The sequence below is a fragment of the Gopherus evgoodei genome, chromosome 1, assembly GCF_007399415.2.
Source record: "Gopherus evgoodei ecotype Sinaloan lineage chromosome 1, rGopEvg1_v1.p, whole genome shotgun sequence".
Taxonomy (NCBI): domain Eukaryota; kingdom Metazoa; phylum Chordata; order Testudines; family Testudinidae; genus Gopherus; species Gopherus evgoodei.
Window position 1 is genome coordinate 279886387 of NC_044322.1, and position 144179 is coordinate 280030565.

Sequence of the window (144179 nt, forward strand, 5' to 3'; positions counted from 1 at the left end):
CCAGCAATTGAGAAGGAGTGAACTTTCTTTGTTTTATTTTCAGAATGAAGTCCAATTGCATGAGAAGATTCAGTAAACTACTAGCTATGCTTCTGGAATGATGGCGCCTTTACCAGTCAAATGTCCAAATAAGGAAGGCTGTGGCTTTTTCATTGACAAAGGGCAGAAGAGTATCTTTGGAGGTTGAAGCAAAATCAAAGGACAAAGTACTGTACTGAAAATTTTCTTGAGCTAGATGGCACCTCAGGACTATCCATTGTGCTGGGGCAATTGATAGAAATGCAGAAGTTTATTGATGTTAAGACATATCTTAGTTCAACTGCAGCTTCAATTGCTTGAATTAGCTTTACCTCACACATAAATTGAATTTCTTCAGGTCCAGGACAGAACTAGCTTCCCTTCCCTATATCCTCCATAGGAGCAGTAAACAAAAGTGTATTCCTGAGAACCAGTCCTGTTATGGTTGTCATGAGACTGGACATACTGAGTTCACATCTGTTAAATCCTTAATATACTGCCATTTTACCTCTTGCTCCTTAGAGTAGTGAAAGATGGAAAAGGCACAGATCTCTCTCTTTGCTGGCAAAATTCAAATCCACAAAACGTCTTACATTTATCACTGACAATAGCAACAATCTTCCATTATACAATCTCAACAGAATCTCTCCAGTGGGCAAGAGGAAAGGTTTACACTTCCATGGGAAGATGTTACAGAGGAATGAAAAAGTGATTCTTCTTGTGGGGAGAAAGGGCAGTGTTGAGCACAGGACTAGAAAAGCAAAAAGATACATTGCTATGAAAAAATTGTGGACAGTAGTTTCTAAAATGTTTATTTTCAAAAGTAGTAAAAAGTTGAATGAAGATTTCTGGGTGGTGAGAGAATTTAAAAGAAAAGGAGAAAGAAGAAAAATAATCTTAGATCTTACTTTTATTTCTTGTTACATTTGTGGGAAAGAGATGAAAGTCTTTTCCACAACCGTAACAAGAAGAAAAGAAAAGGTAAGTCCTAAGATTAGCCAGCTGTTCCCAGGTTCAGGTTTTGTTCAGTTCAATGAATTGACTTGCTCAGTTGTAACTAAAGTAGATTACTGTTAATGGGTTTCTTGGACAACAGCACATCTTGATAACATTTTAATTAAAATGAATATATGTGTAATTTGCTTTCTGGAGTCTCTTATGTGACGTTTTAGAACATCTACCCTGTTAGATGCCAATTTTTTTATTAATTGGTTTATAATTGTACATGAGTGGCTGGGAAGAGAGCAACTTTTTTTTGTTTTTTGTTTACTTTGATTTTTTAGTCTCAATTGCTGTCAGTGGGTGCAAGACGAATACTTTCCCCTTGCAGACAGGACACTATGTTTAACTTACTAACTGATATTGTGACTTTTCTCAGACTCAAGATGCCTCACAGCATTACAGACTACATGTACACAGGTAGAACTTCACTCACCATCAGAATACAAGCACCCTTGTGGAGGCTATTCCCCAGCCATTACAATGCCACACAGTAATAATCCATAACTGTTTAGAGCAGAAAATACAAAAGAATACATTAACCAGTCAAACCCACATAGAGCCTTAGGGAGAGAAATCTATCCAAAATAAATTTGGCCAGGACACCAAGGGTTATAGCCCTACTTTTTGAAAAAAAAGTTCAGGGGAAACTTTAGGTACTTGCATGGCCCCATGACCACAATATCTGATCACTTCATTATCTTTAATGTATTTATCCTCACAACACCCATGAGATACACAAGTACTATTCCCATTTTACAGGTGGGTAACTGCGGCACAGAGACTTGCCCACAAGAAATCTGTGCCAGAGCAGGAAACTGAAAGTGGATCTTCCAAGTACCAATCTCATTAACCATGGCCCAACTTTCCTTCCAATTTTAACAACCACAACTGATAAGAATCTGTTTTATGTCATCCAAAGGATGCCTTGTAAGACACATCTAGTGAGTGTTCATCTCTTCTTGGTCAGTTCCTACAACATGACCTTTCTCCCCAGATACACAGTAAGAAAGACAAGATACAAGAGATGTGGTTTAATCTGGCCATAACTTTATTAACTTAACCCATCTGGGGAACTATCTAGTGAGAACTAGGACAGCACAGGTCATCATTCTTCCTTAATTATTTCTACCTTTAAACATCAGCCCCTCTCCCCCACCTCCAGTGCTACTCTGATCCCCAGGTTGGGAGGTGGAAGCACCAATCTGGTTGTTAGAGTGGGATCTGGCCAGAGAAACAGAGTTTATAGAGCCACTTTCTATGTACAAGGGGGTTAATGGCTTATCCGAGTCTCACTGGCCAGATCAGCTGATCCTTCCAGCCCATTCCCAGCTCACCTCCTCCCAAGTCTAAGGGCGGGGGAATACCCTAAAAGGAGCTGCTACCCTTTTTTCCCAGCACTCCAGTCAAAGACTTTGAGGTTGCCGAGGTGCATGCTTTCTCTTTCATAGTTAATTGTGTAGAGCTAAAAAAAAAAATCCTCCTAGGGTACATCTACACAGCAAGTCCCAGGGTCTGACTCTACAGACTTTGGCTTGCTCTACAGTGCTAAAAATAACTGTGTAGATGTTTGGAGTCAGGCTGGAGTTCAGGGTCTGAAGCTAGGTTGGCAGGGGTGAGAAGTGCAAAAATCAATCTTGAAATCCAGCAGGAATAAATGCAATTTTTAAACACAATGGTTTCCTGAGGGATGATAAATTAATTGAACCCAAATATTTTATCATGGATAATGTTTTAGTTCACTGTTTAAGAGTTTTATGATTCTAATCCTGCAGATTTGTAAACAGATCTCCTATTGAAATCAATGAGAGTGAGGTTTTCAAAAGACGGGCTGAACTCACCCTAGGATGATATTAGACTGTGCGTATATCACAGCTAAGAAATATGCAGAACACTACTCTCTATTGTGCCCCATCATAGATGTAGGTTTTAGGTGAATAGTTTATCTTTAAAATACTTTTGAAGTGAATCAGAAACTTTGAAGATTCTATCAGAATAAAATCATGTTCTCTATCAAACATCTGCATGTACATTTGGCAGATGCCACACACCAATAATTTAAATTAAGGCATTTTTCATTCTTCTGTGTTGTAATAATTTCAGGGCATTTTTTCCATTATATTTGTAACCTATTCATTATGTCATTTTACTACCTAATGATGATAAATGCCAACAGTTTAGCAACAGATTTGGGCAATAACAACATGCACAGTAATATAGAATAATATGACCAGACCCGCACGTTCTAATTGAATATTTTTTGATCCTTTCTCCATTAATCTACTTTCCTCCTGATTCATGTTTAAAGCCATGTTGCTTTTATCCTTTCAAAGCGCAGGTACAAAATGTTTTAAAGAAACAGATCCTGTGTCTACTGTGGAACTGGGTTTTTTCCTTATCAATATGTGCTGTTTATCTGACGATGAACCATTGAATTTCTGAGGGAGGGAAGAGCACATAACCTAGACATGACACTTAATTGGTATGCTAGCCCACACAAAGCTATCTGCTTGCATTTAGTAACTGGCAGGGGCAGAAAGCATTTCCAAGGGAAATAATATCTAGCTGTGAATGTGGGAATATGTGTGCAAGAACTGAACAGTAAACACTAACCTTAATTTTAATATCTCACATTATGCAAAACTTAAAAAAGATGAGTGCTCTGATATTCAAGCAGACCCCTGTGGGATAGAAATGTTATCATAAGAATATGCTGGGAACCAATGTCAAATACCCAACTGCTGTAAAAAGCACTGAGCATTTTAGTGGCATCAAACATTTCTGAATCACCATTTTCTTCAATAAAGGAAAGTATTTACCTATTAAGAGCAGCAAAATTCTGTTTCACTGGGCTATATGGCTGCAGGCAACAGTGCCTTTCAGGTTAGGCTTTTGATAGGTTAGCATTTAATGGCCTAAATAGCACTTAAAAGCTGCAAGGTGGAAATGTAAAACCATAATCCAGCTCTAAATGGTCATTTTACAAATGATCAGCCAAAAGCTCAGGAGTGCCTTTAGCTGTTTATGAGGCTTTCCAGTTAAAACAATTATACTAGAAATGGGTTGAGGCTGATATTTATTTAATTTTATAGTGATTTTGTTCCTCTACAAAGAAAAAAGATGGTTAGAACTACAGGAAGAGCCAAATTCTGCTCGCCTTATTCACACAAATATTCGCAGTGATTTACAATGGGACTGCTCATGTAAGGCAAGCAGTATGTGGCCTGAACTCTTATTGCAACCATAACTTACCATCAATTATTTTATCTTTCAAGCAGATTCTCCTTTTGTCCTTTGAGCTAATTATGTTTTAGCCAAAATGTTACTGTTGTGTTTCCAAATAAAATATGCAGTGGACCAGTTGTTCTCAACCAGGGGCCTGGGGCCCCCTGGGGGGCCACGAGCAGGTTTTGTGGGTGGGGTACCACCAAGCAAGGCCAGCATTACACTTGCTGGGGCCCAGGGCAGAAAGCTGAAGTCCCAGCACATGGGTCTGAAGTCCAGGATCCTGAGCCCTGCACCCCGGGGTTGAAGCCAAAGCCTGAGTAATATAGTTTTGTGGAGGCCCCTGTGATATGGGGCCCCAGGTAATTGCCCTGCCTGGGGCCGTGAAGTTTTTATAGCATGTTGGCGGGGGGGCTCAGAAAGAAAAAGGTTGAGAACTCCTGCATAGACACCAGTAAAGATTGGACAATAGCAAAATGAAATGAAAGTTTAGAGCTGTAGTTTCATATTTAAGCCAAAAATAGCCTACTGAACACCATTTTACCCTAGACTTCGAAGGAAATGGTAGGGAGAGATTTATATATACAGAACAATTCAGACCATACATGTAAGACAGAATCTTTAGACATTCAGATATAATTATGTGGAAATCCTGACACATTCCTAAAGCTATTGCAAATGTCAGCAAGTATTTATAAATTTTGGTTTGGGTTTTTTTTTTTGATTGTGCAACTAAAGATAATTAAGTACTTATCTGATTGGACAGTACTTCAGACTAATGAAACAAGTAAGCATGAACTGGCTGCAATATATAACTTGTTGTTTAAAGATTGCCTGGTGTACAGTCATACCAGCTCATGCCGGGAGCTTTTCACTTCAAACAAGCTAAGCAAGGGCAGGCTGGGGCGGTACTTGGCTAGGACACCTCTAAGAAAACCTACATGGTGCTGTTGATGGGAGACTGACTTAGCATTTAATTAATGCTCCAACATAGCTGCAAATCCCGCTTTTTGGAAGAGCCTTACATCTGAGATCTTTATCACTTTTGATAATTAAAAATCTCACTGTCCCTGGTTGAAAAAGTAGGGGTGTTAACCAGTGTCCTGGAAAATTCCAGTTTGGGTAGCTTCAACTCTACCTGTCTAAATTCCCTCTGGAGGTTTAGCTGAAAATGGAAAATTTGTTCCTTGTTTCTTTCCTTTTTAGGAGTGGACTCTCCCCCAATCTAGCACCAGTGGGCTTTGACTCTCTGTCTATTATTACTGGATGAGGAGGAGAATTGCCCTGGTTTGTGCACTTTTTCTTGGCGTTCTTGGCCCTAAGACTTTTTTTTTATTTCCTTGGATTTTTGGGGTGATCGGAGAACCTCCATATCCTGGGGAGAGGAGTGACTCCTTTTGGCAATGTCTAGTTCCCTTGTGGATCCCTTATGTTGGGAAGAAATATTATGAGCCTGATCCCCTACCTCTGACATATAATTAAGAGAGGAAGGCAAGAGGTCAATTTCCAGAAGAGCCCCAACCCTCATCTTGGGAGGATAATGAGTCAGATAAAAAAGCGGACTTTTCTCTAGGGATGATGGGAATGAGGCAGACAGCACTCTGGAAATTTTTTCCCTTAGAGGAGGGTTGGTGCTTGTATTGTTGAGGATTTCCAGACTTATCTCTGTAGAACCACTCAACTGTGCCTTAAAACCAGAAAAAGACCAACCAGCTGAGAATTTGGACAAGTGTATCTAAAGAAGTGGCAAAGAGTTCTGTGGCACCTTATAGACTAACAAAAGTTTTGGAGCATGAGCTTTCGTGGGTGAATACCCACTTCATCGGATGCATGTCATGCACCCGACCATGCATCTGACGAAGTGGGTATTCACCCATGAAAGCTCATGCTCCATTACATTTGTTAGTCTATAAGGCCCCACAGAACTCTTTGCCGCTTTTGCAGATCCAGACTAACGCTGCTACCCCTCTGATATGTATCTAAAGAGTTTCTAACTTAAAGGATTTTTAATATTTCAGATTATTCATTTCTTTAGAAAAATCTATTAGTTTGGGGGGGGGGGAGTCCATGGCATCTTCAAAATCTATTCTGATATCTAAAGCTTTGAGGAACACCCAACAAATCTCCCACTGATTACAAGTCTAATAGATTTTAAGGCCTGAAGGAAAGATTATGATCATCTTGTCTGACATCCCACAATCCACAGAACCTCACCTATCACTCCTGTAATAGGCACAGAACCTCTGACTGAGTTACTGACATCTTGAAATCATGATGTAAAGACATCAAGTCACACAAAACATACTCTGTAGACTCTACACTGGCAAGTGACTCTTGCCCCATGTTTCAGAGAAAGGTATAAACCCACAGGTTCACTGCCAATCTGAACTTCTGAAAAAGTCTAGTGGTGATGGAAAAGATCCTAAACTGATATGATAATGCGGAGTTCTTTAGAGGATGGGTGAATAACAAACCTCTCCCTTTCTTCTAAAACTGTACATTAAGGCTTACTGGAGATACTCTCTGTGTACTATTTTAGAAGCAAATATTTGCCTGAGAAAAATTCAAAATGTCAGGCTGTGTCAAGGCAAAAAGGAACGGAGATAAACGGTCACCCTGCGTCATAACTTTGCTTATTGCAAACTAAGCACAAGTACAGTCCCTGTATTCCATGTAGTGCCCTGACATTTCAATAGGTTAGGTTACATCTTTGAATAAAAGAAAGTTTCCATAATTAAAGGATTATAGAGTTGACAGAAATTCTTAATCTTCTTGCAAAACACTTTTAAAAAGGCTGAAGGAATGGGAGATTAGATTTGTCTAAGAGTAGATGTACTGTATGGTATTTGTCTAATGTTTCCCTCATGCATTTTGCCATGGAATGCCCAGTAGTAAATTGGGAGAATATGCTAATCTTGGTGCGTGTGGCACCCCATACTTCAAGATAAGATAATATTGTTCCTTGAGCGATTACTTTTGAAGCCAAAGGAGCAACGTTTTCTCCTTGAACATCTGCATTGATCAAGTACATGCATTTTACATGGTTTAAGGTATCTTCCTGTCTTGTCCAGCAGAATCCTGGGAGTATTGTGGTTTTAAAAGGCAATTTCTTTCTATTCTATGGGCATATTAACATTTAAGAGGAAAGCATCCTTATGAAGGTCTTCAGAAAATCCATTAATCCCAGACATTTTTGTCCATAGTTTCTTGCAGTATTATCAAAGTGGCTAGTTATTGACCTATAATCCATGAATAGGATTTTTAGGAGTTCTGTTATGGTCACACTTCAGGAGACAGTGAACAGATGGGTAGGATGGTCACCTCATTGCTGTAACCTTTGCCTAACAAAGCTGATTAATTCAGCTTTTCCTGTTGATAAGGTATCAAGTGTGGTTTTGTCTACAGATAATTGACTAAGATATGAGGCAGGGAGAGTCAGAGAAGGTGGACAGCAAAGTTATCTAGGTTAAATCCTTGAGACTGAGTACTAAAAGAAGAGGTGATTTGTATGGTTCAGGAAGTAAATCACCATACATTGGTGTAAGTGTATGCTAGCTCAAGTTAGTATAAATTACACAAAGGTATTGAAGGGCAGAATGATAACTTAAAAAAAACCCAGAGAGAACTGGAAATGACTGTTTCCAGTTACTGGAGTTCTCCAAACACATTACCTTTCCAGCCTCACATTTCATTTATTAGCAGCAAAGAGTCCTGTGGCACCTTATAGACTAACAGACATATTGGAGCATGAGCTTTCATGAGTGAATATCCACTTCGTCTGGTTAGTCTATAAGGTGCCACAGGACTCTTTGCTGCTTTTACAGATCCAGACAAACACGGCTACCCCTCTGATGCTTGATTTCATTTATTATTGATGTTTGTTATAGTAGTGCAATCTGAGAATCGGGGGGCCATTGTGTGAGGCACTGTACAAACATGTAATGAGACACAGTCTCTGTCCTAAAGATCTTACAAACAAATGTAGGGAAAAGAGAGAGAACATACAAGGAGAGTGAACAATGTGATGGCTGCAAATATCATGTTAGTTCTATGTTTGGTTGGTTGTTGTTGGTATTTTTTGTTTGGTTGGTTGGTTTTTTGCAGGGGAGGTATTTGTTTGTTTGATTATTTACATCATTTCAGTGGGATTTATGTTAGAAATGTGGCTAGCAGTTGTACATCTAGCATTATAAGACATGAGTCATTTATAGCAGTGGGGGGGGCGCATGCATTTGCCACTCTTAAAACGACCAGGGACACTCACCTGCAAACAGGCTCTCAGTTCCTCTGAACTTCAAGGGAGGCAAAATACAATAAAGCTTGAACAGGAGGGAACTGTGTAGCTCTGCAGAGGATATATATATTGAAAGCACTCACTCATAAATAACCTTCCTATCTTCCTCATAAACTTACCTCTATGTACCCCTTTAGACCATATTAACTAGAATGTTCTAATAATTTTTTTTTATCATCAGGACAAACCCTAGGAGACTAAACAGTCACAAATCTCAGGAGGAGGGCTGAGGTCATATCGCTGTGGAAAAAAGTTGTTTGTTGTAGGGGTTAATTATATCCCATTTACTGAAGGGGGAAGCAGAATATTAAACTCATATCTTGGCAGGTAAATGGAGGACAAACTGTTTTTGAAATATTTAGTTTTACAATATACCTTATAAATATCCAATCCTGCAAACTGCTCTGCAACAGTGACGACCTGAAGAAGAGCCCTGTGCAAGCTGGAAAGCTTGTCTCTCTCTCACTAACAGAAGAAGGTCCAACAAAAGATGTCATCTCACCCACTTCGTCTCTGCACAGGTAGTTATTTTTTGCAAAAAATGCCATTGAACCAAAATCACAATCGTCTGTCAAAAAACAGTTTAGATGGAAACATTCTGACCAGCCCTAAAAAACAAAACACGCCTGTACAAAGGCTTTGGGTGCCTGGACATGTCATTAAAGTACAGTATCCCTGGGAGCACTAAAAAGCATATATTCTGAAATGGACAATAACTCAACTTGAAGTAGATGGCTTTTGCAGCATTGATGGACTACTTCAGACCAAGAGGTCGGGGAGCAAATTCCATAGCTGTGGATACCCTGCCAGCTGCCTCTTTTATAACAAGGGGAATCCAGCTCAAGCACCATTAAGGTTATAGTGAGAGGATTAAGCCATTGTCCACGTAGTTTGCTTTGCTCACCTCTGGAGTAGGAGTGGGTGCTATAATTGGATTTCTTTGGCAAGGGGTGTATTTCCCTGGCTCCATCAGACATATGCTGGCATGGATCTGAGTATTCTTTATCCATTCTGAGCAACTGCCTGGCTTTTAAATACATCTATAACATCAAAAAAAATCATAAATGCTAGCACTATTTGGCCATAAACTGCATCCTGCAAGCAAGAACGCTTATCTGTAAGCCAAGATCTTGAAAATTATACTTTATTTATTTAAGTCGCTCTTATCACTTATATTCATATTGTACCTTACTAACTGTAACAAAGCCAATTTCCAAGACAGAAGTTAATATTTTGGCATATTGCCTTCTTCATAAGCGGAGAAATATGCGGTATTTTGAAATGTTTAACTTAGCCTTAAAACATTTACATACCTCGATTTCATCTAGGAAAACAATAAAATGTCTTTGTCTGGCAAACATAGCTGCACTCCTTGTGTTACAAACTATTAATGCATTTGAGTCTGGTGCTGCCACCCACTGCATGTGGGCACTCCTAGGCATAAGTCAGTGGGACTCCACAGAGGAGTGCACAGTGTACCCATGCACTGTGAATTGTAGGAGTGGCACCTTAAAGAATGATGCCATTTGGTAGTGGATAGTTGTGTGCATGACATACCACACAGAGGGGTGTGTGTGTATGTGTGTGTGTGTGTTCAAAGGGGAATTTTAGGAACTAGAATTTCAAGAAACATGCATAGACAAGTGATGTTGATTAGTAAGTTATGTATAACGTGTTTGGAAGGGGGAGCATTTGGAGAAATTTTGTTCTCTTTACTCAAGTGAGTAATACCACCAATGTTAGTAAGGCTATGCATGTGAGTAAGGCAAGCAGGATTAAGCCCGGAGTCTTAATTTTAAAGCATGTAATAATCAAGATATGAGCTTGAAAATTGGGGTAGACTTGAATATTTATTAGCACAATTATGTTTGCAGCCATTAATATATTAGCCACTGTTTTTGCTGCAATTTTTAAATCAGTGGCACACAATTTAGTAGCATCTTATCTTGGCTATTAGACAGATTCTCCTTAAATGGAAGTCATTAGCAAACACTCCATTATAATATTGTTTTGCATTATGTGCTCAGTGTATTGACTTGTTTTGTAAAGTAAATAACTACATACAAAACAAATCACCATGCATCTAGAAAAAGTGATTTAGAAGTCTGACCTAATCTAGTCCATTTTTGTATTATGTTAACAAATATTTTCAGCTTTTCAACTAAATAGTGGAGTTTATTGTAGATCATTAACTACAGCAACTGATTATTCTCAGACATCCACACTAGAATATGATATTTTAATCTTCTAAATCACATCAGGAATGAAATGATTATCCTATCTAGAAATTAGTTTGAGCCATATCTTTATTGGTTCTTAGTGTGGCTCATAACTTATTTTGAATGATTAAACTCATCTAGAGTCCTACTGCAAAAGGAAAACCAATTCAATGCCCTATCCTGCAGTCCTCCTTCAGGCAAACCTCCCACTGATTTCAATGTTGTCAGAGATTTGCATTCTAAGTAGTTCAGGAACAGAACCATATCACTAGGTTTCCTTAGAAGAGCGACTTGAAGTTGGCAAAGACTTTTTCAGGAATGGTAATTTTCTTGGTCATTACAGATCCTATATGATTTATTTGATTTAAACAGAGAACCAAAATGATGCATGGTCTCACAGTCTGAACTTCATTGAAGGACAAGTTCTCAGGTTAACAGCTATTCTTTTCTATTTCAGTGGTTCAAACATTTCCTTGCTGGAACCCCAAAACCATCAGCTTCAGTTTCTTGCTGAGGCCCACTCATTTCTCAGTCAGTGGCTGCAAAGAGCTATGGAACTAGGGTCAAAATAAGAAAACATGGCTGTAGGGGTGGAGTAGCTGGGGGTTGTTAGTGGGGTGTTAGTACATCCTGGATACTATGGCTGCTGGTGGGGTTGTTGTGTAGGAATACTAAGGGGCTAAGGTTTAAGGGCATGGGAACAGGTGGTGCTGAGTGGGAGAGGGTGCTTTCTTTTCCCCTCCTCCACCTGCTTAACACTCAACTTTAGGTCAGTGCTGCTTCAGGTAGATGTGGCACTCTCCTGCAGTGCCTCTTTTCCTCTCCTAGGGCTGAACGATGTGCAGACAGGGGAAGAGTGAATAGGTGACAGCTTCACTAGCATTAGTTAGCTGCAGTAAAGGGTCCAGGGACAGTGTGGAGCAAGTCACCTCTTACCTGGTTCCTGCTAGGCCCTGGCACCTATGGGACTTTGGGGGTTTTTTTTGTTAATCCATGTGCTTTGAAAGACACTTGTGAGCCTTGCCCTACTGACTGAGAAACACTAGGGTGACAGTCTGTGCTGTGTGTGGCTAATGTGGCTTTAAGCCACCTTTGAGATCGCCCAATCCTGGGCTGCTCTGAGAGCTGGAGAGACCCTGGCATAACTTAGCCTAATTTATGGCTGTCTCCTTGGGTTGCCCCATGTGCCCCAGCACTGCCAGAATCTCTACTACAAGCTGCAGCTCTGCCCTAACATGCCCCTGACCCCAACCTCAGCACTCCTTCCATACCAGGTCTTGTGAGGGGATCCTTGGAAGACAAACTTACGGCTGTCTTCCATAGAGTCTGCCCCAACACTTGTTCCCAGGCTGGATTCTGCACTGTTAGGGTACATCTACAGAGCAATTAAATACCCTCAGCTAGCCCAGGTCAGCACACTCAGGCTCATGGGGTTCAGGCTGCTGGGCAGTAAAACTGCTGTATAGATGTTCAGGCTTGGGCTGGAGTCTAAGCTCTAGGATCACACGAGGGGGGGATATTTAATTTTTAGCCCTGAAGCTCAAGCCCTGTGAGCCTGAATCAGCTGGCCTGAGCTGGCAGTGGCTGTGACAAGGGTCTTTTATTCCAGTGTAGATGTATCCTTAGAACAAATCATGTCAAACCAACCTACTGTCTTTCTTTGACAGGGTAACAGGCCTTGTGAATGGGGGCAAATGGTAGATGTGGTATAATCTTGACTTTAGTAAGGCTTTTGATACGGTCTCGCATGACCTTCTCATAAACAAACTAGGGAAATACAATCTAGATGGAGCTATTATAAGGTGGGTGCATACCTAGCTGGAAAATCGTTCCCTGAGAGCAGTTATCAGTGGTTCACATTCGAGTTGGAAAGGCATATTGAGTGGGGTCCCACAGGGATCACTTCTGGGTCTGGTTCTGTTCAATATCTTCATCAATTATGTAAATAATGGCATAGAAAGTACACTCAAAAATTTGTGGACGATAGCAAGCTGGGAGGGATTGCAAGTGCTTTGGAGAATAGGATTAAAATTCAAAATGATCTGGACAAACTGAAGAAATGGTCTGAAGTAAACAGGATGAAATTCAATACTGACAAATGCCAAGTACTCCAATTAGGAAGAAACAATCAGTTGCACACACATAAAATGGGAAATGACTGTCTAGGAAGGAGTACTGCAGAAAGGGATCTGGGAATCATAGTGGATCACAAGCTAAATATGAGTCAACAGTGTAACATTGTTGCAAAAAAAAGCAAACATCCTTCTGGAATGTATTAGCAGGAGTGTTGTAAACAAGACACAAGAAGTAAGTCTTCTGCTCTGTGCTGCTTAGGCCTCAACTGGAGAATTGTGTCCAGTTCTGGGTGCCACATTTCAGGAAAGATGTAGACAAATTGGAGAAAGTCCAGAACAAAAATGATTAAAAGTCTAGAAAACATTATCTATGAGGGAAGATTGAAAAAACGGGCTTATTTAGCCTGGAGAAGACAAGACTATGTGGGATCATGATAAGAGTTTTCAAGTACATAAAAGATTGTTACAAGAAGGAGGGAAATAATTTGTTTATATTAACCTCTAAAGATAGGACAAGAAGCAATGGGCTTAAATTGCAGCAAGAGCAGTTTAGGTTGGACATCAGGAAAAACTTCCTAACTGTCAGGGTAGTAAAGACTGAAATAAAGTGCCTACGGAGGTTGTGGAATATTTGTCATTGGAGCATTTGTCATTTTAAGAGCAGGTTAGACAAACACCTGTTGGGGCTGGTCTAGATAATAATCCTTACTCCTGCCATCAGTGCGGGGGACTGGAGTAGATGACTCTCGAGGTCCCTTCCAGTCCTACGATTTTATGATTCAAGTTCCCAGCCCAGTGCTTTAAATACAGGAGAACATGCGCTCTTTTCTTCCATTGGTTTGTCTCACTCACTGATCTGCCTATGCCTCAAATGAGGCATGGGTCTGAGAGAGCAATATGTAATTGTGTAATTAAATACTGTATCATAATGCATATGCACAATAATACTTACCTCTTATATAGCACTTTTCATCAATAGATCTCAAATGTGGATAAATTACTGATAACATTAATTCTGTCATTTTCCAAGCACTTGCCTTTGTAACTTTAACTTTATTTTAATATCATCTTTAGTTTATAGTTTTCCAAGTTTACTTTTTAAAGGAAACTGAAAATAAGAAATCTCATCATATAGAACCACAGTGATCCTAGTAGTGGTCATCAGCAGAGAGGAAGCCAGAACATTTAGCTTCATAGCATGGGCTTCTGCCACCATAGATGCTGACTCTGTGGGTGCTCTGGGGTTGCACCACCCATGGGGAAAATTGGTGGGTGCTCTGCACTCACTGGCAGCTCCACGCCCCACACCCCTTCCCCAGCTCACCTCCTCCTCCCTCTGCCTCCTCCCCAGCTGTTCCGCACAGCAAGCATTGGGAGGGGGAAGAAGGGAAATGTGGTGCACTTGGGGAAGAGGTAGGGCCAGGGCTGGGATTTGGGGACGGGATCGAATAGGGGCAGGGAGGAGGTGGAATTGTGGTGGGGACTTTGGGGAAGGGGTTGGAATGGGGGTTGGGAAAGGTGGAGTTGAGTCAGGGCAAGGGGGGAGTGCAAGCTTCCACCGGCACTGGGCAAAGTTGGCATCTATGCCTGCCACTTGAACTAGAGGAAGAATAATTGATAACAATAGTAGGCTGTATCTTCTTTCTGCCCCACTAGCTAGGGCCATGGCAGCACTTTGCCAGTGAATTACATAACTATTTGCTACCTCGGAGAGATTTGTTGAGAAGCAGGGATCCTGGTTTACATTCTTAGCTGTGGAGGGAGGGTTGCCCTAGTGGTAAGAGACAGAACACACAAGCACTTATATCTGGCATATTCATTCCGAAAGGCAGTGTAGATCAATGAACAACAGTTGCCACATTAGAAACCTGGGTTTTATTCCCAGTTCCACCAGAAACAATTTTGTGCAACCTCTCAGTTACCTTATTGTAAAATGAGTGTTACTTCCTGACTTTCTACAGTAGGTGTTATGAGGACTTGCTCGGTAATGAAGGCTGCAAAGTGCACAGAATTAACATGTCAGTGGAAGAACTCCTGGACTCCTATCCAACGTACCTTCTTCTGGGTCAAAAAGTTGGGAAGCTGGGGGATGGGCTGCTGCAGTCCAATGTGTAAATCTCTTGTACCTTCTATGCAGCGAGCTATGTGTTACTGGAGCATTTAGGGAATAGTATGGGCATGCTCAGTGCAGGTAGACTGTTCTGAAATTTCAACAGCTTCATCTTCAGTTTCAAATCCCGCTCCTGGAGGAGCTAGAGCTCTTCAAAGAAACTGTTGGGGAAAAATTATCTTTGACAAAACTACTTAGTTTTCATTAGGCTCTTTCTTGGAAATGACTAAACCATTTTCACTGAAACTTGAGGGAAAAAAATCAGCCTGTGGCAGAGAAGTAAAAAAGATTCAGTATGAACCATTAAAAGTCTGACAAAGTTATATGCAATTTAAAACTGGAATTTATAACAGAAAGTTGTTAGGTGTGCTTAACTAGAGGCATCCCTCCCAGCTCCACCTGCAATACACTGGCCAGCATCTTTCTGATAGGTGTAAACAAAACTCACCACACAAATCATTGGCTCTAAAAGCAGTTATGAAAGAAGAGATTGTCACATCTGCCATGCTTACCAGCATGGTGCAGAGGAACTAATCTGTAAGAGTTCACTTTATAGCTCTTAGAATTGTTACAATATCATCATGTCATATGAAATGCAGGCAAGGCAACAACTCCTACCACACAGCTAGTTGCTTGTAGAACAACTCCTATCACATTGCTTTCCATATGAAATATGTCTTAACATACATGTTATGTTCAATAACTCTTGGCTGATAGTTTAGGCGCACTGTGAATTTTCCAGTATATGTAGGCTTCTGTGTACTTAAATGCTCAAAGCAGCCAAAGCAGTTTGTGTGTTATGGTTTATTTCCCTTTGTTCCTCTTCAAGGTCAAACAGACACTTAATTGTATTCTTGTAGGTGGATTTTCCACCTAGCATCTTTCTTCCTGAGCCTGTGTGATGGTGTTTTTCTTGTTAATTCAACTGCTAGGAGGCAATTTGGCAACCATAAAGTGAAAATAAACTAAATACAGCTTTTTAAAAAAAATAATTAACTTTTAAACAATGTACTTTGAATTCCTGGTAGGTTTTCAATGAGAATAGCCTTTGCCAATGAAATTTTCTTTAAAGATTTTACTTGCATGCCTAGATTTATAGCTTTGAATGGTCTCCACCCATTTGCTGACAGTGTATGCAAAGAAAGGAAGAAGAAGATGGTAAGAAATGGAAGAGATTAAGTGAGGTCATGCAAAGATGAAAAATGGAGAATAAAGAGAAAAAGTATCTTTTTAAATCCAACCTGTGTTCCTACAAGCTTTCCAAGAAATTTATGAAATATCAATGCAATGCAATAATATGTTTAATATGCACCTGTATGTCAGGTGTCCAAAGACATTAATTTATGTTAATTATAATGAAATTATCCTTATAGGAGGTGTATGATTATATTAGTAGTTTTACTTTATTCCAGTTTGGGTTCCGGTTTGCTTTCAAGTACTTTACACTCTTGTGCAACATGGATAGTGAATCCATTCTGACTCTGCCACCAGGCAATTTAATCCCATAGCTACACAATGAGCTCAGGGAGGTTAACAGTCATGTCAGATTTTTTTTTCCTAGGGCATCCTCATGAACTTCCTACAGAAACAGGGAAACAAGATCACATCAAATTACAGGATATTGTTCTGCTACAATATCTAGGGGTTTGAGTCTCAATCCCTCAGACATCAACAAGTGTTTAATCATCATTTACTCATTAGTGGCTTTTTTTTTAATACAGTATATCCCAGACAGCTACATTTTTTCTCTGAGAAACAATCCATTAGAAATTTTATTTCTGTTGTTTACTCGTTCATACATGATTCAGCTCTAGGCTTTCCTTCCTCAAAGGCAAAATTGGGAAGTTGATCTAGGGTTGCAAACACCACCATTTAATTCCACATGATCTATTACTGCACTTCCCCATCTGTCAAAACCACTGACTGCTGGCATTGCTTGTAAGTAGGATTTTGGAATCCAATCATGAATTTCATCTCCCTGGGAATTCCCTAATTTTCCCCAGGTCTTCCTTCCCAGCACTAGTTTAAGAGATACATTTTGCTATTGCACAAAGTTATTCATTTATAAACTTTTCTGCTTGGCTAGAAAGGCTCTCAATTTACTGGCCTAGAGATGAAGCATCATCCATTAAAGTTTGTCTTAACTTAATCAGATACACCCTCCCTTTGGAGTGTTTCACACAGACAGATACAGGCTTACCATGATAAATGTACTCTTGCCTAGGATGACCCCAGATGAACCACTACAAGCAATTTTATTTCTTCCTCTAGCAACATGAGTGCAGTATTCAATCTTTGTTTGGTAGATTTTGAATACAGCTAAACAATGATCTATTATTTTGGTTTTCTATGCTACATAAATTCCATATGATGTGCCTAACACAGCTACTTTTCAGGACTTCATTTTCCTTTCTGTCATTTCCAACAGGTCTCCCAATATCATTATCTCCTTGGTGTTCTATTCTTCATCTTACTATCTTTGCTACACTATTCTAAATAGTATGTATAATTGTAGATAGAACAAAATGGAACAATTGTTAGTTTTTAAAAAAATTATAAACAAACAGGTTTTTCAACAGAAGCCAGCAATTTTCCAACTCATCCTAAGGGGGTGGAAGTTTCAGTCTTTAACTTAGTGAAAAAACAAAGACCGGATCATCCTGTCCTGTGGTAATAAGACATGGGAGGGGCTCTGAGGAAAGCCATTTTCGCAAGTAGCATGAACAATTTTGCACATCGGTGTCTCCCAATCAGCCAGCTGAAAAGGGCTGGAGAGGGGGGGCGGAAGGGGAGGAATTATATGTTTAAAAGAAGGAAAGTGTCCATCTCTGCTGACAGCAAGAGATCAGTGGTGTGACGTTGCACTCCATATGATTTTATGAAAATATGCTAATGAGTGTGAATATAATGTAACTGGAATATGCTTCATGCAAAAGGTCTCTTGTAAGGTATCATTACAAAGCTTATAGTTTACTGAGGATGGTTATCCAATTGGTATAAAAGTATCATTCTTGTATCTGAAACTAGAAATATGAAATACAACTCTGAGGTCCTATTGTAATTATGCAAAGTGTGGACCATTAATGGTGGTTTGGAATCTTGATGGCTTCTATCAACTAAGACAATTGATTGTAGCTGGCTCTGTTTACTTGCAAGCCTTCCTGTGAGTTAGGCCGGGAAGAATGAAGGCTTGGGGTCTCACAGGATATGTGACCATGTCACCTGGTACTGGCATCCATCTTAAACCTGGGGCTTTTCCATTTAGAAGGAGGGGTGGGGACTCAGAGACAAATGTTTCCTGCCTTGTGCCAAAGCTATATAAGGGGGTGGAACAGAACAAAGGAGGCTGCAGTCATAAGAAATCCCCTAGCTACAGCCTGAGCTGGAACAAGAACTGTACCAGGGGAAAGGATTGGGAAAGGATTGGTACCAGACTAGAAAGGAATCTAGACTGTGAAAGAAGCTTATTGGAACATCTCTGAGGGTGAGATTTCATCTGTAATCAGTTTCTTATTGTGTTAGGCTTAGACTTGTGTGTTTTTGTTTTATTTTGCTTGGTGACTTACTTTGCTCTGTCTATTATTACTTTTAGCCACTTAAACCATAATTTTTATATTTAATAAAATCACTTTTGTTTATTAATTAACCCAGAGTAAGCAATTAATACCTGGGGAAGCAAACAGTGTACATCTCTCTCTATTGGTGTTATAGAGGGTGGACAATTTAGGAGTTAACTCTGTATAAGCTTTATACAGAGTAAAACGGATTTATTTGGGGTTTGGATCCCTTTGGGAACTGGATATCTGGGGGCTAGAAACCGGAGCACTTTATAAGCTGTTTTCAGTTAAGTCTGCAGCTTTTGGGGGGCGTGGTCACACCTGGATCTGTGTTTGTAGCAGTCTAGCATGTCTGGCTCAACATGACAGGGTACTGAAGTCTCAAGCTGTCAGGGAAAATGGGCTCAGAGGTAGTCTCAGCACTCAGGTGGCAGTCCCAAGGGTCTCTGTGACCCACCCAACCAGTCACAAATGGCATTTACAACATAAGTAGGACTGAGGCAGCAGTCTCATTGGATAAATGTCCAGTTTGTGCAAGAATAGCTTGGCTTGAATCTTTGCTACTTGTAACTACTTAACTTTTAACTATTTTTTTATATAGTCTAATGGGTGGACTATCATATGCCATGGCATGTCGCAGTTGGTAGATAACTCTGAACTTCTCAGTCACTAGCAGTACTAAACATCAGCACACCAGTGCATCATCTGTTACATGCTATTACTCACATGAGGACCTCCAAAGTGTTTGTAAAAGTACAGTGTTCTGTACTTATTAGACAAGCACTGTATGGCATAGCAAAACATCACTCAACTGTCATCAGAAACAATGTACTCTGTCGGCCAGTGGTTAACCTAAGTATCTAAGGCTACACTTTATCAACTAGTTTGAATCAAAACTGATCAAAATTTGTTTCCTTTATTCAAACTTTTCAGCCACCTCACAAAAGAACCCCAAAATATAGCAGTTGATTGAGAATGCACAGGAGTGGATGGGATCAAATGACAAGAGTCTGTTTTCATGTCAAGATTGCCACCCCCCCTGACACAACAGTGTGATGACACTTGAACTGTATCTGCCCATGCTATGATTGAGTCTAGTTAGTAGCAGCAATCTCTCACTGTTATAAGGACTAAATTGGCACCAACACTAAAGGAACAAAAATCATTGTGACTGATCTGATTGGTAAAGATTCCAGTGTCTCCACTGATTAATTTGAACAGAGAAAAAAAAGCTAAATACTAATATTGTGTGTTGACTTGGCATTTGAATTTCTCTCTGCAGGTGCTGTACCAAAAAGCAGCGTTCCTGGAGAATTAATAACACATCATCATTATAACAACTTTGTGCAAGTCTCATGAGAATGTGTAATTAACAAGTTAAGCTGTACTTAAAATGATATAAAGTATCATTATACTCGGGATAAATAATTCCTAATTACTGAATTATTTGTCAGTAAAATTACCGAGGTAATTTTCCAAACTTTACTAATAAAAGGTTTCATGCTCTGGATAGAACGAGAGCTTTCACAATTATGAAGTATTGCCTTATAAACCTAAATCCACACTGCAAATGCTATTGGGAAAAAAAACCAAAACCAAAAAACCAATATTAACACTGGACTAAATTCTAAGGCTATGTCTTCACTCCAAAAAGAAAAGTTTCTATACATTGAGATAAGGATCTAGAGTTAATTAAAATTCGAGTGGAGATAAATCACAGGTAGCTTTTACCTCAGTGTAACTAGTCAAGGTCAAACCCAGCTAGAATTATAGGGTTGGTTGGCTACATAGAGATAAAAGCTACCTGTGACTTGTCTCCACTAGGATTTGACACTGGGAACTGATGACAAAAGGGTGTGGCTAGCCCAAGCCCAGCTGGCATCAATGCTTATTCAAAGGGTCCCCGAAGAGGCTATCAGGATTAACTGTGCTGTATATTGTAGCTATGGTGGAAATTAAAGTGGCAGCTCCTCCTCTTTCCAGAGCTTTTGAGGCAGATGACAGGTAGAAATACTGTCTGCTTTCCAGATGAAGGGTGAATTTCCCTCTAGAGAAACAGGCTTAGTGGGCACAGGATATGGATACACAACTGGGGAACACTTTTCACCTCCTTACCCCAGCCTTCATGAATTTGGCAGATTAAATATACTTTGCTAAAGGCATATTTATGAATATTCTTCAAACAGTTTGACAAAAATATGTAGCATCTGATCTTATTATATTTAAACTGAAAAAATCTGTTGTTGGAGTTGCTTTTTTGTGTGTGTGGTGGGGCATTTTTTTTTTTTTATTTACAAGCCAATAGCTATTTTGGCACAATAAGAAAATACCGTATAATGTTAAAATATATAGGCCTCATACACATACAACTGATAAGTAATAATCAAGTTTTAACTGTAACTGTAACAACTCATTAGGGAAGACACCTGTACCTTATCTATGTCATAAGTCTGTCAATACACAAAAGTGGTTCTGTAAACTATATAGAAAATTGCATGCAAGAAACATTAAAAGAATGATAAGGCTGCAAAGTCAAGTACTTCAAAGTTAGGAAATGCCAGAATTAAGGTTGTCCATGCTACACATACCCCCCACCATCCCTTGTGTGTATGCATTATGATACAATCCTTAATTCCACAACCACATACTATTTTTTCAACAGAAGCCCTTCCTCATTCTGTGCACTGAATGGACTACACTTACTGAATGAGCAGTTATTCAATATTTCACTTCATTCCCATTGTTTGATGTGTGGCCCTAAGCTTTATCTACTTTACACTATTCAAGCCTCACTTTGAACGCAGAATTATTAACTTCCTCATGGGATTTTCTCTAGTGCTCACCACTACAGTATCCGAGTGCTTCACAAATGTTAAACAAATTGATTTTCACAACACTTCTGGGAGGTGAGGGGATGGTATTGTTATTCCCATTTAACAGATAGAGAGCTGAGGCACAGAGAGATTAAGGTCAAAAGTATCCAGTAATTTTGGGTCCCCTATTTGAGATGCCTCACACCTGATTTTTCCAAGAATTTAGCATTTTATGTCACTTTACATTTAATAGATTCCAGGGCCAGAGGGGACCACTGTGATCATTAGTCTGTCCTCCTGTATAGCACCAGACATGGAACTTCCCCAACATAAGTCCTAGAACAGATCTTTTAGAAAAACATCCAATTTTAGTTTAAGCATTGTCAGTGAGTCAGAATCTACCATGACCCTGGGTAAATTGTTCCAGTGGTTGATTACTCTCACAGTTAAAAATTTACGCCTTATTTCCATGCTGAATTTGTCTAACTTCAGCTTCCTGCCATTGAATCATGTTGTTCTACTTTTCTCTGATAGACTGAAGAGCCCACTATTAAGTATGTGTGTCCCATATAGATACATCAAGTTCTTTAAAGGTCACTGATTCAAAGCATTCTGAATTGCTTGGTGAACTGGGCATAAGCAAACAATATGCAATTTAATACAGCTAAATGTACATCTAGGAACAAGAATGTAGACCACACTTACACAGGGGGGAGGGACTCTATCTTGGGAGGCAGTGACTCAAAAAGTTTTGGGGTAATGGTGGATAATCAGCTGAAGATGAACTCCCAGTGTGACACTATAACCAAAAGAGGTAATGCAATACTAGGATGTATAATCAGGGAACCTTTAATAAGAATGGAAAGATTATTTTACCTCTGTTTGGCATTGGTATGGCTGCTGCTGGAATACTGTGTCCTGTTCTGGCGCACACATTTCAAAAAGGATGTTGATAAATTAGAGAAGATTCAGAAAGGAGCCACAAGAATGATTAAAAGATTAGAAATCCTAGCTTGTAGTGATAGACTCAAGGAACTCCATCTATTTAGCTTACAAAAGATGTTAATGTGGATTTCAGTTTATAAGTAAGGCCATGATTTTGTCATGCATACTTTTAGTAAAAGTCATGGAGGAGTATTTCCAAAAGTGGGAACTGAGAACAAATCCAAGCAAAGCTGCAGTATCTACTTTCCACCTTGACAACAGAATTGCACAAAACACTCGGTCAAGTTTTTTGGTGAAGCTATGCATTTTGACCCAAAGCCAACATATCTTGGTGTCATTTTTGACTATACACTGACCTTTCATGACCACCTCAAGAGAGCAGCCTCTAAAGTGAAGACTCATGTCTCTGATAGCAGGGAAAATTTCAGCCTAAACAGTTAAAAGTTAGCAGTTATTAGCAACTGAAAAAAGGGTCTTATAATGTAAAGTGTCAGGCAACCTTAACGAAAGGCTTTGCTACCTGCCCGCTTATCCTTATAACAAGACTTAGCTCTTATATAGTGCTTTTCAGCCTTAGATTTCAAATCACTTTATATACATTTGTGTGGCCCCTACTGGTTGGGATATGTTTTCACTACAAAAAAGGCATATTCTTAACTTGGTTTGTGATACCCGTAGAATTCTTTTCAAGACTTGTGAGAGATGGCAGGTAACTTCCTCAGTGGGGAACTGCAGAGACAATTTCATGAGGGTGAAGCATGAAACTCAAATAATTTATTAATGTTAGAAAATCCTTGAGACTGAGATTAGCCCTTCTACACACCACTGTCAGGGAGTTTCGTCATTAAAATGCACGTTAACAAGACTTTACTGTCAATTTGTCTGTGCGCTTGCCACTAAGCTCCAATATGCCTGTCTCTGAGCAGCACTCTGAAGCAGAGCAGTATGTACAGTTAGGCATCCTCAGTATCTGCAAGTTTTTAATAGAACAAGACTTCACAGCTGAAGGGAGAGCAGGAGCTCTTTCCCCAGCTACTCCTCATTACCTGATGTTAAATATATTTTGATGATGTACTGGCTCATCAGTGTTGAGCTGGTAAAAACAAGTGACCTTCAGCTCACCTTACAGCATCTAAACTGGACCCATTACATTGTCGACATAAACACTTGACATTAAGTCACCTACTTCTTCCAGTGACAACAGAGGACAGCAGAAAATTGAAGTTAAAAATTGTTATTAACCTACTGGATTCACAGACACATATGCACATCCCCCAAGCATTCATTTGACAGGAAGTCTGGAAAATACCAGTCACGTAAGGGTTAAGAACATTTCTGACAACATATAGCGAAGTTCAATTTTTCTATCGGCACCAAGTGATAGGAATATAAATGTCTGGGCACTTTAAAACGACCTCTCTTCAAATGTTCTATTGAAATGATAGAGAATTGCATTGATACACCAGGGGAGGTTTAGAAGGAATGTGCCACTACCGGTAAAAATGTGAACTGAAACAAAAATTACTCAAGAGAGAAGCATCTACAACCTTTGTTTCAGAGAATCTGCATTAAGCCCGAAGAGAGCAAATAATAAGCAATGAAAGGAGTCTTTGTTATTCAGTGATTTCAAAGCTCTGCCAAAATGTCAAATAACCCATTTAATCAATCAGAAAATTAAAGAATGTTGTAAATTCTCAAGGTAGCTTGAGCTTATAGCTCTGCCAAGTAATTCCACTACTTGCATCAAGCTTATGTCACAATAGCAATTATTTAATAATTCATTTTTGTCTAACTGCACTGATGTAAAAATACAATTCAGTTTCCAGATTATTTGCAGCTGTGCTCATATATGAATCCAGCACACGCTACTCTAAGGAGAGTTTACATCAGCTGCTTGGACCACTGCTGTAATGAATTTGATTTTTTATTAGCAAACCACACCCATCAGAAGTGCTTGTTAACTGAAGAGAACAAGAAAAGTATTCCTTAAAACATAGCTTCAGATGATCAGAAAGGAGGCATAATCTGTTTTGTCAATGTGGGCTTGATCCTGTACCTTTTGAAATCAGTGGCAAACACCCATTCTACCCTAGGACCAGGCCCTCTATGAATGCTTACATTTCCAAATAATTTACTCATTTATTTTAAGAAAGAATGTATAGCTGAGTCTTATAACTGTCAGAATCCTAAACTAGCCTTTATACAATACTCCGAGTAACACTTTTATTATGCACCAAGCCCCCCCACTTGGTAAGGCAACTCCCATCTTTTCATGTGCTGTGTATTTATACCTCCCTACTATATTTTCCACTCCATGCATCTGATGAAGTGGGTTTTAGCCCACGAAATCTTATGCCCAAATAAATTTGTTAGTCTCTAAGGTGCCACAAGGACTCCTCGTTGTTTTTGCTGATACAGACTAATACGGCTACCATTCTGAAACTTTTGAGAAATCTCCTGAAAGGAACTAGCCTCAAATAAATATTTATTGGCATATAAACAATTTTTATGTTCATATGTATTTTTTAATTTATTTTTGCACTATCCCAAAGGGCAAATTGTACAGACTGGTTCCCACACGGTACTGTTGCTTCCAACATCCCCAGTACAGTTACAGTTCTAATTTGTCAAACCTTTAGTTAAATACAAATAATCTATTAAACAAAAAGGTTCAATGAGCAGTTAAGATTCAGTAGTATATATAAATTATCATAACTGTTGACCACACAAATACTCTGCTACTATTACCACAAAATGAAATTGCCAGCCTACTTTTCCCAGGTCTTTCGTCCTGCCAGCTCCCTTCAACTTTAAATTAGGTTTTGTTGTCCAAACATTTCTGAATATGTTTCCAGGGACTTTCTATTTGAACATGTAGTTATTAGTTGCATGGAACACACACTGTCTTCATATTACAAGATGGGTATAATCAATCCTTCCTCCCACACACAAAAAACCAAACTGGCACTACAGTCAGAAAAGAGCCATACATTCTGACAATTGCATAACTCTGCTTGAACTTTTAAGGGAAACCGTTTCAAAACAAAACAAAGCCTGACCTGAGTTCATAGCAAAACTCATACTCTGTCCCAATGGTAAAAATAAAAGTGAACAAAAACTGTAAAATACATGCACTGAACATATTTAATAGCAATATACCCCCCGTCCTATAGTGTTAGTAGAGAATGGGATTGTCTCTATAAAAAGCCAAAATAAATGTAAATTGAAAAATAACAAATGCCCACGTGGTGATAAAAGTTGTTCGTGCCTACTCAAGCAATGATCATTGGAAAATATATTTGCAACTGATCCTGCTCCACTGAAGTCAATAGCAAAAACTTCTATTAACTACAGTGATTCCCAACCCTTTTTAGTTGGAAGCAAACTTGCTACAAGTTGGTTGATGGTTGCTCCCCCATTCCATCTATAGAATCCCTCTCCCTGTACTCTTATCTGATCCAGCTACTGTGCCTCTACCTTTTCATGTCCATTCCCACCCTCTCATTTCCCTTTATGTCTCTATTTGTTTTTCCCCTCTCATTTTTAATTCATTTTTCATGTCTTTCTTTCTGTTTCCCCCTCCCCACCCATTCTCTCATGACCAGCTTTGTGCTGCTCAAGCTGGGGTGGCATCAGGGCTGGCTCCAGGCACCAGCACAACAAGCAGGTGCTTAGGGCGGCCAATGGAAAGGGGCAGCATGTCCGTGTCTTTGGCATCAATTTGGCAGCAGGTCCCTCAGTCCCTCTCAGAGCGAAGGACCTGCTGCCAAATTGCCTCCGAAGAATGATGCGGCACAGTAGAGCTGCCGCCAAAGTGCCGCCAACCGCGGCTTTATCTTTTTTTTTTTCTGCTTCACCGCTTGGGGCAGCAAAAAAGCTGGAGCTGGCCTTAGGGGACATTCACTGGTAGCTCTCCAGGGAGCTGTGTGCTTGCTGTGCATTGTGAGAGCAGAGATACAAAGTTCAGGCTGGTGAACTGCTTCATGATCTTGTAGCCTCATAAATGCGATCTGCTCCCGCATCTAGTTTTATTAGGGACCTCCATAGCAGCCACAGTGAGTGTTACAGAAGCACATTTGTAGGGGTCAGGTGGACTGGATCCAGAGCCATGCAGCTTTTCTCAACTCCTCTGCTCCTTTCCTCTGCCCTACATCCCTACAGCTCTCTCTCACTTATCCCCACATCTTTTGGACTAGTCTGGCTTCCACCGGGGAAGCCCACTACCTTGATGATATAAAAATGACCTACAGTAATCTGTTGAAACTGTACATACAAGTTGAGAGCTACTTAGGGCTGTCTTACGCTTACACATCACAACTTTTCCAATAATTCATGCCAAATTTGTTTAGTTTGGCCTGTTCTTGCTTTGATTAAATGTAGACACAAACAATCTCTTAAAACTGACAATTTTCTTCAAATGCATATTTGTTTCCAGCTGGAAGAATAGCAAAAACAAATGAGAAGCACTTTTACATTTTCCTCATTCTAATTACTTGGAAAACTAACATTGAATATGAAGCATAGAATCAGAACTGAAAGGGACCTCGAGAGGTCATCTAGTGCAGTCCCCTGCACTCAAGGCATGACTAAGTATTATCTATACCATCCCTGACAGGTGTTTGTCCAACCTGCTCTTTAAAATCCCCAAATGATGGAGATTCCACAACTTACCTAGGCAATTCATTCTTGTGCTTAACCACTCTGACAGTTAGGAAATTTTTCCTAATGTCCAGCCTCAACCTCCTTTGCTGCAATTTAAACCCATTGCTTCTTGTCCTATCCTCGGAAGTTAAGTAGTATACTTTTTCTCCCTCCTCCTTGTAACGACCTTTCATGTACTTGAAAACTGTTATGTCCCCTCCCCACCAATGAGAGCAGGTAAGAACAATACCTGTTATCCCAAATGAAGTTTTATAGTTTTTATGAACTAACCAGTCGTCTGTAGGGGTTGTTCTGTTGGTACTTTGATACAGTTTCAGAAGTAACCTAGAAGTATTATAATGTAAATGACATCATAGTGAGAGTTTTAGTTTTATGTGATACATGAGCAGATAGTTGAGGTGTAGCAATCTAGAAAGAAAAGCTTCACATCTCTATTCAGAGGAAGAAAATACTAAAATTAACTGCAATACTTCTTAAGTAGTCAAATTATAAGCTGGGTGGATTGATTTAAATCAAAATGATTTTAATCATTCATTCTTGTTGCCTGGAATAATCCTTAAAACTTGTTGATTTGGAATCAAATATAGCATTTACAATAAATTTGATGTTTCTTTTTGTTAACTAGAATATACCTTGTCCATACACATTTCTTTAAGCAATCACCTGCTTAACATACATGTAAAATTAATCTGAATACATTTGTTTATGTTTGAAACCAGGGGAGAGAAGTGGATAGGGGGTTGCAGACAGGGGAGTTTGAGAGGGAGAAGGAGGCCTAGATGGTTAGGAAGACCTGCAACACCTGTGCCAGCACTGCTTCTCTCTCCTCCACCTGCGCTTGTAGCCAGACAGAGTGTCTGAGCATGGACGCTTCTACCCAGATCCTGGTGTAGTTTTGCAGAGTCTGTGATTTGCAATTCCCACTTACTGATATCCAGGCTGTTGGGACCACCCAATGTGAAAGGTGCCTGCTCGTGAAATCTCTCAGGCAGCAGGTGGGGAAGCTACAGGAGAAGGTGGCTAGGTTGAGGAGCATACAAATCCACGAGCAATTCCTGGACAGTGTCCACATGGAGACAGCTGAGATAGCTGTCCCAGCACAGAGGACTGATGACACAACACTGGAGGAGGAGGAGATGGTTCAGGGTTACTGGGAGCTGGTTACTTCTGGCAGCAGGCAGTGCACCACCCCTGCCCCAACCCTCCCACTGTGGTAATAGGAAACCGTTATGCTCTTCTTGATACAGGAGAGAAGGAGAAGCCTTGTACACCTAGGGCTGGGAGGTCTGCTGCCACCACTGTGAACAGGAAACGTAGGGTAGTGGTGGTTGGAGACTCTCTTCTGAGGTGGATGGAGGCGCCTATCTGTTGCCCTGACATTTCATCTCATGAGGTATGCTGCCTGAAGGGGGCCCGTATCCGAGATGTTACGGAGGCATTGTCAAGGATTATCCAGCCCTCTGACTACTACCCCATGCTACTCATCCATGTGGGCACAAATGATACTGCGAGATGTGACACTGAGTGGATCAAGAGTGACTACAGGGCTCTGGGAGTACAGGTGAAGATGTTTGGAGCGCAGGTGGTATTCCCTTAGATTCTTCCTGTCAAAGGTAGGGGCCTGGGCAGAGACAGGTGCATCTTGGAGGTGAATGCCTGGCTGCGAAGATGGTGTCGCCAGGAGGGCTTTGTCTTCCTCAACCACGGGATGCTATTCCAGGAAGGACTGCTAGGCAGAGATGGCGTTCACCTTTCGAGGAGGGGAAAGACCCTATTTGAACACAGACTGGCTAACCTAGAGAGGAGGGCTTTAAACTAGGTTCGACAGGGACAGGTGAGCAAAGCCCACAGGTAAGTGGAGAACATGGAGTCCTGGGAGATGGGTCAGAAATAGGAGGGAGCATGGGCCATAATGGCAGAGAGAAAGGAGGGTCAGGGCAAAAATGGGAGGAAGGATCAAATCAGTATCTTAGATGCCTATATACAAATGTGAGAAGTATACGTAATAAGCAGGAATAACTGGAAGTGCTAATAAATAAATACAACTATGACATTGTTGGCATCACCGAAACTTGGTGGGATAATACATGATTGGAATGTTGGTGTGGATGGGTACAGCTTGCTCAGGAAGGATAGACGGGGAAAAAAGGGAGGAAGTGTTGCCTTATGTATTAAACACGTACACACTTGGACTGAGATGGAGACGGACATAGGAGACCGAAGTGTTGAGAGTCTCTGGGTTAGGATAAACGGGGTTAAAAAACAAGGGTTATGTCATGCTAGAAGTCTACTACAGGCCACCTAACCAGGTGGAAAAGGTAGATGAGGTTTTTTTTTAAACAACTAACAAAATCATCCAAAGCCCAAGATTTGGTAGTGATGGGGGACTTCAACTATTCAGAAATATGTTGGGAAAATAACACGGTGGGGCACAGACCATCCGATAAGTTCTTGGACTGCATTGCAGACAACTTTTTATTTCAGAAGGTTGAAAAAGCTAGTAGGGGGGAAGCTGTTCTAGACTTGATTTTAACAAAGAGGGAGGAACTCGATGAGAATTTGAAAGTAGAAGGCAGCTTGGGTGAAAGTGATCATGAAATCATAGCGTTCACAATTCTAAGGAAGGGTAGAAGGGAGTACAGCAAAATAGAGACAATGGATTTCAGGAAGGAGGATTTTGGTAAACTCAGAGAGCTGATAGGTAAAGTCCCATGGGAATCAAAACTGAGGGGAAAAACAACTGAGGAGAGTTGGCAGTTTTTCAAAGGGACACTATTAAAGGCTCAAAAGCAAGCTATTCCGCTGGGTAGGAAAGATAGAAAATGTGGCAAAAGACCACCTTGGCTTAACCACAAGATCTTGCATGATCTAAAAAATAAAAAGGAGTCATATAAAAAATGGAAACTAGGACAGATTACAAAGGATGAATATAGACAAACAACACAGGAATGCAGGGGCAAGATTAGAAAGGCAAAAGCACAAAATGAGCTCAAACTAGCTACAGGAATAAAGGGGAATAAGATGACTTTTTATCAATACATTAAAAGCAAGAGGAAGACCAAGGACAGGGTAGGCCCACTGCTCAATGAGAAGGGAGAAACAGTAACAGGAAACTTGGAAATGGCAGAGATGCTTAATAACTTCTTTGTTTCAGTCTTCACCGAGAAGTCTGAAGGAATGCCTAACATAGTGAAGAGGGTAGGTTTAGAAGATAAAATAAAAAAAGAGCAAGTTAAAATCACTTAGAAAAGTTAGATGCCTGCAAGTCACCAGGGCCTGATAAATGCATCCTAAAATACTCAAGGAGCTAGTAGAGGAGGTATCTGAGCCTCTAGCAATTATCTTTGGAAAATCATGGGAGACAGGAGAGATTCCAGAAGACTGGAAAAGGGCACATATAATGTACATCTATAAAAAGGGAACTAAAAACAACCCAGGAAACTACAGACCCATAAGTTTAACTTCTGTGCCAGGGAAGATAATGGAGCAAGTAATTAAGGAAATCATCTGCAAACACTTGGAAGGTGGTAAGGTGATAGGGAGTAGCCAGCATGGATTTGTAAAGAACAAATCATGTCAAACCAATCTGATAGTTTTCTTTGATAGGATAACAAGTCTTGTGGATAAGGGAGAAGTGGTGGATCTGGTATACCTAGACTTTAGTAAGGAATTTGACATGTCTCGCATATTCTTATCAATAAACTAGGCAAATACAACGTAGATGGGGCTACTATAAGGTGAGTGCATAACTGGCTGGATAACCGTCTCAGAGAGTAGTTATTAATGGTTCCCAATCCTGCTGGAAAGGTATAACAAGTGAGGTTCCACAGAGGTCTGTTTTGGGACCGGCTCTATTCAACATCTTCATGAAAGACTTAGATATTAGCATAGAAATTACACATATTAAGTTTGACATGTCTCGCATATTCTTATCAATAAACTAGGCAAATACAACGTAGATGGGGCTACTATAAGGTGAGTGCATAACTGGCTGGATAACCGTCTCAGAGAGTAGTTATTAATGGTTCCCAATCCTGCTGGAAAGGTATAACAAGTGAGGTTCCACAGAGGTCTGTTTTGGGACCGGCTCTATTCAACATCTTCATGAAAGACTTAGATATTAGCATAGAAATTACACATATTAAGTTTGCAGATGATACCATACTGGGAGGGATTGCAAATCAAGTTTATCAAAATGTTTTATGTTTAAAACTAACTGATTTATTAAACACAAGAAATATTAACTATGGTTTGTGAATTGACAAATTGTTTCTGGTCACCATGGGCCAGATTTTCAAATAATTTTAGATGTCTAAAAAAAGCAGACAGTTGCTTAACACCCATTGAAACAAATAGGAATTAGGTGCCTATCCTGATTCTTAAGTGCTTTTGAAAATCCCACTAGGCACTTATCTGCATCTTTAGGTGTCTATATTCCTTTCCATCTTCCATTACAAAAGATACTGGATACTGAAATTAGCCCCAGAAAAGCAAGAGAGAAAGACACATTCTGGCATCTGATGAGATGGGATATAAATACAAAGACTACATTCCGACTCTTAAAAACTAACGTTTGGTCTGTGTTAAATTACGACTGTGAAACACAGCAGTTCAAACAATCAGTAATAAAGAAATTGCAATCCTTTGAATCATGGTGCTATAGAAGAATTCTGAAAACATCACAGAGCGACACATAACCAACAAAAAAGTACTGGAGATGTTAGGGACTTGGCAAATGCTAGTCAGAGATCTTATGAAAAGAAAGATTTGATTTGCAGGACATATTTTAAGGAGTTCAAGCAGATGAGGAATGTTTACAAGCACTGGAAGGGAAAGTTGATGGCAGAAGAAGAGGAGGCAGAAAACAAGGTCTTGGATGGACATGTTGTATCTTGGGTGGATCAAAATGACTAGTAACCCACAAAATTTAACAGAGAATTGTACAGAATGGCTACCACAGTTGGAAACCTCTAATAATGAAGATGTCACTTTTGAATATCTGGCCTCATGTCCTTCAAGTTTTCAAAATTACTGGTTTTCATCCTCTACCAGATAGTTTTTATTCATAAATTGGAAGAGGAAAACAACCTTTCCTGCCTTTTCAGCTCCAAATTGGTTTCTCAACTTTGAATGAATTAATCCAAATGATGAAAAGACTCTCTCTAAAATTGCTAGCTAAACTGAACTAAAAGCAGTTGAGGCAAAAGATTTTCTGCACAACGGAAACGGAAAGTACTTAAATTTGGAAAAATGTAAATACCAACATTTGCTCCATTGTAAAGACTGAAAATAATAAATATATTTAATATAATACATAACATTGTGAAATATTTATAAGGCTTGAGTTGTCCTCAAAAGTAAAAGATGTTTTCCTCTATTTTTGTATATAATTAAAAAAGCAATACCCCTTAACTTATTAAAATTTGAGGATGGTTCATTATGCAGAATTTTTAATGGTTATTTATTTACATTATTTTAATAGATTATGGTAAATGTAGACCCTAACATAGGTTGTGATCATTTCAAATTTAATTTTAAATGGGATTATTTATATATACATATTAAATAAAACATTGATTTAAATAAAAGAAATCATTGATTTGTATCCACTCTGTGAAGCGGTAATTCACGAAGATTACAGAGTAGATATACATATTATATACCATGTATATTATTTTAGAAAATGATTTAACCAACATAAAGCTACACTGTTAAATAATGCCAAGAGCAGCGTCATATCAAGCTCACAATGTAGCAACACCACTCAAATTCAACCCATTAATAAATAAAAGTCACTGAATAAACAAATCATAAAACTTTGGATCAGTATTTTAAATACGGTATATATATTATTATCATCAGTCATATAACTGAGATACTATATGAACATTTTGTTATATAGTGAAGTGCCTAGTTTTCCAGTATCTAGCCAGTATAGGAGTTTGGATGGGTTGGGGGGATGGAAATTATTCCAGGAAAGACACAGGTAATGATAGCAGGGCAATGAAATAACAAGGTAGTATCAATGGCCAGAAGTTGCCCCTTCAGTCTGCATTTATATGAATATTTGCAATGCACACACCCCTCTCTCAGTATGGTCCCTCAAGCCATTAACAATGCCTTTGTTACATCCGGCTTGGATAACTGTACTATATTCTATACGTGGTTACCCTGAAAGGCTGCTCTGAAGCTACAATTAGTACAGAATGCAACTGCCCTTTATTTAGTGGTGTTGGTGTGACATTTCACTTCATATGATTTTATGAAAATATGCTAATACATGTGAATATGATGTAACTGGAATATGTTTCATGCAAAAGGTCTCTTGTAAGGTACCATTACAAAGCTTATAATTTACTGAGTGTGGTCATCCTATTTGTATAAATGTATCATTCTTGTATCTGAAACTAGAAATATGAAATATAACTCTGAAGGCCTATTGTAATTATGCAAAGTGTGGGCCATTAATGGTGGTTTGGAATCTTCATGGCTCCCATTAACCAGGACAATTGACTGTAGCTGGCTCTGTTTATTTGCAAGCCTTCCTCGAGTTAGGCTGGGAAGAATGAAGGCTTGGGGTCTCACAGGCCATGTGACCATGTCACCTGGTACTGGAATCTATCTTAAACCTGGGGCTTTTCCATTTAGACGGAGAGGTGGGGACTCAAAGAGACAAAATATTCCCACATTGTGCCAAAACTATATAAAGGGGTGGAGCAGATCAAAAGGGCTGCAGTCATGAGAAATCTCCTAGCTACAACCTGAGCTGGAACAAGGACAGTACCAGGGGAAAGGATTGGGCCCAGACTAGAAAGGAGTCAAGTCTGTGAAAGAAGCTTATTGGAACATCTCTGAGGGTGAGATTTCATCTGTAATCAGTTTCTTAATGTATTAGGCTTAGACTTGCATGTTTTATTTTATTTTGCTTGGTAACTTACTTTGTTCTGTCTTTTATTACTTGGAATCACTTAAATCCTACTTTTTTATGCTTAATAACATCACTTTTGCTTATTAATTAACCCAAGTCAAATAATAATACCTCGGGGAACAAACAGCTGTGCATCTCTCTCTATCAGTGTTATAGAGGGCGAACAATTTATGAGTTTACCCTGTATAAGCTTTATACAGAGTAAAATGGATTTATTTGGGGTTTTGATCCCATTGGGAACTGGATATCTGGGTGCTGGAGACAGGAGAACTTCTTAACCTGTTTTCAGTTAAGCCTGCAGCTTTTGGGGAATGTGGGTCTGTGTTTGCAGCAGGCTAGCATGTCTGGCTCAACAAGACAGGGTACTGAACTCCCAAGCTGGCAGGAAACCAGGCTCAGAGGTAGTCTCAGCACATGAGGTGGCAGTTTACAAGGGGGTTTCTGTAGCCCAACCCCTCACTGCTGGCCTCAGAGAGTACATTACACTTTCTTTCAGAGATCTATATTGGCTTGTTCTTCACTTCCATGTGAACTTCATGCTGTTTTTAGTGATCAGAAAGACCTACAGGATAGTGTTTAAATCTTGGATACCTATAAGATTACCTATCCCAGGGTTTCTCAAACAGGGGTCGCTGGAGGTGCTGCTTCCAGCAGCTCCTATTGGCCCGGAGCAGCGATCCGCGGCCAGCGGAAGCTGCGATGGGCCGGACCTGCGGATGCGGCAGGTAAACACACCAGCCTGGCCCACCAGGGGCTTTCCTTACACAAGCGGCAACCCCTGTTTGAGAAACCCTGACCTATCATACATGCTGGATCATGACTTATTTGCGTATTTTGAAAAGCATGAAATATTGTTGATATTAAATCATTATTAATAATAAATATCCTGATAGGCCATACTAGGTAAGAAACACATGCTGGATTCTATCAGCATGCAGAACTTGCATTTACATCAACAGATTTTCTGTGAGCCAAATAAATACAGACTATAGCTAAAAGTCTTTATATTCAGATCCCCGGTAAATTTTTTTAAATTAAACTGTGTTTCTACTGGAGAAGGCTGGAAAGCTCTAGCCTAAGTAATACTTTTCCTGGGTTCAGGCTCAGCAATTAAACTACATGTAATACACAGAATGTGTACACTTATGGTATAAAAAACAATGTTCAACATTTTACTGGAGGAACAACTTACAGTCAGCTTTGAATTTAACATTTCACCCCAACGACAAAACATTCCTTTTTTCTGACAAGAGACCACATTTCAGAAAATTGACTTGTTACTCAAATTGACACAGAGGAAAATACTTTATTTGCCATCAGGCAAGGTGTCGCTTAGGACTGGAACACTGAGCCCTTAGAGTGCAGAATTAAAAGATGGATTCTGATGCAGGCCTAAAGGATTCATGAACAAACAAATCCCTTCCCTTGGGGGAACCAAACAAATATCCACATCCTTGCCAGACATGTAGGGGGAAATAATTTGGTGAGAATAGTGAATGCTATACCGTAGTTACTCATTTCCTCTCTTCCACTCCCCACAATCCCCTCTGAATAGATTACTAAGGTATCCCAAAATTGTCCAGTTTGAACTTAATTCAAACCTACATCTACAAGACAACCAATATTTTGCTAAACCCTGGGACAGTCACTTAAAATCAGTTTCACTCCCCAGCCACAGGTGAGTTATTTATAAACCACAATCACAAACAAGTAAATACAAGAGACTCTCTGCTAGTGTAGCTCCATTGACATCAGTGGAGTCATGCCAGCAGACAATTTGGCCCATGTATGTTACAGAAAGGGAAAGGTGCCATAGTGAAAAGGTACTATAGGGTCATTCGGGTAGCTTGGTTACAGGAACTAGTTTAAGATTAATGTTGTTTCATCATTTTATAACTCTCTTGGCATTCCTCTGTATTTATTTCTGTGGACAGCTTTGTAACTTTAATACGAGGGAACATACCATAGATTTTCTTCTGGTAGATCCAGAAAGCCACCACTCCCACTTTTTAAATCTTGTGCTATATCTCAAATGGCACACACAAACCTGGCAAGGTGAAACCTTCTACACTTATAGGAAAAACACCATCTTCTTCCTATTGCATAAACCTGTTCCATATGTCAAGAAATGTATATGCATTTTTCTGAGAGTGTTTGTATCCCCTTCTGTGCTCAATCCACAGAGGCCGAGAGCCTGTTACAGACCCCAGCTGTAGAGCCTGCCCCTTTAGCTCAAGCTGCAGGTACTTTCTGCTCTGGAAGTCCTGAGTTCAGCCCCTCTTGTTGACAGAAGATGGAGAGAGGCCATTACATGTAGTGGGGATTATACTGCACTCAAAGCAGAAAGTGTCAAGCTTGGATTACCATAGTTTTGCACTGCACCAGATTGCCTATTTAAAAATGACATTTTTACTCAACAAATCTGTACCCTGTGTGTTTTCAGAGTCACGTGTACTTAACTTAATGATAAAAATAAGAGTTCCTGGCTTTTCACCCTGTAGAGCCAAAACAGCTAAGAGAGACTGATCTGGATTCTGTTCATTCTTGTGAGAGTCATCAACAGATTTATTTACGAAGTCCCAATTAGTCACACCTGTGCAAATCCACTGAGAGCAATGTTTTTGCATAAGCATTGCTGAGGATATAATTTGAAGACAATGGTGGTAGGGGGATGCTCTGCTGTAATTGAGGGCATGATTTAGTCTAAAAAATCCTTTGTTACTAGTGATGCTGTGTGTGTGAAAAGGAAAATACTCTGCTTTATTTTCAGATCCCAAGTTCAGTCTGCAGCGTGGGCAGTTAGAAAAAACATATTTTTTCTTGAAAACTGAACACATTTAGATCTTGAAATCATTTGGAGGCAATACATATAGAGCTCTATAATGTCATTGGTAGAGTTAATTTTCAGAGCATAAGCACACATACATTAAGAGAGTCTGCCCTGTGGTACTGAAAATGAAAACAAATCCTCAGATTGCATATTATTTAGAAGTGACAAAAATGAAATTCAACTACAATTTATTCTTAGGCAGGGAATAGGGAGGAAGAGAGAAAAAGAGGCTAACATGTTAATAATTAGTCCATTTGAAACAATCTTCTCCCAGATTACCAAAAATGAGCTGCCATATCCATATTTCTGAAAACGTTTGGAGGTAAATGATGAAGACAATTTTTATCTGTATAATTTTTCTTCTATTTTGGTTAACAAGATCAGTTTACAGTCTAGGTAGTACAACCTCTATAATCTTGGAAGCAATTTCACTAAAACACAAGGAAGCAGATATTTTGCCTTTTAATAGAGGTCTGATTGTAACTTGCTTTGCAAATTCCACAACTATTGCTCCACAAGACAGTAATGATATAAACAACCTCTAAGATCTTTGTAAACCAAAACGATAATTACCAAATTCAAACTGCACTCATGATTTCATTAAGGTTAAAATATTTGGGGTGTTATTTTATTCACACTGACAATTATTTGTAAAAAAAAAACAAGTTACAAGTGAGAAACCCATTGAAATACAGGGGGAAATATCTTTTCTATTTAATTGTCTCCAGTGCTTTATATCAGAAGAAGATTTGCCTATTTATAATTAATAGACGTATATCCCTTTTTTGAAAACAGACAAGAAATCTACAGTTTTTCAGAGAAATAAAAGAGGCAAAGTAACAAAAATATTTTTATTAATGTGCATTAGAAAAAGAATACAGAAAGAAGACTGTAAAAATAAATTAGTTATATAAGAATGCCTCACATTCACAGAAGTGTCCCACAAACAAAATCATACCCAAGACAGAAAGATATACAAAGATTGACAAAACTTGGATAGTGAAGCAATATACGGGATGTTGGCACTATTATGAATATTCTCACAGGTGATTTTTCTGCCCTTGAAGCCATAATCCCTTATTTTATTTCTGGAATAGGAAAAGAAGAGAATGTATACTTTGAGAAAAACATGTCAATAGAAAAAGAATTATTATTTACAGGCTAGCTTATCATTCAGGTCTATTATTGAGTGTGGGAGTAAAAAAACCTGGACCATGGACTAATGGGATACCTTAGTTTGTTTCATTCTTAATTTAGGAAGCAATAACGTGAATTTGGAAATTCACAAGTTGGGTTTTTGTTTCGTTCTGTTATTTTTTTTACAGTATTAACTAATTAGTTTAGTGTTTCATGTACAGTGTTATCTTGAGTAGAAAATAAAAAAGAGTATAAACAATTTAAACATTTAACCCTGATGTAAAGGTGAAATCAACCTGTTATAAACTCATTTCCTTACTTGCCAAACTACATGGGTGAGGGATGAAGAAATAAAATGCAAACATGGTAATCAACATGGTGACATACTAAATCATTTTCCAACAATTTTTAATAGCTCAACAACTATACCTTTTTCTATACTCATGGCCCCATCTTAGTTGATGATTTTTCACAATGTATTTCATGGCTTCCATCCCTACATGAGACTTTATTACTATCACATAGGAATAAAAAGCCATAAAACACTAGAGTGAATTTATCTTGATCAGATGAAATACTTATTTTCTTCACATGATTTCACAACCATTTCAAAACTAACTAATAATTTCATGCTACATTACTGAACATTTTAAACTACATTTCAATGACGAGAAACACACTGAAATTGTTACATCACAAATTAACAGAACTGTAGCCTTTAAAGACATTCCTACCTACAGAGATCAGGAAACAATCACAACACAAAACCAAGTAAGTCACTGAAAAAGACAGGACACCACAGAAAAAGATCACTTCCACATACATCTTTAAACACAGACAGAAAGACAAGAGACAAGAGAAGCACTGGCACAAATCAAAACTATGAGAAACACTACCAGAATCCTTTGTTTAAAATAATCCTTTCCCAAAGTAGCTTCCTGCCATGACCCTCGCAAGGATGGACTTTGCATTGTATAGAATTCAGACACCAGCACCATGGAATCACTAGACATCTGAGCTTAATTTGGGAAAACAAGCAATTTTCCCCATTATGGCACTTTACAGGCACAATCACAGGGCCAGTAATGTGGCAAACTGATCTCTAGAACTTATATATCCTGCCTATGATAAATTTACTAGGCATCCAACGCTCGTATTTCTACTGATCAAATACTGCATAAGACAAATTGTAATGTACTATTATATTCTAAACCAGACTGATTCTCTAGGTCCTGGGCTGAATATTATTAGTTATTAATGTAATTACTATTCATCTTCTGATTATCTTATTACTACTAATTGGCTAAGTTGAATCACAAGTCTCTAGGGTCATAGAAATGTCAATACAATAATTTAACTGCCTTTCATGGCCTTTTGAAAATAATTTTGCTTGTACATTTACAAGCATACTAAGCAATATCCAAAGTGTCTGAAAAGGCTAAGAGTATATACTTTAACTAAAATATTTTACATTAACCCAATTAAAGTAACACAAATATTAATTTGTATTTACAGTTGACATTAGACCTAAAAATTAACTCAGTTTTATTTATATACTCCTATCCTTGCTTGCCTATCAAATCCTATTTCTTGGATAGTACAATGTGGATAGCACAGGAAAGAGCAGGAAATTATTAAATGAAAGGAAGTGCATAAATAAATTCAATTATCATGCATAAAACATGCAAATGATTTAAAGACTGCATATGAAACTCTATTTTATATTCATCAATCTCAGGTTGCACTTTTGAGGGAGAAAGAGATGCTAATTGGGTCCAGATTAATGCACTCCCAAACCTTTCCATTTGTTTTTAGGTGAGGGTTAAATGAGATGTATTAAAATAAACACAGCTGCTCATCTCCCTCTCTCTCTCTCTCTCTCTTTTGTTGGAGAAAAAGAGAGAGAGAGAGAGAGAACTAAACAGCATACTGCAGGTTTTTCAGTATGGTGAGATCTGCCTTTCCTAGTTCCTCATAACTGCATATCTCTTACCTACCACAGCACTCTACCTCCAATGTTTTTCCAAAGAACATAACATTGTACTGAAAATGAGTACAAAAATAAAGTGTAATAATTTTCTTTGGAGAGTAGGGAAGGAAGTATTTGTGCCTAACTAGGCTCTGTCCTTACTCTCCCCTGACTAACCATGATGAACTGTTTTAAATTGTGTGCAGTCACTTTAAAAAAGATTAATTCTAAGTTGGCATGGTGATATGTGCCTCAGTTATGTGAGAAACATGGAATCATGAGAAGACTTGAGCTGTTTTGTTTTGCTCACCCAGCCAGCAGAAACTCGGCACATAACAGAAGTAATACTCTTAGCAAAAGTTCACTCTCAGTTCCTTTGACAAATTTCTCCTCCTTCCCCACACCACAGAATCTACCTTGGAAAGAACATTCTGTGTGGTTTTTTTGTTTTTGTTTTGTTTTTCCTCTTCTCCCTTTCTAGTATAAGGTATTGCTTTTCTCAATTGTATACCCTGGATGGCTGATAGCCTGAAGCGAAGAGAGGGGCAAGAGGTAAAGGGACAGATTTAATGGGGCAAAAGCAGTGCCTGCAATAACAAGAGAAAGGAAAGATGTGTACCTGGGGCTGATTCTGTCTTGAAAGAAGGAAGGAGGGACTGGAAGTGGACTTGGCCTAGAATTGTATATCAGAGGAAGGACCCACTTTGATTGTGTAACAGAGGAAGGTAAAAATAAAGCAAACAAAGGTCATCAAACTAATTTCACACCGAAATGGATTAATTTGGATCATAGGCCCAAAGGGGAAATGTTAGCATATTGTCAATTAAATATTTCTCTTCCCTTTGCTTAATATGTATTGAAAATTAAGATTTTAGGGGGGGGAAAGGGGCATGTAAAAATCTCTTCACGTTCCTTTAAACTATTTTGTAAAAAAATCTATCTTTCCAAACTATAAAAAATTACAGGGAGAAAGGCAACAAAAATACATATACACAGACTTGAACATATAGTCACATATATGCTTTCAGACACACATACTTTTATTAAGTGTCTCACACACTGATAACCTCTTTATTAAAATTAATTTTTGCATGTTTGCACATGTCAATTAGTTGTAATAAATAACAACAATAAGGCTGATATTCAATCTGTCAAATAATCTGATAAATTCTCAGAGCTATTTACTTAGGAAATATGCTTATGATATTCCTTGCTCCTAAAAGAGAAAATGATTATACAGTAACTAACCCCTAAGTAAGAGCTAAAGATATTTACCTCATGAAGCCATTTCTCAACTAGCCCCTTGGCACTTGCTGGAATTATTCACAGCACGAGCTCTACTTTTTCATTTTCTGCTGACTCCATGTGAGTAATTTCTTTCTCATGATTAAAAGTGAGCTTGGCAATTCCTTCAAAGCATTTCTTTAGGTGTGGCTGGTCTCGGAGTGGATCCTTTGTCTCAGAAAGGATTTCTAAGAGCTCATCGTTGCACAGAAAGAAAAAACCTAAAGGTGATAAAAAACGAACTTTATAGATATTTATATAAACACATTTTATACCAGTGCCCACAGCCAACAGATGAAATGGACTGTTTACCTTAGAAAGAATAGTCTTTTCTTCTCCAAATAATCATTCAGGCCTTTCTGAATGTCATCCAAAAGCGATTTTGCCTCCTTCAACTTATCCAGCATCTGGGGCTGTGAGATAACCCTCATGCCATTGGCCTCCTTCACTGACTCCTTCATTATTAACCTCCTGGTGGGTGAGATAGAATACAGTGAATGTAATAACCATACTTCACACAACAGGCTCTCTCTCTCTTTTAAATTGAAAATCCCCTTATTACAAAACAAGGGGTGTTCTTTTTCTTCTACCTTTAAGTAGGACTGCCACATTCATTGCTTTTTACAAAAACGCAGCTGCTTTTTAAGCTACAGATAAATAGAATCTGCTAGGCGGTAATTCCACTCAGTCTGAATGCATTATTTTCTAAGACACTTTGGTGAGGGACTTTTTATTATAAACTGGAATGAACAAGGAAAGTCCTTTTCTCATCTAATTATGACTGTGCTTTGTTCTGTACTATTAACCTACAATGCCAGATTGATCTGGTATATTTTTCCTTCAGCCAGTTCAATAAATCAACATGTTTTTCTGGCAAATTACAGAGCTAATTATTAAGATTTCATGGATTAATGATAAAAATAGAAATAACATAAGACAATAGAGAATGCTGTATCAACAACAAAGCCAGACAACACATCAGTCCTTTCCTGTGCACAGTGCAAACTCATGTTTTAGCATCACTGATTAGTATAGATGGATGCTATTTGAACACAACCTACAGAATTTTCTTTCAATAAAATATTGATTCACTAGGTATATTCTTCTCTGGACTGAAGAAAAGAGGTAAAACTGAAATGCATTATTTTGCATATATGTATGACTGTGCATCATTTTATCGCTGCCACCATCACATTTCAGTATTGTAAATCAGGAACGAAAAAATAAAATCAGCTCCAGTAATATACTAAAATAAATTAAAATCAAGACTGCTGATATGGCTGTTTTCCTTAAGAATATATTTATATAATTTGGGATTTATAATAATACTATGAAAATATATTTACTGAATTTAAAGAATGGCTTAGTTTAGAAAGAAAAGGTTGCTATTTCCAAATAATGCCCTTAAACAGGCCATGACCTAAGGCTCCTGAAACCTAATTGATCCAGAATGTTTTACTTTGACAAATTAAAAATATATAACTGCATTTCAACTGCAGAAAAATAAATTCTACTCTAGTACCGGCAATAAGTCAAAGCTGCTGCTACACAAACACCTCCAATAAATGAAATTTACAGATTTAGACATCACCGCAAGTTTTCTTTTACGCAACAGACACTGTCAACAACTGACAAAATGTGATGAACTGTGTGAAAATGAATGAGAAATCCTTTCTACTTACTAGTGTAAGTTTATTTTAAATTCTTATGAGGCTGAAAACTTTCAGAGTGGTAGGAAAAGCTCAAAGATCCCTCAGAACTGTATCTGCACAACATTCATGGTTATAAAAACAAGCTTGATAATACACATGTGCAGTAAAAGAAAACTCATATTGTGACAGTCTTAAAATCTTATATGCACTCAAAATAATGCCACCCCGATGTATTACAATTTAAAATATTATGAGAGGGATCATATTAAATAACTGAGTTGTTGCCTACATTTTTCAAAGCACATATTGCAAGATGATATATAAATACAGCCAACAGTGGTGATCTTACTTTGAGATTCTAAAGCTTGCTACTGCCATAAGGCATTTCTCAGTGTTCTGATATTTTTGGCAAACAATGGGTCCTTTAGGTTGCTGGTCTCAGTATCAGGAGGCAAATCTAATGCTATACCAAGAGAAGCCTAATTTGCTCAGAATAAAGGATAGCAAAGCCTTTCCATGAAGAAATAAACCTAAGTGTATTACAGAAGCTTCAAAGCTGTGAGATTAAACAAACACATCAACATAAAAATCAATTTAGCTGACTTCATTGAGCAAATATTATCTTAAATGAGGAAGACATTCAGTTGTATTTATTATTTAAAAGTTTCAGTTTAGTACCAATTAGTTTAGGGTGGTAAAATACATGTACTCTCTGTGTGTGCACGTGCCTGTGTGTGTGTGTACATATTTATAATAACTGTATTTGATGTTATATTTGTAGCAAGAATATTCACCACAGAGTCTAGATTTAGATGAGATAAACTTTGCAGCGAAAAGAAAAAGTAAGATGCCACTGTGTAATCTTGTTTCCTTACAAAATAATTTTGGACTATCCATGTACCCAGCCTTCTTTTCTTAGACAGGAAATCAAGGCCGTAAAACAATTACCATGCAAAGAAGGAAGTATTACTCAACAGGGAGCGTTACTTTGTTTCAACTACTTTCAAAATGTAAGAATCAGTGTGAGTGGACTATTCTGACTGTTTTCTGACTGTTTTCCAGAGTAATTTGGAAATAAGGGTGTCCTACAGATTAAAATATAGCCCACATATCTCTAACACTGCAAACATCAGTAGTATGCAAGCAACTGGATTAAAAGTTAGATGTAAAATCTCCAATTTTCCCACAAAGCCTCAGCTAAGCGCTAGAGAATGAACTGGTTAAGCTATACTCTACACTAGTCCAGAATTAGCCCTATTTATTAGAAATTGACAGATGCCAAAACATCAAGTGCTCATTGCAGTGATAGTTTTTAGATACTGACCACAGTTTACTAGATTCCATTTTGAGACCATTAAACATATGTTATAGAACATAAAACCATAGTAAGATTTGACTTGCGATTGTAATGGTGAAATGTGAATACTCTTCTGACACGTCAAAAGAGGCTTCAAAACACAATTGATTATTAATCACATTTATTAAAGCAGTGCCTCAGGGCCAACCAAGAATGAGGTCCCATTGTGCTAGGCACTGTACAAACACAGAGCACAGACAGTCCCCACCCCAAAGAGGACAAGACACAGTGTGGGGAAAAGGGGGAACACATGCAAGGAGCATGAACTATGTGATGCCAGCAAAAGATTATTATAGCAAAGAAAAGTTTAGGGCGAGGAGTTTTTTTTGTTTGTTTTTTAATTTAAGAAAACATTTCATGTGAAATGCTTTAGAAAAATCATGTTCCTCAAAGAAAAATACACACTTTTCCTTATAGTGACTTCATATTTTTTCTTCAAACTTTCACTTGATGTTCTTATTCACCCATGAAAGCTTATGCTCCAATATGTCTGTTAGTCTATAAGGTGCCACAGGACTCTTTGTTGCTCTTTATTTTTTTTAAGTTATCTTGCCTTCCAACTGAGGATCTCAGACCATTTCAAAAATATTAAATAAGTAAGCCTCACTAATCCCTTTGAGGCATGAGAGCATTATAATAATAAAAATAGTAATAAGTGTAATAGCAATGGTAATGATAATAATAACTATATACATCAGTAAAAGTATTATCCCTGTTTTTCTGATGGAAATATCATGCCATAGAATGACTAAATGATTTAATTAAGACACACAACCACAGACCTATATACAAAACACAGATTTCCAAATTCCTGGTCCTATGCTTTATTCAGTAGACCATGTTTCCCTTCAGTTCAGAAAAAATCACCAAGATCTCCTAAAGCAGTGGCTGTCAGCCTTTCCAGACTACTGTACCCCTTTCAGGAATCTGATTTGTCTTGCGTACCCTTAGGTTTCACCTCACTTATAAACTCATTGCTTACAAAATCAGATATAAAATACAAAAGTGCTATTTACTGAAAAAATGCTTACTGTCTCATTTTTATCATATAATTATAAAATAAATCAACTGGAATACAAATATTGTACTAATATTTCAATGTATAGTATATAGAGCAGTATAAACAAGTCATTGTATGAAATTTTAGTTTGCACTGACTTCATTAGTGCTTTTTATGTAGCCTGTTGTAAAACCAGGCAAATATCTAGATGAGCTGATGTACCCCATAGAAGACCACTGCATACCCCCATGAGTTTACTAACCATGGATGAGAACCACTGTCCTAAAGAACGCCTCACAAAAAATCATGGTATAAAATTTAGAAAACTACTGTTCTATACTATGCATATATAAAACTAGCTATATTTACATTCAAGAGAAAGTCTATCATGACTGAAAATTAAAGTAAGAGTAGTAATTGTTTTAGACTGATACAATTAAAGATTAAGCAAAGCTAAGGAGGACCTACTGCAATAAGGGCCCAGTTCTTCATACCCACTTGCATGCAGAATTTTCATTGAGTCTAAAAAGCAGCTCTGGAAACAGAGGATGTGGAGAGGGAATCAGACTCTAAGTAGCTAACAACAACAACAAACTTACCAGTTCCTACTGACAACTTCAAAGTGCTTTCCTTCTACCAATATTTGGTTACATGTATCCTGTGAGCAAAACATGGGTTCCCGGCATCACCAGGGCCTTTTGAACTTGCAGCCAGGTTTCCATAATCTCCTGCATTAGTCGCGCTGGAGACAACAAACATGAAATTTCATTTGTTGCAAGCAATGAGGAATGTACGTGTTCCCTTACCACATCCAATAAATGCCACTTATACCACATATTAAAAATAAAGTGAGCTGTTACCAGATATAAAATCACTCAACACCACTATATTCTTACAAAGTTAAAAGAAAGTGATCTCAACTTCTGTGTTCGGCTCTACTTTGTGAAGCATAATGAAGAATGGGCCAGCACAGCTGCCTGTTTGTGAGTCTCACTTGGTTGATTCACTTACTTACCGGATGACTGTGTCTATTGCATTTGGGCTCACATAATAAAAACTAAAGTGAAATCAATTTAACATAAAGAACTTTATGCTGCATTCTACACAGTGCAAGTAGCACCACAAACTTTGAGAAAAGTTTTATATAATGAAAATTACTGAAGCATAAATCACATAGGGTGGTGAAAACTGAGATGTAGCATGGAGATGAAATCTAAAAGCTAATTAAATTCAACAAGAGCCTCTCAAAAGGCAACATACCAGCTTAGCCTCCCATGCTAATATTTCGTTTTTGAAGGGTGCAATAAATGGAGGGCCTTTCATGGCTGTAGTTTTCACAATGTGATCCTCCAGCAGAACCTGAGAGGGGAGAAAAAAAGATTAGATGCATGGATTACAGTACTGAATGGATGCCAAGGCCATGATAAAAAGAATAGATAAGTTAGGGCTTCTGAGGAGCTAAATTTGAAGCCCAGCAAAACGGATTGAACCTTATTACCTCTAGTCATTGAGAAATTCCCCAGACAGTTGGATGTAATTTGAAAAGGTCAGAAAAAATTTTCCTGCACAGTATTACGGCTTCATGGTTTAAGGGTGTACATTTGTGAGATGCCTGCTCTAATCATTTTTATCGACTTGGTATAGAGAGATAGACTGACATACGAGGAGGCAAGACAGATGGATCAGATAAGACCTACCGTTTGTCTCCTATTCTAAAATATCTTAGTTTTAGGTAACTTTTTAGTTTGAACCATTTCAGCTTGTCCTTTGCTTTATTGAGAGAATATGCCTTATTTCTCTACGGCACACAAAAAGGGAGAGAAAGCATATGTCTCTTAGAGAACCTGGCGTAATTTTTTTGTATTTGTATTCAGTGAACTCCCTATGAATTGGAAATATACAACTGAAGCCCAGTAAGTACAATAAGATTTTCTGGATAATTTTAGGTAGATTTTGTTTAGTTTTGTTTGTTTGTTTTTGCTTTAAGGTGACAGTCCTCCCTGCAAAGGATTATAACAATGACCTTCAACATATTCATAGTACAAGCTTTGTTATCAATATGGCTGTTTTGCAAAAAAACAATCAAAACATTTAATTCTTTGGTTTAGCATACACAAGAGGCTTGTAATCAATATGAACATTTGCTAATATTACACAGTTCATTTTTCATGCAATTATAATGACAGGCGATTTACCACCACAAAAGTGGTATTCACCCAAACCCTGAAAAAGTTTTAATTTACATTACACTTTCTTTCACTAAGAAGTCATTCATCTTCCAGTCATAACACAAACACTATTCACTGTGCACTTGCTTGGCATCCACTGCAGAGACATTTTTAACAGGCTTTTAAGTATGGCTGTGAGAGTTTATCTACTGTATTATGTTTATGGGACCTACTTAAAAGTTCACTAAAACTGTTTCCATTTTGATAGGGAAGATATTTCCATATAGCCATATTCCCTCCCCTTAAGCCCAAAACATTCAGAACAACAAGAAATTGCAACTGAGAGTAGCATTCATCATCAGACCAACAAAACCTTTAAAGCAAGTCAGAAAAGGTTAGTCGTAGCAAGGAATGAAAAGGATTGTGAATTGTTCCACTAATGGAAGTTGATACTCTCAGCTGAACTGAGGCTGTTCCTTAGAGGAAAAAAAGATACATGGGTTCCTAAACACAACACTTTCGTCAATAATTTAGGAAGCTTCAAAGGAAGACAAATATCCTTGCATATACTGGAGGAAACAAATCACATACTAGGGTTTAAAACAACTTAATTGGACTCCTCAAATTCAGCCTTAAAACTTAACTTAGTATTTTATTAGCTACTGTTGTCTTCTGGGTCTATGGAATACAATGAGAATCTAATACTTTAATGGGAAAGATGTGTAAAGGCATGGGAGCCCCCCCAACATTCTTTGTGGGTACATACCAATAGTATTTTGATTTTCTCTAACATTATTTTGAGAACAGAAGGACTACGCAGAAATTAAGTTTCTGTCACTCTCTTGCTTTGAGCTCAGCCAGTGATGAGGTCATCCAGTCTAGAAATTTCTCCACAGGAAAGCTCCTGCATGCTGAAAATTAGGGCTCTTTAGATATCACAATTTGAGGAGCCAAGTCTCAATTTTTTAAAAGAGTGTCCTGTCTACATATTTTAACGCCATGCGCTGGCTGTCCCTACTTGGTTCCCTCTTTGCAAAAGTGGCCACCTTCTAGCCTACTTCTTCTGGTTCCTATACATTTGTCTTGACCCCTCCAACAAGCAATGTTAGTAGCCGCGAAGAAGAACAACTTCTAGAGGAGCGATTCCGTGCACTAGATGTATTAAAAGAGCTCAATGACATTCACTATTTTTAGAATTATTTGTTTTGAGAGCTTTGATACCATCAGTAATGAGGTACTGACTTGTCTTTGGACTTCAGCAGGAATAAATTGTGCAGCACATTTATAGTGTTGTTCTTTTCTTGTTGAGCATTCCCCAGAAGGCGGTGTGGGGCAATTGCTCCTATTCCTGAAAGGGCACTGTAATGTGGAGTTGCATACAGTCCCATCTCTCCTATTTCCACAGGTATTTGGCACAAATAGGCTTATGGCATTTTCAGTACGCTGCCAGCACCGATCTTTCTCTTTCTCAACTGAGCAAGCTAGCCACTGGGAGACACTGGGAGACATGGATGGGAGCCATCTTGCTGAAGCTTGATCCAGAGAAGACTGAAGTGATACCATCTCTCTAGGTTTTTACATACTTGCCCATTGCCATTGTATCTGAGTGCCACCATACTGAGAGAAGCAACCAGAATAAATGGTGAGGGTGAAACTGTACCTGCCATTTGTGATTCATACTGTGATCCCATTGTTGAGGGCTGGAAGTTTAACTCAGCAAAGTTCAAACCGGAAATAAGATGTGACTCCTTAACAGTGGCCTTAATCCATCACTGGGATAGATTACTAAAATTTGTGGAAGATTTTTGATTAGTTTGATTCTTTAAATCAAGATTGAATGTCTTTATGTTTTAAAAGATATGCTCTAATTCTGATGCAGAAATCAGATTGGTCCCTTTTTGACTTAAAATCTGTGAATCTGGGAGCAAAATTAGATCCCCAGATACTGCCAGATGATCATATAGGATCAATGGTCAGGCATGCTTTTTTCACCTGTCAGGCCAGGAAACTGCAACCATTTATTTCACATGCAGACCTTGTGCTACTGTGATCTATGCACTTGTCTCCTGAAGACTGGATTACTGAAATGTGCGCCGCATAGCACTTTACTTTTAATCAATCCATAAACTGAAAGTGGTGGAGGTGGTGAAAGTGAAGGTCGGTTTAGTAGGTGTGCTTCCTATTGGCTACACATCACAGCAGTGTGCTTGGCAATCTGCACTCATCGATTACTGGTTTCCAGATGGAGTTTAAGGCATTGGTTTTAACCTATAAAGTCCTAAATGGCTTGAGACCTTCCTACTTGAGGGATTGCCTCAGTCCTTTTGATCAGCAGAGATGCCTGAACTGGATCTATCTTGACTACTGCGTCCTCTGTGAGAGACCTGTGGCTTGGAACCAACTTCCTCCACTGCTCTAGCCCAGTCAATGTTGTCCACTACAAAGAACATCCACTTACTCTGCATGTAGAGGCAGGGGGCTGAGGGTTATGTGTGGGTGCAGAATCTTTGTTGAGTTGACTCTGATGATCAGGGTTAGCTGTTAGGTGCTAGTTTTATTATTTCTTTCTTGTTAAAATCCTATAGATGGAAATAAATAAATGGCAAACCCTTTCAAAATAAAATGAAAAGTACTCAAGGAAAGCACAGAAGAGACATGCAGCTCTGGGTAGTATACTGGGGATCGCTCAACCATACTTGATGCCTTCAAACTATGTCCATTCAAATATTCACCATCACCAAACCTTTCTATTTTAAAAATAACTCAGAAACACAGCTTTTTGAATCCCTGGTTATTTTTTATCCGTGATAGTTGACTGCTCTGAAAAAAAGTTATCATTTACTGGTTAGTTGTAATGTTTATGTTTTAAACAGCAACTCACTCTTAAAAATAAATTACATCTTCCTAAAGACAGATAATAAAAGTAGTTAGAAAAAGCTGGTGGACTTATTGTGTATAAAAATTTCATTTTACCAAATCTCTCATGTGAGCACTGATTCAGCTCAGGCACTGATATCATTAGAATTAACTTTCAACAAATTAGGTTTGGGAACAATGAAATGCAATTAAAATATTGTATGTGCTTCAGCGGGAGCTGATAATGTTTCATGCATGTTTAGAGGGGAAAAAAACCAAGAGAAAGCTCTCTCCTCTAGTCATTAAAGGAACTAATTAAAGCTCTTCTAACAAGGTAAAATAAGGTTTTGTACACAGTTTCTCCAGCATTTCAGTTTAAGATTCATATGCTTTTATATGCATACCACAGCTGTGAGAACAAGAATTCCTCCATCTACGTAAGATGAAAAACTAAAATAAACACCTTTCCAATGCATTTTCATTTTGTTAAGGACTTTATGCAAAGCATGTTCTTTACTGGCTTGGGGGCTAAAATGGCTTAAATCTTCCAAATACTTTTCAAGGGCAATCTCTAAAACTTCTTCCAGAGAAAATTCTTTCTGGAAGGTCATGCTGAATCCAACCTAAGTAGCACAAATTGAAACTATAATGTCTTAGCATGAAAACAATTGAAACTCTCTTCAGTCTAAAAAATAGTTACTATCAAATACAATTGACAGAGAAACAACTTCAGAGGAGATTCACTGCTTTTCACTGAAAGCAAAGAAACTCCCAAAATGTAAGACCAGAAAAAAAGACTAGTTAAGGAAAAAAATCCTATATGGAGATCTGAAGTTTGGCCCTAAATTTGACCAACTGACAGATAAATCATTTTGCCCATTCATTGTGGGCCACATTTTCAGAGATCTCAACTCAGCCTCTAAATTTATGCACCCAAACTTGCACAATTATTTACACAGGGAAATAATGTAGTTTGGGAATGCAAACTGGATGTTCAGCTACCCAGTCTGTGTGCCTCTATCTCAATTGTATGTCTAAATTCTATTTGCCTATGCAAGTGAATGTGAATAATGGCAGATGAACATTTAAAGGCCATTTAAAAATTCTCTCTCAGGGCTATGAGTTTGCATCTTCATCACGTGGAAAAAAATCTACAGCTTGAAAAATGATAGAAATTACTGGGCTTTGTGTTCTGTTGTGAGGGAACCTGAAATGACAATTTTTAAATTATTCTTACACTATAAAATGTTTCACTTACACTGCCACTGCCTTACAAATGTTTTTAAAAATTCACTTTTCCAATTCTAAGCCTACTTTAACTACCTGGAATTGGGTTATTAGTTCTATCAAAGTCCAAACGATAACATTTTACATCACATATAGTATTATTTACACTTGTGCAGCCTGAAATGCCTGTCTTTTATAAAATCATTTGTGGTTGTGTAGTTTTGACTCAAATTAATGGGTCAGATTTTCAAACACTCCCTGCATTGGCCTAGTTCTACTCCCATTGAAGTCAGCAGAATTCTTACCCTGGGAGAAGAGCACATGTCTGTGACACGCACCTTGAAGAAGGCACAGAATAAATACATGTGGTAAAAATGAGGCCCTAATTTTATTAACTCTGAACATCCAATTAGAGTCAGAAAACGCTCAATCACCTCTTCACTCCTATGCTAGCAAGCAGATAAATACCGCTGCACTCCAAAACTGGTCTGTACACCAACTGCAGGACCTGCAAAACATCAAAGAGGGAGCAAGCCAGCTGCACCCCTGCAATGATAAGGAAATTGGCCTTGCAGCCACATTCCTACCTCACAGTGAAGTGATGGCTGAACTGATGAAGGGAGGCCTTAGAATGCACAAATCCTAGAGAAACACCCTACTTAATATACCAAGCCCTCCAGCTGCCAGAGCCTAATGGATCTGTCAACCTGCCAGCTGGACTTTGCAAACTCCTATATGCTGGACTCCTGAAAATGTTATGATAGAAACACTCTCACTGTTATCAAGACTTACAAGTTAACTGTAGAACCATTTACCCCATAGCTGTGGCAAAGAGACCTTTTTGATCCCAACCTTTCTCTATCGTCTAATATTAGTGAAGGAATTTCATGTCGATGACTTCATTTCTTTAATACTGCTGAAATATATTGCTTTTTGTGCCTTCTCAGTTGATAAAATATTGGCTCCTGGTTTAGTTGTATCATTATTTCGACAATTGTAATATTTATTTCCTTTTAGCCAGCCACCTTTTTTTCTTCATGCACAGCCTCCAATCTTACTAGTATTACATTATTTAATATTTGTATTACAACAGCACCCAGAGGCAATGATCAGGATCAGGGAGCTGTTGTACTTTGTACTGTACAAACAGAAGTAGACACGGTTCTTGCCCTGAAGAGCTTGCAATGAAATTTAAAATGATGCTCTTAGATAATTTTTCCTATTGTTCTTGCTATTCTCATGTCAGTCCATTATTTGTTCATATACAGTATATTTGTTGCTAACACACAAGCATGAAGTTTAAAGTGGTACCGTTGGCATTTAAAGATATTTATACCTCTGTTCTATATCTCCCCATTTATGTGAATTATCATTATTTTTTATTATTTGTATTTCAGCAGTGCCTAGAGCCCCCTACCTAGATTACTGGCCCATGGTAGCAGTGTACAAACTCATTAAAATATATCCTTTTTTTCAACCAGCTCTAACAAAGAGCTTACAACTTAAATAGACAAGACAAAGAAAGGATAGACGTGAAAAAGAGAGGTGGTGAAGTGACTTGCCCAAAGTCCCTTTTTAACTGAATGAAGGAGATGCCCAGCAGGGAAAATAGCATGTGATCACATAACTAACGACCATATAATGCATACGCACAAGGTGCAGAATTAATGTTTCATATGTTTATTATGTGTTACTACACTCGAGTCCAATTGTACAGGCCATAGAGGGAGATGACAATTATAAGCAACTGCATTTAGAAATCTCTACAAATTAACAAAAACAGTTTGTCTCTATTTTATAATGCCCACATTTTGTGTTTGACATCTCAGGACCCAATAAGGTTAGAAGCAAGTATTTTGCATTCCATTGGGAATCTCTTTTTTCTACTTTCTAAAGATATAATTCTCACTTGGTAGGCCTGGTGGGTGGAGAGATATTGGATTTTATAAATGTAATTGATTCAGACCTGAACATTTCCTCATCCTGTTCCCGAGTCTAATATAACTAAGGAGGGGGGGATCCCCATGTAAGGGGGAAGGAAAAACACTTCTCTGGCAGGTTATTTTGTGAAAAGAAAATGGTTGCTCTGGAGCATTGGAATGTTAGTAGTCCTAATTAGATGAACTAAAGGAAAAAGGGCAGGTGAGGTGCTTAAAGGGACAGCATAAAAGCAATTTTTCACATGGTTACTACCATCACATATATGTTGAGGGTGGGTGGGGGTGCAAATAGGTATATCACAGAGAGAGAGGAGAACATTTGCAAGCAAATGTCTGTGAGCACGTACACACACACACACACACAGTACACAGTGTGAAATAGCAAATAGCAAATAGTGAAACTGCGTAGACAGTTCTTTCATCCTTCTAAACACACCATAGCATAATTGAATCTATGCTTGCAATATTGTTTTTGAAATTCTGTCATTTCAGAAAACTACAATTATACTAAAATGGAAAAGTTTGAGCCTTTCATGGTATAAAAAAGCTACAGCAGAACTTGCTCACAACTGAAAAGAAATTCTTTACAGAGATACGATATGTAAATCTCTATAGTCTGATCAGCTACTAAAATGAAAATTCAAACCATATGCTAACAAACACAGCCAGCTCTAATCTCAATTCACTGAGTTGACAGAGGAAACATTTCAAGTGTTTCATTATTAGACATTTCAATCTACGATGTCTGAAAGAAAGAAAGAAAGAAAGAAAGAAAGAAAGAAAGAAAGAAAGAAGTTGAGGTAGTGAAGGTAGCAATAGGAAACAAGACCCAAGATAAAGACTGGAGTGGTTTTATGTGAGGTCTTGAAGATGACGATGCAAAATTTGAACTTAATATGGTATGCAAAGGAGAGCCAAATAGACTGATTAAAGAGTGCAATTGCGGCACATTTAGTTAAATAACTAGTTTACTTTATACTACACCTTTAAATACATATGAACTCTGCTGCCTACAGACACAGGGAGCCATTGTGAAAGGCAGAGTTGATGCAGAGTCCTAGGAGACACATTCTCTCATGGAGACTCTATTTTTGTTCTTTCTTTCTGTTTCCCATAATCTAAAACAAAAGTATGTTTAGATTGAAAGGGTATGTTTCCCTCTGTGTACAGAAATGCAGCATGAATGGTGTGGTCCGATCAAGGGCTGAAGAAGATAGTTTCTAAAATTATCTTTTGAGCTGGCTGTGAGGTCAAAGAGGATAGAGATGAAGAAGTTGCAGTAATCAAGATGTGGGATAACCAAGACATGGACAAATGTTTCATTTGCACAGAGTTGGACCAACATTATGCAAATGATACACAACTCTACTTATCCTTCACTCTATATGACCATACCATCAAGATGGCCTAAAGCTTGGACAAGATCAGCTCCTGGATGAAGAATAGATGGTTGAAGCAGGTTACACCAATGGGCAGAGAAAAGTATTTGGAATAGTGTGCAGTCATGGTGCAGTCTCTTCTCTTTGAGTGCACATGCTCCTAACTGGTCAATTCACTCCATAGTTTAAGAGAATTCCTGGATTCAGCATTGATGCTAAGCACTCACAGGGCAGCATCCCAAAACAACACTTTCTATCATCTGCATCTGGCCAGGAGATTGTCCGATCCAGGCAGATTGTCCGATCCTTGACCTCAGTTACACATGCCTTCATCACCTCCTATCTGAACCACAAAGATGCAATACACCTGGGCATAAAGCCATCAGTCCACAGGAAACTCCATCTAGTCCAGAATATTGCAGTGAGTAATCTCAGCTATACAGGGTATCGTAAGCACCCATCCTCCATTCCCTACACTGAATATCGAGTCAAGTTCAAGGTCTTGGTCCTTAACTTCAGGGTGCTCAATGGTTTGGGCCCTGCATTTTTAAATCACGGCCTCAAGGTCCAGGATGAGGACCATGGTCAACAACTCTCCTGTGGAGAGGATGAGTGAAAAAATTATGTTAGTCATGCCATTGAATTCACTAGTGGAAAGCATCCAGAGACTACGGTGGTGGGGCAAGCATAAGAACCTGTATAAAACAGGGAGAAAGGAGAATTTGGGAGTAAAGGAGGGTACCCAGAACAGAGGCCACTTTTTCCTCCTTGATATTCTGATCTCCCTTGGCTTTCCTGGCCCCTTACTCTCCAGTCTCTCAGATCACTCCACAGAAAAATTAAGGAGAATGAGTACAGAATAGCGGCCCTCAGACTTGTTCAGGAAGAGGTAACCAAATATTTCACTGACAGACATTTCAGTAGAACATAAGGAATGCCAGGAGGGAATACAGAGAAAAGGAAATGCCTTGTGACAAGGTCAGTGCCTTCTTTTAAAACTATTAGGGTGCTAGCTAGCAGAAACAAACAGCAATAATACTGGTAAATCAAGACAGAGATTATGCATTGCCTGCCAAGGAGTTTAAAGATGATGGGAGGTGCAGCAGCAGTTTAACAGACAGGTGGGTTCAAAGCTCAGCATTTGGAGGAGGGATACTACACTGAGGGTAAGGAGAATGGAGGGAAGATGCTGAGAGGATTAGGATGAAGGAGAGGGATGTGGTTAGTTAGTGAGGAGATAAGGTCAGGGGCATGTAAAGGAAATGGGATGAAAGTAATTGTGAGATAATGCAAGGTTAGCAACTGGAGTGAAAGGAGAAACACAGTATTGAACGATGTTTCCAATCTTCTTAATGAAGTTGGTGAGATCCTGGGAAAGGAGGGGCACAGGTCTGAGGATGGACTCGAAGGCATAGAACTCCATATAGGGAAAAGGAGAAGTGTTATTAAACAGGCATACTCAATATTATGCAATACTCAGTATTATGCACCTCTCAAACATACCTGGAGAAAGGATGGTGATAAAAACAAAGACAGGAAATAAAATTTTAAAAGCCCTTATTTTTAATTATGTAATTTTATACATTAAACACAAGAGTAAGAAACATGGAAGTGTCTAAAATTATAGAAATTGCAGGAGGACTATCTCTATTCCCTCACATTAGCAAGAAGAACCTACGTGTTTGCTTTGGAAAAAGATAAATTTAGACCCTTATAAAAAGACCCTTATAAATTTAGGACACAATCCCATGGAAAAATTAATCCACAGGGACACAGCTGTTATTCTTTTTGATACTTCAGTGTGGAACAAGTTATTAAAAAATCTACAGCAAATAGATGATGATGGATTAACCTGTGTCTTGAAGATCTGAAAGGTTAAAAACAGAGGAGTTGTTCTATGTTGTATGTTACCAATGAAAGCAAAAGCTCAGTACCTGGAGCCTTTGAATGAACAGCTGTAGGGCCCAGTTTTCCGTGGTGTTGAGTGCCCTCAACTCTAATTGTTCTCAGGAAGTGCTCAGCACCTTGAAAGTTTGGGCCATTAATTAATTAAAAATTAAATACAGAAAAGCCTTTATCACTTTTGTCTATCCTGCTGCTAATGAATAATTATTTCCAACAGTATATTTTTGAGTGCTAAGGTTCAATCTAATTTGAAATTACTCTTGTAATAATGCTTCCAACACTTCCCTCAAAAGACTTCTTCACAGGTTAGCTAACCTCACCATTTGGAAACATCCCCCAACATCTGTCTATAAAGGTACTTCTATCTGATAACCATATACAATACTCAGACATTTCATCCTAAGCTTTGTGAGATGCATTTGTCTTGGTGAGCCATGGATGAAAAGCAGTCACTGATACAGCAGAGTGCTGGCCCATTTCTAGTTCTGAAGATCACAACCAAGGCAGTGGATTGCCACAGAAGAGGCCTGAGATCCAGTGGGGGAGATCAGAATACAGTTACTGTAATGCAGCTGCTAGATGACAAATACAGATCATTATGGTCAGATCCTTCTGTGCGCAGAAGGGATGAAGAAGGCTGTTTTCTGCAACTGACGCAGGCTGGTCTCCTGAACTATATAAGGAGTCAAGCAGGACTCTGAGAATGCACATTGCTCAGTGAACGGATTGCATTTTGCAGGAAAGTTGCCAGGTTCAATTCTCTGAAGGAGCCATTGATAATTTCCATTAGCAATGTACACACTTGTTCTTTCCTGGCATTCACCAGCCTGGACGAGCACCGATGTGTTTTAAAGGTGGTGGGTCAAATATTCCTAAATCTTCTTGAGCTTCACTTCACATGATGAGAGCAAACTGCACTCGTGGCTGGTTATTGCCAAAGGGTCTGTTATGGCTCTGTAAATTCCTGCCCTATTTGATTTATCTCCCCTGCAAAGTAACATAAGAGCTCTTCACAGCAGTAGCACCAGTTAGGAGAGGCTGGGGGAGGGGGAAAAACATCTCACCTTCCTCCACGTTTTTGCACTTGCTCAAAGTTCCACAGGCTGTGGAGCTGGGGGGCCAAGGTCCACTGCTTTAAAGCAGCGTTCCCATGCTAAATCACCTACAGCTGCTGCTGGAATGGTCGGAGCATCACTTCATCTTGCATGGTCACACCACCACTGAAATTTGACTCAGCTGCCCCTCCATATAGATGGAGGAGATGCCAAGCTAAGTTGCATTGCAGCCTGATGCACAGGATCTCAACACCGCTTAAATTTGGCCTGGCTGCCTGTCTAGCTAGATGACAGAGGGGCAGCTAGGCCAACTGGTGTTGCAACTTGGCACACGGGGAGTCTTTTCCTGTACAGCAGAGCACAGGGAAACCTTTGAGAACTCGACTCCAGGGGGCACAGACTCACACACTGTGTGGGATAAGAGAATCCTTGTGGGAGGTGCAGGGGGGGCAGAAGCAAAAACCAGAATGGGGTCCCTGCTGCAGGAAGGGCTGGAATTTTCCCTCCTCCCCAAGAAATATCTGAATTTGTTGTAGTCAGTGCTTGGGTCAAGTATCTATATTATAGAGTCTGGACTGAAGAGCCACTTCACTATACAGAATAGGTTAGCTAGTCATGATTTTGGAGTGATGGTGGTGGAGTAGAATTTTTGCTTCACTTCTATTACTGCAGTGGCACAGACTTGGCTTGCATCATTAGCATTCTACTCTTTTGCCTCAATAATTTGTCAGTGGAAATCTTCATGGTTGGTGAGAAAGGAGGGCCTTGCAGCTGGATAATTTGCATTTCTAGAAAATATTACAAGATAGATAGATTCAAGAACCTTCAGGGTGAACCAGTTTTGTTGATTTTCTCTGCTGATGGAAGGGGGAAAGTAATGATCTCCACCTAGATGAGAGAGTGATTCTAAGCTAAAAGATCAGTTCAGCATCTTAAACATATGCGACCAGATATATTTTGTGTGAAACCTATTGGCTCCATGCAGAGGTGGAGTTCAGATGCTAGAGTCTACATGGTGGCAATCACCAAGAACAATGTACTGGGGGTTTACAGGTTTTGGTTTTTGTATGCATTTTAAGATAAAGTGAAAGTATATATTTAAACTTGCCAGACAAGTTTAGAGTATTATCTTTCAACTCAGTCTCTTAATTTTTCATACATACACATTATTGTTAAGTTGCTTGTAAAATACTCAGTATATTAAGCACACACTGAGGAAAAGTATAGGAAGTAATAATTAGATATGCTGGTTTTCATGTGAGGAGAGCCTACCTAAGTAAAAGAAGGCTTGATTGAAGTTTCCTGGTACAACATCTAGTAAATTACTAGAACATATAGTGACGTAGATAATACCTGCCTGGTTGACAACATCATTAGTAGTACACATTTACTTGTGCAAAAGCAAGACTGTTCTACCTTTGAAAATAATATTGTGCATCCAATTCACATACAATACTAGGGACAAATTTTGCTCTCCATTACACTGTTGTAAATCTGGAGTTTCTTCATTGAAATAAACAGAGGTACTCTATATTTACCCTGGTGTAACAGACAACAAAATCTGGCTCACTCGCCAGGAATAATAATTTGGCAACAATTTTTAAAAATACAACCCTACATGTGTAAATGTACTAGTCCTATTATCAAGGTTGAGAAATTATGGCAGAGATGTCTAAATCCATCAGGCCATTACTACTGTAATAACTCTTTTCATATTAATAATTAGGCGCAATATTTGTAATCTGTGCTTTGAGAAAGCTTATGAAGAAATTTTTGGGCTTTGTACTGAAGCTGATGGGACCCCATTACAGACTTGCTGACATTTTAGCTCTCGTGCAAACATAATAATAAATAGGTTGGAGAATGCGCCTATAGAGTACACACATTATTTTGGGATTCATTCTTCACTTTGGTTTAAGTCATTCCATATGTGCTTAATGCTCTTTGGTACTAGACTGCAGCATAGTTACATTGTAGTATCCACTATAACTAGTGGACCACACATTGTGCACCAGATTGTGCACTGTTGAAATTAAAATAAAACAACATAAAAATACTCATGTGTGATTTTGGAATATAGTTTAATGTAATTCCATTTCAAGGTCTACAACTGAAATCAGTCACCCATGTTGTCATTACTGGTATTCTACCATTTTGTTACTCAGGAACACAAACTGTGGTATAAGAAAGGGGCTCATATTTATAATATTAGGGGTTTCTGCTCCAATGTATATATGTAACTCCTACTAACAGTAATGATCAGTGGAAGAGAACCTCAGACAAAAGGTAAGCAAAGAAATAATGAATTTTCACTTGTTTGTGACATTAATTCTTCAATATGTTGTCCCATGACAACAATTTAAAAGACAAAGAATGTATATTTGCTAGCACACAGCACTCCTTCTCTTAGACTGAAAGCTGACAGGTTGTTGTTGCAAAAAAAAGAAAAAAAATTTCATTGAGAGCAACCTGTTTAAACTTTCTGTTACATGGTGTGATTAAATTTACTAACTGATTTTATTAAATTTGCAAAATAGTATATTTATCTTCATTTTGGGGACAGTGGGTGGATAAAATTTGCAACTACATTGGTCAAAAAATAGACCAGTCTCAATGCACTGGGTTGGCATATGGTCAAAGCACAGAGTGAGTTTCTCTCTCTCCCCTTCACACTCACACACAAACACACACCATGAATGTTGCCAATAGAGTAAAATTTTCACATTAATACTGGAAGCAACTCAAAAGAACCCCGGCCGACATCCCATCTGTTCCCAGGAATTAAATTTAGAAATCATATGTAATATAGACATTTCTGTCTGAATATTATAAAGCTCTGACACATCCAGGCTTTCATTAAAAAGCTCTGAGATGTGACTTGAATAACAATTTGTCTTAGTTAATTAGTATTTTCAGTTTAGCATATTCACTTTCAGACGTATTGCTGTTTGCACATGGTAATTTAGGTAAACAGATCCCATCCACAGCTGCATCAATTAACACTGCTAATCAAAACTGAATTCAGGTAATTAGGCACATTTATGCAAAAAGTGTGTAATTTGGGGGGAAAGCTAGATTCTTCAGTAATATTCCAATAAGCATGAGTCTCTTTTTGCAGATAAGATGAGGAAATAAAAGGTAAATCAGCACTAATACATACCTGATGCAGCCTCAGTGAAAAGTATCTAAATTAAATCTCACTGTTTAATTGGCCTGTATTTTCAGAAATAGGACTGTATTTTTTGTATAAATGTATTTCTCAATGTTTCCATATAGAACAGTTGTTTCATGTCTGAGCAGAGGTTTAATGATCATCAGACAGGACTTGCAAGGTTAATGTTTCTTCAGCTATTTGTGTATTTATGGGCTATGCTGGTCAAACATGCTCTCATATCCTGTCTAGCAATTTCTTAATGAAAAAGCCCTCAGCACACTTTCATTTTATTTTCTTCAGAGAAGGTATATGTTAGTTATCTTAAAGAAAACTCTCTTTTCTCCCATTCATGTAAGAGCTCTCTTCCCATGTTCATCTCATCTTAACAGTGTAAAATAGTAAATATCAAATTACATCAAAATACTCCCTGGTACAAATGACTTAACTTTTAAATTTCTACAGCTCTGTTTTCAAAGCCACTTACTAAATACCAGTTCCTCTGGGTTTTTTCTACATTTTCACCAAACAACATTTAGTAAAGCATAGGAACAACTGTATATTAATATCAAAGGCAATATTTACTTTGTACTAGACAATACATTCAAAGTAGGAACACACATTATGACAATAAAACACATAATCTTTTACCTTTTGAATCATCATATTCCAGAGTTGTGGCTAAATCCCAGGCGTACACAGAGCTTTTATAAGTGACATGTTGATTTTATATTTTTCAGCTTTTGTTTTCATAGTTGTAGGCACTTTCAAAAGGCTATGCAAGTCTAGTTGACAAAATAGCTTTGTCAGTTTGTAGCTAGTCTTCCATAAATTCTGAACCTGATGAAAAAAATTGACAAAGGGAATTATTGATTTTTAACAGCTGTCTAAAATTAATCTACCATTTTGCCTACCTCAGGCTAATTCTTGTTCTCATAAGAGACCAATATAAAGCAAAATTGATTTCTCTTCAAAATAGCATGTTATCTTTTCTTAGACTACAGCAGATCTCACCTATCCTGTAGCTCAGAAATACTCACTTTCAAATAAACTTTTTAACATCCACAATGTATACTATGAATATTATAAAATTACTCATTTCTACTAAAATATTTGTTACTATATTAACTCTTTGTAATTATCAGTGTAAAGACTAACTCAGTAAAGGCTTTGAAAATGCACAGCGTTTATTTGAATCAGAAATATACATATATATACACATACACATATACACACACACAGAGTACTGCAAAATTTGCTGTTGTGTAGAACTTATGAAAATGCTAAATTTTCAAGTACCGTAGTTAAATGGGTTAACAAACCTTCAGTTTTAATTAGGCTGTCTGAGTTGAATACCACTAAAATGTATTAATACATTATCGAGTGCACCTTATCCACCTTACAAAGAATTCAAAAGAAAACACATTAAAGTGTATGGTAGAAAATAGGATTCTGAAGTATTTGGCTGTTAAAATATCATTTAGCCACACTGACTGCTGTTACTATGATCATATCTTGGAGTTTAGGATAAGGCAATTTCTAACTTTTACCAGAAGAAACTAAAAGCATATAAAGTTCCCCCTGCCATCCTGTCTGAAGACAGTATGAAGCAACGATATAACCTCACCTCTTTTCCACTTCCTCTGCATTGACTTGTAAGAGAAGGACATACTTGTCATACAAATGTTAAACTGAACAGCAGCAGTTGTCCATAGTCTCTCAAATAATTCCTTTACATTGACATACAGTGTATTTCATCAAAACAGCTGATTTGAACTGTCTCTGAAAGAACTTCCTTCTACTTGATTAATGTTTTCTTAAGAGAGCAAAACAAAAGCTGTAGTCACTAATGCTGCTTTAAACAGTATACACTGTAGCGAAAACACTACAGTAGCAACATAAAGCCCAACTGGTGCTTTCCCCTACCCTAAGTCATTACAGAGCTGGTTTTGATGGAATGTGTGCAAGTACTGTACACAGTTGGCTTGGCTGTTATGCTCTGACTACATCCGTAAATATAAACAAATACAGTTCAGAGCTTCTCTTCACTGAGCACCATCACGGCACAATTCACCATTCACTGGAAAAGTTAATACTCTATTAGAATACCAATATTGGTTGCATTTTGCATTTATTAATTGGTATTGAAATTTACTGACATTTAAGCTGGTATTAGCTAATATTGATCAAAGAATTATTGCTTATTTGCATAACTAAAAGAGGTTCACATTGACGTTGATTAGGACATGAAGAATTTCTCACACATGCACGCTTAATTCGTCTCCCTCTCATTTATCACTTAATTTTACAATATGGGAGGGAATGGGCATATTTAATGGTAATGAAAAGAAAAAATGCATAACATTAGATAGGTATCCTTTATTAGCAAAATGTGATGGATACCTAGTGTTAAAAGAAATCTTATTAAAGAAACTCAGGTCTGAGAAGACCAAGCTTGTTCAATTTACAGTAGGTAGTACTAAATATCATAATCTATGTATTTAAATGAATTTGGACATTATAATTTCAATATTTATTTGGTATACCTAATGTGGATTTGATTATTCATGATATTTCAATACAAATTAGTTTTGCAAACATGGGATCATCATTTTTATACAGTAAGTCTGAGAACGGCAGAGGCAAAAGCCGATAGCTAATAATTAGTAACCCTCACAAAAGAGAGACAATGAGTTGTTTATAAATGTGGATTGGAATGCAAGTCCCATAATTAAGAATCAGGCAATGATCCTTTTAGCAAATGTATCTCTTAGTTAAACATGCTGCTAATCCAAGCCTCAAGGTATAATTCATTACTCTGGAGGATCCCCTCTATATTTTTGCCAGCTGTTCCATCTGGGTCACTCTACCACAAGTGTAGTTTTCATCTCTGCCTCACTTTCTCTGTGGGGTCCCACAAGCAGAAGCCTGTCTTTCTGAAGGTTGTTTAAAGTGTAAATGAAAAGACTAGACAGCAGTGAGATGCTACCTCAGGCTTTTTAATTTCTGCACTACAATGCCTCGGACTGCTATACCTTGGCAGATTCACTATGAGTTCTTCTTTGATGAAAGAGAGGAAAAAATGAATATGGAACGGAGATAGCACATTTATTATCATTTTAATAGTGTAGAGCTATAGACAAGGATAGGAACTTTTTACTATGCACTGAGCCACTAAGGGCTGGGTTAGTGAAGTGGCCCTTACACAGCTGATCCAGATACCTGCACTGTGGCTAGCCATGCATTGGGAAGAAGCAGGTGGCCTGGAGAGAACAGAATAGGGAGGGGAACGGGGGAAGACTTGAGCCCTGCAATCTACTGGCACACCAGGGAATCTAAGATGCACTGGATGTTAACCTAGTACAGTTTACTCCTTCTCCAGATGAGTAGGGGGAACAGGGAGGGAAACAGTGACCTTTTGAGGGTTTGTTTACACACAAACTGGATCCAAAATAACTGTACTGGTTTTAATTCACACATCCTGATATTTTGGTGAAAGCCTCTTACCCAACATGTGAACATCCCACACACAGATTTATACCGAAACAATGGAAGGTATGAATTTAAATGGATTGAATTATTTTGGTTCCAGTTTTTGTGGCAGCAAGCCCTCAGACAGTCACTATCTTCCTCCCGAACTGCTTCAGGGCAGCCCAGCAATACACAGATCCTTACCAGGGGTGATTTGTTAAGACACAATTTAGCTATAAATGACTACAAAATTATTCACTAACTTGGAGTTACTGTTTATTTAAAAACTAAATAAGAACAAGTCAGATAGTTCTGAAGCCATTTCTGAGACAAAGAATGCAAAGATGATATGTAAAAATCAAGACATTACCGTTTTATACAAATAAATTAATAGGGTTTAAAACTCTTTGTAACACGTAATTTTAATGCAAAACTAAACCAATGCAAAACCAAAATTTATCAGAAATTATGTTGGAGACTGCTGAATTTTTCTAAGGTAGTACAGTGGTCCCTGCAACCCAACCCACAATCCTGCAAACAGTTAAGCAAACACAAAAAACTTTATGCATGTGACCAGTCCCATTGGTTTCAATGAACTACTCAAGTAACACATGTGGTTAAGTGCAAATGTACTTTTGGGATCAATCCTGCCATATGATTTTGGCCTCTTTGGAATTTATGCATATTCTTAATATTAAACAATGTGAGTAATATCACTGAAGTCAAAGCATCTAAGCATGTGAGTATATCTTAACTTCAATGGGACTACTCATATGCTTACATTTAAGCAGACGCTCATGTGTTTATTGATCCAAAACCAGATTTCTCAGTCCCCTGCAGGATCAAGATCGAAATGCTTGTGTGTTAGATAAAAGTACATTTCTTACTTACAGACCAATCATGCAAAGGGTTGCGCAGGTCAGCAACATTACTTATGAGAGTAGTCCAGTTAACTTCAATAGGACTACTCACAAGAGTAACGTTGCTTACTTGTGTAAAGTCTTTGTTGGATCAAGTTCTAAGGAAGACAAAACACATCAATATGACTTATATATCATACCTCTTTAATGAGTTCCCATTTTTTTCCATTGATACCATCTAGCTCCTGCATGTAAAGATTAGCTTCAGACAGTGGTTCTTTATTCCGGAATTCCTTTACCATGACAGGCACATCAGTTCTGCACTTTGCCACTGGACTAGTTTTGCGAGAACTAAATCCTCCTCCTTCTGCAATCGCATCTCACTGACATGCAAAAATGAAAATTAAAACATTTTTTTTAAAATCGTGAATGACATACCACTCTTTTCTGTGTTTGCATTTAAATTGGACAGAATAATTTAGCCCTGGCTTTTAATTTCAGAAGGGTTAATCACCCTAGCAAAGGTCAGGAAAACTTGAATCTACAATAAAATCGCTGCAGCTCCAGTCACCTGCAGGACATTTATTATATTCTTATTTCCATGCAAAAGAATGCATTACTAATCTTCTAACTCTTTACATTAGCACATTCAACATTAACATTTTACTAACATTATTAATTCCTCTAAAACTATTACAAGAGTTCATTTCTTCACATCTCAGGAGATAATCCTGTTAAAAACCAGGCACATCTGCTGCAACACTGCTTTAGTGGACCCCTCTAATCCTCACAGAGGTTTGATACTCCAACTGGGATCTAACAATGCACTAAGTCTCAATTACATAAAATATTGCAGGGTTTAGGTTAAAACAACAATACACTGTTTTAGCAACTTAATCTTGCCTATTGTCTGCAATTACATCACTAATCTATTTTGCTGCTATTCACTGCATTTCCTATTCGAAACAAAATATTGATCTGTAATTTTTTTAAACTGCTCTTGAAAAGCAATAGAAATACCAGGCTATGTTAAAACCACTGACAATAGGAAATTGATGATAGGAATAACATTTTCCAGCCAGAGCAATGTCCTATTTTGATAGGAAGGCATTGTCCATTAAAAATGAGGGTTTCACTTGCCACTTCTTATTTTGTCTATTAATTAAAAGTAATATCTTACTGCATTTAATTTGGCTGAGGACTGCAAAATATCTCTCTAAAATACTATCCAGAATTACATTTCATTATTAATGATTTTAATGTATCTTGAAAACCATACATGACTTAGCTGCTAACAGAAAGGGTCTGCATAGGGTCTGTTTCCATTTTTTATCCAAAATAAAAGTCAATCATATTAGCTAATTTGTAATGCAATCCTTCCAGTTTCTAGTCAAACAATATCATTTGAATGCTCCTAACTGTAAAGGTAAAATTTACCTTAAGCATGTAGAAGTCCAAAAGAACACCTAATAAAGACCTGATATAAAACTAGAGTGCATCACAAGGAATTCACTTCCAAAATTCTGGAAACTGATGTTGAAAAGTTACAATTACTTGTGTATACAAAGAGTAATAAGCAAAAGGCTCCTATACTGGCCTTACTAATCCCTGAGAGGAAGAGGAGGAACCTTGGTATACTACCCCACTTATATTTCAAAATTATTGTTTAACTATAACAATAGCATTGTCACACACTGTAATATAAATATAATGTTCTTTTACCTCCCAGTATTTCCTTTTCTGTTTCTCTCTCTTCCTCTTTTGTTTTTTTTGTATGGCACACAGACACACATACACAAACGCTCCTGTCACTGTCAATATTCAGACTCATTAGCAATATGTCAGGCTGGCATTTTCAACACATACTCCGGCACATAACTGAACAACCAAGTAGAGCACACAAATAAATAAAAATACAGTTGCAAAGAAGAAAAGGCTCAATGGAATAATTTTTAACTCTGAGAATCAAGCAAATATAGAAAAGAATAAGTGAAATGCTTACACAATGTTTTATAAATGCAATGTGAACTGGGTCTCTAGATAGCAGCTCAGACATTGTTCTCTGAGTTTTTACATATAGACTTAAGTACAAACATATATTTTAGCAATACCATCTATTTAGCAACAACATTCCTTAACATTAAATTACAAATGGAAGAGCTCTGTGCTGTAACTGTTTCCTTTCATCTTTTAATCAGATTCAAACTAAAATAAAAACCCTAAGAAAATATCACAAAATACAAATTGAAAAATATTTTTAGTTTCTAAATGATAAACTGCCAACATTTTTGTAATACTTATATCGAGAAAATCAGCAATGACAACAACCACATTCATGGTTTTGACAAACCACGTCTGATAAGATAATGAGTAGTATAAAAATAAGGTGCACAGTGCCAGACTATATTTTTGATTATTCAGCTTTTTATTTTTGGGTAAGATTTATTCTTGGTTTCTATTATAACTGCTTTAAAAATCCAGTGATAAAACAACCAAATTTCTCCATGTGGCACCATGAAATGACTCCTCAAAGTCATAAGAACATTTGCCTAAATTAACGAGAGACAATTAGAGCAAGTGCTATTGTGCAAAGAACAAACATACCTTTAGCTGTACAAGTGCACCCCTTCTTAGCACATCTACATAGTTCTGCAGCTCCCGAGTGCAAAGGTCGACTCTGCAATGCTTATGATCTTGTGACAATGGCATCACACTGCTGGTAAATTTTTCGATTATACTTCTCAGACGTGGTAGCAACTTTGTTAATTATGATATTAGCCAGCTGGCGGGTATGATCAATCATCCACTGTAAAAAAGCCAGACAACGAGACATCTAATCATTGCAACCAGAGCAGATAAATTTTGTTCCTTTCTTATACGTGTCACAGATTCTATCCCTCCTGACCCTCTACACAGCCATCGACTGTCAAATTTAGATTCAGCAAGCTCCCAGCTTTTCTTTATCCCTGCCTTAGATCTGAAACTCCTGGTTATCAGGAAGACAAGCGTCACCAGCTGTCTCAGAGCAGGAAGGCAATCAGGTGAATAGTACTTATTATCTTTCATTGCTTTCTGAGGAGTGACAAGATTGATTTGGGACCAAAAGCACATCCATATCTCTAGCACAGTGACTAGGGCTTCAAGTTCTGACTGTGGTGCATATGTAAAGCTGCAGTGAGGAACTTCAACCCTGACCTTATTAATAATGTATCTTGAAAGTTTAAAGAATTGAAAAAAATAATTTGAAAATTTACAAAACTCCCTTTTTTACAGCTACACTGGATATTCCCTTCCATCCTCCCCCCAAAAATATGAGTAGGATGACTGCACTGTTACCCAAGAGACTGTGTTTCACAGTTGGATGGCCTTAATTGGGCCCATAGAAGCAGTTAGCTGCCATTAAAGGCTTCTCTGTAGACATCATCCTTCTCAACTAGTTTGATTGTCTGTAAATTCCGATTAGTGGAACCCACACTGTGAGAAGGTTAAAACACGCAAATAAATTACTACCTCATAATATAAAAGCATCCTAACTAAATTTAATCTGATAGTTAATTTCAGTCTTGCTCTGGAAGCAACACTATGTTTGAACTTCTTTATTTACTAGAAAATTGGACACCTTTGCATCCTGGCTTCAAGATTGTTGTTAAAAACTAAGCATATTGTGAAGTACCAAAACGTGAATTAAATAATGTGGAGTTGAAAAAGTAAACGGTATACAAGTAGTGAAATAAAAAAACTAATACTAAACACGGTTGTACAACAGTAAAGGTATGGTGTTATTACGTTTAAAAAATTAGGCGTAAGTCCTGTCCATGATGATGGTCAATTTATAATGACACGCAAACATTTTTGTGGACTCCTATTTTTATTTTGTAGCATTTACCTAGGAACTATAGTAAACCTCTAGGATGGACTTCAGTTTTGGCCGAACTGTCTGCAGTGAACATTTGACGATTTGGATCAGAGCCAGTTTTCCAAAAAACATATCCTTTCAGAGCTCATGTACTTAGCTTTGTTTATTCACTTTCAGTGATCATATTGAAAGTCATTTCTTTTGTTTTTCTTTAAAGTTTTCAAAGATTGATAAAAATTTCACACACTTTTGAACACCAGGGAGAAAAGAGCTGCAGATAGAACATGTAACAGTTTATGAGAGTATAGGGTATAATCTAGTTATGTTGCCTTGAAATTACAGTGCTATCAGAGCTTGCTTTGTCCTTCTAAGTGTGAAATTCTGCTTTTATGCAACTGTCTGATGTGGAGAGTTTAAGGGGTCTGGATGTAACTATCATTTAGATACATCTCAATAATCAAAACACAAGTTGCCTAAATTGATCCTTATAATAGAATTTTATTCTGCTACTTATTGGACTAAAAGTAGGCAGGAAAATATTTACAGCCATACAAAATGATGAAACAGGGACCTCTGCTTATAGAGGTAAACCTTGAAGTAAAATGACAAAACTCCCTTTGACTTTAGTGGAGCCAGGATTTCACTCGTTATTCAAGAAACCATTTGTGTACTATGTCTTTTATTATTTATATGTATTTCCCTACTGCATATAGGCCGGAATCAGTATCAGACCCTATTGTTCTAGGCACTGTACAAACATGAAGATGAGACAGGAGCTAGACCCAGCTTATAGCTTGGGTTTAAGACCAGATGCAACAAGCGAGTGTAACAAACAAACAGGGGGAGTGGTGGTAGGCTGAGGCAACAATAATACTACTTTATTTTATTCTTTGCACAGATGAGCTATATGCACCATATGTTGGTAGCTAAGTCTTTCTCATTTTTAATAATATGAAATATACAAACATATCAGTAGTGGCATCCCCACTTGGCTACTTTCCTAGGCATTGTCAGCTATCTGTATACTGTAGGCATCACAGCAGCAGTGAGGAGGGATGCGACAGAGAATAGGTAGTGGTTTAACTGCTTAATTTGGGAGAGCTGTACCATCCATAAAGGGCAGCATGAGAGAATGTTCAAAGTGGTACATCACTGGCATTTAAGTTTGGCCATTGTGTATAAATGTGACAAACTTTTTGGTTTTTTTCATTCACTACACAACTGTACTCTAAGGCTCAAATTCTCAAAGGGGCAAAGGAAGTTAGGCACCCAACTGCTATTAAAAATTAGTGGGATTTAGGCTTTAAATTCCCTTAAGCCTTTGAAAATCCCAGTCTCAGTTGTTCTTCCTATTGACATCTAATATCAAATTGTATCCCAAGAAAATAGCACATTGGCAAGGAGTGTATGGGGCTTGGGGTGAGTTCACAAAGGGGATGCACAAGGAGGAAGCAGAGGAAGAGCACTTAGTAGAAGGTGCTAGACATTATGCCTAGAACAGGAGGAGAAAGAAGTATGGTGGAGTAAAGAGCACAGAAGATGCACAGCAAGAAAAGAATTGAACAGATTCTAGGGAAAGAATCCTCAACCAGGAGGAAGCCACAGCATAATTACTGTGCAGCAGCTCCAGGTTCAGAGAGTGGAAGACACATCTACTAACATCTCACAGGGACCATAATTGTGACCACCCAGATCGAACGGATACACCTGCTTTGAGCATAACATGCTCCCGAACTTTCCACAGAGATTGCTGTAGCAAGCAAGGTCCCAGATCACAAAGAAAAGGCAAAACAAGATTAAACAACTTTATGAAGGTGCAGGAACAACCAACTAAAGCAAAAAAGCTGTGATGATGATTTTAAGTTGCTTGGATCAAGATACCTGTCAAAACTGCACTGCGCAAGCCAGTTTAGTATAAGCTCATTTACTTTTAAATAAAATAAATGTACTTGGCGGTTTAACTGTAAAAAGATAACTATAATAAACTTCCATTTGTTACAGCTCAACACTGTATTACAGAATATTAAGTGAAATGTAAATGATATAAAATGAAGTATGTAAATGCTATATTCAAATAAAAATGAAAAATGTAATTAAGGGAAAGCTCTTAATATTCAAATACAGTAGTTTAAAAATTATGTCAAGTGTCTGCCAATTAATAAGGAACCTAAGATGCTTGACTATAATAAAAGGTACAGAGGGGAGCAAAGGAGCAATATAAGGGCAAGAAGCCAACGAAGCATGGCGAACTCTGTAGATTTGGAGGAATATGTGGGGCAGGAGCACAGGCAGATCTAAGAAGGAAACATCTCTACATGGTAAATGTCTTTCCAACCCATCAGGAGTTAGAACAGCTCAGAGCTGCATTAATTTCCCCCTTTAAAGTTGTTATCCTCTGTGTGCAACTGCAGAGAAACAACCTATTAGAGGCAATCAGGACTTTTTTGACAAAAGTTGTGTTTTGTTGTCAGAAAATGCCAATACACTGAAATCAAGTTTTGTAAAAGCAGCAAAGAGTCCTGTGGCACCTTACAGACTAACAGACATATTGGAGCAGGAGCTTTCGTGGGTGAATACCCACTTCGTCAGATGTAAGTTTTGTAGAAACGTATTAGTTTTGACAAAATTTTCATAGGCAAGGCTTCTCAGGTTCAGGATAGAATTTCTGGTCAAAGTGGGAGAAAGATGGCGACCCACCTCAGAATAGCCAATAGCCAGTGGATAGGGCACTGGGCACAGTGGTTAGGGCACATTCACCTAGGATGTGGGAGAACCATATTTAAGTCCCTGCTCTCAGGGTCTCATATTTCCCTTATATTGCTCTGTACCTTGTAACTATTCCAGGGTGGGTCTCTGTGACACACACCCAAATACACACACTTGTTCATGAAAAAATTCAAAAGATCTGTTTCATTATAAAACAAAAATAAATGTTAAAACTGACATTTTTTCAAAACAGAACTATTATTTTTCAGCCATCCCTAGAGCCTGTAGCAGTTTGGTTCCTGAGTTAGCCAAGAATCAGGCTATGGGGGGGGGAGGGTATACAACAGTATAAAAATGGATATTGTTTTTTTACTACTGCAGATCATAAATCATGTTGCATGACAAAATGTACGTATATTTTATTGAACAGAATAAAAACTTCAAATTTTTTACAAAACTCAACCACCTCTGAAATAAATCACACTTGGCATCTTCAATCATAAGCGCTGTGAGGGAGGCTATATGTTTGGCTAGCACCTAGCCCATTGTGGGTATTACTGTAATACAGATAAATTATAAGAAAAATAATAATAATACTTACATTCTAGGGTTTGTTTTTATAATGGCAAAAGACTTAACTTTATTCAGTAAGAAGATTGTTGGCTTGAAGGGCTTTGATTTTATTGGGCTGTAGCCAAGATGATAAAGGAAAAGATGAGTCTGAGAGCAGTGAGAAGAGCTTCCTTTGCCTCTGTCAGCCACTGCCCTTTTCTTGTATTGATAAACCTGTTGAAGAGATCTCCTTGGTTTCTCTGCATAGTCAAATACTGTTTGCACCAGACACAATATCAAGTTCTACCACACTGAAGCAGACTACCAGCACCGATTGTATTATCCCTTCTGGCTTGCAGGCAATAGGACAAGCACCATCAATCCAGGAGGTGGATGGACTGATGTCTATTCAGCCGGTAGAAACAACATACATCTTTTCCCCAATAGGGCAAACAAGCAGTCTCACTCCCATTGTAGTTATCAGCAGAACCACTTTCTTGCCTAAGTCTCTGCATAATGCAAGAAGGATTTTAATAAACCCTCACTATGGCAGAGAAAGACAAAACTCAGTAACAATTGCACACAAGAAAGCAGACAAGTCAGCAAATACCTGTGTTATAGGAAGATTCCATATGATATAAAAAAATGAATTGATGCCTACTAAAATAAACACATTCATGCCAGAAAAGAGAACTCTATCTCTGATTCTGCAGATACTGAACAGTCTTGCACAAAAGAGACGCTACCTGTGCCTTATACAATGAAGAGTGGATGGAAAAGTTTTGCATCATCCTCAGGAAGAAGAAAAGATGCTTTCCACACAGGGAAAACTTATCGGGAATCAAGCATCAGTCCAAGTCAACTTGTCGCAGTCCTATGACCATAGGCAGTGGCATTACTTCTTCCTATAATGGTAGGGCATGCAGCATTGAGTGTGGATTGGTGGCTGAAGAGTCATTTTCCCATGCCTTTCCCCACAACTTTCGGGTTCTGGCAAACTTCCTAAAACCTGTGAGCCTCTCCTGATTAAAGGCCAGGCCCACACCCATTGATAGAAAACTGGAAAGAATTATACTATGTGATGGTAAATATGCACGGTGAACGACAGCTGCACCTAACCTAAATTAAATGGATATTTTTACAGAGATAATGAATATAACCCATTTTGTTGGGGAAAAATACTGAGCTGTTCAAGCAACATAGTATTCTATTTTAGACATATTAATTTTCAAAGCAACATTTTATATTTTTCCAAAAATAAAGGTGCATTTACAACAGAAGCCTCTTCTCAAAGAAGATGTTTTATCTCTACTAAACTGGAACATGCATAATACTACAACAGAAACATGTTTTAGTACATGACTCTTAATAAAACAGTTGAAAGAACACATCTGCAGTGTTGTGAAGCAAATCAGTATAAACTAAAATACGCAAACCATCAGGAAACAAAAAAGTATTAGAACAGCACATCTGTTGTTCACAAGGATTATCCTCTGAGGAGAAAGCCGAGAAAGCTCAACTACTAATATTTAGGACCTGGATGCACCTAAAGCTGCATCTCAATGAAAGCATCAAACTGCCCAGCTCTGACCAGTCAGGGACTTAATAATTTGCCAAGTTATTTTAATGGACTTCTTAATTTTAAGTCTATTATTTAATTTTTTTAAAGATAATATACTGCACCTGATTAATCTCAGAGAAGTTAGAGCAGCAGCAGCAAAGGCATAAAAATGACCAAATGGGCCAACTCAGTAGCTATTTTCTTCAAAGCCTCATTTTCCTTTTCATAAACTCTAAAATGAGGCTCACTGAGAATGAACAAATCTAAGTTATTCTTAGTGACTGAGGACAGCAAGCAGTAACCAAAAGATGATCAAACCATAAAAGGAACAAAATTGGTTGAAAGATGTTTATTAGACTGTGGGAAAATACACATTTTTTAAGCATGTCTAATTTCAAAATAACCACATTATAGCACTTTCTTTTCTACAGACAACTATTCTTATGATGGGGGGAGTGATAGATCAGTGGTTTGAGCATTAGCCTGCTAAATCCAAGATTGTGAGATAAATTCTTGAGGGGGCCATTTAGAGAATGGGGGCAAAAATCATTCTGGGGATTGGTCCTGCTTTGAGCAGGGGGTTAGACCAGATGACCTCCTGAGGTCCCTTCCAACCCTGATATTCTATGATCTGCTCTACCTATCCATGATACAATGACCTCAAGTAAGCACAAAGTAAAATATGATTATCTACAAAAATGTATATATATATACATACACACACACACACACACACACACACACACACACAAGCATTCAGAAACATCTGTGATGTCTGACCAGTTTTATAAATGTGTGTACTGCATTCAAGGTCCTGGCATATGTATAATGGATGGCTCATATGTATGTACTATGTGGCTGAGATTTTCAGAACCATCTAGAAGATTTGGATAACCAACATCAATTAGTATTAAAGCAACAGGTGTCCTAATCAGTTAGGTGGCTTTGAAAATTTTAAGTTATATTTTTAGGGGAAAACATATCTGAAACAAACAGTAGAAGTTTTAATTTATTTAATTTATTTGTGGTGTATAAAAATGAACTGTTCACAAAATCTCATGTACAAAAATATTTTTTAAAAAGTATCAATATTTAGTTGATATACTATACTATATTATTCTATACTATACTATAGGCAACATTACTGAAGAACTAACCTTTAGTCCTAAAAAAATCACCCCCTCAGACAGGAGCCTGAGACTTTACAGATAGAACTGATGGCTGGGCTTTGTCAGACCAACTGAGGAAGTGAATTTCAGCATTGGGAGCACACCACTAAGAAATGCAGTCCCCAGTTGTTGCCTATTTCCAAGAGATTTCTTAAATCAAACTAGGTTCATCATTCTATGTGGGATCATTCTATGTGGGTGGACAAAAGCGTAAGTTCATTTCCCTGTAGGTGAGAGCTGACTTCAGGTCATTCAAACATTTTGTATATGCTGTTTGTGATACATATTTAGGACAGTGCATGACAATCAAATATGCCAGTAAGCCCTCATGAGAAAAGACCCTTTGATAACTCTCTTGAGCTTTCGGCTGTGGAAACCCAACAGCTCTTTGCTCACTTGTAAAAGCTCTTGCAGCACTATACATTACCCACACACACAAAAACTGGACTGTCACAACTGAACATTGACGAAATATTAGAGAAAACAAAAGAATTCACAAACTCTCTGGTGTAAACATAAGAATCAAACATACAATTACAGAATGCTACACTTCTACAACCTTTCAGTTGAACTAAAAGAATAATCTAAATTGCACGTTTCTTGGTTTCATTAAAAAAAAAGGAATCCCCTATTGTCTGTTGTACTCGAAGCTAAAAAACTGCTACCAATGATATGCAACTTAACAGAGCTACTACATAGTTTTATGAATATTTTTAATCAGAATTGTCTGATGTAGATTAAAGCCATGATTCAGAAAAGCATCCCTATTCAAGACAACACTTAAGCACTTGCTTAATTTTAAGCACTTGTTTAAGTGTTGTCCTGAATAGGGAAGGACTTACATCTAAGTGCTCTACTGAATAAGGGCCTATAGTCTGAAATGTTAATGGGAAATCTCAAGAATGCATTATACGATAATAGTTCTAGTTATACTTCTAAACACTCTTAGAAATCCGAACTTACGAGACTTCTTAGTTTGAGTGGTGGGCTTTTCCAAATGTGTGTGAAATTACATCTTCTTCCCTTTCAGTACTAGGTCTGTTAATTACACACATTGTATACAATAATTTGCAAATCTGTAAAGATGTTTATGTCTCATTTAAGGATTTTGATCAAGTCTCTGGAAATGTTTCTAAATAAACATGGTTGTCTTGGTCTTCCTCTCTATTTTTAAATACAAATACCAACTTAATTATCATGATATTAAAATTATGCAATCAAATTCATTGCACATAAAAAGGAATGCCAAAAAAGGAGAACAAAGTAAAATTGATAGATTCAAGTGGAAAAATAAATAAATAAATAAATAAAGCACTAGCTGGAGTTGTGAAGATCAAGCATTAAGATGAAAGATGAAACAGATGCAATACACAGAAAGATCAAAGAGCTCTATCAATTCATTCTGAGAGTCAAAATCCAGCTGAGCATCAGAGCTCTGTCTGCATAATAAGAAAGGTTGACTAAAACATAAGGATTAAACAGATGAGCTGTCTCCTGTGAACGCACAGCAGAGAAGCCCTGCTGAGCCACTTTTAAAGACACTCTGGAATTGTACACCTGCTACTCCACAGTCAAGCCAACAGGAAGCCAGGCTGGCAGGAAAAAAAAATCCACTAATGGACTAAATAGCTATCTTTAGGAGAAGGAAAAGTGTCCCGAATGCACACTTTTGAAAAGAAATTTTCAGCTCAGGAAAATTACAATTTATAGATTTGTTCTTTTTACTTTTAGAGTTAGTTGGATTACCAAACATTTTCATTAAAACATGGATTTAAAGCAAATATTACCATCATCTTCACATTCATTTATAAAGGAAACAAAAGCCTACTAAGTATTGTTCCTGTGATAGAAGCCTAAGAACTCACATAATAAGGTCAGCCTAGGACTACGTACAGAAATATCAACAAGAATATTTCTAGTTTAGAATTGCTTACGCTGTAAATATGATGCTAAGTGGCAAAACTATCAATGACTTCTTTGGGGCAGAATGAAACTTCAAGATCACTGAAAAATGACCTAATTTCATATAAAGGAATCATTTTAAATAGTATCATACATAGTCCCCTTTCTTGACTTAATCATCAGATAGATTAAAAAAATAAAAATTAAAAATCCCAGCATAGCACACTGATCATTTTGCTCTTATTTTTTCTCATTGGTAATGAGAAATAAAGCTAGGAAAAATATTATAATGTTGAATAGTGGCCGTGACAACAAACCAATTAAGATAACATGTTTCAAGTGATGCTGGGTTAGAAACTAGATTAATTTTAGTATTAAAAACCTAATTTTAAACTATTTCCTATATTGTCCACTACTTTTAGTTCCAAATGCAATCCCTATATATAAAAAATTAAGTAGTAACAATAATTTCAGTACTTGGAAGAAAGGGTAAATTGCTGAGACTTTACAAATTTGTGGCATCGTTAACATGCTATTCCGGGTCTTACTCAGAGTAAAGCCTACAATCCATAAACTGAAAGTGAGTATTGTACAAAGCAAAATAAACTTACAATAAACTTTAAGGCTTTGATTTTATTTTCACCAACTTTTCAATTAGATTTCAACTGACTCCCATAGGTGGCTTCTCTCCCTTTTTTTCCTTTTATATAAATGTCACTAACCTGTTTGGCCTATGAGTGTTATTTACAATCACATCTTTCACCCTTGTTTTAGCTGACAGGACAATCTCTTCATGGATCTGTGTAGAGCTGATATATTTGATTTCCAGGTTATCTACTGCCTGCAGATACAAGCACTTTGATTGTTTACAATGCAGGAGTAATTGGTAACAGCTAAATAACTCCACAGAGACTGATTTAAGAGTGCTTCATCTATTACATGAATGCCGGGCTTGATCCTGCAGTCCCTATTCTGGCAAAACTCCCATTGACTCCAATGCAAAACACAAATAATTTTTAAAAAAGAAAGAATGAATGAATACAACAATAAGTTAATTATCAATCACATACATTCATTATTCATAACTTTACTTACGGTATGTAAAATGGATTTATATTTACAAAACAAATTAAAATAAATAACCTCCAGTTTCCAAAATTTCAACAGATTTCAAAATACGGCTGTAAAAATAAGCAGGTTCTGTATGAAACCATTTAATAAATAAAATGGAATACTGACAGTTTCTTTCAGAACACAGCCCCAAAACTAAAATGTTCATGACGAATTACAGCAAAAACAGCTGCAAAGGATTAGATGGCCCTATCCTCATTCTTCAATAGTTTTGGGGTACGTTTCTATCAGATCCCTTAAACACAGAATATGGTTTTTTTACACCACTTATTATTGAAATACCTACATTATTCAGTTTCAGTTGAATTATTCCAAGCATTAGATTCTATGGGTAGTAGATAACACTTTGGGTTTTTTTTGGCCATTTAATGTATTGCTTCCTTATTGCAGGTATTGGTTCGAAATTTAATTTAAAAAATAACTTAAAAATTGTCACTGAGGCACAAGCAGCTAAATATATTGCACTGCTTCTGTTAAAAAACAAAGTCTCTATTTTAAAGGGGGGTAATAGAGCTTATTTTAACTTTCACTCTCTGTAGCCATTTTATGACCACCAAATTTATTACTTCACAAAATGGTGTGGATGTGCAATTTTTTGAAGACATTATATTAAGAGGCTATTAAAATAAAAAAGTGAACATAACATATTGTACTGTATTATCTGAGAAACAGTAGATGATCATGTAATTACAGACTGCATAGTAACGTATATTTAAGGAGGGATAAACTAACATTGTGCCTGCAACCTCAATATAATCATTTCCTGAGTTTTCAGAGCGTAAACTTGCAGTGTTCATGTACCCCTAACATCATCATATAATTGACTAGTTTATGTTTTTCAGGGTGGGAGGGGGGTGTATTTTAAAGAAAAAGATTTCCTAATTTTGGCTTAGTAGAAGATTATATCTGGCTACTTTTACCACTGAAATATCCATCCATTGCAGCCTGTCTTTCTTCTGGTGTAGCCAGACAACGGATAAATTCTTTCACTCTCCTCTCCTCTGAAAACAGCAGGACCTTCTTGTCTAAACTTAAAAAAAAATCTCCTTTGGGCAGAGACCAGGCTTGGAAAATGTCAATCTAATACGTGAAAAGAGTGGTTAAACACATAAACTGGCTTCATCGTTCTTTTTAATTATTACTGAAGTCTCAAATAGGGGTGTTAGGAATAGTAGGTGTTCAGCTCTTGGCATCTGCTACTTATTGACAACCAAATTTTCCATTATAAAATTATATTCGTGGACAATTTCTTCAACAGATGGGGAAAATCTGACATGTGACTCTTTCAATGGTAGTTTGTTCAGAGCAAAGGAATTTGAACTTGTTAGTTTTAAAGTTATTATGTTTTGACTATATTGTGAACAACAAACAAGAAAATCTGAATCCACTTTTTAATACTAAAAATTGGAAAAACATTGTTCATCCATATACCATAGCAGGCTTTTCTTTTTTTATATTTGGTATCAGACTATAATCCCTCTATGTACCAATGGTTTTTTAAAAAACGCACATTGATTTTGTTTGACAGAAAGTAAGAGCCATGATTAGCCTTCAGTTTGTTAGACAGGCAAGACTATGTATTTTTTGAAGCTTCATGTTTTCCTGTGTCATATGTGCAAAATGTGAAAGTTCATAATTTGCTTGCACTATGACCAAGTTTGCACCTGGATATCATGCACATCCTTTTGAAAATTTAGCTCATTCTCTAGATTTCTAAATGTAAAACTTTATTCAAGTACAGTTTTTATTCTTCACATGTTTTTCAGTAATAAAAGCATAAAGTTTACTGCAAACTACAGTAATAAAAACACTTTTAATAAAGGGAGAGGTAGCCATTAACTATTGTGACTTTTTTCCCCTTTATTTTCAGCCTGTGATTCTGAGCTAAACTGCTATTCACACCTCATTTTTAAAAAATGTGTATGTATAGGAAAAGATAAAAAATTTTCTAAAATGGAAATAAGAAGGATGAATATACAATCATTTTAAACATGTTTTTACTTTTACAAAAGGTAATCAATAAGAGAATATCAGCAAATATTACATTACTGGACTAAGACAACCAAACAAATAATACACATGTGAAATTTCAAACCCTAAGAGCCTCACCTAAATGCCCAGAATAAGTTTTGTTGGTATTATAATTCGCTTTACTGTGGCGTCAGTGCCATGAATAAGCTAACTTTGTGTCAGATTTAGATGCCCAACCTCATTTATACACCTTGCCCCACTGTGGCTTCACTGAAGTTAATAAGGGAATAAATCGCTAAAGTATGAGGGTATAAGGGTTCAAAGTTAACATGACAATCAGAAAGTCAGCATCTAAGAACATTTGTCTATGGTAAATGGAAAAAGCCTTAAAGGAATTGGTATTCTCTTTATGCTTAAAATGAATCACACAGCACAAAAAGCTCAACATTTCCTCACTTTGTCAGATGTATTTTGTATCAATAAAGATACGACTTTGGTCCTACATTATATAATTACGTGTGCTTTAACAGACAAAGAAGATTTTGAAGTCACGTTTAAGTTTGGGCTCCTAAAGATTGCAAATGATTTCAGACACCAGCTGCTATAAATACATTTAAGCTTGCCTCCCCACTCAGCAATGACCATGCATCTACAGTTTCATTATCTCAAAAATGCTTTGGCTTCATCAGCAACAGATGAATTCATTAATTTCTTTATTAATTCAAATGATTTTTTTCAATTTTTATATGCCCTAAGGTTGTCTCTGCAAGATCAGCTCCCTCTGTGTTCCATAAAAATGTAATCAATCTCTATTATAGTCATGAAAATGGTATTTGTCACTTTGCTGAGAAAAAAATAATCAATATGTCTTGCAGGGCAGAACAGGCATTTAATACAGCGAATTGATGCCTGTTAGAGAAATTCAGCTTGCCAGCCGTTTGGGACAAGCTAACAGAAATCCAGAAAATTCACCCAGGGTTGACAGATGAATATACAGACATGCAACAAAAATTAATATTTGGGCACTTTGAATGGCCTGTCATTTCATATGTTGGAGAGAACATAGATTTAGACACTCAAATCTCAAAGATAAAACCCCAAAAAACATGTACATAAAAGGAATTTTTGACTCTTACCATTTTCTTATTGTATCAATACTGGAAGAATAAATAATCTCCTCTACTTTAAAGCATAGCTCCAGACAAGAGACTATATCAAAAGCACTGTTGAGTTTTAAGCAGAAAGACAATACAAAGATTAGATGGTGGCACTGAATGCCTGAACGCTTTGGAGTGCACTGTAAAGCATCAAACAGAATAAAGAGAGGCCTGCGTATTGATGAAATAGCAACATTCTGCACTATGGCACTGTTCAAAGTCTTCTGGTGGACAATATGAAAAATCCACAAGTAAAATTGTTGTAACTTAAAGATCTAGAAAAGGTCCAGCTGTAAGTTTAATAATAACTAGTGTCTAATTCTCAAAAGACAATATGTAAAACACTCCTTAATTTTAACAAAGGTAACAATAACTACTTTAGGAATGGAGTCTCCCTTCTTCCCTCCTTTCTATTGCCATCTGCAGAACTGTCAAAAATACGTCACCCTTGATTATGCCTGTCTGTTTAATTCCGTCATTTTGTTGTTTTTAATAAATAATGTTTAAAGTTGTAGCATAAAAAGCAAAAACTGCAACTGCGTGGAATATTGCATTTATGTGTGTCATAAACAGATAGTTAAGGGTTAATAGAACAAGAGTACTTCATGTCTCTATTGACTGTAAAGGGTTAACAAGTTCAGTGAGCCTGGCTGTCACCTGACCAGAGGACCAATCAGGGGACAGGATACTTTCAAATCTTGAGGGAGGGAAGTTTTTGTGTGTGCTGTTAGTTTTTGGTTGTTGTTCACTCTGGGGGCTCAGAGGGACCAGACGTGCAACCAGGTTTCTCTCCGATCTCTTTGATACAGTCTTTTATATGTCCAGAATAGTGAGTACTAGGTAGATAAGGCGAGTTAGGCTTATGTTGTTTTCTTTATTTGCAAATGTGTATTTGGCTGGGAAGAGTTCAAATGTGTATTTTGCTGAAAGGATTTTAATTTGTACTTGTATACTTAGGCTGGGAGGGTATTCTCAGTGTCTATAGCTGAAAGACCCTGTAACATATTCCATCTTAAATTTACAAAGATAATTTTTACTGTTTTTTCTTTCTTTAATTAAAAGCTTTTCTTGTTTAAGAACCTGATTGGTTTTTTTATTCTGGTGAGACTCCAGGGGACTGGGTCTGGATTCACCAGGGAATTAGGGGAGAGAAAGGTTAATTTTCTCTCTGTGTTAGGATTACTTTCTCTCTCAGGGAGAGTCTGGGACGGGGAGAGAGAAGGAGGGAGGGAAGGTGAATTTTCCTCTCTGTTTTAAGTTTCAAGGAGTTTGAATCACAGTGATCTTCCAGGGTAACCTAGGAAGGGGAAGCCTGGGAGAGGCAACGGTGAGGGAAAGGGTTTACTTTCCTTGTGTTAAGATCCAGAGGGTCTGGGTCTTGGGGGTCCCCGGGCATGGTTTTGGGGGGACCAGAGTGTACCAGGCACTGGAATTCCTGGTTGGTGGCAGCGCTACAAGTACTAAGCTGGTGATTGAGCTTAGAGGAATTCATGCTGGTACCCCATCTTTTGGACACTAAGGTTCAGAGTGGGGAATTGTACCATGACAATGTGAAACTATATTTGATTTTCAATGTACATTAATCTGCCCCATCCTTTGCTTTACTCTATCAGGCTATTATTGCCATCCTGTTTAATATTGAAAGTTGTATTTCAGTTTACAATCATGTTAGAGATTTTGTGCCTCGTAGATAAGTTTGTACAGTGGGTTAAATGTTAGTAGAATTAGTAAAGTATTTGGAGGAAAGTGTTTTTGTCTCCTTTTATGGCCAACAAAATGAAGAAGAAGAAAGTATGTGACGGCATAGAGAAACCTACCAGAAAATACTGCCAGAGTTGGAGTGATGGCAACCTGATATCCTCTACAATGGTTATGATTTGTGAGTTTACAGTTTAAAGCGCCCAAAATGAGAAATGTGCAGACTTCTGAGCATGGGCATGGGGGTCTGCCTAGGCACATGCACTTGAAGGATTGAGGCCTAAATCAGCTATACAGGCCTGAGTAGGCTGAATGCATGAGGCAGTCTGTTATGAGGAACTGTGGATCTCTTTAATTTTATTATGTCTTCTTTTATCATTAAATCTGCTTCTGCAAAAAAAAACTCATTAGAAGGTGCAAGCATTCCATTTATGGCAAATCTGAAGCATCATTCCATACATCGCAGGAAGACAAGACAAGACACCAGGAATGTGGTTTAACCAGGCTGCAACTTTTAAGTAACACATCTGGAAATTATCTGGCATTAACTTGCCCAATGCAGGTAATTCCTTTGTAATTTTTTTCATCTGGTGGAGATCTGATAGCAGCTAATCTGGTCTCAGCGATGCTGCTGAGACCCCATCATCCTCCCTTTGTATGAGGGCTAAGGCTGGTGGGGAAGAGGGGGCTATCTCCCTACTGTAGCCAGACATTAGGAACCCAATTCCCCACTTTCTTTAGGAGATGTCTTCTAATCTGTTTCCAATTCCAGTTCAGGGAACCAGACCCCCTTCTGAACAAGTACCTGCACTGGGCACCTACCAAGTTGCAACAAAATAAATTTTACAACCTAACCTAGCCACTGGGTCCCTGGGCCGCTGAGAGGAAGATGAAAAAACCTCACATCACTCTGGCCAACCTGGTAGTCAAGGGATAAATTCATTCCCAGCACCCAAATGGTTACTAGCACGATACCACAGCAAGGCCCCCAAACCCAGTGCTATTCTAATCCAATGGGGGAGGTTTTCTTCCCTGTGCAAGTGGTGCTGCTGGGGCATGAGGAAGGGTCTATTAGCCCTGAGTGGGAGCCAGGAGGCTTATGCTGCTCCAGCCAATGAACCACAGTATCCCACTCCTCAACTCTAGACAGGGTGCACAATCGTGTAAGGGATCAACAGTTTTCTTCCCTCTGCTAGCCCAGACAAAGCCCCACACCTCCAAGTCTGCCAGGCGAGAGGCATTTGTGCTAAAATCACATCATAAACGTCCTTAATTATAATTTTTTAAAATATATTCATAGAATGAAAACTTTAAAATGTGAGTCTCCTATGACCCCTCTTCTCTTCACCTTTGTGTCAGAAATACTTAAAGACACCTGTACATGTTAGGCCTGATCCTTCTACTATTGAAATCAACTGGAAAAATCTCCCACTGAGTTCAATGGGGATAAGATTGGGCAAAAAAAGTATCTGACAATATGGCTATGCTCCTTTTTTCAGATTTATTTATTTATTTGTTAAAGCTAGTTTTTTGTTCTCATTTTGTAAAAGAATTTGACCCTAAGGCTGAAAACACATCGGTCAAGTTTCTTTGTAGCCAAGTAATAAAAAGTTCTTGAAAAATCAATTTACATTGAACATGATAATTGATGATTAAATAGTGCAGTTCTCGCAGGAAGCTAAAAATAATTCAATTAAAAATATCTCTGCATTCTTAAACAGAAGTCAAACTAAACAGAAATCCAGCAACACTGACATATGTTTCCCCCCAAACAATCTGTGTAGTTTCTATTTTACAAATGAGCTTCACCTGCTATTGTACATGCAGTGGCAAGCTACTGGTAAGGATGACAGAAGTTAGTGTTGCATGACATTGTCAACATTTATATTTATGCTTTGCATGAGAGCAAACATTTGTAATTCAGCCTAGGAAAGCTGAAGTTTTATTACAGAAGATGACAAAGTGTTACTACAGATAGTTCAAAACATAAGATATTCCTATCTACATTGTCAGGTTTGCTGTGTGTCAGATTTACACATATGGTTACAAAATGGTCATGTGTATGTATATACAATCCCTTCAAAGATAGACATGAATTTGCATTCATCTGTCTTTCCCCTTGCCCCCTTGCACTTTTGTCCAAAATGTAAATCTTCTCAAACAAACCAGCATTTGAAGGACTTGCACACATCCTGTATTCCTTATAAATGGATAAGATGGATCTTTATATGTTTCAATTGCAGAGATATGAGAGTAATAAAGGTATTAAAGTATTAATATTTTTATAATCAGTATGCGAGGCCCTGAGGGAAATATTCCCATTGATTTTTCCTTGGGCTTATTGGCATAATTTGCACACTACTGATAATTGAGTTTTACCTGTTTGAAAGCATAAATCCCACGGAGAAAAGGGAAAAGAGTATTTTTCAATTAAACTATCTCACATTAGCTTACTGACAAAGTGAAATAAATTTGAACATACCATGAAGATTAAAATAAGATGAGCTTTAACTGGATGTCCTCAGTTTTCAGATGGATAATCCCCTCATTCTCATTTCATCTGCCATATTCTTCATTCATCTCAATGAGGTCAGTCAAAGATTCGTCCTAAGTAGAGCGAACACATATGTTACAACAACACAGGCAAAGAAGTGGTTCATCTTTTTTCTTTGTCTTTCCCTGGGTATAAAGCAGTATAGTGAAATGTGATATCATTGCAATGTTTCTAGAGCTTCTTAGGTAACAATGCAAATACCCTCTGCAGGAGTTACAATCTATTTAAAGAGTTTTCTTCTCTTATTTTATGAGAGAATCTAATAAACCTTGTTTTCTCTGTATTATTAAATTCTTTCAACTTCTAGGTCATCTATTTCTCAACAAGAGCAATGAAATTGCAACATAAGGGCTTGATTCTGCTTCCATTACAGTCAATAAAAAACTCCTGTTGATATGAATAAAGCAGACTTCAGGCCTAAAGTTTTTTTCAAAAGGTAGCCAAAGTGGCTTAGAAAGTGTTCAAGCTTAAACTTACATTTTTGAACATTTGGCTTGATTCTAAATGAGCAGCAGCCGTGATCATCAAACAAGGAGTGCCTTACAAAGTCTTCAGCCCCACTCAATTTACAATAGCAAGCATGCTACAGATTCAGAGAGTGCATCCTGCTCAGTTTATTTCCAATGGAGAAAAGTGGACATCTTATTTTCTCATACTCTATTTCTTTCATGTGACTATAATATACCAAAAAGGAGGTTTTCCTGCTAAAAACAACTGCCTTGCCTCACTATTTTACTCCATCAAGAAGTCCTTATTCCCCATTTTGCTATTGACCAGGTAGAACCTAGTCACAGCTGGTAACAACTTTTGATCACTACTAGTCTGGGTTGGATCTGAACTTGTGATACATAAATCAAAGACTCCTGTAGCTTATCCCTGAGTCATTAGTTTCCCTTTCGCTTACCATTTATTAACATAGCCTATTCACAGGTAGAAAGAGTACTTTATGTATAAAATTAAAACCTATGAAAACCATTTTCGATTACACTTTTTACATATTGTACACAAAGCTAGGTATAATTGTGACTAGTCCTTTTAAATAATTTATTTGAGCAATTTATTACTTTCTTCATTTAGGGTCAGGTTCTGTCACCCCTACCCACAATGAAAAGGGCCCTGCTCCACTACAAGTCAAATAAATGAAATAAATGTGACTGCTTACAGAGTAAAGAGGAGTGAAGGGGACAGAATTTCATTTTTTGTGTAATTCAACCCATAGAAACAGAGAGTAAGAAACATTGGTGACAAAATCCCCAGCAAAGCATAACCCAAAACAGATTAGGCTGACTGTCTCTCAGACTACAACAATAAATATCACTCAGTTTTCCCCCAGCCTGAGTTTTCCTTTTCCTACATGTTCCACCCAATCAAAAAGTTTCATAGTTAAGAATGATACTTCTTTTCCTATGTTTTGTCATTTTGTGTTAAGTCCATTGCAAACTCAAATTACTGGCTTGAGGCCAAAGGATACTGAAAGATGGATAAGCAATATCAATGATATTTCACTGCAATGACACACACAGCAGAACTTCACTTATCCACGCTATCAGAAGACATACCAATACAGATTAGTTAGAATGCAGAATGGCGACTGCTGAGAGTGCCAGTGGTGTGGGTGACGCTCATTTCTCCACAGAGAAGAACACACATTTCCTTCAATATCTCTTACTGGCACTCAGCAAAGACCTGAAATATGGTTCTCTATGTACAATTGATCCTCCCTGCCTTCTCTGGTATGTGCTACTGCTCAAAGAGCCAGGATGAGGCTTTCTGGTCCCACAGTGGCCACAGGAATTGGCCAGCAACACTGAGCTAAGTGGGCAAACTTTAGAGAGATTGCTACAACCCCATGCCCTTCCTCTGCAGCAGTGGCTCTTAAGAAACCTGTTTCCATTGCCACCTCAGTTCTTCCTTCAGCATGGGGTCCAGATGTGGGAAGATATTATATCTAGTCACAAGTCCTGTTGCTGATATGAAAACAGAACAACTCCCAACTCTTCCCCCAGGGTGCAGCTTTAATCTCTTCCTGTGGTAGGACTCAATGCCTTGGGCAGAATGGTGGACCCTAAAATAACTGCCATCACCATGAGTGAAGAGAAGAGGGGCAGGGCAGCAACATCAGCCTTTGTGTAGACCTTCATGCACCATGCCATAAACTGGTTTCTGATGCCACAGTAGGAACGCTATAAGGCTGCTCCATCTGCCTGAGCAACAGCAGCACTACTAAACTGGGAGAAGGCCAGAGTCAGAGGAAGAAGAGCCAAATCTAAATAGAAAAAATTCACTTCAGGGCTTATAGAGAACTTGACATGACCAAAGCTGACCCTACATATGGCACAGCAGCAAAACTTTACATTAGGTGCTCCAATAAACTGCAAACCTGGAAATCTGCTTTCATTGTGGCTTTGTGGCTTGCCAAAGAATACAGTAGGTTAGATTTTTGATGTTGCAGATATTGACTACAGAAATAAGAAAACCTCTCCCACTCTTATCCACAAACTGAAAGAGTAAGATATTATGTATACAGCTGAAACTAGGACCAGTCTGTTATTAATGCTGTATGTGGATGCAGACCAACGAAATCCAACTAAGTACGAGCCACTACAGTTGACATCTTTCACCCTCTCACTGTGTTTCATTTTTTGAACAACATGGATTGAAATCCTAACCACACCCTTTATAACGAGGCAGCCAGATGAAAATCACAGGTTAATACAGCTGTCTGACAAAGCCATTACCTTCTTTATTATTAAATGAAGTTGTGTGGAGTGCTGACACGCAAGGAAAGTTCTGATTTGCAGATAAAGAAGTGATTCAAACTGTTTTGCAATGTATGAAAAAGACATTGTATCCTCCCCCCGCTTATTTACTCCATACTCTGACTATGCATTTTCTGAAAATGTACAATATGCTAATTAATGTATGAGTTAAAGTTAATTAAAAACTGGGTTCTTTAGGAATTTTCTTTTATATAGTTAAAAATAACTAATGTGCAAAGGCTATATTTGAAAAAAATAGGTTGCACTTAAACTAAGTTATTAATGATTCTTAATGTTATTAATGATACTTGCCATGATTATTTAGGCTGCAGATAGGATCTGGTCAACAACCATTGTGATAGTATAGGTAACTGACCCAATCTCCACCCTTCTTCTATTGCTAATTTGCATACAACAATTCTATTGATTATAATAAGTCAGTAGTTTAAGAGACTGGATTTACGACTCAAGGATTCTCACTGGTCAATTACATGGCCCAGTCATCACTGCTCTTTAAGGGTATGTCTACACAGCAAAGAAAAACCCATGGCTGGCTCTAGAATCCCGAGGGGTAGAAGAGTCCCAGAGCTCAGACTGCGGCTTGAGTCCAGCAGGCTACACAGCAGTGAAACAGCCACACAGCCCGAGCCAGAGTCAGCTGACACAGGCCAACCATGGGTTTTTCTTTGCTCTGTAGACAGACTCTAAGTGTTCAATGGCTGCATGCTAGCTTGGACATCAGTGTTTGAAAGGCTCCTCATGGCACCATTGCCTTGGCTCCACAGCGTACCGCCAACAACACTGCTGGGAAAATGGAGACAGAAGCACAGGGGAAAAACATTAGGACTGAAGGAACTGGCTCCCTCTGCCCTTCCTTCACGTAGCACTGGTCTTACTCAGAAAGCCCTCTAAGTCAACAAGTCAATTGCAAGATTCATTAGTACACCTGGGCTGCTTTGTGCTGCTCTGTTTTACAGGTGAAATTGCTCTTAAAAGTTAAAATGAATAAAGAATTTAAGGTTGGTATTACATGTCTTCAAACTATTCTAAATGTCACATGATAGTATTCTTTTCTGGGCTATTGTTTAGTGTTCATTATGCAACTTTTAACAATTAATAAACACTCCCCAGGGTATCTAAAAGACAGAAACTATGTTAAAGTGGAGTTATGGTTGAGAGTACATATCAATAACGTCAAATTTAAAAAAAACTAACAGGGATGTAATAATAATCCCCAAATCCAGCATTACAATCCCAGGATTTTCAGAGTTAAATTAAGTTAAAATACAGAAATCCAAACAGGTTAAGAAAAGCACAATCAAACAACTTCAACTTTGCCCTAAAGTGATATCCTGAAGAGGAAAATATGCAAAAATGAATATAAATTTAAGAATTAGTTTAATCTATTCTGGGACCACCACCACTGAATGCCTTAATCATAATTATATGATAATTGCAAGGCATCAGTAAAGGGCAGAGTTAAATCTTTGGGGGTGTCTTGACTCTGCATTTCTATAGTATTTGAATTTCTTGTAAGTATAACCTCAGTTCTGAATTTCCTGGGTTTGTAATGCTTGGTTTTCAGGTAATTACACCATCCATGCAATGTTTTTAACCCTTACATTACTGATACATACACTCAACCTTAATGCCATTTTAAAGGTTTGTGGTTGGTTTTTGCTGCTGGGTGTGGGTGTGCACGCATGTGTGTGTCTTGGAATAGAAAATTATAGAAGCCATAATAATATATTTGTTAAAATGATTTACCTGAAACAGTGAAACAACACAAAAAGAGCACATACATAAATTTGTCAATGAAAAAAAGCTCTACACAGGCAGAGATATGTTATAAAATTATAGCACTTTACTGTATTCCCTTAATGTAAAAAGCAGTCATTACATTTACATATGTCCTTCATTGTTGTACTACAGGTTTGTTTTATTTATTCTAAAAAGAGGAGAAGGTTGCTAGAAGTTACGTACTGTGCTTGTGATGAAGTCTTGAAATCCTAGTATACTATACTTATCTTTCATGATGACTTTTAACATGATTGCTCTAGTAAACGGCTAATTATATTATTCCTCTATATTAAACCCTTTTAAAAATGTAAATATAGTCTTTAAAAAAGAAAAACATTTAACACCTCACACACACACACACACACACACACACACACACACACACACACACACACACCCTGTTATGGGGCACCTGCCCTCTATGGGGCGCTAGGGCTCAGCCTGCCTGTGACTGCCATGTGAAGGCCTCACCTGGGAATAGCTGACTGCCACAGGTGGCTGATTAGCAAATGAGCCCCCGGAACTAATAAAGTTTACCAAAGCTCGGTGAAGCAGGGACTCCCAAGGGAAACAGGAGGCTGTTGTAGAGAGGAGATCCCAAGAGATGCCTGAGTAAAAGGGCCAAGCAGGGAATCTGGAGGGTGAGTTCTCCAGGTAACCCACTAGAATGGGGAGCCTATAAGAGGTGCTTGTAGAGTGGGGAACTTCCTAGACAGAGACTGCATATGGCAGGCATCCAAGAGGGCATGGTCTTAGCCATGGGTCTCGCAGACACTGGCCAGCAGCCCAGCCTGGCAAGGATCACCTGCTGTCCCTGGAAGAGTTGCAGTGGACTGACCTGCCTGGACCCCTGACTCCAGAGCAGGATCTTACTCCATAAGAAGCAAGAGGTCTAATACCAGGGGAAAGACTGGAACTGAGAGAACCCCTAGTGAAAAGTCTGGATAGAGGTGAACATTAGGCTCAGTTCAGGGACAAATGTACAAAGAATGACTGAGTCACCCAGCTAAGATGCGGGAGTGAGCATTTTGTTTATGGCTTTCCTTGGCTTTTCTGTTAAGAAATGAAACCCTCCAACACATGGTGCTCTTTAGCATCTAACAGTCAGTCTGGACGTGTTGATACCCTGGATAAGGGAAAAATCAAGTAAGGACTCACCTGCAACACCAGGACTGCGTTTAAGGGGCACCCTGGGATGATGACACCCCTGCTATCACTGCTGCTGGTGGGGCCTCTTTCCTTAAAAGGTCTATCTGCTCCAGCCCCAGAAACTGCTCTCAGCTGCTGACTTGCTTTACTGTGGTAGTGGATGTTACTCATAGGGAGATTTAAAAAATGCTTATGACACCCAGGGATAAAAGGCGCAGATGAGGGTTTTTCTTTTGTTTCTTAGCAACACCTCCTAAGAAGAGATCAAATGGCAGCCAGTGGAGGCCATAGAGGTTGCTTCCCTGTGTGTTACTCTGAGTGAGGATGAAATTAAACTGGGGAAGTGGCAGGAAAGAGCTCTGGGGTGAGGGGAAAGAAAATGTTAGGTGGTAACTGGTCATCATTCTGCCTGTTGGAGTGAGTGAGCAGTAGGACCCAGAATCTGCGCTGTCATAGGCTGAGCCATAGAAGTAGCAGTGCAGAAGCATGTGCAAGAAATATATATGGGCAATGTTGGGGAGGAAGAATCTAAATTAGATGATCATGTACAAAAACTGAATGACAGAGACAATTTATGGTGGCTAGTCTGGATGAAAAAGTGATCATCAAGAGAGAAGAGCTAATCACCCTGAAAGAAACTGCTTGGGAGACTGGAATTCTCCCTGTGGAGTGTGAAGAAGAGAACAGACGAGGAGAAGACTGGAATACATGGAGAAGGCCAATTATCTATGCTAAGCATGGCACTGAAGTCATATATGTAATATGACTGATTGACCCATGTAATAATGATTCTACTTTGTTCTGTCTACTGAAATATTGACTTCTACAGCACATGCTAAAAAATCAATATTCCACTAAATATAACTAAATGGCTGTAGCAGAGTAGAGCCCTGCCCTCCACCTTAACACAGAAAACTTGCATCCAAAAACTGGAGTTTGAGATAACAGAGAAGGTAAAAAGATAGGGACGAGATGTTGTTAATGTGGGGAAATGATGGGGAAAAGGAGAAAACTGAGGGTGGTAAAACTGAAGGGAGAAAGAAAAGGACATTGTATTTGATGTAGCCTGTAAAGCAGTGACTCTGAAAAGGATTTAGGAGATATAATGGACAAAAAACTGAACAAGAGCTCCTACTGTGAGGCTGTGGCAAAACAGGCTAATGCCATCCTTGGAGATATAAATAGGGATGTAATGAGTAGGAAAAGGAAGATGATTTTACTGCTGTATGCAGCGCTGGTGAGACATACTAGAATAATATGTCCAGTGCCGGTATCTATATTTTAAAAAGGATTTTGAAACACTGAAGGGAATTCAGAAAAAAAGCCATAAAAATCATTTGAGGACTGGAAAAAATACCTTACAGTGAGAAAATGAAGGTCCTTGGTTTGTTTAGCTTATAAAAAACAGACAACTGACTTATTATAGTGTGCAACTACCTTCACGGGGAAAAAAATTCCAGCTATTAAAGAGCTCTTTAACCTGGCAAAAAAAGCACAATAAGAACCAAGGGATGGAAATTAAAACCAGATAAATTCAAATCAGAGATAAGGCACTGATTTTTAACAAGGAGGGCAATTACCCATTGGAACAAACTACCAAGAGTCTGAGTGCTTTCCTGGAAGGTATGGTTTAGTCAAAACACAAATTATTGAGCTTAGCACAGGATTATCTAGGTGAAAATTCATGACCTGTATTATACAGAAAGTCAAACCGGATGTTCTTATGGTTCTTTCTGGCCCTAAAATCTATGAATAATAAGGGACAGATGTAAGGTGAGATTTTTTTTTTGAAGAAGCTGAATGGAAACAGAGTTCAAGAAAAGGAAAACTTTATTTTAAAGCTTAATGTAAACATACTGTGCTATACAGTTTGGAATTCAGATAATTGGCTTTTTTTGACACGACTTATTATTTAGCCTGTCCCTTGTATTGAATATCCCATTATATACACAAAGGTGTGGAGTTGCTGGTATTGTCTTTATATTCAATAATATTGTAGTCTCGTGTACATATCCGACTGGCGTGGAAATTGAAAAAAGGGAAGAAATGATTAAGGAAAAATAAAAATGAAGGATGGAAAGAAGAAGCTACTACTAGCCTAACTTACACATACCCATGTTATTAAAGAAGCAGCAGTGATGAGGGAGAATATTTTGCAGCCATTTCATCTGTAATCAAAATTGAAGGAGAAAAATTATTTGGCAAATCTAATAATTCCAATATATGAAAGAATTCCTGACTTTTTTCAACTGAGTCAATCCATTCCTGATCTTTTCCATAAAAACATCACTGGTACTCACTGGATTGAAAAGAGCAAAAAAAGCCAAACAAAAACAAATGTTAAGTTAATTATGTCCATAGTACAGCTCACCAGTATTACAGTATATACACAGCTAAGGTACAGGAGCCAGGTGATGCAATGACTGCATATACACTGAGCATTGTCAGAAATTCTCCCACTATTGCTCCAGCGCTGATGGGAGTATTAGCACTGATGGGAGTAGATTGATCACAGGCATGCGTATCACTGTGCCATCTAACTCTAGTCAGGTCAGATCTAATTGACATGCTGGTTGAAAATGCCAGAAAATGCTCAGTGAGGAAAAGCCCAGTGACTTAATACAGCCATCTTTCACCTGTGCAGAACAAGATTCAAATTTAGTTTACTTCATAAACATTTATAGAAATGTGTCAGACTTTTAAAAACCTCAAATTTCTTTCTGAAAGTTTCCCCCCATATGGGAAAATTATTTCTCTCTAATTTTGCTTCTCTGAGTTAATTTCACTGGTCTTGGGCACTTAGTGTGATAGGAGGAAGCTCCTACAGTACGCTGACCCTTTGGAGTGCTTAAGTTAGTTCTGGGTCTTTAGTGGCAAAGGTGAATGAAAAATCAGATTTATATGCATGAAGCTACCATTGAACTCCTGGATGCCTGATTCACCAGGCTATAGCAACAGCAGCCATCATTTTTGTGATTTCATTTTGTCATTTGCTTCACTTCACACAGTGCTCCAGAGATTAAAACGTTGCTCATTATGGCAATATGCACCTTGGCAATCTGCTAGGTCACTTTACGCAAGTACTGAATGAGGAAGAAAGGAAGAATGCCCTATCTATGTCCATGGTGGCCTCTAAAATCAACTTAAATACCACCAAATCCACAAAATAATGGCAGTACATACACATATTTGAACAAAGCTTTTAAACACCAGGCCACCTGCTTGACAGGAAATATCGCTCTTGGTGGAAATACTGTTCTCACTAAACCACATCAATAGTAGAATATGGGGTTTTCTCCAATTAATTTAGTCAAAACAGACCTACATATTATATATACAGACAATTAAACTCCTTCCAAATTAAGTTATCTATGTTTTGTTTATTTCTATTCCAAAACATTCATCAGAGATCCCAAAGTCTTTCCTGTTAAACTGAAATCTCTGGTGCAACTCTAACTGTGGTCTCACAACCACGCGTGTATGCAGAATAGCAAAGGCCAGGACTTCATGCAGATATGGGTGATACTGTCTAGTCCTATCAAGCTATTTATTTTTTTTAAGATTATGTTTTGCTCCTGGCTTGAAGGAGGATCAGAAACAAATCTTATCAGTGGCCAGAGGCACAATGAGCATTCCACAGCAACAGGTAGCCCCAGTGGAGGACCAGACTGGTGGTATTCTGTATGATCATATCTAGATTTCAACCTAGGTGGTTATTATTTATATTATTATTTAGGTATTAAAATTTGTACTTTAATAGGAAATAAATTACGGCAAGGTCCGTATTCTAACTGTCAGTCTGAGACTGATGGTGGCTGTGACATCTTAATTTAGATTACAGTAATGATAAACCTAGACATAAGGTCAAGTGATTATCATACACATTAAAAATAAAAGAATAATAGCCAGAAATCCTTGCATAATAACCCAAATTAGAATAAGCAAATACAGAAAAATACTAGTAGGCAGTGACAGCAGCAAAAATAATTTTAATTTACTTAATAGAATGAGAAACCCCATCTTGAAACTAGCACAATCATATTTTCTTACTGGAAATCCAAATGTAAAGGCGTAAATGTCCACGGACAAGTGATTAGAATTGTTCCTCCGAAGCCTGGCTCCCTCCTGAGAGAGAGTTAAAGAGCTCCCTATCCCCGGAGCATAATTTAGAACCCAAATACACACACACACACACACACACACACACACACACACACACACACACACACACACACACACACACACACACACACACACACACACACACACGAGAGAATGAGCATAAAGTAAGTCACTGGAAAATATTTAAGTATGAAGGATGAGGAGAAGGCATGAGGGCAATTATTAATCCTGTCAAATTATAAATTTAGAGGAGCAAAATAACAGGCAAATAATTTTTCCTTGTCTAAAGATAAAATATTCCCGTTCTTGGAGAGGAGATTAAAAAGTACGATGGACAGTCTCCACAAACAAATTATCTGAAGTGGAAAGACCCTAATTCCTAGGCAGTTTCATATTTTCAGCTGAATGCTTAAATCCCTTCCACAAACAGGATATGGGAAAGTTAGGGGGAAAAACTGAATAGATGGTGAACCAGGCAGTCAAACCAGGACCGTTAAGATAAAAAGAAGTATACATATGAATCTCTTATGCATGGTAAGTCAGATAAATCAAAGGCTACAGTCTTCTTTACATTAGTACCAAGTCATTTGTGCCAAACATTAACAGGAAATCCTGTAGACTTGTTCTTACTAGTTACCATAAAAGCTGGCAGACTCAGCCCAGAACAACAAGAGAAGATCCTCAAACTAGGGCATTAACCTAATAAAGCATATAGATCAAGTCCCATACAGACCTTTGATTGGAACACTGATTTCAAAATTACAGCAATCCTCAGCTATCCATAGGGAATTGAGCATGCAATGGAGACTTTGTTTTCCCAAGGTAATGACAAACTCTTCAGCTGAAGAAGAACAACACTGGATTTGATTCCACCTGCAATAATACATAAATAAATAGTTGGAAGTATTGAAAATGTCCTCACTAAGTACCTCTGGGTTTCCATTTGACTGCTTTACATCTCAATGAATTAAGACAGATCTAAATGCTGACCATGCAAGCCTTCCACCTCCAAGATAAAATTCATTGGCATGGTCTTCAAGCTGCAGGCTTGTCAGGCTACAGCATTGTGAATACCAATCAGTTAGTTTTTCAGAAGTGTTTTTTTATGAAAATTACAGTGCCTATGGAACATCTGTCAATAGAAACATAAACCTGTCCTCAAATCAGTATACTTACTTTGAAAGGGGGAGAAGCTAGGTTAATCCAAACTGCCTTTTTCTTGATAAATAAAACAAAACAAAATAAGGTCAAGCTTGTTACTTCCATCGATGCAGGAAGGGACCAATGGTAGATTCTCTCTGGTTGAATTTAAGTGAGTAATGTTCACTGAGGCATTGTCACAAGTCTTCCATTCCGCAACCTCCCTTTGGAACCAATGTCCTTCCTAGTTTCTGGTCAGTGAGGAAAGAACTTGGGCCATTACTAGCCATGACTGTCAATTCCTCTCCAAGGGAGGGTAGGGTGTCATCTTTTCTTAAGGAAGTTGTTGTATGACCTTTGCTCAAGAAACCGTCACTTGATGCTGGAAATCTGGCCAACAATCATCCACTATCTAATATTCTATTTTTATTTAAGACTGCAGAGAAAATTGTGATGAGATAACTATTAGTACCTTTAGATGCCTCACATGACCCCTTGTCATTCTGAGTACAGACATGACAAAGATGACAGAAACTGAGGTGGTGGCGTAAATGAAGGATCCTGCAGCCTGAGAACAGATGAAGATTGGGTGACCACGCTGCTATTTTTAGATCTATCAGATGCACACAATAGCAATGATCACAAAGTTCTGATGACTCACATGAAGAGCATACCAAGTATGGACACAACTGCTCTGGGGCAGCTCAGTTTCTTCATGGTAGTTTTCCCAGAAAGTGGTCTTGTGCAATTGCTCTTCGTCTTTAGGGGAACTATCATCTGGATTTTCATAGCATCTCATCTTGTCTCCCCTGTTGAGAGGGTGAGTGAGGATGTATGGGCTGCAGAGTTATCAACATGGTGATGATGTCAAAGTGTATCAATCTCACCTAACCTAGACACTGCTGTTGAATCTCTGGTCCAGTGTTTGGTTGAGATTAGGAAATGGATTAAAATTCCGGTTGAAATCATTGGCAATTGGTTTAAACTCAATCCAAATAAGGTAATGCTGGTAACTTGCAGGAAGCAGCCTGTAGATATGGCAAAGATACCTTCCATATTATACTGAGCATGATTCCCTACTTTATATTGAGGACGTGTCTCAGCCATTTGTTAATAGAATTCAAACTGATGGGATTGTTAGATTTCAAAATGCTGGTAGATTAACACACAGCAGCAGTTTCAAAAATGACCATTTTTCATCCTCACTTGGCCAGGAGAATGTGACCACTTCTTTCAGATGTAGATTCTTGCTATTCTGATGCATATCTTTGTAACCTGGAGATTAGACCACTGCAACGTGCTTTTCTTCCAACTTTATCTTAAATCAACCAGAAACTGAAACTAGTGTGAAATGTGGCAGTCTGCTTATTAAGTGATGAAATTCTCTGAATTGGCTACATGTTGGTTTCTAGGTGGATATTTAAGGCATCGCCTTAGGTTTATAAAGCTCTGAATGACTTGCAACCTGCCTACATGAGAGACAACCCTCTCACCCTATGCAATGCTGCAGCATGTAGATGTGTTAAAGTTGAAGCTTCTTTGGTATAATAAAAGAAAGCGAGCTGCTGGCAGTGTGCTTCCCGGGCTGGGCCCTCAATTTTGAAATTTACTCTCATCTTTGGTCTGAAATAGTCAGGATCTGCTAGTCTCTATGGCAAGTTGCAACACCCATCTATTGATCCATCTAATCCCTTAACCACTGACAATGATCACTCAAAAAGGTTAACTAAATTCACTCTAAAGTTTAAAATTGGGATCTCTCATAGTTAATATAAAATATAAACAGCTCCTCATGAGTACATTCTACAAATATGTAATGAAAGTGCAAAGTAAATACATGCTGGAACATAAATGAGATGTTCTTATATTGTGTTTCATGCTGCACTTGTATGATATAACACCAAATAATTTAATAACAGTAATTAAATGCCTGCCTTAATTTCATGGTACTGTGGCAACCGTACTCCCAATAACCTTGGAACTCATCACAGTTAGTGGTGTAGTCCAAAAAACCAACCCACACACAACCAACTCCTGCTGCTTCACAGGGATCCCTCCAGTTACTAATGTGATTCTGGCACTGGAGATTAGCTAATTACTATATTAGTAGCTTTCCAAAATCTTGTATGTCATTGGAAGCACTTTATTTGCTTTATAAAAAGAAACAGAACATTAACAACATCTATAAAAAAAACCCTAGACCTTTTTTTCTCCCTGTTTAAGGCTTCTCCCATCTAATGGGGCTCCAAGTGAAAGTTCTTGTTTTAAAAGTGCTACAACACTAGCCCATGGCAACAGCAGCAAAGTGCCATTTGTAACTGTGCTTCTTCAAAGGATTGAAGTGTAAAGGAGCAGGAGGCACACACTTCACCTTTCTAGTCCCACAGCATTTCAGGTCCATTGATCTGACTGGAAATCCAAAGATAACAGATTCTTTCTAATTAAAAACACTGATAGGCTTTGCATGGCCTTTCCCACCCACACCTAAAGACACCTGGAGCTAGTACATGGGAGAGACAATGCTATGATTCCTACTCTGAAATGCTTTACTCATCTCACATGCTGCGAGTAAAATGGACTGGGTTTGCAGAATACTAGTCAGTTTAACTTACAGCTGGTGTCAAAAGACATGTACATCAATAAAGGACACCAGCACCATTTTCCCACTGTCCAGCTGTTGGGCAGAACCAAAAAGGCAGAGAGATTTGAAGGAAAAAAAAAAAAGACTATGCATAGGCTGCAGGTGGCTAGGGCTAGAGATCTATTTTTGAGATCTATTGGGAGGTAGGCAGAGGGGCGGGGACATGGCGCACTCAGATGGGGAGGAGGAGATGGAGCGGGGTGAGGGAGGGGAGCTTGGCTGCCGGTGGGTCCAGCCCCGGCGCACTCACAGTATCGGCGCCTATGGGTGTAGATAGATTCTGACATTCTGAAAGGGACACTGGGTCCTGGCTCCTGAGTAGCACTCCCTAGGAAAATTTGCTGGGATGGAGCAAGAGTCCTGGGAGCAATGGGGATCCTGAGGTGATGGGCAGGAGGACAGTTCCATGGGAATGGGAGAGATCCTGAGACTCCATATCTGGCAGTGCCGGAGCCAGGAAGACAGAGCAGCAGAGCATCACAAGTGGAGGGTCCTGCCTTCCTGCAGACATGTGCATCAAGTGATGCTGAAGTGGACTCCAAATCTGACAGCAGCAAGAGTCAACAGGCTGGATCAGGGAGCCAGGCCCTGCCCTGTGGCATTGGAGCCGCTGGCTGCAGCGTGAGTGGATTCAGCCCCTCTCTCCCCCAGCCACCAAATATTTTCACCAGCTTCTTATTAGACTAAGATAAATGAATGCAGAAAGAATGGGCAGATACTTAGAATGAACATAAGGGGGAAAAAACAACAGCGATCGTCAAAAAACATTCCTCTTCCCTCACCTCCAGCTTTGGGATTCCTAGAGCTGTCATTCCAAAGACTATGTTGCTTACTTAAGTTTAGACATAGGATATCACAATTTGCCTTTTCACACTGGACTTTGGCACCGCGCTACAATTGGATTAGTTCATCCCATGACTTGATTAAATAAATTAAACTATTCTAATTAATACCAGGGTATTTACTGTCAAATCACATTTCAAAAGGATGATGTTTTAATTAATTTTGTAACAGAGGACAATGGGTAAAGTGCCTAACTGACTTAAGAGCCTAAGTTCCTTTTTCAGATGAGACCAAGGCACTTAGGATCCAGTTTCATTGACTGCCAGTGAAACTTGTGTGGCCCCTAAAGGTACGTCTACACTGTGATTAAAGATATGCAGCTGACTCTGGCATCCAGGGCTCAGGGTAAAGGACTGAATCAGCTGGCACCGGCCAGTCGCAGGTGTTTAATTGCAGTGTAGAGAACACCCGTTTTTTCATGTTCTCTGTATATATATATCTTCCTACTGTATTTCCACTGCATGCATCCAATGAAGTGGGCTTTAGACCACGAAAGCTAATGCCCAAATAAATTTGTTAATCTCTAAGGTGCCACAAATACTCCTTATTCTTTAAGCCTAGACCAGTTTACCTGGCTGAGGGCATAGGTTAAAACAGAGCCTGGGCTCTAACTCAGGCTGGAACCCACTCATTTTGAAGTGAGGATGCACACATAATCACTTGAGTGCTGATAGTCCTCCAATGCCTTCCCACAATTCCTCCCAAGTTCTTCCACAATTGACTGGGAAAGAATCCTAGAGCATCTCAACACAGAGAACCATGGGTTATGGCTCTAGACACACAAGCAAATGCAGAAACAGTGAGAGCACAGTAACACATGTAAGGATTTGCTGCAGGGACACTTGCACCAGGCTAAGTTAACTCGGGTGCTAAGAGCCACATGCCAATTACCCAGGTTAATTATGCATTGAAGCCATGAGTCACTTTTGAAAATGGGCCTTAGGCTCTAAATCACTGAAATGCTTTTGAAAATTCTGCTCTATACCAGTATGCAAGCATGGTTAAAAATACACAGAGGTTTTATTTGGAAATATGAGCCTTTGACAAACAAGGCACTTAAAAGGACACTGCAAAATAGTTAAAACCCAAAGTTTAAGCTTTAAAAATATTTCAAAAGTTAATATCAATAAAAATATATCCTTTTTAAAAAAATTGAAAACAGTTTTGTGTTTGGATTTGAACATTTTCTTGCAATGTTTGCACTGAAAAAAAAATTAGTAAATTGTATTAGTGAAACTGGATAAGAACATTTGTCTCCTGCCAGAGTGAAGTATAAAAAGTAAATATGCAGCAAAAAAGGCAGAAGAGTAAATTAGATCATAAAATTTAATCTAAGGCAAATACAAGTTTTACCTGCTTAATTTCTAACCTGATAGTGTGCTAATAAGGCAGAAAAATAGCACATTATATGTTATATTCCATTATATTATTTTTCCTACTAATACTCCCAAATGTCACCTACTGTACTGGACCTTTTCTAAATTATGTTATTTCTGCAACTAAAGCTGTGTCTCAATATCTTGATTACCAGTAATTATAGACTGAGTGGTAAAAATAAATGTTTGTACAACCATGGCCCTTCCTGGAAATTCCCCAAAACCTCAATGATTAAAAAATGTCATTTAAAAACAATATTGTGATTCATTTCAATATTACAAGATTACACTGAATACAAGATATATATTTTTTCCTAAAGTGCACTTTTTACCTAATTACCTAAGACATTATGATCATGGCCTAGAAATTTCAATAACCTGAATTCTGTTACAATCAGACAACATAATAGTAACGCAATATGAAGATTTACTGTGTTAACATTTCTGAACAATATTAGTGCCATAAAATGTTAAACATTAAATATAAAGACAATGTAATATAGTTCAAAAATAATCAGTCCCATCTAAGAGACGTGTCAGTGAAAATAGATTGCTTGTAAGCGAGAGTCAGAAGGGTAAGAATATTGAGGCCTAAAGACTCCCATTTGCTTTATGTCTTGCACACATTCAGTCTCCTTGCTCCATTGCCCATTGTTAAATATTACTGGACAAATTTGCTAGCCTTTATTCTCAGGCTTGGCCACTACAGCATTAGATGCTAATTCAATAAATAGACAGTCTGACATTATAATCATATATAATGATGTTTTGATGTTTTCATATTTTGATGTTAACTTTAAAACACCTTCACATATGTCATTGTCAGGCATATCGTATATGCATACTTACCAGTTTCATATTTAATCCACTATCCATTCTTCTGTTTATAGTTATTGATTAGTAGTGATTTTTTCACAAGAATAATTCTAATCTTGCTTGATGCTTCCTCTAAACTATTTTATCTTATACTGTTTTTCACTTGCATGACATAGAACATTATGTACATCATTATGCATTGTGCACTACTAGTCAAAGCTGCAGACTAAGCCTATGCAATACAAAACAGAAATATATGAATGAGTTAATGCATTCACATGATATTGAACACTTCCAATCATTTATGACTGCAGAGCTGCTGTTTGCATTTCATATTCCACACTTTACAGTTGCCTGTGGAAATAAGGAAATGCAAAACTAGCTGAAAAAATAAATAAAATAAAACTGTTTCCTAAGGGACATTACAGTCTCACCTTATTGTCCTGAAGCATCAGGAATTCTATATTGTCTCTGTTTTTATTAATAATGCGACAATAGTCTTTCAACAATTCTTCCTGCAGGATAAATGCTCTTTTTTGGCAACTAAAGACGTGATTAACCAGCTCATAGGCTAAAACCTGACAGAGATTCTCAATATTTACCAGTCTGTCCATCTGGTACCTCGAGAAGAAGTAATATGGGTTATATATCTATCCAAAGGGGGTTTTATATCCTCCCTGTCATAAACAGATAGCTAAGGGTTAATGTCTCTTTCACCTGAAACACCTGACCAGAGAACCAATCAGGAAACCGGATTTTTTTCAACTTTGGGTGGAGGGAAGTGTGTCTCTGAGTCTTTTGTCTGTCTGCCTGTTTCCTCTGAGCTTTGGAGAAGTAGTTCTATTTTCTAGTCTTCTGTTTCTAAGTGTAAGGACAAAGAGATCAGATAGTAAGTTCTATGGTTTCTTTTCTTTGGTATTTGCATGAATATAAGTGCTGGAATGCTTTGATTTGTATTCTTTTTGAATAAGGCTGTTTATTCAATATTCTTTTAAGCAATTGACCCTGTGTTGTATCATCTTAATACAGAGAGAACATTTGTATTTTTTCTTTCTTTTTTTATATAAAGGTTTCTTTTAAGACCTGTTGGAGTTTTTCTTTACTTCAGGGAAATTAAGTCTGTACTCACCAGGGAATTGGTGGGAGGAAGAAATCAAGGGGAGAGCTGTGTGTTGGATTGCTAGCCTGATTTGGCATTTCCTCTGGGTGAAGAGGAAAGTGCTTTTGTTCCAGGATTGGGAACGGAGAGGGGGAATCACTCTGCGTAGTTTCACAGAGCTTGTGTCTGGGTATCTCTCCAGGAGCATCTGGAGGGGGGAAGGGAAAAAGGATTATTTCCCTTTGTTGTGAGACTCAAGGGATTTGGGTCTTGGGTCCCCAGGGAAGGTTTTTCAGTGGGACCAGAGTGGCCCAAAACACTCTAATTTTTTGGGTGGTGGCAGCAGTACCAGGTCCAAGCTGGTAACTAAGCTTGGAGGTTTTCATGCTAACCCCCATATTTTGGACGCTAAGGTCCAGAATCTGGGAATAAGGTTATGTCATGGTGGCAGTGGCGGGAGATAGACAGAATCCAGAAGCCAGTAGGAATATTATATTTTTCTTTTCTCTGCTAAGGGCTTTTTAGCAGAGAGAAACAGTTTGGTTTTAAAAGGGAACCAGAGAGAATTTTTTTTTTCTGCTCTCTAGCAGTTTGTGGTTTGCATATTAAGCGAGAAGACTGTTAAGGGTCTTTTGTCATGCAATAGCCCTCCCATTAGGAGGCAAATACCAGCACTTATATGCATGCAGATAAAGTGGTTTTTCTGGTTTCCCTTAATTGAACATTAGCTAGAGAGAGAAAAGGAAAAAAGCACTGTTGCTAGGCAGACTTCAGGAGGCAACAGAGAGCCTGCAGTTCAGAAGATAAACATCGGAGGGCACCCCAACACAAGAAAACAGGAACCATGACTTCTAAGGCAAGGATTGACGCCGAAGAACAAATCAAAGACGCTGAACACAGGCGACAGATGGAGATGAAAGAAAAGGAAGAAAGCCTCAAACTGGCAGCCTTCCAAAGAGAACAGGCAGCCCAAGAGGCAGCACACAAAAGAAAACTAGAAGAAGAAGAGGTGGCCCACCGCCGAGAAATGGAAAAGCACCAAAAAGAAATGGAAAAGCACCAAAAAGAAATGGAAAAACAACAAAAAGAGAATGAAGAGAAGGAAAAACAGAGAAAACATGAACTGGAGATGGCAAAAGCTGGGCTGCATGTGCCAGCCAACCCTAACAACCCGGCGCCAATTATTGCTCCCCAGCACAGGAAATTTCCCACCTACAAGGCAGGTGATGACACCGAGGCCTTCTTGGAAAATTTTGAAAGAGCCTGTCTTGGGTACAGCATCCCCGAAGACCAGTACATGGTAGAATTAAGGCCATACCTCAGTGGACCTTTAGCAGAGGTGGCAGCTGAAATGCCCAAGCCGCAAATGAATGACTATAAACTTTTTCAAACCAAGGCCAGATACAGGATGGGGATAACCCCAGATCATGCCCGTCGGCGCTTCAGAACCCAAAAATGGAAACCAGAGGTGTCATTTCCCAAACACGCCTACTACATTGCAAAAAACTATGAGGCCTGGTTAACAGGAAACAACATTCAAACCTTGGAAGAAGTGAACCTCCTCATACAAATGGAGCAGTTCTTGGATGGTGTTCCTGAAGACATCACACGGTACATACAAGATAGAAATCCCAAAACTATCGCTGAGGCGGGGGAGATTGGAGCCAAATGGATGGAACTGGCAGAAAGCAAAAAAGCTACTGTCAAGGGGAACGATTACCCCAGGGGGCACACAGACCATAAACCCTACAACCGAGGACAGCCAAAGACCCTCCATACCACCCAAGTAAAGCCACAGATACCCTACTCTTCAACCTCACCAGTCTCCAGTAACTCACCTCGGCCCAGTGACCCATCAGATGGAAGATGCTTTAAGTGTAATGAACTGGGACATATCAAGGCCAACTGTCCCAAGAACACCATGCGAGTGCAATTCATTACACCACCATCACCCCAAAGATCCCTAGGCCCAGATGCCTCTCAAATACCCTTGGAGCGAAGGGAAAATTTGAGAGTGGGCGGAAAGAAGGTTACTGCGTGGAGAGACACGGGGGCACAAGTGTCAGCTATCCACCAATCCTTCGTTGACCCCAAATTCATCAACCCAAAGGCCAAAGTTACCATTTACCCCTTCATGTCACAAGCTGTAGACTTGCCTACAGCTGAACTGCCTGTCCAGTACAAAGGCTGGTCAGGAAGGTGGACTTTTGCAGTCTATGACAATTATCCTATCCCCATGCTACTGGGGGAAGACTTGGCCAACCAAGTGAAGCGGGCCAAGAGAGTGGGAATGGTTACCCGTAGCCAAACCAGGCAAGCTTCCAGACCCATTCCTGTTCCTGAGCCGTCCACAGACGCCCCGTCTGTGTTACCAGAGACCCAGACAGAGGTAGTGGACCCGGATTCCATGCCTACCACTGAAACAGCCACAGCATCTCCAGTACCAGGCCCGGAACTGGAACAGCAACCAGCACCAGCAAGTGCAACCACATCTTCAAACTCAACGCCAGAGGGCGCCAGCGCGCCAAAACTGGCAGAAGCACACGACAGCCATACCCAAAAGGCTCAGCCAGAGCCTGAAATACCCTCAGGTGCACCAGCGGAGAGCGGTTCACCAGCAACGGAAACAACCCCATCACCTACATCGCTTCCAGAGGGACCAAGCCCAAGTCCACAGTCTGAGGAGGAACTGGTGACCCCAGCCTCAAGGGAACAGTTCCAGGCTGAGCAGGAAGCAGATGACAGCCTTCAAAAAGCGTGGGCGGCGGCACGGAGCACCCCACCGCCTCTCAGCTCTTCTAATCGATCCCGGTTTGTTATAGACCAAGGACTTTTATACAAGGAAATTCTTTCTGGTGGACACCGGGAAGAATGGCAGCCGCAAAAACAGTTGGTGGTTCCAACTAAGTACCGGGGGAAGCTCTTAAGCTTAGCCCATGATCATCCCAGTGGCCATGCTGGGGTGAACAGAACCAAGGACCGGTTGGGGAAGTCCTTCCACTGGGAGGGGATGGGCAAGGACGTTGCCAAGTATGTCCGGTCTTGTGAGGTATGCCAAAGAGTGGGAAAGCCTCAAGACCAGGTCAAGGCCCCTCTCCAGCCACTCCCCATAATTGAGGTCCCATTTCAGCGAGTAGCTGTGGATATTCTGGGCCCTTTCCCAAAAAAGACGCCCAGAGGAAAGCAGTACGTACTGACTTTAGTGGACTTTGCTACCCGATGGCCAGAAGCAGTAGCTCTAGGCAACACCAGGGCTAACACTGTGTGCCTGGCCCTAACAGACATCTTTGCCAGGGTAGGTTGGCCCTCTGACATCCTTACAGATTCAGGGTCTAATTTCCTGGCAGGGACCATGGAAAAACTGTGGGAAACTCATGGGGTGAATCACTTGGTTGCCACCCCGTACCACCATCAAACCAATGGCCTGGTGGAAAGGTTCAATGGAACTTTGGGGGCCATGATAAGAAAATTCATCAACGAATTCTCCAATAATTGGGACCTAGTGTTGCAGCAGTTGCTGTTTGCCTACAGGGCTGTACCACATCCCAGTTTAGGGTTTTCACCATTTGAACTTGTGTATGGTCACGAGGTTAAGGGGCCATTACAGTTGGTGAAGCAGCAATGGGAGGGGTTTACGCCTTCTCCAGGAACTAACATTCTGGACTTTGTAAGCAACCTACAAAGCACCCTCCGACACTCTTTAGCCCTTGCTAGAGAGAACCTAAAGGATGCTCAAGAAGAGCAAAAGGCCTGGTATGACAGACATGCCAGAGAACGTTCCTTCAAGGTAGGAGACCAGGTTATGGTCTTGAAGGCGCAACAGGCCCATAAGATGGAAGCATCATGGGAAGGGCCATTCACGGTCCAAGAGCGCCTGGGAGCTGTAAACTACCTCATAGCATTTCCCAATTCCTCACTAAAGCCTAAAGTGTACCATGTTAATTCTCTCAAGCCTTTCTATTCCAGAGACTTACAGGTTTGTCAGTTTACAGTCCAGGGAGATGATGCTGAGTGGCCTGACGGTGTCTACTACGACGGAAAAAAAAGACGGTGGCGTGGAAGAGGTAAACCTCTCAACCACCCTGGAACATCTGCAGCGGCAACAAATCAAGGAACTGTGCACTAGCTTCGCCCCATTGTTCTCAGCCACCCCAGGACGGACTGAACGGGCATACCACTCCATTAATATAGGTAATGCTCACCCAATCAGAACCCCACCCTACCGGGTGTCTCCTCATGCCCAAGCTGCTATAGAACGGGAGATCCAGAACATGCTACAGATGGGTATAATCCGCCCATCTACCAGTGCATGGGCATCTCCAGTGGTTCTGGTACCCAAACCAGATGGGGAAATACGCTTTTGCGTGGACTACCGTAAGCTAAATGCTGTAACTCGTCCGGACAACTATCCAATGCCACGTACCGATGAGCTATTGGAAAAGTTGGGACGTGCCCAGTTCATCTCTACAATAGACTTAACCAAGGGGTACTGGCAAGTACCACTAGATGAACCTGCCAAGGAGAGGTCAGCATTCGTCACCCATGCGGGGGTGTATGAATTCAATGTCCTTCCTTTCGGCCTTCGAAATGCACCCGCCACCTTCCAGAGGCTGGTAGACGGTCTACTAGCTGGACTGGGAGAATTTGCAGTTGCCTACCTCGATGATGTGGCCATTTTTTCAGACTCCTGGCCCGAACACCTCCTACACCTGGAAAAGGTCTTTGAGCGCATCAGGCAGGCAGGACTAACTGTTAAGGCCAAAAAGTGTCAAATAGGCCAAAACAGAGTAACTTACCTGGGGCACCAGGTGGGTCGAGGAACCATAAACCCCCTACAGGCCAAGGTGGATGCTATCCAAAAGTGGCCTGTCCCAAGGTCAAAGAAACAGGTCCAATCCTTCTTAGGCTTGGCCGGATACTACAGGCGATTTGTACCACACTACAGCCAAATCGCTGCCCCATTGACTGACCTAACCAAAAAGACCCAGCCAAATGCCGTTAAGTGGACTAATGAGTGTCAAAAAGCCTTTACCCAGCTTAAGGCAACGCTCATGTCGGACCCTGTGCTCAGGGCCCCGGACTTTGACAAGCCATTCCTAGTAACCACGGATGCATCTGAGCGTGGTATAGGAGCAGTACTCATGCAGGAAGCAACAGATCACAACTTCCATCCTGTCGTGTTTCTCAGCAAGAAACTGTCTGAGAGGGAAAGTCACTGGTCAGTCAGTGAAAAGGAATGCTATGCCATTGTGTACGCCCTGGAAAAGCTACGCCCATATGTTTGGGGACGGCGGTTCCAACTACAAACTGACCATGCTGCACTAAAGTGGCTTCATACTGCCAAGGGGAACAACAAGAAACTTCTTCGTTGGAGTTTAGCTCTCCAAGATTTTGATTTTGACATTCAACACATCACAGGAGCTTCTAACAAAGTTGCTGATGCACTCTCCCGTGAGAGTTTCCCAGAATCCAGTAGTTAAAAAGTGTTCTTAACATGTAAAAGTCTGTTAGTTATATACTTAGTAGTATATGTAAAGGTGCATGTGTTGTATTAATCTGTTTATTTTCAAGTTCTAGAAGGAAATTGCCGCCAGTGAGCTTCCCCACTGTCTGCAATTTGGGGGGCGTGTCATAAACAGATAGCTAAGGGTTAATGTCTCTTTCACCTGAAACACCTGACCAGAGAACCAATCAGGAAACCGGATTTTTTTCAACTTTGGGTGGAGGGAAGTGTGTCTCTGAGTCTTTTGTCTGTCTGCCTGTTTCCTCTGAGCTTTGGAGAAGTAGTTCTATTTTCTAGTCTTCTGTTTCTAAGTGTAAGGACAAAGAGATCAGATAGTAAGTTCTATGGTTTCTTTTCTTTGGTATTTGCATGAATATAAGTGCTGGAATGCTTTGATTTGTATTCTTTTTGAATAAGGCTGTTTATTCAATATTCTTTTAAGCAATTGACCCTGTGTTGTATCATCTTAATACAGAGAGAACATTTGTATTTTTTCTTTCTTTTTTTATATAAAGGTTTCTTTTAAGACCTGTTGGAGTTTTTCTTTACTTCAGGGAAATTAAGTCTGTACTCACCAGGGAATTGGTGGGAGGAAGAAATCAAGGGGAGAGCTGTGTGTTGGATTGCTAGCCTGATTTGGCATTTCCTCTGGGTGAAGAGGAAAGTGCTTTTGTTCCAGGATTGGGAACGGAGAGGGGGAATCACTCTGCGTAGTTTCACAGAGCTTGTGTCTGGGTATCTCTCCAGGAGCATCTGGAGGGGGGAAGGGAAAAAGGATTATTTCCCTTTGTTGTGAGACTCAAGGGATTTGGGTCTTGGGTCCCCAGGGAAGGTTTTTCAGTGGGACCAGAGTGGCCCAAAACACTCTAATTTTTTGGGTGGTGGCAGCAGTACCAGGTCCAAGCTGGTAACTAAGCTTGGAGGTTTTCATGCTAACCCCCATATTTTGGACGCTAAGGTCCAGAATCTGGGAATAAGGTTATAACACTCCCACAAAGTCATTACTTTAGTAATATGAACTTTGCTCTCTTGCTCATAATATAATGAAACCATTCTTGTTTACAACGTCACCTGAAAGTGAGAATGGGCGTTTACATGGCACAGTTGTAACCGGCGTCACAAGATATTGATGTGCAGGATGTGCTAAAGATTCATATGTCCCTTCATGCTTCAACCACCATTCCAGAGGACATGCACCCATGCTGATGATGGGTTCAGCTCGATAATGATCCAAAGCAGAGCAGACCGATGCATGTTCATTTTCATCATCCGAGTCAGACGCCACCAGCAGAAGGTTGATTTTCTTTCTTGGTGGTTTGGGTTCTGTAGTTTCTGCATCAAAATGTTGCTCTTTTAAGACTTCTGAAAGCATGCTCCACAACTGGTCCCTCTCACATTTTGGAAGACACTTCAGTTTCTTAAATCTTGGGTCGAGAGCTGTAACTATTTTTAGAAATCTCACAATGCTACCTTTTTTGTGTTTTGTCAAAGCTGCAGCGATAGTGTTGGGAAATCAAAAAACATGTGCTGGGTCATCATCTGGGACTGCTACAGCATGAAATATATGGCAGAATGTGGGTAAAACAGAGCAGGGGACATACAATTCTGCCCCAAGGAGTTCAGTCACAAATTTAATTAACACACTATTTTTTTAATGAACATCATCAGCATGGAAGCATGTCCTCCGGAATGTTGGCTGAAGCATGAAGGGGCATATGAATGTTTAGCATATCTGGCACATAAATACCTTGCAATTCCAGCTACAAAAGTGCCATGTGAATGCCTGTTCTCACTTTCAGGTGACCTTGTAAATAAGAGGTGCGCAGCATTATCTCCCGTAAATGTAAACAAACTTGTTTGTCTTAGCGATTAGCTGAACAGAAAGTAGGACTGAGTGGACTTGTAGGCTCCATAGTTTTACACTGTTTTGTTTTTGCGTGCAGTTATGTAGCAAAAAAGTCTACATTTGTAAGTTACACTTTCACAACAGAGATTGCACTACAGTATTTCTATGAGGTGAACTGAAAAATACTACTTCTTTTGTTTATCATTTTTACAGTGCAAATATTTGTAATAAAATCTAATATAAAGTAAGTACTGTACACTGTTTTCTGTGTTTAATAGAAGCCAATATATTTGAAAATGTAGAAAAACATCTAAAATATGCAATAAATTTCAATTGGTATTCTATTGTTTAACAGTGTGATTAATCACAATTAATTTTTTTAATCGCAGTTAATTTTTTTGAGTTAATCGCGTGAGTTAACTGCAATCAATCAACAGCCTTAAAAACACTAGCCTTAAAAAATATAAAACATGCAGAAATTACATTTTCCATACAAAATTATTTTTTATGAGGAATAGGAGAATTATTGGAAAAAAAATTAAAACGCTGGTGAACCTCCAATAACCTTAAAAAGCCCTGCTTGGTACAAAATGTGTACAAGTTTTCTGTCCCATTTTGGTTTCTTGACATGCATTATAATCAGAGCTGGGCAAAGGTTTTTAGTTGACGAGTTTGTTTGCCAAAAATGTGGTTTCAAGTTGACTGAAACTATTCACAAATTCAGGTCAAATTTGCTGAATAGTTTCAGCCAAAACATGATTTTTTTTTAAAAGGTCTAAATATTTCATTTTTAATGTGTTCAAAATGAAATGTTCTGACTTTTCGTTTAGTAATGATATTTTGTTTAGAAATTCACGTAGATTTATTTAAACAAACAAACAAAACAAAAATAAAATAACCCAAAACTAAATAAAATAAAGAAACAAAAAAAAATTAATTTCAGGTTGCATTAAAAGGATTTTTTGTTTAATTTTTTTGGTTTGGTCACCAAACTGAAAAAAAACCAATTATCCACTCAGTGTTAATTATAGTGTGACCAACTTAAAAGAACAAAATAATGGAATAGTACTGTTTCAAGCAAACCTGCTCACTATTCTATTTCTAATACACTTAAATTGTAATTTGTATTTTATTTCTTCAGGCATGAAAAGGATCAACATTTTCTTTACTTACCTTTGGAGGTATTTGAGTGCAAAGCCTCTTTTGTTCTCAAGGACTTATGTGATGTAGTCCAATATTCATTTATTTATCGTACCTGCGTAAACATCCCTGCTTCCTAGGCAACAACATATAGCAACAAAGAACATGCAGTCGTTAAAAGCATTAAAAAAAAGTCACTTATTATATCACAAAATAACGTGTGTAATAATCTTTCAGAATTTGCTGACAATAGATGATGGAACACAACTTTCTTGTTTAAGTTCTGAATATGCTACTTACGCAAAACTTTGAATATGAAGCCAAAGTATAACAACTCGGGCTTAGTTTTAAGCAAACATCTCATATATATATTCTACATTATCTCACATTATCTCATTTATCATAATTATCTACATCTATTATCTCAGATTTTATCATACAATTGGACTGATAATCACTTGCTTAGTGTTCAAAGATGAAAAGTAAAACACTGAAATCTAACTATATCCTAAAGACAAGGAAACACTGTAAGAAAATGAATATATTTACATTCAAGACAATGTCATTCTTCCTTCCTTGATTCTTCAAGAGCACTGTATACACAGGTGAAAGAAAAGCCTAATAACCAAATGCTCCTGCCCATTCATGCTAATATCGTTATTGTAAAAAAATTAGAGAACACTAATGGGGAATGGACATCTCAGAAAAGAGGTAATGGGATTTAGGTCTTGATCCTACAAGCATTCCTTTGAGGTGCCCAGTTCTCACAACTCCCGCTGATTTAAATGAAGGGTAAGCGGACTCAGCACTTAACAGTATTAAGCCCTCATAGCTTTTCACTTCTAGACTTCAGGTTAGAATGAAGTCAAGACCAGGCATGACCAAAATATTTTACTATTTGATGGGGCTGTGCAGCGAAAACCCAGTTGGATGACTTGATCCATTTGTCACTGAACATGTGTCTCCACCACAAAATTGGTGTTGATAGTCACCCATGTAAAGATTTTGAGAAAGGAACTGGAAGAGAATGGACATGGAGGTCTCTCTCCACTCTAATGCTGGTCCTATATCAAATCTGAGGTTCACTGGCAAAGCAGAGTAGGGAAGCTTGCCAATTTCCTTTCTCCGATTCACATCTTCTGTGGATGGGAGACATCACGCTCTAGAGTTGCTAAGTGGACACTTTAAATTAAGACTAAATTCACATGTAAAAATTTGAAAGGGGAATGTGTGTTCAGGTTTTTCTCTATGAAAGGCAACAAATGACGAGTTATGGAAGAGCCATAGTCAGCCTGAAAATTCTGGGTGAGATTTCCAAAAGTGCTTATTAGTGACCTTTCTTTCTTCCCATTAAAGGCAATGGTAAAACTCTCATTGACTTCAACGGTAGCAGTGTTAGGCCAACACAAAGCATGCTTCTTTGACCCTCAATATTATGCTGAATCTTGCGATATTTGGCATTTTTCTCAAACATGCAGCTCCTGGAGTCAAGTGATTATATGAGAATCTAAGCTGTCATTATTATTTGTAAATATATAATCTCTTAGATCTCATGATTGCAAAGAAACATTTGAAAACATGACCCGAGTGCACCCCTGTCAAGGTTCCTTCCCCACTCTGAATTTTAGGGTACAGATGTGGGGACCTGCATGGACACTTCTAAGCTTAATTACCAGCTTAGATCTGGTATCGCTGCCACCATCCCCCAAGCACTAATTTTTTTCCCTGGGTAGTTTTTAGGGACTTCACCAATTCCCTGGTGAACACAGATCCAAACCCCTTGGATCTTAAAACAAAGAGAAATTAACCATCGCCCCTCCTTTCCCCCACCAATCCCTGGTGAGTCCAGATCCAATCCCCTTGGATCTAAAAACAAGGAAAAATCAATCAGGTATTAAGAAAAAGCCTTTTAATTAAAGAAAAGAAAGGTAAAAGAAAACTCTCTGGGAGAGATTAGCATACCAGCTACTCTCACAGACAACAGATTCAAAATACAGAGGATGTTTCCCTGGGCACAAATTTAGTTACACAAAAAAATACCCAAATATCCAATTTGATTCTACCTCTAATTGCATAAGACAGGTTACAAAGATATAAACATAAACCTACTTATTCTTTTCTAAAACTTACTACTCTGATAAGAGGCTGGTTCCTTGATCTTTTTCACTCCAACTGAAACAAACTCTAAACAAAGGAAAAACTTCCCTCTTTCCTTTTGAAACATCTTGTTCCCTCATTGGTTCCTCTGGTCAGGTGTTAGCTAGGCTAGGTGAACTTTTTAAACCCTTTACAGGTAAAAGAGGCATTAACCCTTAACCATCTGTTTATGACAACCCCAAAGGCTCAGACCACCAGAAGGCAAATAAATTTTGTGTTGTTTTTGTTATGTTTTTAAAATTTCATCGCAAAAGTTTTTTGAGGCTTGACTCACAATTTGGGTTTAGCGATACTCTGTAGCGATTACTGACATGAGTGGCCTCTGTGATTATTGCAAGAGAAACAATATTTTCTCTATTTTTCCACCTTGTTTACTTTGACATATGGTCATGGCCACTGCTCTCTTGTTGCTGCTCACCCCTCAAGTCACAAGTGCCCCCAACAGGGCACTTACCAGTAAGGGAAGCAGCAAAGCTGAAAAGCTGCCTGAAACTAAGGGGGCAACATACAGGTGTGTGCAGAGAGAAAGAGGGAGTAGGATGAAGTAGGATCTGAGCATTTTGGTGTTGTTCTTGAGCCCACCCAAGACGCTTCTAGTTCTAAATATCTACCAGGAGCAGAAGAAAACCATATACATTAAAGGGATTTTTAAATATTACAGGACACTCTAATTAATGTGTGCTCTGTCAGAAAACCACATTTCAAAAACTTCAGGTTAACAATATCCCTTTAAACTCGGGGTTTTCAGAGAGGTTAAGCTATGACCATTATTGTATAGAATGGTACATTTCTCAATGGCAATAGCCATTAGAATATTCCCCCCCACTGTACTTGTCAAACATTAGTGTAAAATCAGTAATGAGTCATCTTCCCATTATTTTTCACACACCTGTGTTAAATCCTGAAGGGATTTGTTCCAATCGGTGTTGTGTTCTACTGGGATGTCTGAATAGTTTCCCCGCAGCCATTCTACACTAAGTGGACTCACTACAAAAGGGTCGATGGATTGTTCAATAAGCCTGTAGTATCTGTAGAATGAAAATGCACTGTGAGATAAAGATGATTTCTGGTAACTTTGCTGCTCTGTCAGCAAAACTGAGAGAGAGAAAGCATAAAGGTTGTTTTCTGCAATATATGACACATTCTAGTTTGAAATGGCACCGCTCATGTTATTCTGTGACAAGCCCTGTATTAAGACATGACGGATATAAACCCATAAGAACAGCTATCCTGCCAAATATAGATCCACAGATTAATAGATTCCAAGGCCAGAAGGGACCTCTGTGATAATGTCACCTGACCTCCTGTATAACACAGGCCATTGAATTTCCCCAAAATAATTCCTAGAGCAGATCTTCCAGAAAAACATTCAATCTTGATTTTAAAATTGTCAGTGATGGAAAATCCACCATGATGCTTGGTAAATTATTCCAATGATTAATTACTCTCACCATTAAAAATTTACACCTTATTTCAGGTCTGAATTTGCGTAGTTTAAGTGTCCAGCCACTGGACTGTTATATGCTTCTTTACTAGACTGAAGTGCCCATTATTAAATATATGTCCCCCATGTAGGTATTTACTGACTGTAATAAGTCCTTCTCTTTGTTAAAACTAAATAGATTGAGCTCTTGGGTCTCTCACTAGAAGATATGTTTTCTAATCCGTTATTCATTCTCATAGCTCTTTTCTGAATCCTCTCCAATCTATCAACATCCTTCTTGAGTTGCGGGCATCAGAATTGGACATAGTATTCCAGCAGCAGTCACAGGAATGCCAAATAGATAAAATAACCTCTCTACTCCTACCCAAGATTTCCCTGTTTATGCATTCAAGAATCTCATTAGCCCTTTTGGCTACAGCATCACAATGGGAGCTCATGTTCACCTGATTATCCCCCATGACTCTTATCTCTTTTTGAGTCACAGTTTCACACGATAAAATCGCCCATCTTGTAAGTATCACATACATTTTTTGTTCTTAGATGTACACATTTAGATTTAGGTGTATTAAAATGCATATGATTTATATGCACCCAGTTCACCATGTGATTTAAGTTACTCTGTATTAGCAACCTGTCCTCTTAAATATTTACCACATCCCCAATTTCTGTGTCATCCACTAACTTTATCAGTGATGATTTCATGTTTTTTTTCCACGTCACTGATAAAAATGTTAAATAGCATAGGGCCAAGAACAGACCCCTTCAGGACCCCAGAAGAAATACATCCACTCAACAATGATTCCCAATTTACAATTATATTTTGAGACCTAACAGTTAGCCAGCTTGTCAACTATTTAATGTGTGCTATTTTAATTTTTATATTGTGAGTTGAGCTCATGATAAAGCTTTGATGTCATATTGTCTTGTTTAACTGTTGCCAGAGTGAGTGTTGCTTCATTTCAAATTATAAATTAAGTTAAATTGATGATAAAGTGAAGAAAAAGTCTTGAACACTCTACAACAGGGGGCCCCGATGCAGTGCCTGCCGGTGCCATGGTGCCCGCGGGGGTATCTAAATGCGCCCACGTCCTGGCCAGCGGTGGAGCATCTGCTGAAATGCCGCTGAAATTAGGCGGCATTTTGGCGGATGCTCCACCACCACCACGGTCCTTCGTCTGGCACCCGCCAGACAAAAAGGTTGGGGATCGCTGCTCTACAAGTTTTAAAACGCTAAGCAGTTTACCTTATGATGAAACTCTGCAGAAACATTTTGATGTAATCGTTAGAGTCACAACTATGAAAGAATATTGGTTAACTGTAACTGTTGTTTTCTGAGAAAATGCATCATAAAAGATCACCCACTCCTGCCCCCACCTTCCTACGACAAAGCCAAGGTGGGAACTCCATAAGGTCAACATTCTGAAGCTCTGGTCCCACAAGGGGCAGCCATCGCAATGGAAGGCAAGCACTCCCTTGTGCTTTAGTCATCAGTTCCTTTTAAAACAAGATGTGAAGTTACTCACACAGGTGGCAAAGGGATTTGAATGATAAAGATAGAACATGTTCTCAAAGCATCAGCTCTCTTCTGGAAGGAGTGGTGGAATGCTGATCTGTTATGATGTTCAGAGGAGAATTATTATAGGTGACTCATCCTCCCTTACAAATACTCTATAAAATAGATTCATACTCCTGCAGACTTAAGGGCGCTGGGAATGAGTATGAATGAAACGCCAGCAAAAGGCGGTGAAAGGTAAAATCATGTGAACGCTGCTTTTTTTCTTCCATCTTTTTATAAATTTAAACTCTTTAAACAGTTCCCACAACAGCCAGAAAAAAATAAACAACAGAGAAACAACCTAAAAAGAGAGAGTTTGTGTAACCTTGGTCCTGGACCCTGTATGGAAAGATGTTCTGTGATACACCAAATCTCGATTCCTATCTCCATAAACTGCACGGCCAAGGGGTAAGCTTTACTTCTCATCTGATATAGATTCTTCAATTTTCTGTTTTGAGGAGCAGGGCTAAAAGATTTAACTCCCTTTAGACCCACGAGAGGTTTCCACCACCACAAACTGACAATTTGTTGGAGCACCTAGAAAAGACAGAAGATTTCCAGGCCACGATGGGGAAAAAGGAGATTGTAACCACAGCTCCTAGCCAAGCTGTAATGTCTAAATTGACTGAGAGAGCTGTCGTGTCGTTGTACTTGAATGTAGGATACCAAATAGTTTGTGAACCTTCTCCCAGCTACACAAGGCAGAAAAGTTCATAGCTTGGGTCAATCAGACCCCCATCTTCCTAAAGCGCTTATCAATATAGGAGGTAATAAGGAGGAAAATTATTACTGAACTATCCTACATTCTAGACAGGGTAGTCACTGCTTCCGTGATCCAGCCTCTATCCTCTACCTCAGACCCAGAGAAGTTACTCCTGATGGGGGCACAGTCAGGAACCTTTTTCTGGACAGGATAACACAATTTGTTAAGAAATTTATGTAGATTTATTTAAACAAACAAACAAAACAAAAAAGAGTAAAAATAACCCAAAATTAAATAAAATAAAGAAACATTAAAAAAATTTCAGGTCAAATTAAAAGAATTTTTTTATCCTGGGGAGAAGGGGAGAGAGGATTATTGTGGTATCTAACAGTGTCTCTTGATAGTTCTATAGACCCACCTTGTCAATAGATGCTGGAGCCCTACAGAGAAATGCTAATTGAGTCTATTGACTCACTGTGGCAGGTGTAGCTACTTGCACTCCTGGCTATAAGGGAAGGAGCAAGGGAACGTAGGGTCTGGGACTAAGCAATCTTCATGGAGGAACAGTAGGAACAGCCAAGTATAGGGACATGGCTGCAGCTGGAGTTTACATTGTTAATAAAAGCCAATCGCCAGGAAGGGGTTGAGTTTTGAACACGGGTGTTTTGGAGCAGAGCATGGGATTAAAGGCACCTGATCACAAAGTCACTGGTATTTCCATTTCCATAAATGTTGATCATCATCTTAGATTTGATTAATGTTCATAATGTCTCATTCACACAGCATCTTTCATACTGAAGGATCACAAAGCACCATATAAACTATAGCGTATAGGAATCACTTGAATGCTGAAATGCAACCATGTTTGGGGTGGTTGATGGCAGCCAGCTGACCAGCTTGCAAACATATTATGCAAGAAGTAGAAGTTTGGCCAAAGGGAAACTTCTACTGTTTTGAAAAGAGCTATGGGGTTCTTTCATGTCCACAAATATCAGCCAGGACCTTGGTTTACAAAGGCCTTACCCAGAAGCCCATCACAAATAAAATTTAATAGAGCTCATATTACACTCCATTGGAGGATGAAAGAGCAAATGGTCCCTTTTGGGATTCAAACTCACAGGGAATTTAGGTAGTTCAAAAGTAATGCTTAGACCACCAAGCATTCCCCTCCAATATTAACTGATGAATAATCAATGTTATGCTGAAATGCCAGTATCCTAGCAACTACTTCTAAAGAAATGTACTCATTGGAATAAACTATAAAAGAATTTCAAGAATCATTATACACTAAATATAGAACATATATTATGTAAATAAAGCACAGAATATTCAAGCAATTTTAAAATAATTAGCACTTATACATCTTAGCTTTATATCTTCTAAGTGCTATATAAACATTGGCTAATTAATCCTCACAACACCCCTGTGAGCTGGGAAGCTATTACTATCTACATCTTACAGAGAGGTAACTGACTTGCCCAATGTCACAGAATGAGCAAGTAACAGAACCTGGATTTTTAACTCAAGAGCTCCTAATGCCCAGTCCTCTTCTCATTCTTCTAAATATTTCTATTGGGATCTTATTGTTCTATGAAAACAATGAGATTATCAGAAGAATGATATTTACACTTAAAACAAACATGGTCAGAACTTATTCTGTCACACAATATGCATCAGCTACAATACTAAAGTTTTTGACAAATGTGAACTACAAAGAAATTTATATCATTCTTTTATAACTGTGAAAATGGAAGTTATAGGACACGTATTATAATTTCTCATGTTATGATGAAGTCTACTTGAAAAGGTAAAATAACATTTACTTTAGCTCATAAAATAGAGTTTTCAGATCTTACTGCCACATGCTTGCTAAGCTACTTCCATTTTACATATTTTTGAGTTACTGAAAATTAAGACAAACACTGCAGAATCAAAAACAATTTTCAGTGCAGAAAATACAGTATTCAGAATAATGTATGTTCATAGGCTCAGAGCTCTCCAAAGTCCTCAAGAGAGTATAACAAATTCACAGGTATCTCTGAGATCTAAATTTTGCATTCTGATCTTTGATTCAGCTTACAAATGTTTAAAAATGCATGCAACCAGACAGCATCCTTTTGGTTGCATGTCTGAGTAGGCTCAAACAATTAAATTATTCTATCAAAGGTCAACTGTAACAGATACCCAAAACTGGTTTCAAATCCACCTGGGAAGAACTACGGAATACAAAGACCTTTGGTGTTTGAGCATTTTTCTCCATTTTTGACCAACACACATTTCTTTTAAGGGATCTGCTCCCACAGCTAGACACCAGTATTTTGAAGAATGGAGGAAACCTGGAAGTGTGTAAGACAAGCTTATATATCATGTTTTCAGAATCACATTCACTTAAAACCCACATCACAAACAGATACACAATGGAGATATGATGGCAGAATTTCAACCTAAGCACCATATTGTGGTATTCAAGTCATAACAGTACTAGAATTTTTCAGGTCATCGGACGTAGATGACATCAAATACATTCATGTCTGAACACTGACATCAAAAATGAGGAAAATTACAGCCTTACTGGGCCTCTAAAAAAATCTCATAACTCTACCCCATTTAATATCACTAAAATACTTATAGCAGACCTCTGAGGAACAAGGGACAATCTCTATTCTGTTACACTAGTGCAAATCAAAAGTAATTCCATGAAATTCAACAGATTTACTCTAAATTTCCACAAGTATAAACCAGAGCAGATTTTGGCCCAAATTCAACACTGGAGTAAGGAGGAATAACTCCGCTGACTTTAATGGAGTTGCACTCATTTACTGCTGAAATAATTTTTACTCAATGCACGACTCCCAACATTGTGAACAACTCGTGACTTGAGGAAAGTTTTAACGTTCACACTCAAAAATAACCTCACACATAATATGAAAGGTTGCTCAAACTGAAAAATGTTTCCAAATGGTGAATGGCATTTCATATGGTACCAAATCTGTTGACATAGGCATAATGCCAGGGTAAAGGAAGAGCCATGGAGAACTCGGTAATTTTGTTTTTCAGGGATTCATGTGAATCATTATTTCAGTTTTGATGTATATACAGTCACATCCCTTGAATTTTAATTTGCATGAACCCCAAAACCTGAAAGTAAACCTGGATTTATATTTCTCTGAGTGTACAGTGCCCGAGCACTGTGCCAAAAGCAGAATTACCACTGGTAAAAGGTAACATGAAATATAATTCCCCAAACCTAAAATGATTATCATCCTGTGGTGAACATACCACATTTCAAAACTATTTAAATTGCTATCAAACATTTTAGGGAGATTGGAACATCTAAAGAAAAAGCAAATAAACCATCTGTTTTCTCCAGTATTGTTAATTAAACACACACACATGCACACAATATACTCTTTCCAATGTTACTCTGATGTGCTACATTCCTATTTAAATATGCTGGTAGAATGTAACATATTTCACTAGGGACATATGATATAAGAATGGTTGGAAGTACATTCATTTACTTGTTTTTATCTCAGTAAACTGAAGAGGTTAATCATATTTTGGCTCTATTATCAGTATAACTTAGTTGTAGCAGACTGTTTGGGCACATTAGATCTAGAAATCTGTCTATGCCACTTGTGGACCAGTCTGACCTATACAGGAGACAGACTGTGTAATGGCAAATAAATAAATCAAATCACACCATGACTGAGAGTTACAAAGTTGTTCTGGGAGTGAGCTCATATAAGGGATTCTGGCTCCATGATCACTGTTACTCCCCATTCAAATCTACGCATTTTCTCCTCACATAAACAGCAGGAGGGGAAGACTGAGGAGACCTGGTCAGTTCTCTTGGTGTGTTATTTAAAAAAAAAACATGCAGTTAGAGTGAAATGGAGATCGCCCATCACTGGAGAGAAGAACTGACCAGAGGCAGGAGGCCCTGTGTACGGTGTCTTTGAACAGCCCATGATGTGAGGAACTTGATGATCTTGTCCATTTCCTAGTTTGCCTCATTTCCCATTTCATCTATTGCCATAGGTGTTGTGTTGGTGGGGAATCAGCTGCTTGATAGCTCCCCTCCCAAAGCCCCATGAAAGAGCTGTCAACTGAAGAATTTCTTTGGGCCATGGGGCTTTAATATTTTTTCTGACTTGACTGACAGATGTATTAGATATTACTATAACCAAATTAACTATAGAAACTGTAGATGTTGTAACTACTAATTATGTTTAATTACCTCACCAGTTATTTAGTTTTCCTAGTTTAAAATAATTCAGACATCTATCCTGCCCTAAGCTTAGTCTGAAGTGATACTGCCTCCTTAGAAACCAAGTATCCCCCGCCCCCCCCCCCCCATCTTCCCCCATCAGGGAAAGAGTACAGAAAGAAACAAAGAAATTGACTGGAATGTTTAATTTATAAGGAAAGATTAAAAATGATAAATATGCATCATTTGTCTAAATGATGACTGTGTGGACCATAATAGTCTGTAAATATTTGAAGGGATTCAGCACTAAAAGATTAGTGAAGAATTATTTAGGGTGGTACAGGGAGCTATAACTAGTAATAATGGGATGAAATGAAGAAAGGGAAAATTAAGAGGAAAATGTATTAGGAAAGCAGGTTCTATTAAGGTATGGAACCAGGTAAAAGGTCACGGTAAAAGCTCAATTTCTGGGGATATTAAAAACTAAATGAGAGAAAATGCATTAAAATGCATTGGCAACAGGAACTGGAATAGGCCACCTAATAGATTTGTTTCCATCTCCAACCCCAATGATTCTGTAATAAATAGCTGACTCTAGCCTTAGACAGCCGCCTCAGCAGAGTTACAGAGTCTGACTGATTACCATACATATAGCACTGTATATGGCTCTCCAGCACAATAGAAATGATGTGGAAGGGTGCCTGGGATTTATCCAAGAACTCTACATGACGTCTTCTCTCATTCACCATAACCATTGCCTCCCATGATGGCTAAGTTCCACTGGAAAAATGAAATGGGTGAGCAGTAGAGAGAGACTAAGATCCATGGAAGACAGAACTTTCACAAGAGCATAAGGAACCCACTCCTGGCTGAAATAAGAATGACTATTAGCCTTGTTGCATTCCAGAACTCATGCTTTTGCACTAACTGTACTGCAATAGCACTCTTATATGCTGACATTGCAACACTATCACACTTCATATATAAATACATTCATTTTAAAACTACCCCTGCTGGAATGAGTCACACTAAGAAGAAATAAAAGATAGCAGTTTTGCTCAAGGGAGGTGGTCAGATATTATGGTGATGGGTGCTAATACAAAAAAAACAACAACCCTAGAGAGGTATATAGATCCTCAGACCACATTGGTAAAGGTTTAGGTACTTCTACCAATCTCCCCTGACATTAGTCCCATCATTGCCACTTCGCAGGAGCCTTAAAAGCTAACTGGGCAAAGTCAGTGAGGTAAAATTTTCAAAAGTGGCTAAGAGACTGAAGAATCTATGTCCCTCTTTCAAAAGTGGCAGGCACTAAGGCCCACTTGCTCAAAGGTATTTAGGTGCCTAACTTCACCAATGAGAATTAGGAAACTAAATACCTTTGAGAATCTGGGCCTTAGAAGCCTAAGTCTCAATGAAAGAATCAGGAGGAAATGGTAGCTTTAATTATTTTCACAGGGCCAGCTGCAGTTTTATGCAAACACTTCTGAGAAAGGAATAAAATATAAAAGAAAGTCCTTTTGTGGACAGTGCAAGGTGGCAGTTTTGGTAAAGATTATTTTAAAGCAGACAAATCATATGATTTTGAGGTACGTTCACCTATTATAATAGCTATATTATCACTACACACTCGATGCTATTCAGAGTACTCTACAATCATACCTGTGTGTATGCAAACACAGTACACTATAGCAACTGATGTGTTATTTAGCAGCTAACGATGTTTATAGCTTTAGAAGCATTTCAACAGCTATAAGTACAATATTTCAAAAACTGTATATCAAATTTTCCATGCCTCTGGGAGGACAAATCAGTATGTAGAACTGGAAGCACAGCAACAGCTAAATATATTATAATCAGCAGCAGGAAGGCAGAGTAAATCAAAGGTAAAAGTAAAGTTAATATAGTAAACAGAACTCAATTATTTCTTCTCTGAAAAATGCTAAAGATGCTGAAAAATGCTTAAATTAAAACTGTACATTTATTTATGCTATGCTTTTTCTCAAAAAATAAAAATTTAAATTATTATCTGTATCATTGGAGGTGTTGGTAGAGTCTCCATAGCAAAGGTTGCTTTGAAATTTGCACTGAAAGTGGAACTAAAATCCCTTTGTTTCACACTTCAATGAATACAGTGAAGATCTTTAAATTTGGCCCAATAACTCTTCAGAGGATAACTATATTTTCCATGTAAATTTTAAGAAAAAACATTTACTAACTTGTGCTAAAGAAATATTTTTAAATGCCTCTTTTTGAAATTTTGCCCTGTTTTTCTCACAATACTTTGGGTTCCTCTAATGAAACAACCAGAGTCCCTACCATCTCCAAACATTTCTCCCTCCCTCTCTGTCACATACACACACTCAGATATCATGTTAGATTATAGGTACTTCTGATATTTTTTTAATTAGACACACACATTTATTCCTCTGAACCTGAGTTTGGCCAAGATAGCTGACAAGTTCCACTGGCTATTTTGAAAAACAAAACCTAAAATATTAATTTTCATGTTTGTCAACATTTTCTCACCAGAAAGCTATGTTATGCAAATAACCCAGCAGGCTGGGAAGCAGAAGGTCTGAGAGTAGTCTCTGGAAAAGATACAGGCCTCAGCACGGCCACAGGTGAGGTGAGGAGGAATATATGTGTGTGACTTGGGAAACAGGGAGAGTGGAAATTTGGGGAGGGAGCCCTCTGGCACATCAAGGCAGCAGATGAGGCTAGAGATACATGGCTGATGTAAAGGAGGTAATTGAGGCTGAGAAGCAAAACTGATGAATAGCACAGACAAAATGTTACATCACTCAGCTGCTTATTTCATTATGTTTTAGGGTCTTCACTGGTGGATTCTGCAATAATAACCTTAACACAGCTGCTGATATATTTTGTGTGGGGAAAGAAAGACAGCTTGCTCTTGCTCTCTCCCCCTGCCCACCCTCAAATGTCCTGATTTCTTTTGTTTCAAAATCTCTATTTAAGTGACTAAATTATTAAAGAAGGTTGACCATTAGGAAATTACATCATAATTCAATCCCAAGATCACATTCAAAAAGTAAATAAAAAATAGATTTAGCAGCACTCAACTAGCAAAATAATAACAGGAGCGCTCTACCAAACTAGAAACAGTCGCTACACTTAATTCAGCCCTGTCATATGCAAGTACATAATTCTCATTGAACTAAATGGGTGCTGAATTTAATCTATAGTCGTTTTTTTAATTTTATACAGAAGATTTTACTATAGGCCTCCTCTGTAAAAATATCTTAAACAAAAAAATCAGAGCAATTAAATAAACAAAGGTTTAGTAATGAATTCTCTTTTTTATCAAAACTTAGTGACCTTCACATGAGATATCACTTGAAAGACTCCAGAAAAATTAACTTGAAACATTATGAAACTGGGGCTAAGAGACCAAGACATGCTAATGCAGGGATGATATTAGCAAAGATGAAAAGGAATAAGACAAATTAAAAGGAATAACAAATTAACCATATTCTTTCTTTTCCACCCAGCCACATACACAGTGAAGAGCATGGATACATCTGGGTTTCCTCTGAGAATATATATTATATCTGTATCTATTTATAAAATGTCCATATTATACAAGAAGAGATTTCACAATCTGTGAAAAATATTCTGACCGTACTGGTATCTGGTGTAACTTCATAGGTTGGAAAAAGCGAATATGCCATCCTTGAAGTCATTCCATTCAACAAAGGGGCAAAAATAGTAGGGGGAAAATACCTTTAAAATGCTTTTCATACTTTTTTTTCCTTCTGAAATTACAATTACTACACACTTTATGAGCCTGCAGCTGGTTTTAGCAAACTGGCATTTGCAGGTCTCACATGACAGAGAGTTGATGAAAGTGACAAGCAAGAGTTTTCATTCATTGCTGCTGGCAACCTGCTACCTTTCTGATCCCTTTCTATGAAACAGAGATTGGATGTGGGGGAATAAGGTAAAGAGTTATTTTTAAAAGTCCATATTATCAAATCAGCATCCAGCAGCTGAGTCTGAGCTCTTGTTAGCTGCCTCAGCTGGTTCCCATCATCCCCTTCTGTTTCCATAGAAACCGTAGCAGCAGCATTCCCAGTCTCACCAGGACTGTTCTGGAGTTTGCACATTCGGTCATTTCCAAATCCGGCCCGGCCATACCCCTGGGGACAATGGCTGCTGTAGTCTGTTAAAGTCTGCATTGCCAGCCTCCCCCCACAAGGGGAGGCTGTGCAGATAGGAGATCAACTAATGATTCTTCCTCTCACTCTGTGAGCACAGTGGGACAGGATGGTGCTCAGAACAGGGGCCACCTCTTGAGCGGTTGGCACAGCAGCTGCGCCTTCCCTTCCACTGCTCCCCACTGAGCTGCAGCAACCAACTGAGGTGAGTGACAGAGAGGGAAGAAATGACACCTTTCTCTCCTCCGAAACTTACAGCATAGGGGACAGAAATGCAATATCTTGGTGGCCAGCACAATGAAGGCAGCTGTGCTGTGGCTCCTTAAATCAGAGCAGTAGGAAAAAGGGATTTTTAAAAAAGAATTATTGATCCCACCCCCGAAGAGAACAATGATCAGTCATGGAAAGAGACATAGGGACATTCACCCACTGGAGCAATCTGATTGGCTAGCCATTCCTAAGTGCTTTGTAATAGCACTTTATTATTGTAAAACATCTTTCTAAAGCACTCATTACTGTAGTATCTAGCTGCTCTACATCAGTTACCCCTAGAAAGACACTCCAATTTAAGACACTTTTACACAGTGAGCAGGTGCCAGTGGTCAATTTTCCAGAAGAATTGCTATCTCAAAGAGGTTGGGGGGGAGAGAGAGAGTGTGGAGGGAGGGCGGGACAGGGGGAAGGATTATACACAGATGTTCAGTCTGCTGCATTCTCCACCTGCTACCTTTAGAGTTGACCCAAAGATGAATATATCGTGAAAGTGGAATCTTGAGCTGACAAATATGAGTCACTGTCATTAAATCAGCAACAGAGTGTGACTGCAGCAGGGTAGCTAACAGTAAAAGAAGGCCTTATTTGCCACTTGTCCCTCCTGGAATTCCAGAAGCAGCAATGAGTACAGTAGGATGCAGAGACTGCATCCCTCTGATCAAACGGGAGCAGACACATTCAGTGAGGTCACTGTTTTAGCCAGTGCCTCAAAATGGTTTCCTCTGCCAACCAACATCACTTCCATCTTATGTAGATTAAACATGAGCCAGTTACTCTTAGCACAGGTCTCATTTTCTCTCGGGCAGTCTGTCTTCAGGGGTTCTGCACTGTTTTTCTGTTGAAACAGAGACACTGAACGTCAAAGGGTATCGTCTGCCTATTGGTAGCAGTGGAGTCCGTACGGATCACAATCCTTACTAGTGTTCTTACATACAGTCAATGTTGAATAAGAGGTGGCAAGAATCATCCTTGTGGGAATCCTCAGGGAAGAGGAGCAACTCTCCATCACTAATGTCTGGGAACTATTTAGAAGAAGTGAGTAAGTGATCTTTATTGCAGATTTTGCTGCATTTGAGTGAAAAGTAAGGAGGATTTGTCTTGTCTTGATAGCAGAAGACTCATACTTGGCCCATTCAAACAAATCATGATGCTACAAGAAGAGGGACTGCCAGCCTCTGAGCTGACAGACCATAGATCCTTCAATCTGTAATGTGCCAATCTTGTGGCTAAGAACATGCAGATGTCCCATTGGGCCATGTGGAACACTACTGAAGTCAGTTGCAGAATGGAGGCCCAAGTCAGCAGCTTTAGGGCTGAAAGTTGTCACTACTTGATGGCTGTTTATAAATTAGTATTCTTTGCTAAAGTAATATATCTCAGGCTTGCTGAGCAGAGAGGTGTCTGCATCACAACGGGCATAAGTGGCACACTGGTTTGAACATTTATGATCAAATAGTATGCAGTCTTATTTCAGTTGTGGCTCCTTTGGGCCAGGTTTGAGGCATATTGTTCACACTGCTGCTGCCTGTGTTACACCTGTTCTGTGACCAGAGGACCTCAATTTAGCACCTTTCACGGGTCCTAGAGAGGAAGGATGGTCTAGTAGTAAGGGTAAAATAGGGACAATAGTACTTCCCTACTTCAGAGGCGTGTTGTCAGGATAAATGGATTAAAGATTGTGGAGCGTTCAGATACTGCAGCAATAGGGGCTATATAAGTACCTAAGACTACAGGTCCTCTCTCTCGCTTTCTTTCAGAAAAACACGTGCATGTTTTACTGATACAGGATCTCCTCCCTTTGCTCTCAGAATAGGGAAATTTCTGAGAACTAGATTCAAGCATTTAAAATGCCAAAAGGCATGAATAAAACTGAGAAAATTGATTTCTTTATATTCAAGTCTATGCCCTCAGCAGTGAGCACGCTGCTGCCATTTTCTGCTGCGGCAGGCCGAGAGGAAGATGGCAACTGCTATTGAAGATAAAGATTATTTTGTAGAAGTGCTTCAGCAATTACCAGTGAGAAATGAAAAACTGCAAACTTCTCTTACCTCTCTAGAGGAGAGGTTTGAAAGCAATGCAGCCATGATCAACACACATGATAAGAGAGCAAAAGAAGCTGAAGGAAATGCCTTGATGACCTGGAGGAAAAACCACAAGACATTAAAAAGAAAGAAAGAGAGAGAGAGAGAGAGAGAGAGAGAGAGAGAGACAGCGCGAGACTGGAAATTTCACTCAATCTATTTTACTAATGTTTTCACCATTTGAATATAGAATAGCATATTGAATATGCAAATAACTGAATGCATATCTAGCACATCTATATACATTGGTTATGAACAGGGAGAGAAATTCTGATCCAAAAGACTGAATTGTGGATGGATCTACATTTTAATGTGATAAATGCACTCAGTACACTGTTTGGGGAGAAATCTGATCAGATCCTTTTCAAGATGGAAAACAGAAAGCAAGAGGAGGGGTTCTGCTGCTGCTGTCTGACACTAGGAGCACCAGGAGGTTTGAGGGCAGGCACCTGGGTATGCATAGGCTGAACTGCAGGCAACCCTTTATGCAGGGAGAGGTGAATTTCAGTCTTAGGGCATAAAGTATTGCAAGGAGTTAATTTAGTTTGCACATCATCTGTTACAGATACTTTAAGGCTAAGGAATCGTGGGCTAAGCACAGATGGATTCTGGAGCTGTTAAGATGAACATCTCTGGATCAAAGAACTTATAAACGCCAGAGGGCAAATATAGTTGGAATTATTTCTTCTTTTTCTTTTGTGGACACAACCTCAGAGCATGTGATGTTTGAATAGTCAGCAGTCATGCAACACTTGAGAAATCATCCAGCAGGTCACTAGCCAAAACATGTTTCCTACTCACCTCCAGCACAAACTGAATAGGTGGAGAATGAGAGGAAAGGTACAGTACTGTTACACCGCTTTCCAATGGTGATTTTTGACTAATAAAATTATGTATGTATTCAATTTTAAATCACATGGACACTAATAAGTGCCCATCCAATCATTCTAGCAGCTTTTACACTTAACACCCTCCCCCCCCAAAAAATACAAACATTAAGTACGAGCAGGGATGCAGATTCACCAAGGATTGTTGCAATGTAATAATAATACCTAGCTCTTATATAGTACTTTTCATCAGTAGGTCTCAGAGCACTTTAAAAAGGAGGTTGGTGTCATTATTGCCGTTCCAGAGATGGGGAAACTGAGGCACAGAGAGCCAAAGTGACCTGCCAAAACTAACTCAGCAGGCCAATGGCAGAGTCAGCTGATGTTGGCCGGTGGCAGGGGGAAGGAGAGAATGGTGAATGAGAGGAATAAGGGGGGGAAAAAAGTAGGAAAACAAAACACAAACAACCTTGACAGTGCAACATTATAGTTGAGATTTTACGTGCACAAAATTCATGATATTGAAAGCTATAATTCTCATGGAAACTGTAGATTGGCTTCAGTGTGTGTGTGAGTATATAAAAACACACAAAAATGACATTAAAAGGATATTACCAAGGGAAGCCAAGCATTTCAGATAGGAAATGCCAGAATTAAGGTTGCCTGTGCAACCTTAGTTCTGTCCCCTTGTATGTATACATTATGATACTGCCTTTACTGACATGATTACATACTGTATTTTCCAGAAGCCCATTACCACACTTAGTGCACAGGATAGTCTTGTGCTAAAATGGTGGGGATACAGTAGGGCTATTGTACTGAAGGATATTTTAAACAGAAGAACTTGAGAGTAGGGTTTTGTTCTGGAGAATGGAGGAGCAGAGCAATAGCAGTGGGCCTGGCTTGGAAGCCAAATCAAATCCAGTACCTGTGCTAGTGAAGGGGCAAGGATCTACAGCAAGCAAGAAAAGGGGGATAGGAACCAGACTGGTGATGCTGTGGCCATACAGCCACCAAATGGTAATAAATCTTTATCACCAACCTGTGCCAAGTTCAAGCATTTATCTACGTGACATACCAATCACTTGAGCCACCCAATCCTCTGCAAAAATATCTTATTACAGTATAAAAGAATCTAGGCCAGAAATTACCATGTTCCGATAAGTTTTAGGAGAAATTTGTTTCACACACATTTTTTACTTTTCTTACAGATAAGTTAAGTTCCATCACAGAAAGTCACTCAGTTGACGAGTCTAAAGAACATGCAATCACCCAATAGCACATGTTTGTGTCATAGGATAAATATGAACTACACTATGCAACTGACAATTTTCAGTAAGATTATTTTGTTATGATTTCTATATTCTTAAATTTCTCTTGTGAAAATACAGACTCAGTCAAATTTTCAAAGCAGAGCACAATGGGTTTATCCAGAAAAATCCATGTGTCTAAGCTAAAGGTTACATACATTTGCAAGTGCCTACCTGTTTATATATACAACTAGATGATCTGAAAAATCAAATACAGGTTTCCACAGTGCTACACCCAGATTTCAAAATCTGGCCCTTAATATACCAGTTAATCTAGTGAGAGAGAAAAGAACAATGATTAACTGTATTAACAGAGCAGCACTGATTTTATGAGGTTTTAAAAATATTTCCAATTTTCCTTCAACTATCTGCACCTTTGAAACATATCTTGATTACATTGTATTTTCAAAAGAGAAAGTCAGTATATTGCTACAGATATTAAAACCATACAGCAAATAAATATGACCTGGTTCATAAGCTCCAGGGAGCCCCAAGCCCAGAAATCAAGTCTCTCGTTATGGACCAGTGGAAGATGAGTCAGTGGTGAAAATGATGCACTCAGTCTCCAATGGGAGTGTGACAACTGAAACACTTAAACAGCATCTCCTTTGATTAATCAATACTGCTGTATTTGGCATCAGTTAAGTAAGAAGATAAAAGTGTAAAGTGGAGGAATTCTAAGTAGAAATCTAGAATTTTGAAGCAGTGGTATCAGTGATTACTTGTATTTAAATGACACTGGAGAATTACAGGTATAATAAAAGTTGCAGAATAAAAACTGTAGGGCCTGATGCTGCTACTCCTGTGAGTCATAGTTACCCACAAGAGGAGCCCAGTTGACACACAACTTGGTTTGAGTGTGGTCACAAATATACACCAGAAGCATTCAATGCAAATATTCTAATCTCTGTTAAATTGCTATGGACTCTCTGAAATACAAATTTTACATACAACTAATAAACTGGGGGAAAAAATTATAAATACTGTAATACCAACATGGGCAAACTGTAAACTGGAACGGATGATGTTTCCACTCCTGTTTTGAAGATGAGAATATTGCAGATTAGTTATTTAAACTATGCTTTTACATTACATTCTGCTTTTATTACATCTTAAGTGAAAGTCATCAAAATGTCATTAAGGCCTTTGTGCTTGGTAGTATTTGAATGTAAACATTTCAGCAAGCTGGTTCTGAGCCAGGCAATACTGATTTTTACAGTTATAAACATCCAATAAATGAAAACCTGAGTGTTATGATTAGAACACTAAAAAAAGATTAACCAGTTTATTTTCTGTCTCCTGTCTTTTAGACCACTTTCAGCATTGACTACTAACACAGTACTACTCCCAGAAGCACTGAAGCAGTAGCTCCATTGTATACTAACCCCAAGGAATGTCCTGCCAAATTCTACCATCAATCCAATGCTGAAAAGCAGCTCAATGGTGCTGTAAAGCTCCACCTTACTAATTCCATTTCTTTGGGCATTGATTCTAGTGGCAATTAGTACCTGCCTAATCTAATGAGAAACTTTCTGCTGTTGCAGTGAATTCTTATTTGAAGCTCTGAGATTAGGAAGACTAAATAGTAGTTCTATGTTTTCAAACAAAACACTAACCCTTGTTCTATTCTGTGACTGAAAGCTACATGAGAAAAACATGCATCAGATCTTAGTAACATGAAAAGATCAGCATGCACTACTTTGGTTTTAAAAACAATATTTTAAAGACAATAAACAGAAATTCTCAAATTGTTTGGGGAATTAATTTTATTCTATCCAAGTAGGATCTGGGCCATCATCAGGACTGCTGAGAGGAGGTGAAAGGGGGACAATTGTCACAGGGTCCCAAGCTTGCCCACCCAACATGTTTAACATCTGTGTAAATAAAGTGAAATGGCAGGGCATGGAGCCCCAGCAACCCGGATGTACCGGGCCCCAAATTTCTCTCAGCGGGTTGTGGTTTAGCCATTGAGCCAGGCTATTATATTTTTCTTACACTTCTTATACAAGAGGGATTTAAAAAAAAAAATAGAGTAATGACTTTCTTCAGAAACTCCTATTTTAAGCTATTACATGAAGAGAAAGAGGGAATAGCCTCAAACCCACTTTGTGCTAAAAATGTGTAATTACCGATTAGGTTTCGCCTTTTTTAACAATGTCAGCTACCAGGTACAACACTTGATTTGTTTAATTTCCCCCCTTCATAGTAGTAATCTAGGTAGCCAATTTAGTACAAAAATTAACAACTCATTGAAGAAAAGTACTATGAAGCATTATCAGTATTTGAAATATGCTATAAACAGAAAACAATTTTGCCTCTGCTAATCTGGGATTATTATCACATTAGCCTAGCATGCATACGCCAAATGACAAATCAAACCAGTAATTTTAATATAAGAAACATTTTACTATTCATCTCCTAAAACCCACTCTGCATTCAATAACCTGTTAATCACAGCAGTTTCTTTTGAAAGAGATTCTGTAATACATGAAGGTGCAAGCACCATTAAGTATCACACAGGGAGAACATTTCTGGTAGTAACAAAAATCTGATACTATTTGAATTCAAGGTATTTGCCTCAAACTGAAACTGGGAATTTCCCTGAGCTAAGTCCCAGTTTGTTTGACTGCATGTACTTTAAGAGTTAGTGATAATGAAGTGGCAGACAAACACTATCAGAGAAAGCACTTCTGACTTTTTACTATTCCTACAGAATAAATGCATTCAGAATCTATCCATTATATATTCAGATAGGGAAATAGAATGCTAGCCTTTCATTGTCAACCTGCATAGAGTCTCATCATCAGATAGCACAAATGAAATGCTAATGTAAGAAGATGAATGCCAATTTCCTTCACTTTGCTCCAAGTTTCAGTGGCTCTCTACAATAAAAGATAGCTGTTTGTGGAGACTGGCTTGTTCCATACCATTAACTCAGAACAAAACATATTTTTAGTGAGACAGCAGTGTTTACTTGTAAGAACTGATGAATTATATGCCAACATTTATCACTTGCAGACAAAGACATTCGGGCTCAATTTTGGACATAAATCAAGGTACATGCTCCGAAATAAAAAAGGATTGCTTAAGTCCCTAAAACTGCATAGATTGAGGTCAGATTGGCCATAGCAACCACGAATGGTACTTAGTCCTCCAGTAGGACTTAGCAACCAATAAATGAGCTTAGATCTCTTTTCATCTCCACTGGTGTGAAAGCCAAAATTAAAAAGATTAGATCACCCTGCATCCATCACAATAGGCTTCACAATGAAAAAGTCATTTCTAGACTTTGAATCACATCAAATAAATAACATTCATCCCTTCTATAATGAACAACTTTCAAAGTAAATTGAATCTCCATAGTGCTGCTTTCCCTTGCTGCACCATATTTACATAACAATATATCACAGGAAGCTCAGAATCGGTCTTGTAAATGGGAGACTCTGAATAAAATGAATCTTTAGCACTGATTCCTGTATATTCAGCTTCAAACTGCCTTCCATTTTCTCTTCATTTAAACAATGTACTGTAGATTACAGACCATATAACCAATGCTTTAAAGCCTGCAATATGAAAGTTTGTTATTTCAATATGGGAATTGTACAGATTTCCCCCCTCCTCCCCATTTGAGGATTAGTTCCAAATTCTACTTTTAAGTGCTGAAATACTATCTGGTTAATATTTGATTGAAGACAGTGGTGCATTATTCCAGTTTATCACAACTGCCTTTCATGCTGTAGTTACTTCACTTTATTCTTTAAGTTATTCCATCCATTCTTTTAAACCCGCTACACAGTCTAGTATTTTAGTTTTCTATTTCAACAGGAAACATTGTTTTTTGTTTTTGTTCCAGTCTTTGGAACATTAGTTATTTGTAAACATTTAACAAGTGTACAATATGATTGATCGCAACTGTAATAATCTAAACCATTTTAATTAAAAACATTCTATCAAATGTTCTCGTCTTGTCATTACAGGAAAAGCATTTTTCTTATGCACAGCTTGTCCTTATTAAAATGGATCGCTATCCCCTTTTCATTGCAGAGTGTATAAACTACTGTTTAATGGAAAGTGTTCCAAAAGCAATATATTAAAGTCAGAAGGTTATACCTGCATTAAAAATATGCTGGAATAATTTCATCCTTCTGCAGCAGCAGCTCACATAGATAATACTATTTGAACTCAGCAGGCAACCTCATTAATTTTTAAAACTCTGACCCCAGTACAGTTAACAGTGTAAAAATAATTACAAATTAGGGCTGAAGGAGCACTGTTTTAATATGGCATGGGTACTGCCAGCAACACACCATTTTATTGCATCTGTGTATTTATTATGGCTATATATAATTTTACTTTACCTGAAATGAAGCTTCATGGGGAATTTTAAAAAGGTGAACATTAGAAGAAACCTTCATTAAACACCAACTGTAATAGCTACTATGCCAGTGGAGAAACCTTGCCTATTTTCTCCAATCATTCTAGTAACACAAAGCACTGCAATTACTGGTTTATAGGCTAGTAACAGCCTGGATACAGCAGTAAAGTAAAATATTTTAATAACAAGGCACATTTTAAACGTAACAACTTCTAACTCCTCTAGAAGGATATAAAATACTTGAGTGATGTATAAATATTCTCTCTTACCTAAAACTTGTCAGAAGAAGAGATCCTTCTCATTGTTGTCACCTCCCGTGCCCTCTCTTGCCACCATGGAAATTGCTTCTGCTATGTTTATTGCTCTGTGCCTCAGTTACAGCTGTGACACTAATCTGCCTGCATAGACCAGCAAACGTGTGTGTGTGTGTGTGCGCGTGTGTGTGAGAGAGAGAGAGAGAGAGAGAGAGAGAGAGAGAGCCTAGTGTCTTCTAGGCTGAGAACCTAAACCAAAGGCCAAGTCAAGGCTGAATGACAATGATCAAAGCTCTGTCCTTCGTCAAGAGAGAAGACAGGATTTCTCCCCCTCCCCAAATGAAAAGTTGGACTGTCATTAAGGATTCTCACTAAGAAACCTCTAACAGAGGCAGACCTTTTCCAGATTGCTAGTGCCTGCCCAGCAGTCCGTGCAGAATGCAGGTAGCTATTGTTCCAGAGACAGATATGTAACCAGCCACTCAGACTCTGACAGATCTCTAGAAACCAGTGAGCCTGCCTTCACTTTAACTCTTTATTTACTAGTGCTTTACTTCTGCTGAAATACAAAAATGTCTTTATATCCCCATGGGAAAAAATGAATTGTAAATAACTACATTTTGATTAAGAAATGAGCTTGGTGTCTTATACATAAAAATGTTCCCATTTAAACTTAAAAAATACTACCTTCATTTCAGGCTCTCTTGTTCTGAAATCTGATCGAGCCCAATGTTAGACATGGTATAGCAATATTAGACTCCAATAGTAATAAAGAATTCAAATTCTACCAGGTCAATAACTGATGCACTGTGCTTTATGGAATGTCCATAATTTAAGGCTAAATGAAACAGTTCTGGATAATCATAACATGTTTTACAGATATTATGCAAATATTCTAGTTTTTAATAAAAGTGAATTGTCTAGTGACAATGTGACATAGTACTACATGTTATCTTTAACGTACAGAAGATTTTCCATTGGAAGTCAGCGCCTGGTTTTAATTTGGGGTGACTGTAGAAATCCCAAAAGGAAACAATGTTAGAAAGGGTTATCTAGCTAGTCAACAATTTCATTTCAGGGTAGAGGGATAACCATCCTAGTCCGCCTCCAGTTTTGTCACCTAGGTTTTCATACATAAGTTTTAGCAAAACAAGCTTCATACAACATAAGTTAAGAGTTTAATTGTAAAGACAAAAATCAAGAAAACTCACAAGCTCATAAATTAAGGATAATATTCTGGGTTTTATGCACCCACTTAGGCCTGCGGTAGACAATACTATAATCTGTGAACAACTACTGATTCTACATACCGGGCACCCAGTGAGTGGGTTCAGGTTAGGTCAGTATTTTAGCCTTTAAACTCAATGTCTTTTTTCCTCTATTTAAGCCAGTCTCAACTTTAATTTTAAACATTGTATATGTGCACAAGCGAGTGAGTAAATACTTTGGGGGAGGGAGCTTGTTTGTTTTGTTTTTAAAAAAGGCAAAAGTTAAAAGATGTAAAGGGTGGGGAGCAGAAAAGAAAATCTTTCAGACCAAGATAAAATATGAAATATAAGATGAATAATTTTTACCACTGATCATAAAAATGCAAATTAGAGATATCACTTGAGAAACATGGATTTTTAACAGGAGAGAATATTGGTTGTTACTGTCTGTGGCACAAGTACAGTTTTTTCTCATGTGTGCTCCATAAAAGTGCACAGCACAAGCTTTATGAAATTTCTTTGAAAAACAGTCAGTGGTCATTTTTTAAAGGTGAAGAGTAATATTTTCTACTTGAGTGAGGATTTTATTGTGCTTCCCCATTAATGATAAGGGTCAAGTGGCCTTTTAAGATTACCCTTGTCCAGAAAGAAGGGAGGAGTGACTTTTTAATAGGAAATCAATGTCATTCATTGGAACTCACCCTGCAGGGCAGAAAATCCTCTGCAGTGTCCGACGCATTTTACATGGCAAGGACTGTGGATTCTCATGCTATGCTGAAGGTTTACTCCAGAATGTCTCATTCTAGTTTTTCAGAATATCAGTATAGAAAGAAAATGTTGAAAGAACTTATCTATGTCAACAACTGAAGTATTTGCAGTGGTATGTAAAGAATATTTGACTGTATACATATGTTAAAAGTGAATATTTTCTCCATTTTAGAAAGGACATTTTATTACCAATTTCGGAGAGTTTTAAGATGATTCCCCTTTCTATCTTATGCAAGTTTATAACAAACAAGAATTTGCTATTAAAAGGCAGAGGTGAAAAATGCTGGGGAAAGATAAAGGGCTGGCATCCTCATCTGGCGTAAATCTGTGTAGCGCCATTGACTTCAGCAGAGCTACACTGATTTACATCCACTGCAATTCCAAAGAACAGTTTGATTGTATGTACCATAATGTGGCAATTTCTTTTCTACGCAGAGTGAGTGCTACTTCTGGGAAAAGCAAAATGAAGACCACTAACTTTGTATTGTAAAAAGAGCACTCTAAACTCCAGCTTTGATCACATGACAAATGTCTGAGTGTGGTCACATTCGATGTCAACACTTGATTAGACCCTATCAAAGCACATTAGCCTTGAATATTTCATTTTGAACCAAATCTATGATATTTCTTCCAATACTTGGGTCCTCAACAGAACAAGTCTTGCAGAATTGTTAGAGTATGTTTTAACAATGTGCATTTTAGCTTATATAGACATACACGTCAAAAACATCATAACTGCAGGAGGCATATGAAAAGAAAAATTTTCAATACTGAGATATCACTGTGCTGGGTGCATTATAGGAAGATAAACTAGACAGATCAGTCCACATTTCCTGCAAATGCATAATGGCCTTTCCATTATCCTTAATGATATTATAGGAAAAACTCTCCTCACCATGTCCATTAAGGAAAGAATATTCTTTACGGTATGAGTAAAAGGGGAGAGACGTTTCTTATGGAAGTTTTACTACACTTCCTTAAAGCCACCTTAGATATAAAGGAAGGCTCTTCATTCCAGCCAAGTCAATCACAAGCACCCAATAACATGCACTTTACTATAAATAAACTCCACCTTTTCTTTGTGACTTTTCATTGATACCCAAGAGTTTGTGTTTTATAGCAGTTTCCAATGAGAATCTTTTTTTGTAAAAGCACAAAATATGAGAAATTATGTTTCAAGTGTTGTATTTTTCTAAGGAGGGCATTTTCAATAATATACATAGGGAATTAAGTGCACAAATCCCATTAAAAAATCAGGTGCTATACACTTATAATTCACTAGGCACAATGTCAATTATTTACCCTCAATTATCCACATGACTTGATATGAAATATTTGATTATATTCCCCCAGAGATGACTGTAAAGAAAACAGAACTCCTACTGTATATTACATAATAATCTTGTGTCTGAGAATTTTACCTGAGGACACACTGCTACAGTATTCTCTTTCAGCTAACTCAGAGTGTTATACATTCAGACACAAAGCCACATACCAATATCAGGTATCCATTTCCCCTCAGGGATTCAATGTTTCAATGGTTTTGTAGTAAATAGCCATGTACTAAGAAATTATTCAAATCAGATATAACAGAATAAAAAATATATCAACTATATGTAAATGTTATATACTCAGAAATACATATAACATCTCAGAGCATATAACCTTAATTAACCTTTTGTCTCAGTTTGTACAGAAATTATGTGTAAAAAGTTAACTTTACCACAGACAAACATTTATGAATTTAACATTTGCTAGTAGATTGCTTTGCAAAATGAATGGAAAGTATTCCCAAATGATATAATTTACATTTAACATAACGACTTTGATTTCTTAATGCAAAGCAGAACTCTTACATTTCACTTGTTTATTTTCCTTTTAAAGTTAATTGTTGCAAAACACACATATGTTTAAAAGTATTGGTCTTTATTATTCCAGGAAATGTTTAAAATATAAATGCCAACCACAAAAATAAAACATGTAAATATTAGAGTGGATCCAGTGCCTATTTTGCTTAGCATTTGGACAAGTACAATGTGTAATTTAGAAAAACTGATGAATAAAAATATGCTCAATTATATTTGTAAATTATGCTATAAAAACAGATATTCAAAAAAAGTATAATTAAACTCTCCAAAGAGACACTTCTGTAACTCAGTTAATAACTTTTATATATATGTTTCTATGAAAACAGTTCAGAATATATATATGTATTCTGAACTGTTTTCATAGAAACATAATTAGGGTGCTGAATTATCAACTAGACTTTTTGTAAAAGCAAATGTCAAAGATTAGAACTCATCAAGACTATTACAAAGCTTCTACATAACAATGTAGCACACTAGTGTCGAAGATATATTTCATCAGCTCGTATTCCTATATCAACACATTATACATTTGGTACCTGATATGTTGGTAAAAATTCATTTTAGCTAGCCAGTTTTTAGGATTTGTGTCAGTGTACCCCATCTTCAAAAAAAGCTTTTCTTTGCAAGGTTTAGAATTCTTTACTTGCAGAAAATATATTTTACATCTTGTTCTCAGCCACAGTAAAAAGCTTAATTTAAACACCTCATTCAGCATTATGCCTAGAACTCACATACAGCTAAGTGTTACCACAAATAAATTGCTACAAGGAGGCTCTAGTTGCAGCTTTGTTGGGTAAATGAAACCGTTTCTTTTCCATTCACTTGTATGTCAGTTCTAGTCTTATTCATTTCAATAGTTAGTCAATAAATAAATACATAACCCTAAACAGCACAAGAAAAAATAAAATTCTCAAAAAAATAATTCAAATGTGGTAAACATCAAAGGATACTATATCACTTTCCCCTTAAATACTGGATATAGTATGTTTAAGCAGGATCCTACACGTTACAATCTGATGATTCATTTATTACTGTCATTGACTTACAGCCAATTTTGACCTACCACAGTAAGTCCTGTTCTATGGGAGTTGCTCATCTTGAAAGGCCATGCGTACAGTAGCTTGATGAAGTGGGGGGGAAAACAAAACAGTCAGAGCTTCTCTTGTAGCTTCATTGTGCTGTATGCAGTTCACCTCCTCTGAATCTTTTGATAAAAAGCAGAATGCAACATGATTTATTAATGTAGCAAAGGCATTACAATTCAGATTACTGAACTTCTCCCTAGCTAGCGCTGTTTAAGGAAGTATTTTAAAAAGCAATTTAATTTAATTCTACCAAGTCAGATTTTCTCCACAGATAATTAGTTTTCAGTATGTGCATAAAAAGCTACAAAGAAGCCAATTTTTAGGATTTATTTTTATTAAAGATTTACCAGCTTTTGCAAGAAATTTTATTGTCAGTGTTTCCCCTTTGCTAATCTAGAAAGCTTTACAGTTAATAATATAATACTCCACAGTAGCATTCACCTTTGTACCTTAAAATCAGAAAATACTTGAGATTTTTTTCTGTATTCTCCCACATCAATTATTTTTCTGTGAAATAATTTCAAGTCATACCTGTTATACATTTAGCATCAATATTTTAAACTGAATCCATAGAAGTTAAAATATCCACATGTTTTGAAGACTTGGAACAAGTGGTGTGACAAACATTTGTGCTTCTCTAGCCATTATCAGCATGTTTAATACTATGTTATTGAGATATACATATTAGGCTTAAATATATAAATATGGGAACTAACACCAAACCTGTTTGCTTTCATTTAGTCAAGGAGAACTATTTGTTCATAAATGCCTCAAAACAGCAGGCTAGCAGTGTTTATAAAATGTCTAAAACAGCATGGGAACACACACACGACATGAAATACAATGGACAGTAATACTGGAAAAGCAAAAATTTACAAGACATTTGCCATAATCTTAAAGGAAGAACACACTGTCCCCGTCTCCCTTGCCTTTCCCTCCCCCAAAACTTAGTCTTACTTGCACTAGACACAAGGCAGAAAAAGTATCCATACAAGTTTACAGCAACAAATGTAATGGTAGAGATCTACTCACCAAGAGTCTCATCCTGCTTAGACTTCAAGGTATTTTCTGCTACATGAAGAGTGTTGGATTAGAAGATTTACTGCTGTCCTCCTGTTCCTCTAGTTCTTCAGTTGCAGGTACAGAGAAAGCACGACTAGTACTGTTTTGAAATAAAGACCGTGGCCTGTGTAAGCCAAGATACTCTGCACTGCCTGCAGTTCTCTGCAGTGCTCTTAAAGTCCTCCACTGAGACAGGTATTTGTTGCTGTCTGGTGTCCAAACAGGTTCATAGTAGCAGTCACCTTCATTTTTCAGTCCTAGAGGCCCTCTGTGCTGAAAGAAGAGGGGGTTTCCTTTTCTTTAGTATTTATTTGCTTCTGGATTGGAGGAAGGAGGTCAAGAGATTTTCAATTTGAGATCAAAGACAGGCATGTAATGGAAATTAAACATAAGTTTTCTGAATTGCATTCAGCTCCCTCAGTTCCTGCATTACTAAAAACCTCAGTGTTCCTGACTCTCTAAGCCTTGAGGCCTGTGAGATTTTTTTTTTTTAAAAAGCCATATTTTAAACAAATTAGTTTCCCCCCCTTGCAGCACTGCAGTCTTTCCATTGTTGAATAGTAACTATTTCTAAAAAGAAAGCTCTTAATAAAGCTAAGGTCAGGCTGCTTAGACTTGGCATGTGCTGTGATAACAAATCAGAAATGATAGCATCATACAGATTTATGAATTTTGTGCCCCCGCAGTCACAAACATCAGACATTTACTTTATAAAGAAAGCTTTTAGATTCTTCCTGCAGTTTCCATAGTGATTTCATTTTTTCTCTTTTATCACAGATTGGCTGAAGAGCTGCTACTCTTTGTGCTTTAAAAGGCTTATGCTACCAACTGTCGATATAAAGGTACTGTAGCTAAAGCACACACAGAATACATACTGTCAAAAATAATTGAAACAGATAAACGTTGGCAAAAAGGTTTCAGTAATTTCTCCCCCTGCTTTTGTAGAATAGTTTGGTAGAATATTACTTCATCTGAATAAATGTAATTAACTTGAACTGTACTGCTCTATTTTACCATAAACTATGATACTTCTATTAAGGCACCCGTCATACAAAAAATAGTCTCTTCACAAAAAGCTTTAATATAGCTTAGATCATGCAAAATGCCTGAGCTTGTTAGCCATAAATGAAAGCAATTTCACTTTAATTATTTTAGTCTCATCCACAGACAATGTTTATGCCAGTGATATTTTTTCTGCCTCTTTCGTAACAGTTTATTCTCTTTAAAAGTGTTCTGTAAAAAATAATTACATTGTTTTTGGCAAAGTATGTTATGCTCTCTACTGCAAAAAATAATAACCTTACCAAACAAACATGAAGAATAGTTTCTGTTTAACCCCTTGATGTAGATGTCTCCTTCACAACACTGATCCCAATTAAGTATACGATTTTATCTGCCCTATTAAAATGGAGTTTTAGTTTATAAAATGTATATAAAGTATTTCACTACTTCTCTCTCCAATCTCATTTAATAGTAAGAGGATACAGGGTTAATCCCAGTCATAGTTTGCTCTAATCCTATGAGAATTTGTGTTCTTCTGAGTCAAAGGCTGTCTAACTTCTTAGAGATACTGAATTCATATCACGAAATGATAAATGTATTGCAAATAAACTCTTACCATTGAAAATAATTTTCTAGTTGGCTATAAAAATGAGATTGCCAATTCAGTATGAAAATAAGAAAAGTTAATGCAAAATTCATATGAACAAATATAAAAAAAATCAAACACATAAAATGTAGTAACAGTAAAACAGATGTTCTAATTTAAAAAGGAACTACAGGCAACTTTGTTTTGCATATGTTTCAGAAAATAAATGCAAACTCAATATATTATCTAGTGATGCACTATCAAACCCCTTATTTTTAATGTCATCTATTTATGAGGCAGATTGTGCATCTGGCTTTGGTTGATGGCTATTAAAACCTACTGGTGGGTATTCAAATCTATTAAGCAAGCAATAACTTTGAACATGAAGTATGTTAATACTTACTGCCAATACAGGTTGTTGGCACAAAGAGGGTTTTTACCACGTAAGTGAAACATTACATTTGAATAGTTTCCCAACACATATTTAGAATAGAAACAGACGATTAGTCAGATTCTGCAGCCTTACTTAGGTTGAGTAGTATCTTACTCTGCAAATGATCACAATGAAATCAGTGGGGCTACTCACAAAGTAAGGCAGCACACACTGTGAGGAAGGATGGCAGAATCTGCCCCTAACTTTATAATAATTTTCCCCAGCAACCTCCATGAGGGTCATTTTACTGACCACTGAAGTACTGTATGCAAATTAGTGTCAGGTGACTCTCTGATTCTCAATGTTTAGAACAACAATACTGCCATTGTTTAGGTTCCTCAGCCTCACCATGCCAACACAGGTAACTAGATTCCTGTCCTTCCTGTAAGGATTTCAATTTTTCAGTTTCACATGTTTTAAAGATTAGGACTAAAAAACCCACATATCCACAAGCAAAATGTTGGTCCCTTAACACAAGTTTGAATCATTTTATAGACAGCTTCCACACGTCTAAGAAAGAACTCTTGTTCAAAAATAAATCAGCAAAAAGAGCATTTGTAATGGCTTTGTCCCAAAACTGCAGGAATGAGCAAATTAACTTGGATAACACAAGAGCCAGATGAAACAGAATATTTTTTAAGCTTCAGATCACTTTTTTAATTATAGTTCATTTTCACACACCTCTGTTTTTCCTCATTTGGCTATGATCAGAGATGAAAATCCTGACACACTTCAAGAAAAGCTGGTCTCATGGCCAGAGCCCTGTGTGGATACAACGATCTGCAAACATGGCCTGGAGATAGCCACAGATATAAAGTGGATATCTGCAGATTTGCAGGGCTTTATTCATGGAAGCAACAAAATACCAGAATTCACAGAGAAATCAAGTTCCTATGAGATTTCCAGTCCAATTTTCCACACTTTAAGAAGGGTGGATAGTTCATATAAGATTCACAAAAACATCTGACTTTCTGGGTGCTTATTCAAGGCTTTTGAAGTTTGTCCATTTATTTTTTAAATCCAGGAAACTCTTACGAAATTAACATCATTAAAGGAAAATGCAAATCAAAAATTCTTGAGGCAGTAGGGAGCAAACAGGGCATTTAGAATAGATCTTTTACTAAAAGTCCAGTTCAAACAGAATTTTATGTTCTCTTCTACATATTTCTGCACACTTGCCTCGCAGAAAACCTCAAACATCATGAAACTTACCAAATAATGAA

The 144179-nt window shown here is 38.3% G+C and overlaps 1 long non-coding RNA gene across 1 annotated transcript; it reads right to left on the bottom strand.

Moving 5' to 3' along the window:
- Positions 1–37540: 37540 nt before the first annotated feature.
- LOC115647140 lies at positions 37541–114747 on the bottom strand. The gene is made up of 12 exons (XR_003999221.1): positions 114624–114747; positions 111611–111713; positions 95907–96046; positions 85272–85396; positions 67691–67892; positions 65287–65469; positions 61407–61595; positions 46335–46433; positions 45674–45816; positions 41378–41536; positions 41057–41286; positions 37541–37763 (listed from the first exon to the last, which is right to left on the bottom strand). It is a non-coding gene; the product is annotated as an uncharacterized LOC115647140 (long non-coding RNA).
- Between the last annotated feature and the right edge of the window lie 29432 nt (positions 114748–144179).